Source organism: Impatiens glandulifera, chromosome 2 (genome assembly GCF_907164915.1).
Source record: "Impatiens glandulifera chromosome 2, dImpGla2.1, whole genome shotgun sequence".
Classification (NCBI taxonomy): Eukaryota; Viridiplantae; Streptophyta; class Magnoliopsida; order Ericales; family Balsaminaceae; genus Impatiens; species Impatiens glandulifera.
Window position 1 is genome coordinate 55,129,495 of NC_061863.1, and position 144,179 is coordinate 55,273,673.

General features: G+C 30.5%; 7 protein-coding genes across 11 annotated transcripts in view; 2 read left to right on the forward strand and 5 right to left on the reverse strand.

The window, feature by feature from the left end:
• The window catches only part of LOC124927875 (filament-like plant protein), a 3,902-nt gene extending 3,316 nt beyond the window's left edge, over positions 1-586 (reverse strand). For 2 of the 3 annotated variants that reach the window (XM_047468368.1, XM_047468366.1), the window contains exon 1: positions 294-586. The gene's annotated coding sequence lies outside the window, so the exon portion shown is untranslated. Of the gene's footprint in view, positions 173-293 lie in introns of those variants that run through there. The other variant, XM_047468367.1, reaches the window with a different exon arrangement.
• Positions 587-19,720: 19,134 nt separating this feature from the next.
• On the forward strand, positions 19,721-23,207 carry LOC124923642 (uncharacterized protein At4g08330, chloroplastic-like). The gene is made up of 2 exons (XM_047463603.1): positions 19,721-20,088; positions 22,707-23,207. Exons 1-2 carry the CDS (start codon positions 20,015-20,017, stop codon positions 23,134-23,136), a joined length of 504 nt encoding a protein of 167 aa, XP_047319559.1. The 5' UTR covers positions 19,721-20,014; the 3' UTR covers positions 23,137-23,207.
• A 2,805-nt stretch (positions 23,208-26,012) lies between these two features.
• On the reverse strand, positions 26,013-27,370 carry LOC124926954. Its single transcript, XM_047467289.1, has 2 exons — positions 26,997-27,370; positions 26,013-26,551 (listed from the first exon to the last, which is right to left on the reverse strand). Exons 1-2 carry the CDS (start codon positions 27,310-27,312, stop codon positions 26,172-26,174), a joined length of 696 nt encoding a protein of 231 aa, XP_047323245.1. The 5' UTR covers positions 27,313-27,370; the 3' UTR covers positions 26,013-26,171.
• Positions 27,371-34,008: 6,638 nt separating this feature from the next.
• LOC124925564 (long chain acyl-CoA synthetase 9, chloroplastic-like) lies at positions 34,009-41,106 on the reverse strand. The gene is made up of 12 exons (XM_047465599.1): positions 40,884-41,106; positions 40,192-40,656; positions 39,996-40,076; positions 39,177-39,428; positions 37,698-37,829; positions 37,390-37,563; positions 36,945-37,174; positions 36,303-36,420; positions 35,797-35,928; positions 35,343-35,477; positions 34,567-34,773; positions 34,009-34,404 (listed from the first exon to the last, which is right to left on the reverse strand). Exons 2-12 carry the CDS (start codon positions 40,636-40,638, stop codon positions 34,240-34,242), a joined length of 2,073 nt encoding a protein of 690 aa, XP_047321555.1. The 5' UTR covers positions 40,639-40,656; positions 40,884-41,106; the 3' UTR covers positions 34,009-34,239.
• Positions 41,107-44,630: 3,524 nt separating this feature from the next.
• On the reverse strand, positions 44,631-67,467 carry LOC124925615 (sister chromatid cohesion protein PDS5 homolog B). 3 transcript variants are annotated; one of them, XR_007098319.1, is made up of 32 exons: positions 67,320-67,467; positions 65,504-65,701; positions 65,210-65,391; positions 63,376-63,496; positions 62,079-62,300; positions 61,681-61,897; positions 61,446-61,591; positions 61,215-61,372; positions 60,983-61,132; positions 60,869-60,917; positions 59,617-59,805; positions 57,937-58,110; positions 56,870-57,009; positions 56,072-56,198; positions 55,333-55,482; positions 54,444-54,512; positions 54,081-54,217; positions 51,994-52,111; positions 51,461-51,595; positions 51,214-51,389; positions 50,971-51,109; positions 50,739-50,879; positions 50,562-50,648; positions 49,945-50,397; positions 49,788-49,855; positions 49,655-49,706; positions 48,889-48,975; positions 48,192-48,220; positions 46,891-47,003; positions 46,024-46,082; positions 44,805-44,918; positions 44,631-44,711 (listed from the first exon to the last, which is right to left on the reverse strand). XR_007098319.1 is itself a non-coding variant. In XM_047465667.1 (31 exons), exons 1-31 carry the CDS (start codon positions 67,422-67,424, stop codon positions 44,889-44,891), a joined length of 4,221 nt encoding a protein of 1,406 aa, XP_047321623.1. In that variant the 5' UTR covers positions 67,425-67,467; the 3' UTR covers positions 44,631-44,888. The 3 variants fall into 3 exon arrangements, 1 of the variants encoding a protein (XP_047321623.1); XR_007098318.1 differs by having other exon boundaries at positions 44,792-44,918; XM_047465667.1 differs by having other exon boundaries at positions 44,631-44,918.
• Positions 67,468-73,070: 5,603 nt separating this feature from the next.
• On the forward strand, positions 73,071-78,712 carry LOC124926214. Its single transcript, XM_047466404.1, has 6 exons — positions 73,071-75,089; positions 75,208-75,383; positions 75,480-76,200; positions 76,863-77,336; positions 77,487-77,638; positions 77,786-78,712. The coding sequence occupies exons 1-6, from the start codon at positions 73,238-73,240 to the stop codon at positions 78,578-78,580; spliced, it is 4,170 nt and encodes a 1,389-aa protein (XP_047322360.1). The 5' UTR covers positions 73,071-73,237; the 3' UTR covers positions 78,581-78,712.
• A 5,138-nt stretch (positions 78,713-83,850) lies between these two features.
• On the reverse strand, positions 83,851-85,664 carry LOC124924975 (uncharacterized protein At2g29880-like). The gene is made up of 3 exons (XM_047464956.1): positions 85,541-85,664; positions 84,347-84,525; positions 83,851-84,270 (listed from the first exon to the last, which is right to left on the reverse strand). The coding sequence occupies exons 1-3, from the start codon at positions 85,662-85,664 to the stop codon at positions 83,851-83,853; spliced, it is 723 nt and encodes a 240-aa protein (XP_047320912.1).
• Positions 85,665-144,179: the final 58,515 nt, after the last annotated feature.

A 144,179-nucleotide genomic window follows, 5' to 3' on the forward strand; every position in this document is an offset into this window, starting at 1 on the left:
CATTCTCTCTTCCTCACTTGCTTCAAATACACCCCACTTACCATCCACAAGACCCACAAACGACCTAACAAAAAATTTCTAGTATGAAACAAGCCAAATCAAGCATTCAATATAAGAATACAATGACTAGTGACTACATAACAAAACAAAAGAAAGAAACCCAGAATCAGAGAGAACCCATCAAAGTTGTAACAATGCAGCAGATTCAAATAAGTGAGTATTAAGACAAAATGAGACAGTGAAATCAGTTGGAAGGAAACAATTTGGAAGCAGGGGATGGCATTATTTCTTACCTCTTTGACTGAAGAGAGAGGAAACCCAGATGGGAACAATGAAAACAAAGACGGGTCTTTAGCTCAGAGAGATTCCAGAAACCAACATGAAAGAATGAATAAAAAATTACCCAAGTCAGTTGAGATTGTCAGAAGAAGAAAGGGGGAAATCTTGAAAAATAATCTGGAATTTAATTTTCTTTCTTTCTCTGTTTTGGGGTTTAGGCTTCTCTTCTCTCCCCTCCAATGGAAAGATGATTTGGGCATGTGATAAGCTGTGAAGGCGCTCCTCTGAAAGCGAAACAACGAGGTTTTCAATGCACCTTTTCTGTCTTTTTTTTAATATTAATATTAATATTTATATATAATGCCTTTCTGGACACCACCATTTCTTCTGCTAATATTACCGTTTATTTGAAATTAAACACCTCCTCTTATTCCCGCCCACAACACTACCACCTCCATTCATTTTGGATTTTTAAAAAAAAAACAATTATCAAGTTATATTTTTTTATTTTATTTTTGTAATTATCTAATATTTCAAATTTCAAATAACCCAGCATTTAACATTCTATATCACAATTTAAATTAAGAGATTATGTAAATTCATTATCAAGTATAAACTTGTAAAAATCAGATTTTATTTTAAAAAGTTGTTTTAAAATAATTATTATTTTTTATTATTAATTTTTTTTATATAATGTAATAAACTATTATTAGTCATGATTTTCTACAAATGACTTTTATTTTCATTTTAAAAGTTGTAAGTGAGAATAAATAAACTATTCTTGTCACTTAAGTTATTATTATTATTATTATTATTATTATATATATATATATAAAAGTATCAAATTATTTAAAAAATAATAAAACAAATATATTTAAAACAGTTATATTTATAAAAATTCATTTATTTAAATACACAATAGCTTTTTTTTTTACTATCAATAATAAATTTAAAATTTGGAGTATATTGGTCTGTCATTAAAACCATATCCACTCTTACCTGGCCTTGTTTTATTTTTGTTTTCTTTTTTCTTAACATATTTTTAAATAAACATTTTAATTAAATAATGATATTTTGAATTTTATTTATTATGAAACTTAGGGTTTGTTTGGATTTATTGAAAATTTTAAATAACTTGAGTTATTTAAAAAATAAAAATTAATGTTGATTTTGAGGAAGTGAATTTTTTTTAATAAAAAAACTTAAAAAGATGTTTATATATAATAAAAAAAATAAAAAAAAAAATAATAATTTAAAATAAAATATATTTTAATATTTTAATTAATAAATTGATGATATAAAAATTTAAATAGATAATAAAATAATATTTAATTATTTTATGTTATTTAAATAACTCAATCTCAATGTAAATATTATTATTCTTTATTTCAAATCATAAAATGAGAGGACCACTAACACATTTCTTTCTCTTTTTACTGCCCTCCTTCACATAGATTAAGGTTATATATGTTTGATCCATTTAATGTCAGGATTATGATTGGTCGGTGAGCACTAGCCGATTAATGGGACGGTTTAATTTGGTTTTTGTCTGGGTTATTTTCGAAAATTTTTATTTTTGGTAAGATAATGCGATAAATGAAAACATGAGTGAGTGATTGTTTGATTTGGCTAATAGGCCATCAATATATACTGATTAAGAATAGATTGTTACACTAGTTTGAAGAGCAAGTTGAATCAAACATGTTTTGTTTTTCTACAAGAATGATATCTTATGTAATAAGTTGAATCGAATATACTTGAGTTATATCTTGTTTAATACTTAATATATACCTTAGAGATTTTAGTTTACAAATTTTAAAGATTTCATTTAAGATAACTTATTAAGGCAACAAAATTAAAAAAAATAAATCAAATATCTCATATTAAAATAAGTTGGAAATTATAGGTCATGAATATGTAAGTTATGCTAGTTAGATTTAATTTATTTGATTATATTCAAATTGAATACTCAACTGAAATTGTATTTTTTTACTCATATTTGGAGGACAAGACTTGGGGGTTTAGATAGACCACTTATTGGTTGTGTCTGGTTGGTCAGATTCTCCAACTATTCTTATGTTGTTGGAGATTTCTGATTTTATATTTTTATAGTATAGCTACAGTTGTGGTGTTATCATGTCCCATGGATAAAAATAAAGTTGGTGCCGAACAATTTTCTTCGTTAGATTGACAAAAAAACAATTGAATATTTTAAGTATTTTGATTGAACGGATAAAAAAAATTTAGAATTAGAGTATGTTTCAGAAAATGAAATAAAAAATTTGGATACAAAATTGTAAATCAATGTGGGTCTTTGTCTCTCTAATTTTTTTTTAAAGAAATGAAAGGGTCATATCACTTCTCTACTCAAAAAAAATATTTGTGTGCATGTTACACTCAATCAAGAATTTGAGTTAGTGTGTTCAAAAAAAATCCCCAAAAATAATGCTCGTTTATTATTATTATTAAAAAAGGGAAAGCTACAAGCTCACTTCACTTTTAGAGCTCTAATGTGAAACGTTATAATAAGAGCTTGGTTATTATGAACCAAAAAATGAGTCATGACTTCGCTGGCCATTTAAGGTCTAAAACTTGTTTTTTTTTCGAATTTTGACAAAAATCACAATCAAATTTATCTAATAAAATGCTTTCATTTTCCGGTCTCTAATTGGTTGTCCAATTTTTTGCATCTATTATTTTTAAAACTCGATTTTAACATTATTTATAATTTTAAAAAATAAATGAAATATACCAAAATTCATAATTTTTCGAGATCTATAAATAGAGACCACTCTTGCTATATTTTGGAGCACAAAAAAATCACCATTTTCTCCATTTCTTACTAATTATCTTCTTTTATTTACAATTATCCACAATTAATACTAAACGGACGGAGATTTTGAGTTCTCGAGTGAACGTATTGTTAGGAATTTCAAGTTGAATAATACTTCCTATTGAAATCAATTGATCTGATTAATTTCACAAGTCAACCAAATCATACTAGCAGATCAGCAAAGTAATAAAGAACACCAGATTTACGTGGAAAACCCTCTCAACACGGAGGGTAAAAAACCACGGGGCAAAACCAACAGATTTCACTAATCAGTAAGAAACCGATACAATTGTTCCTCTCAACTTTAAACCTAAAGTTGAGTTATACATACAGAGAAACTAATTTCATTCAAACCCAAACAAATCTAGGTTTGAGAAAACATGAAATTCCCTTTACAAGTAAGAGAGAAATGAACCTGAGGGTAATCAAGACAAAGAAGGTGATACTCTGTTCTCCTTCTCTTCTTCTTCCTCTATATCTTCTTCCCTTCTTCTTCCTCTGTATTTTCTTCACTCTGTTTCTCTTGATCTCTTCACAGAACTCTCTCAGAAAATTGTGGTAGAGAGAGAAACAAAATTAGGGTTTATTTGGTTTTATATTGCCTAATTGGGCTGGACCCATAAGGCCCAACAATCTCCCCCTCCAGCCCACGGAGAGAGGCACACCGATCTTCAAGTCATCACTTGGTATTCACGCCGACAAACCGACAACAAAGCTCAAACTTGTCTTTTGGAACTATCTTCGTAAACATGTCTGATGGATTCTTATCAGTGTGAATTTTCTTCAGCTTCATCTGCTGGCTTTCTATTGCATCTCTTAACCAATGAAATCTCACATCAATATGCTTAGTTCTGGAATGATATGTAGCATTCTTGCTCAAATCTATAGCACTCTGGCTATCACAGAAAACAACTGCATCTTCTTGTTGCATACCAAGCTCCAAGAGAAATCTAATCAACCACAATAGCTCTTTACCAGCTTCAGTGGCTGCAATGTATTCTGCTTCTGTGGTTGACAAAGCCACACATTTCTGCAGTTTGGATTGCCATGACACGGCTCCCCCTGCAAAAGTAAACACATAACCTGAAGTGGATTTTCTGTGATCCAGATCTCCAGCCATATCAGAATCAGTGTAACCTTCTAGCACATGTTCACCATTTCCAAAACTCAAACACAAATTGGAAGTGCCTCTTAGATATCTAAGAATCCATTTCACTGCTTCCCAATGTTGTTTTCCTGGATTAGAAAGGAATCTGCTTACCACACCGACTGCATAAGCTATATCTGGCCTAGTGCAAACCATTGCATACATCAAACTCCCTACAGCTGAGGAGTATGGCACACTTGACATTTCATCCTTTTCTTTTTCTGTTGATGGACACAACTTCTTGCTCAATTTCAAATGGCTAGGAAGTGGACAACTTACTTTCTTTGCTCCTTGCATGTTGAATCTTTCAAGCACCCTTTCAATGTACTTCTCTTGTGACAACCAAAGTCTCTTAGCCTTTCTGTCACGAGTAATCTTCATGCCCAATATCTGGCGTGCTTGACCCATGTCTTTCATTTCAAATGTCTTGGACATCTCTTTCTTCAACATAGCTATAAACAGAGCATCCTGTCCTGCAATCAACATATCATCAACATAAAGTAAAAGGATTATAAATTTTCCATTAGGAAATCTTTTGAAGAAAACACATGGATCTGCCTTGGTTTTCTGGTACCCATGACTCATCATAAAGGAGTCAAATTTCTTGTACCACTGTCTCGGGGCTTGTTTCAAACCATATAGACTCTTCTTCAATTTGCAAACCATGTTTTCTTTTTCTTTCACTTCAAATCCCTCTGGTTGCACCATATAGATCTCTTCTTCAAGGTTACCATGAAGGAATGCAGTTTTTACATCAAGTTGTTCAAGTTCAAGATCTAGGCCAGATACTAGACCTAACACTGCACGAATGGAAGTCATCTTTACCACTGGTGAGAAAATTTCCCCAAAGTCGATGCCCTGTTTCTGTCCAAAACCCTTTACGACCAGTCGGGCTTTGTACTTCATAAGTTCTCCATTTTCATCTCTCTTTAGCTTGAACACCCATTTATTTCTCAAGGCCTTTCTGCCCTTAGGAAGCTCCACAAGCTCATATGTGTCATTTTCTTGCAATGACTTCATCTCGTCTTTCATTGCATCATGCCACTTAACTTTGTCTTTATGAGCTTGTGCCTCCTGAAAACTTTCTGGCTCTCCTTCTTCTGTCAACAGGATATACTCTGAAGAAGGGTATCTTTTAGAAGGTTGGTGCTCTCTCTCAGACCTTCTTAATGGGGGCTCTTCTGGCTCCTCTTGACGATGTTGCTCCCCCTGCTCAGGAACACCATAAACACTCTCATCATCATTACTACCATTCATGTCAGAGGTTTCCTCAGTGGCTTCTTCATTTTGTTCATCTTCATCCGTTACTGTTGACTGTACATGTGAAGGAATTGGTATGAGTTCTATGGACTCATCAACCCTCTCTGACTTCTCAATTATTTCTGGACTTATCCCTGTCTGACCTTCAAAGAACACAACATCTCTGCACCTGACAATTCTCTTCTTTTCTGAGTCCCATAACCTGTACCCAAATTCTTCATTTCCATATCCAAGGAAAATACATGGAGTTGCTTTATCATCCAACTTGGATCTTTGTTCCTTTGGAATATGCACATATGCTTTGCATCCAAACACCCTTAGATGTGAGTATGAAACATTCTTCTTAGACCATACTGTTTCTGGTATCTCGAATTTCAAAGGAACAGATGGCGACCTGTTTATGAGATAGCAGGCTGTGCGAACTGCTTCTCCCCAAAACTGTTTTGGCAACTTTGCCATCTTCAGCATGCATCTCACCTTTTCTACAATGGTGCGATTCATTCTCTCAGCCACACCATTGTGCTGCGGAGTTCCAGGCACTGTCTTCTCATGTCGAATACCATATTTGGTACAATATGTTTTAAATTCCTTGGAGGTATACTCTCCCCCGTTATCAGAGCGAAGACATTTCAGCTTACTGTCTGTCTCTCTTTCTACCATGACATGGAACTCTTGAAAGTAATTGAATACCTGGTCTTTTGTTCTCATAAAATAAACCCACACCTTTCTAGACGCATCATCAATAAATGTTAAAAAATATCGATTGCCACCCAATGACTCCACTTCAAAAGGACCACACACATCAGAATAAATCAAGTCTAACACATTATGTTTTCTTTCTGATGTCTGACTAAAAGAGACTCGATGTTGCTTACCAAATGGGCAGTAGTCGCATAGATCCAGAACCTCATCTTTGGTTGAGGGGATGTGCAGCTTCCTCACCAGAATTCGCAGCCCTTTCTCACTCATGTGGCCAAGGCGTTGATGCCACAGATTTAGAGAGCTTTCAGCTTGTACTGCATTCAGATCATCTTTGAGTACCTTCACATGTGTTCTGTACAATGAATGCCACGACTTCCCTTTTGCTACAATCATTGATCCTTTGCTGAGTTTCCATTCACCACCACCAAGATAATGCTTGAATCCATCTTTGTCCAATGCATCACCTGATATCAAATTTAGACGTAAATCAGGAATATGCCGCACATCTTTCAGTGTTAACCGATGCCCCTGTTCTGTCTGCAAATAAATGTCACCAATACCCACAATGCTTGAGTGACTAGTATTACCCATCTTCACTGTACCAAGATCTCCAGCCTTGTACGTGGTGAAGAACTCTTTATTCGGTGTAGCATGATAGCAAGCACCTGTATCAACTATCCACTCAACTCCTTGGTGATCTTCTACATGTAGATATTGTTCCTTTTCACAAGAAAGAATAACTACATCCTCTGCAGTTACTGTGGCTGTGGTATTTCTGTTTTCATCATCTTTCTTCTGATTTTTGCCTTCATTCTGTAGTCTTTTCCAGGCTCTACAATTTTTCTTCATGTGACCTTCTTTACCACAGTGATAACATTCTCTCCCCTTAGATTTTGATCTGCCTCTTGACTTGCTATGGCCTCTTGATTGTTGTCGGTGTTCAGCTCTTCCCCTGTTCTCTGTGACTAGGGCCTGTGCACTATTTGTATTAGTTGACTTCCTTCTTGTCTCCTCATTGAACAAGCTGCTAGTAACTATACTCATAGTAAGCACACCATTCGGAGCTGCATTACTAACAGTCACAACCAATGTCTCCCAACTGTCAGGCAATGATCCCAATAGCAATAAGGCTTGTAGCTCATCTTCTAAGGTCATCTCCATCACTGATAATTGATTAATCAAGCTCTGGAACTCGTTTAAATGCTCAGCAACACCTGTGCCTTCTCTAAATTTCAGATTTACCAACTTTCGGATCAGAAACGCTTTGTTACCTGCCGTCTTCTGCTCATACAATGACTCTAGCTTCTTCCATAGCTCATGAGCACTTTTCTCACTTGCTACATGGTGATAAACACTATCATCAAGCCATTGTCTGATTGTGCCGACTGCTTTCCGGTTCAGTTTTATCCAATCAGCTTCAGCCATCTCTTTTGGCTTTGCACTATCTCCTTCAACTGGCTCATACAGATCCTTACAATAAAGGATGTCCTCCATTTTGGATTTCCAAATCTGCCAGTTATTGTTTGTCAGCCTGATCATAGTGCTACTGCCTTCCATCTGAACCTAAGGGAAAAACACTCTTCAATAGAAAGTAAACCTAACAGCTCTGATACCACTTGTTAGGAATTTCAAGTTGAATAATACTTCCTATTGAAATCAATTGATCTGATTAATTTCACAAGTCAACCAAATCATACTAGCAGATCAGCAAAGTAATAAAGAACACCAGATTTACGTGGAAAACCCTCTCAACACGGAGGGTAAAAAACCACGGGGCAAAACCAACAGATTTCACTAATCAGTAAGAAACCGATACAATTGTTCCTCTCAACTTTAAACCTAAAGTTGAGTTATACATACAGAGAAACTAATTTCATTCAAACCCAAACAAATCTAGGTTTGAGAAAACATGAAATTCCCTTTACAAGTAAGAGAGAAATGAACCTGAGGGTAATCAAGACAAAGAAGGTGATACTCTGTTCTCCTTCTCTTCTTCTTCCTCTATATCTTCTTCCCTTCTTCTTCCTCTGTATTTTCTTCACTCTGTTTCTCTTGATCTCTTCACAGAACTCTCTCAGAAAATTGTGGTAGAGAGAGAAACAAAATTAGGGTTTATTTGGTTTTATATTGCCTAATTGGGCTGGACCCATAAGGCCCAACACGTATTGTGGATATCAATACGTATTTGGTCAACAAATACGATGTTACAGATAAAAACACGCACCTGCTACTGAAATCGGACTTGGTCGAAAACATATGGCAATTATATGGAGCGACTAATATGTGAAATATGGTTGTTGGTGGTGTTCTCTTAATTATCGTCGTCTGTTTTAATTTCTACTATATTTAATTTGTAATTTTCTCTATGATAACAATGTATTTTAATTTCGTGTTTATTATCATTTAAAAATTAAAAAACATTATTATGTATAAAAATTAGAAATTAAATATTATTATTATATTTAAAAATTATTTATTATTTTTTTAATTTAAAAATAAAAATAATATTTTTTAATTCATGATCAAGATTTTTTGGGTTATGGATAAGAATATCATTATTTATGATCAAAACTTTATAACCAAGATTTTGGTCATTGTGCTTATTCATGACCAATAAAATCTTGATCATGAATTAAAAAATATTATTTTTATTTTTAAATTAAAAAATAATAAATAATTTATAAATATAATAATAATATTTAATTTCTAATTTTTAAATATAATAATATTTAATTTTTAAACAAAGGAAGATAATTAGTAAAAATTGTGATTTTTATGTGCTCCGAAATATAGCAAGAATGGTCTCTATTTATAGATCTCGAAAAATTATGAATTTTGATATATATATATATATATATATATATATTAAAAAAATTATAAATAATATTAAAATCGGGTTTTAAAGATAAGAGATAAATAAAATTTGGGCAACCATCATATGGTGACAAATGACCGCATTTGATTGGATGACTTTGGTTGTGATTTTTGTTATAATTTGACAAAAACCAAAACCCAATGACATGATTTTGGTTTTGGTCATGATAAATTGACAAGATCAATCATAACCATCATCATGACCCATTTTGGATAAGAATGGTCTAAGTACCCTGACCAAAATCTTGGTCATAAAATTGTTTTCATGATGATAATGACAAAAAAAAAAAAAAATAATTATTACTCTATTTTTATGTTTATAAATAATAATTAATTATTATTTTTATTTAACAATAATAAGACATTGGATCCCCAAACATTTTACTCCAAGTACTTAAATGCTATCAATAAGAAGACAAGTATTCTCTTATTATTATTGTTACAGAGATTTAAACTTATTTTCTTAAATTTTATACTTTTGTCTCACGATTATTGCCTTATATGTTATTTTGACATTACATAACATAATTTAGATTTTTGTCTTGAGATAATTTATTACATGTTCAATTGATTTAATAAGACACTTTGTATAGATATCCCATATTCATAATCATATTACATAATCTTTCCGATTTGGCATCATTTCCATTTATCCTAAGATCATACACTTTTGTGACACCAATTAAGGAGACAATGCTTATGAAATCATATATTAAGTGGGGTCTTAATTTGGGAACCAATTTGTCTCATCTCTTTTATCATTTTTCCAATGGCAGGACCCCAATCGGGAAATTTGATGAAATGGCCCCCATAACAGGGGAAATTCCAAAAAGGGCCCCCGCCTACTAAAGTTGGCAAAAAGGGCCCTTTTGCCCCGCGAAATGTCGGAAATACCCCTCCGGCGCCATTTCTTACGCTCAAAGACGCGAATTACCAATCACGCGATTCATCTAAATCGCGTGAGTTCATCACCGCGATTTAGATGAAACGCGTGATTGGTAATTCACGTTTTTAAATGTACGCGATTTACCATGCACGCGATTTAATCTAAATCGCGGTGATGAACTCACGCGATTCAGATTAAATCGCGTCCATGGTAAATCGCGTCTTTAGTCGTATATATAATATTTCGGCCCTAATTTAAAACAAAACCACCCCGATTCTCCCTCCCACTCCGACTTCCAAAACCACGTCTTCTCAACTGCCGACTTCCTTCAACATCGATCAAGATCATCGTTCCTCAACATCGTTCCTCGTCCAACATCTTCGACTTTCCACCGTCTATTCGACATCATCGTCTTTCCACCGTCTTTTTGACATATTCCGGTGAGTTTAGGGCTTAATAGTTAGGGTTAGGTGTTGATGTGTATTATTCCGTTTATATTGATTTATATTGATGTATTTAGGGTTTAGGGTTTGGTTCTGGTTTCGTTTATGTGTGTAAATGCTTTTAGGGTATATGACGAGTATTGTATCAGTGTTCTTATTCTGCATGCATGCATTTCACGCTTATTCATTCATTTCTCGTTTAAGAAATGACATTTCCGTTTTTGTTATGTGCTTGTGAAGAAATGGTATTTAGGGTTAGGGTTTAACTTTTGCTGCTTTACTGCACCTTAATAGAATGCCAATGAGACAGGTTTCGTGTTTGTTATGTGCTTGTGAAGAAATGGTATTTAGGGTTAGGGTTTAACTTTTGCTGCTTTACTGCACCTTATTAGAATGCCAATGAGACAGGTTTCGATGTTATATTAAGAAATTTAGTCAACACGTGCTCCTAATTTGCCGTGCTGAATCAAAAGCCATAAATGATCCACACTGTATGTTCACTTTCTTGGACCATATTGCACTTGCTATAGGAAGCAAATATATCTTTCACTTTTACCTTGATTGAATGCATTTCTAAAAGTTGATCAAGTGTTAATATGTTTAATTGGAGGCTGCATCTAGATGAGTGTTCTTATATTGAATACATTGATTGTAAAATCCTTTTTGATGAGTGGATGACTCGGGAATATATATGTGCATCTATACACTAGATGCTATGATTGAACTGGACCAAACTATTTTCTGTCATGATTTATTCTGTTCCATTTTTGTTGTTGGTCTTACTATTTAATTAAATACTTATTTTGTTTTGCTAATTATCATGGTGATCCCATCTTCTTCCTTGTTTTGTAGATGGAGTCCACTACAATACCCGAGTTTGCTGGGAGGGTATCCTGGAAAACCAATATGGGAAATATTGCTGCCAAGTTTGCCAAGATGAATCTAACTGAAAGGGTAGAGCAAACCCAATTCAGATTCTTATTTAAAGGGCACCCGTTACTGCGTTTCTCAGGAATGATTATACACCACATGCTCCTCAGGAAGTCCAGCTCAAATTCTATGGAGATGAAGTTCCTTGTGAATGGAGAAGAGCTGTGCTTCGGGATGAGGGAGTTTGCATTGGTTACAGGTCTCAATTTTGGGAGATTCCCTACTGAGCAAACAATTTTCAACCAGGTTGAAGAATCTCCAACTTTGGTTCTTAAATATTTTAAACGTATTCCACTTATTAGAATAGCAGACCTTCATTCAAAATTCCTGTCCTGCTCTGATAGGGAAGATGCATGGAAATTGGGGCTGGTATACCTTGTTTCCCATTATCTCTTTGCCCTTGACCCGAGGAGGATAATAAATATGAAACTCTTCAGCATGGTCGATGACATCGACACCTTCCTCAATTTTCCATGGGGAAAGGTGGCCTTTAGAGCAACCATGAAGGGTTTGAGCAGAGACCTTGATCGCTACAGGCAGTTGTATCTGCAGAAGAAGGATGCCGCCTCGGGGAAGAAGAACAAAGACAAAGAAAAAGATGTCGATGTTTCTTATACCGTATATGGGTTCGCACTAGCCTTACAAGTGTGGACTTATGAGGTGATCCAAACTTTTGTCCCCAATCTTGCAATTAAAACGACGCTTCAAACTGAAGAGCCTGTCTGCCCAAGAATAATACAGTACAAATCAAAGAGGAAGAGCACTGCCTCTGATCTTCAAACTGCCCTGCAAGGCACGATTGTTAAGCAAATGGAATTGTCTGAAGAAGAGAAGATCTTATATGCTGGGGATGACTTTGAAGATATGGGAGGTAATGTTTATGATGTCCTTTTTGATCTTGACTGCAGAAAGAGGAAATTTGGAGATATTGACGATGGAGTTCCTCATAAAAAAACTGTCATGAGGAAGAAAAGACAAATTACTCCAGCCAAAGCCAAACCTTCCCCAAGAAGAAGAACCCGCAACCCTACCCCCAGCACCAGCACCAGCAGCTCTTATTCAGTCGAGAGCGCCACGAGTAGAAAAGACGAAGAAGAAGAAGAAGACGAAGACGAAGAATCCTCTCCCCCAACTCCAACAGCAACAACTCCCCACGATAGATGTAGATTGGATCAACTTTCGAAGGAGCTAAATGAATTCAAAACTGTAATGAGAAAGGAACTGACTCTCTTCAAAACTGAAATGAGAAATGAAATAAGGCTCATCAAAACCGAAATGAGAGATGACATAATTCTCATTAAACGGATGTTAAAGCAACTACAGCAAGGGGAGAATGATGTGGTGAACACTGAGGACAATGATGTGGTGATTTTGGAGAAAGACAATGCTGTGCTTGTGGAGGAGAATGAAGTTGAGGTATGTATTTCTTGTATTTCCTTGAATTTGGATAATTGGTGCATTTCTTGCATTTCGACTAATTGCACAGGCTTTTCTGTTTATTGTAGGATGGACAAGAGGAAGACAATGATGTGCTGATTTTGGAGAAAGACAATGTTGGGCTTGTGGAGGATAATGAAGTTGAGGTATGTATTTCTTGCATTTCCTTGCATTTGTATAATTGGTGCATTTCTTGCATTTCGACTTATTGAAGGCTTTTCTGTTTATTGTAGGATGGACAAGAGGAAGACAATGTTGGGCTTGTGGAGAAAAAAATTGTTGAGGAGGACAATGAAAATGAAGAGAAGACAGTTGAAGATGGTGTTAAAAATACTGAGGTATGCATTTCTTGCATTTGGTGCAATTCGCGCACTTTTCCTAATTCTTGCATTTGGACTAATTGAAGGGCTTTTCTGTTTATTGTAGGATGGACAGGAAAAAGACATTGTTGGTCTCTTGGAGAAGAACACTGTTGGGGAGGGGGAGGACAATGAAAATGAAGAGCAGACAGTTGAAGATGTGGAAGAAAATTTCGAGGTATGCATTTCTTCCATTTGGTGCAATTCGCGCACTTTTCATATTTCTTGCATTTGGACTAATTGAAGCGTTTTTCATGTTTTTGTAGGATGGGCCGTTGTTGGAGATGGAGAATGTTGGGAATTTGGAGGAGAAGACAGTTGAAGATGGGCAAAAAAATTTCGAGGTATGCATTTCATGCATTTGGTGCAATTCGCGCACTTTACCTATTTCTTGCCTTTGGACTAATTGAATGGCTTTTCTGGTTTTTGTAGGATGGGCTTTTGTTGGAAATGGAGAAGACAGTTGAAGATGGGGAACACAATACTGAGGTATGCATTTCATGCATTTGGTGCAATTCGCGCACTTTACCTATTTCTTGCCTTTGGACTAATTGAATGGCTTTTCTGGTTTTTGTAGGATGGGCTTTTGTTGGAAATGGAGAAGACAGTTGAAGATGGGGAACACAATACTGAGGTATGCATTTCATGCATTTGGTGCAATTCGCGCACTTTGCCTATTTCTTGCCTTTGGACTAATTGAATGGCTTTTCTGGTTTTTGTAGGATGGGCTTTTGTTGGAAATGGAGAAGACAGTTGAAGATGGGGAACACAATACTGAGGTATGCATTTCATGCATTTGGTGCAATTCGCGCACTTTGCCTATTTCTTGCCTTTGGACTAATTGAATGGCTTTTCTGGTTTTTGTAGGATGGGCTTTTGTTGGAAATGGAGAAGACAGTTGAAGATGGGGAACACAATACTGAGGTATGCATTTCATGCATTTGGTGCAATTCGCGCACTTTGCCTATTTCTTGCCTTTGGACTAATTGAATGGCTTTTCTGGTTTTTGTAGGAAATGGAGAATGTTGGGAATTTGGAGGAGAAGGTGGAGGAGCAGGTGGAGGAGCAGGTGGAGAAGCAGGTGGAGAAGCAGGTGGAAGACAATGAAGATGATGTTGAAGAGAAGGTTGAAGAGAAGGTGGAAGAGGAGGTGGAAGAGGATTTCGTTGTGAAGAGGGGTAGGAAGGGGGCGCAGAGGGGTAGGAGGGTGGTGCAGAGGGTGGAGGATAATGAAGATGAGGTATGCAATTCTTGCATTTGGACTAATTGAAGACTTTTGTTGCCTAATTCAATGATTTCTTTGTAGGTGGACGATGATTTCGTTGTGAAGAGGGGTAGGAAGGGGGTGCAGAGGGGTAGGAAGGGGGTGCAGAGGGGTAGGAAGGGGGTGCAGAGGGGTAAGAGGGTGGTGCAGAAGAAGGTGGACGATCATTTCGTTGTGCAGAAGAAGGTAGAGAAGAAGGAGGACAAGCGGATAGATGACGATGTGGTGGTACTGGAAGATGCATCCCACATCCTATTTAAGAGAAAGAGGACGGCGTCGAAAGCTGTACTTAGTCCCTATGTCGTCCCTCGGCCAAGAAAGAAGACGATTGTTGTGGATCCTATGTCGACTTGTAATGAGCAACTGAGGAAAGAGTTCAGGAAAGAATTTGCGAAAGGGGCTACATTTAAAGACGTTCAACTCCCTGATGGTGCTGGAGACCTTAAGTTCTTCACTACAATTCTGAGGTTAAATAAGTGGCTAACTGATGTGGAGATGAATGCAGCAATTTGTCTGCTAAGAGCAAGAGCAGTCGCCTACCCTAAGTCGTACCCGGAGGATTTCACCATCTTAGATTGCCAGTTTGGCCCTTTGGTTACTTCATACTATGACGAATTTGTTGCTGACTCGGTTGATCCAGAAAAACCAGAAGGCCATACTTTCTCTGACGTCTTTTACCACTACCACTGGGGTAGAGAAGATAAACATATGCCCGGTTGGAGCAGTGTTGATGTTATTTACTTCCCCCTCAACCTCAACAACCTACACTGGGTACTGTGTGTTATTCGATTGCAAGAATGGAGAATTGATGTTTATGATTGCGATCAGACAATTTTCAATGATGAAGAATTAGGAAAATACTTGAAAGCCATTTGTGAGATGTTGCCGCCCTTCCTTCATAAAGCAATGTCTGAAGTTGAAATGGCCAGGTATCCTAACATGATAAATGAAACTTTTAGATTTCATAGAATCCCACACCCTGAAGTACCAAAAGCAGAATGGAGTGGGGACTGTGGCGTTTTTGTATTAATGTATTTAGAGTACCTGACTGCTAAACTTGGTCTAGAAAATTGCATATCAAAGAATATGCAAGTATATAGAGAAAAGTGGGATCACGCGTTTTATTGTGAAATGCATTCACGTGTTTCATCTAAAACACGTGAATAAACTCACGCGTTTTAATGTGAAATGCATTCACGCGTTTCATCTAAAACGCGTGAGTTTATTCACGCGTTTTAGATGAAACACGTGAATAGCAACATTGTTCCTTGTTCCTTGTTGTTTGAGTTATGTGGTGAATATGCGTGAATAACAACATTGTTCCTTGTTGTTTGAGTTATGTGGCGAATAACAACATTGTTCCTTGTTGTTTGATTATACACAATACACGTGAGTTATGAGGATAAGTTATGATATTGTTAAGATAAGTAATAAAGCATAAATAGAAGAATATTCAGTAATATAAACCACCATAAATCATAAATATCCAAATTAAGTATTGTTATAAACCATAAATATCATAAATATCAAAAATAAGCCATAAATAGAAGAAGAACAGTAAGTCTAAACAACTCCAAATTAAGTAAGCAAATGCTGCAAATCACAAGCAGCAACAGATTGAAGCAACTTTGTATGAGGAACAACATGTTCATCCAATATGCTTGACAAAGCAGCCGCTGTCTCAAAAAGCCAATTGTCGGGGAGAACATCAAAATCCTTTTCAATTGATCGATACCTGCTGTCTATCTCGAAGTATACTATTATAGTTTTCGCATCCCTTGGCTCAGCAAATGGATAATCTGGATTATCCGATTCTTTAATAGTACCACCTCCAGCAACTATTAACTCAATGAGATCCTGTTTGTAAAGTGTGTTGAAATTCCCTACAAATATGAAAATGTAACCGTCGAACAGTTTCGAACGCTGAAAAACCAACAAAGAAGATAATTTCAGTTATCATGCAAAAAAAGAAAAAGTACAGATAGGAGGAATAATACCAAACTCACATTATTCAACAACAGAAGTCTGCCTTTTCTAGGACCACCTTGGGCTCCATGATTATCATGTTTAACCTCATAAGGTTCCTCATCAACACAGTTTTCTGTTTCCAATGATGATTTTATCCCTAAACAAATGTGTATGAAAATAATTTTTAATCTAATTTAACAGACATATGTATGAAAATAATCTTGTTAACAGAGACTCACAATCAATAGTAAGGACCCATTTCCCGTTCAGAATTGCCTTCAATACTTTTTGAGTTCGGCCGCATGCACCATTGGGATCAGTGTAAGCAATAACATGAGTTACATCTTCTCTCCACTTCGGAGACACCCTTGCACCAAAAGTGCGAGCAAATTCAACTATCAACAACTGTGTAAAACAATAATATAATGGTTATTACATACAAAACTAGTTAATATGGACATAGTAGAGAGAATAGAACATACATTATTTTCAGGTGATAATTGATTGGGACATAAGGTCATAACAGTGTTTGTTGCCTGCATATTATAAAAAAAAAAGAGTTGAACGAACTGAGAAAACAATTTTATTAAAATCCATTTTAATACATACCATTTTGTTGAACGAACTGAGAAAACCACACGGCAGCTCCTGATCTAAATACTACAATATCCATCATTATAAACAGCAGAATATACATCAATAGCTAACCATACAATATTCATGTAATTGAAAATCAACAATCAATCAGTATATATAGGAAAACCAAACCTTAAACCCTAAATACAACAATATCCATGAATATGAATGGCAGAATATACATCGAAACCTAACCCTAAACATAAATACTATAATATCTATCAATATAAATGGCAAAATATACATCAAAACCTAACCATAAACCTAAATACATCAATATCCATTATAAACAGCATAATATACATCAAAACCAAACCCTAAACCTAAATACATCCATATAAATGGCAGAATATACATCGAAACCTAACCCTAAACCCAAATACTTCGATATACATAGGAAACGACATAATATACATCAAAACCAAACATTTACCCCTAAATACACCAATATCCATGAATATAAACGGTAAATATACATCAAAACCTAACCCTAAACCTAAATACTTCGATATACATAGGAAACGGCATAATATACATCAAAACCAATCCTTTAACCCTAAATAGATCCATATCCATGAATATAAACGGTAAATATACATCAAAACCTAAGTCTAAACCCTAAGCCCTAAACTGACCTGATGATGTTGAAGAACGATGATGTTGGAAGGATCTCGAAGATGTTGAGGAACGATGATGTTGAGGAACAATGATGTTGAGGAACGCTGATGTTGAGGAACGATGATCTTGATGGATGTGGGAATGGAAAGTCGGCCGCAGTCGGAGTGGGAGGGAGAATCGGGGAGGTTTTGTTTAAAATTAGGGCGTGAAAATTATATATAAGACTAAAGACGCGATTTACCATGGACGCGATTTAATCTGAATCGCGTGAGTTCATCACCGCGATTTAGATTAAATCGCGTGCATGGTAAATCGCGTACATTTAAAAACGTGAATTACGAATCACGCGTTTCATCTAAATCGCGGTGATGAACACACGCGATTTAGATGAATCGCGTGATTGGTAATTCGCGTCTTTGAGCGTAAGAAATGGCGCCGAAGGGGTATTTCCGACATTTCGCAGGGCAAAAGGGCCCTTTTTGCCAACTTTAGTAGGCGGGGGCCCTTTTTGGAATTTCCCCTGTTATGGGGGCCATTTCATCAAATTTCCCCCCAATCTCATTACTTAGTTGTCTAGTGTTCAAGCCCTAATGCTTGTAAGATAAGTGGGTCTTTCTCATTATTACTTTGATCTCTAGCTGGATTTGTGGTTAAAAATAAATAAATAAATCTAAAGGAGATAACTCATAAATATGTTCGATTTTGACATGTGCATCTAGATCAAATGTGTACTTTGAAATTATCCATAAAAGTTTGAAAACAATGACTTTAATAAATCTGTAGTTGTGTATAAAACTAGAAATAATGAATTTATTATGACTTTTTTAAGTTTAAAAAGTTTGAAAACAATATGACTATTTTTTTTTTCCAACATTTGGAGTCTTAATTTAGATGAAATAGTATTCTGAAATATATTTTAATTAGGTATATATTAATAAATTTAATTATATTTATTTGTTCAACTTTTTCAAGTGTTTATATATATTATATGAATGTCCTCTTCATGAAAAATTAATGATCTCCTTCAAACAAAATAAATTATTTGATAAAATGTGAGGTAAATGAATCTAAATTGAGTTTAATATCACTTTTTATCTAACTCAAAAAATAATAAGATTATTTAAAAAATAGTATTCTATCACACATATAATCACAATTATAATCATTTAAAAAATTCAAAATATAAATAATTTTATTTAATTATATCTGTAATAAGCAGAGATGTGATTGAATTAGAAATAAAAATATATATAAAAAGTTAACAAGAAAAAGTAACTGTTTTTTAATATTTAGATTATGCTACAAACTTTTTTTTATATAAATTATTTGTACCAAACATTTGTTTTGAAGGGCCATATCGTTCTTATGTCTAACAATAAAAGAATAATTGTATAATATAAGAGCTAAGATAACATCATATTTTACTTATTTTAAAATTCATTTGTATTGTATATATTTAAAAATACATTTCTTTTATAATTATGGTGAAATGTATTATTAATTATTTTTTAAATATTTAAATTATTAAAAAAAAGTAGATAATTGGTGTAATTATATTTTGTTAAGTTATAAATTTTAATTTTTAATATTTTCAAATAAATATTATAATGTTACATAATTCAACACACATTCTTAATCCCCAAGAAATATTTAATGAGTAAAGATAAAAATAATGTATTTTTAAAATTCAAACATGTTAATATTCTGTTTCATAAAAATAATCTTTTTTATAAAGAAATAAAATAACATAAAATTATTTTAAATCAATTGAATTATAAGAAAAACAAACTAAAAATATTATCAAAAATTTTATACAAAAAAAATCCATATAATTGAATCATAATTTTCATACCAAATATAATTATTTTTATCAAATTATCAATCAAAGATAGGTACAACAACCGTACAACTAACGCAAATTAATTACAAAATTACAATGGAAGATTTTAGAAATTTAACAAAAAAAATAAAAAGTATAAATTGAATTTAAAGGAATATAAAAGGCCAAAATATTAATAAATAAATATATTTTCAACGGTAATCTCTCACATTCCATATTTTTCTACAAAAGAATCGCCTCTCCCGTTGTGGACGTCGTTACCCATGACGGAAGACGGGGACAGGTTCATCATTATATCAAAATCTCATAGTTAGTGGAGCCACCCATGATCGAAAATCTCTTCTTTTTCTCTATTTCAAGTCCTACAACACTAATCTTCTTCAGTTACAATCTTCGATCAACCAATACGATCATCGATCGATCATCAGTTCCCATATTGAGGAACTAACTATAGACTCCCACAGTTTCAATCCCTGATTTTTGTTTTTTGTTTAAGAATTCCTGCGCTTCTGATCAATCAAGCCTTTTAGCCGGATTAATGGATAATTGGATGTCCCCACGCAGCAATGGATACCCTTCTTTTGCTTCTTCCCAGAGAGCTGTCACTTACAGGTTCTATCCCTCTTTCTCTATTGTTTAATTGCACCCATTTAAATGGATTCTTTAGCTGAACTTGTTAGTTTGATTATCATGACATTAGTTAAATTCTTGGTTGCTTAAGTCAACTTTGATTGATTTATAGAGTTTTCAATTAAAGCAAAAGGGTTTGGTATCGGAGTATCTAAAATGGTTCTTGAGATTTTCAGCCCTTCAAATTAGATTAATTGGGGGAGTTGTTTAGAGTGGAGCACTTGAAGTTTTTTCATTATTTTCTCTGGGTTTTTACCATGGAAAGAGTCTTTTCATGATTAATTATTGATATTTGTCTTGTCTAGGTTAGAACATCCAGTTGAGTTATTATTGAGGAATCAAACCCTGACTGAAAACAATGGAGGGCTGTTACATGGGTTTTCATTTTTAAACATCTTGAAATAATTGAAGTTTTTTCTTTCTTAACTCGAATTTGTGGCAGAACCTAGAGCTCCATGTTACTTCAGCTCTTTCGAGAATCTCAATTTGGAGCTTTGAGGATGTTTGGTGTCTTTGTCTCTGTCTTTTTACCCTCCTTGGTTTTTGTATTTTGATTAACTCATGGCACCTTTGTGTTCCCTTCCTAGAAAAATCTTTAATCCTCAGCTAAATAGAATAATATAGATCGAACAGTGGACCAGCTTGATGCCTTTTAGGTGACTTGGTTCTCCTACATGACTGCATTCTGTCCCTTGTCTGTGGATGGATAGCTGGATATTGGTACAATCTGAAGGTGTAGGATTGAAATACATAGAAAGTAAGGAATAATTTGAAGATATTGAGATGAGAGGATCATAGAAAGAAATCAAGGTGAGACACACTCAGACTAAATTCTCCAATTCATCATGCCCTTGCAGGCTAAACAACTCTACTCATAATAAAGGGTGTAGGTTTAACAACTTTTAGTGAGTTGAGATAACTGCCTAGCTCAATAATCAATTTAAAACACATACAAAAGTTACCCACCCATGATAACTCTTGAACTTAAGAGGAGGTTGAGCTCTTAAAGCACCTTGATTTGAAGGTTCATGATGGTTCGCTGCTCTGCTAAGTTTCCTTCAGACATAAAAAATGGTTTATGAAAAAACGGAAGAAGTTGACCTATTTATTACTAATTTCATAACAACCTAAGCTTCTAGATGTTGCATTTGATCCTTCCACGGAACAGCTTCTTACTGTTGGATCTGGTTAGCCCTTGAGTTCAGCCCTATGCGTGACAATATCTACTATAGATTAACTTGGATTTGTAGTTGCTAGCTAAATCCACATAAATCCTTGAACCTAAGGCAACAAGTTTGAGAAGGGTACAAGATACAATGGTTACGAGCAGTTGATATGAACTCTAAGTTGGTTTCTCAATGACAAATCATGACTAAGTGGCTGTCCACTGATGCTTATGACAGAAATGGGTAGTCCCATTTGTCTTGGTGCATACTCTATTTTGATATCCTATCATCTATGCCAGCCTTCATCCATGTTAGATCTTCCATTTTCACACTTTTCATGCAAATTTTATTCATTTCAGATTTTAATATAAGGTTAGATATAGAGATACAATAAGTTCTTCATGTTTGAACAAGTTTAATGGTTCTTTTATGTTACAAGACAGAATATGCTATGTTTCTTTCTTCTTCTAATCTTCATGCATGGTCCATTCTTTATTTGCAAATAAAAACACTTTGCAAAAGAGCAAATAACTTATATAGAGAAGTTATCAGATTGACTTTGGGCTTGTTTTCTGTGAGGTTATTTGAAAAAAAAAACATTGTACGAGGAAAAAGTGTGTTATTTGAGTCAAATATCAAAATATACTCGGTATTTCATATTTTAAAATGTTATGAAGTAAGTTTATTTTGGTATTTTAGTTGATGATTTGATGGAAGAAACTATTGTGATGAAATGTTGGATTATGCCTTCTTCTTTTGGTTGCTGGGAGGTTGTGGTTTTACCTTATGTCTGACCTGAATAAATTTAATCATCCAGGCTAAATCTCATAGAATAGTTTTAATGTCTCTAATATGTTATTGTTTTTAAGCTTATGGTTGCATTTATTATAGTTATTCAGTTTGCTGGAAAAAAATTTGCAGGGAGATACAGATGTTTAAAAAATGCTCAAGCCTTAGGAAAACCGCTAAATTAAGTATCCTTTTAGAATTTCTTAACCAGCTTCATTCGTAGCATATGAATTCTTCCTGTCATATGTGCGGTTACTCGAGATCCTCGAGTATATGACCTTGGTGTGTGTGATATCATGTGCCAATAATTGAAGAACACGCATTATGTTTATATAGAATAATGCGATTCATTTCTTACTTGAGTTCACTGGAGTAATTATTTAAAGCAGTTCTAGGAATCGGGTTCTGCTTTATTTTGACCTTCAGTATTGACATTGCTCACATGTTTATAATGTAGAAACAATGCTTCTTCATACCTTGAATTCAAATCAGTTTGACATTTAGCAATATCTTCAATAAATTGTCATCTGCCAGTGGGTGTTTTCAACTATGCATAATTTCCAACTATTTGATTACACTCTTTTAAGTATTATTATTATTATGATTATTTATTTCTAACTGCATGTTTACCATTTTTCCAAGTAGTTGCGGTTCATGCGGTTATGATCTAAATCTGAACTCCTCAAGCCGCAACACTTCAACTATAGGTTCAAAATATGGAAAATCGATAAAGAAAGGAGTCTTATCATTCTGCTACGTTGATGAAAGCAGATTCACTCAGGTGGAAGAATTACAATGCATTCCCTATTTCATCTCTAGACATTCATGGGGATTGTTTAGGAGGAGAACAAAACTTCTATGCCAGAAGTGCGGAAATCATATAGGAACTACTGCTTATGGTAATCAAGTTTCTTCTTCGTATCCTCTTGTAACTGATGGGTCAGAATCAGCTTCAGGAAGCGAAACATCGAACAACAACCAAAGATATGATATTAGAATCCGTTCTTTACAACCTTCAACTGAAGAAGGGATTCAAAGTACAGTTGTTCAACTTACTACAAGAGATCATATATAGATTCTCCTGTAAACTTTGTATCTAGTTCTGAAGTTTTTTTTTTATTTTATTTTTATTGTATGATTGTTTTTTAAACCGTGTGTTTTTTTGAAAGGATTGCAGATATCACTGTTTTCATAAAATGTATTTGCCTTAAGTTTACAGCAGTTAATTGATCAGTGGTAGCAGTGTCTTGAGAGTTTTGCATAAAAAAGTTTAATTTTTTTGAAAATGTAAAGTTTTTCATTAAACACTTAGTTACAAAGATCGCGAGTAAATACATTAACAGTTACTGCAGGATCGTTTGCAAAAAATCTCTATTTGCCCATAACTCACCATTGATTCATTTTTCCAACTAAACCAGTATCTCCACAAATTGAACATTTCTCGAACTGTTCACATCAAATACCCATCAGATTTACAACTCAATTTAGCCAAGAATGTGTTGGAATTGGCCCACCAAACTATCACTCGGTTCAATTTGCCCATTAAACTTGCATAAATGTCTCATATGCGATGGATTTATCAAACAATTTACAATTGCATTCCGCCGTAATAAATATTCAATTGCTATAAAACTAGTTGCTTACAACTTTATAGTAGATTTCGACCATAGATAGGAAAAGCTTATATATATAGGTCCACTTTAGATAGCAAAATATGAGGCTTAAATCAGTTGAAGTAATGGAGAGCAATATTGAAGTGGGACAAACCAAAATGTGGTTTGAAGAAGCTTCATTGACTTTGGTTTACAAAAGAAAGAAAACGCTTACCATAGAATGTTAAAGTTATTACCCTTTTTAGTTATATCCATTCTCATCTTCATTTTTGGTTCATGAATAAGCTAGTTAGCTAGGTCACCACTCTCTGTGCAGACCATGTGGTCATGTAATGTTCTTCTTCTTTAAGTCTTTACATAATAAGTGAACAACAACAATTCATACGGAAGTATTAGAAATAAGGGGACACCTTGGCTGGAAAGATGAAAAGTAATGTCATTCCTTTTTATTCACAATACCCCCATGTTCTCTGCCTTTTTGTAATTTTAATTTTATTTTTAATGTCATTTGTCATATTCTCCATTTTATATTACCACTAGCAAACTACAATAATAATAATAATACTAGACTATATAAAAATAGGCATTTGTAAATAATAATATCGATGTGGCATTCAATCGAATATAAATGTTGAATTTTACCTGTCACTAAACGTAACGTGGTCATCACAAATACTCTTAAATAGAGAGACTTTCATTATGGCAGCAAATCTCGACATTGAAGAATGTGTTTTTTTATATTGTTCTTTCGTTAAGGATGTTTGGTCCATGTCCAAGCATATGTCTATTTTCGCCTAACTTTCATTAGAAGGGGTGACAAAATATCAGCACATGTCATTGTTAGTCTTCGTCAAAATGAATCGAATTAATAAGAATTGAATTTATAATTCCAATAAGTATATTTTGTGTAACGCCCAAGGGAATATTTATGATTTGGATACTAATTACTTATAAATATATTTTAAAAAAATGAATGTCTTCGTACAAAGACTTAATTGTTGTTTAAAGACCAAAATACCCCTGAAAACATGAGTTTCAATAAGGGTAAATTGGACATTTTACCATCGATTTACTCTCAAAAGTAAATAGTTTATAGTAAATAATACACAATTATATTCATATAATTTATCTCATTACTTTCCAAATAAAGATTTTATGTTAGGAGGGCCTTATAATTATAATAATGCTGGGATTGTTTTAGGTAAGATTATATTTATAATTAATTAAATCCAATATCCAATTATATGGGAAAAATAATACAACACATATATATATATACACACTTCAGGATCAACCTTATGTTTTGTTTGGATCAATGAAGTTGGTTGGGATTTTTATTTGTGTAGTCCTTTTCTCCCAACTCATTTGAAAGCTTTACCCCTTTCTTTTCTTTGGTAGGTTGGTTACTTGGCTGGCTGGATATCCATATTCAATGCCATGGTCCTCTACCCTATAACCTATATCCTATAGGGCATGCATCTGTGAATAGTCTTGTCCATGCAATGGCCTACAATTGGAGACATACTCTCTATCAAAACAAGCCTATCTTGTCAAATTAGGTCATCTGAAAATTAATATTGTTTAGTGATATATTTATTTAGATTAAGTGTTAAAAAAAATACTCAATATATTGAGATAGAGTAAAAATATAAACCATTAAAAGTGTAACAACAATTTTTCCATATGTAGCAAAACAAACGCAAATCTTATTTACGACGAATTAGACATGAGTCGTGTATAGTCTAGGCTGAATTCTTTGTAAAGAAACCGATTATGTTTTGAGTTAGAATATCTATCCATATCCTTTTGTGTATAATTGGTTTTTGAGTTGCAATAATTATTTATACGATTAAGTAACTGTTCTGGTTTTTCAGATGTAGAACGTATCTCAATGCACGAGAAGAGAATGTTCGATAATTTCTTTAATGATTCAGTCCTTAATCTTGCTCCGGTTTTGAGGTGGGCATTGAGTAGTAGTATCATGCATCTAGTAACATTCCTATTGCTGGCTGGCGAGTAGGGACAATAGAAGTAAATGTGTTCAATGAGCTACTCTTATTCCTTACAAAATGTACAAAGATGCGATCCTTTATACATAGTAATTAACCTTCAAAGGTTTCCCTTTGTTGCACCCTTAATGAATAGTTGTTTTGCTTACTTATGTTTTTGCAATTAATAACTATTTTCAAAATAGTTCTTTAAAGATGAATTAAGGTAATCTCGTGAAATTACGAATGACATATACTTTTTACTTTTCTTCTTGTGTATTTATATTTAAGTGTAAACTTGATTATCACAACTTTACTCCATCTTTTATCATCGCTACATACAAATAAAATACTAAAAAGTCCAATAAAAACATTGATAGGTCCTTAATCCCTAAAATGTAAAACCAAACAAGTCCTAAAGTGAACAAGAGATCAAACAAAATGGGGCATTAATTATTTTTTTCTTTCTCTTTTTTTTTTTAAAATGGCAAAAGCTACATTACAAAATATTAGATGTCTTTATCTATACAACCCTCTTTTGATTCCATGGTTCTCCTCTTTACCATGAGGTTTCTTATCCACCCACTCCTCCTCCTAGCACCTTTCACCACTCCCTCCCTGCCCACGTGGCACATGCCCACATTATTGGACCTCCTCCATCTGCTGAGCTGGAAGACATGTCCAATCTTCTTCCGCCACATCAGCAGAGGTGCACTTGCCTTCCCGTGCTCCACCACGCTCGTGGTGTCCACCTCAAGATCCTTCTTCTTCTTCTTTGATGACAATATCTTCATGCTACATGAATATTGTTCAAGAGATACCTTTGAAGCTGTCTTTTCTTCCCATAAACTCTCTCCATTGTCACCAAACTTTATTGATATGAATGAATCTGTGTTCAAATTAACCATTTATATTACTAAACAAATGTTAGAAGAAATTAATGAGCATTTTTTGTATCATCCAAAGAAAGCCTTTTTAGTCTCATTTTTTAATGGTTGTTTTTGATCCACATAATTCATAACTATTCATGATCTCATATATATCTTGTAAGTTTTGAACCCTTTGCTTAAAATAAACATTAATGATTATTAATTGAATAAGTATGAAATATTGGACTAGGGTTAGACTTTTTTGTTTTGTACTTATATGCCACTTGAGTGAGTGGGTGATTTTTTCGTGGACAAACATAATTAACTTGTTTGAAGATATTATTAAGTGTTTATATATCAATTTTATAAATACAAAAATAATTAAACATAGTTAGGTGATCATAAAATAAAATTTCCAAAAGTTAGTTTAAATTAAAACCTTGATTCTGAAATTGTTTTACATACCTTCGGGGCTATCAAGATCTTCGTCGTCGTGGTCCTGATCGGGGGAGGTGGCGGAGCGGCGTTGGCGGCGGAACTCAAAGCGACGGAGGAGGAAACCGAGAGTGTTGGAGATTTTGTAGTGGTTAAGGAATGTTGAGGAGGGTTTTGATTGGTCGGCTAAGAGGAGAAGACGGTCGGTGAGACAGAGAGGACATACTCCGACATGGTGGCGGCTGAGTTCCTTTAGAACATGGGAACAACAGATTGGACCGTTGGAGGTGGAGTAGTTATATTCTCTCATCTTCTTCTCATCCTTGTAATTGTTGTTCATGGACATCAACTGTAACAAGCTAGCTAAGAAAAGAAACAGAGAGAGACTTAGTGGAGGTCAAGAATTTATGGTTGTAACATTGATATATATATATATAATATTTGTTGAAAAATAAATAATCAAACTTTATTGTCTAACTAAATAATAATATATATTTTTACAATAACAAAAAGACATTTTTCATTAATTAAAAATGTATTAAAAAACATGTATACTTTTAAAAAAACAAATAAAGAAGTTGTAACTAGGTATTTCAATTGCAAATTGTTTTTTCCACCCTTATGGTATTCTCATCGTGACTTACTCTTCATTCACCTCCAAAATTACTTATTTATTCCTATCACTTTTATATATTTATCTTTCTTATTTTATTTATTTTACTTATTTTATTTTATTTAATTATTAAGTTTTTTTATTTTTAAATATAATTAATTAATTAATTTTTAATATGTTTTTTTCTACTTTATTTATTTAATTAAAAATATAAAATATTATTATTTTTATATTATAATTGTTTAAAATATATAAAATATTGAAGTGTGTCTTAATTTAATAAAATATAAATATTTAATATTTTATTATATTAATTATATACATATATATATATATATTAAAATACTTATAAAAATAATAGTGAAATAATTCAATTTTTTTTATAAATAAAATAAAAATTAATTAAATTAAATATATTATATAAGTATAATGTTTAAAATAATAATTAGTCAAATTAAAATATAATATTTAATAATTAGTTATAATATTTTATTTAATATTATATATTAATAATTAGTAAAATTAAATATAATATTTTATATTAATAATATTATATATTAATAATTAATAAAATTAAACATAATATTTTTAATAATAAGTTGTCTTAACTTAGGGCTAGCACAAAATTAACAAAATCAAATTTAAATAACAAATATGTTTTTGTTAATAAATTTGGTGGAAATATCAATTAAATTTTTTATTTTTATATTTTTATTAATTTGGTGTATTTTTTTCCTATTATTACATGTATTCTTTTCTAAACACGGTCAAAATACTTAATATTAAATTGAAACTCAGATAAAAAAAATAAAAAAATATATAATTAATTTTAAATATTATATATTAATAATAAAATTATAATTAATTAATTAAAATAAAATAACAATTTTATATAAAATAAATATTTTTAAAAATATTTAAAAAATTTAAATATGAAATATTTTATTAAAAAATATTATGCAATGTTATCGTATATATTATTGAGTAAAAAACATTATATTTAATTTGACTAATTATTAATACATAATAAATTAAAGAATTTATCTTATTTATTTAATAGATAATTTTATTTATAAAAAAATTGAATCATTCAATTATTATTTTTATAAGTATTTTAAAATATATATATATATATATATATAATTAATATAATAAAATATTAAATAAATTAAGACACACTTCAATATTTAATATATTTTAAATAATTATAATATAAAAATAATAATATTTTGTATTTTTAATTAAATAAATAAATAAAATAGAAAAAAAACATATTAAAACATATTAAAAATTAATTAATTAATTATATTTAATGATAAAAACTTAATAATTAAATAAAATAAAATAAGTAAAATAAATAAAATAAGAAAGATAAATATATAGAAATGATAGGAATAAATAAGTAATTTTGAAGGTAAGTGAGTAAGACGAGAGGTGAGAATAGAAGGGGGAATTTGAGGAAATGACCCTCAAGAGGGGCCTAATTACATATGGTGCGGGCCCATAATTTTAATAGCGCTGGTGACCCCTTTTTTTTCTGACGAAAATGTCCCTATTGCGTCACGCATCCTCAGGTTGCGTGACGCAATTTTTTATTTTTTTATTTTTCAAAAAATTTTAATTATGAAATTTTTTGGACGAAAATGCCCCAGTTGCGTCACGCAACCCCTGTTGCGTTACGCAATCGCGTCACGCAACTCCAGTTGCGTCACGCAACCGCGAGACGAAAAAAAAATTGAAAAAAATAAATAAATAAAAAAAATCGGTTGCGTCACGCAATTGGAGTTGCGTTACGCAAGGGTATAATTGTCATTAAAAAAAAGGGTCACCAGCGCTATTAAAATTATGGGCCCGCACCATATGTAATTAGGCCCCTCTTTGGGTCATTTCCTCAAATTTCCCAATAAAAGAGGGGTGGGAAAAACACCTCCATTTCAATTATGGTTTCTTTATTTGGGTTAAAGACGATTTTTCTTTTAGTTTCACCTGTAGTTATTTGATGATGATATTTGTATTATCTGAATCTCACTTGAAACACTAATAAACACAGTTAAATATATAATATTATAAATATATTTATTTATTTTCATATTTTATAAATCTTTAAAGTTATTTCCTTGTAATAATATAAATTTTTAATATATTACGATATATATAATATTACAAAAATTCGTTTATAAATTTTATTAAATTTTTTTATTTTATTTTGTAAAGTATGATATAACGGTAACTAGATATGATTCTTCGAAATCGGAGACAGTAATAGTAATATTAGGAAAATAAATCTTCAAAATAAAATGAAAGAGATGGTAAACACATTTCGGAAATCCCGATCGATTCTATAAACGTCCCTACTTTGTAACACATTTGTTAAAAAAAAAATCAAAAATCAAACAAACATATTAGGGTGGGTTTTAAGGAATGCGAACAATCTGTCAAACACCTGTGAATACATTCTTATATTAATATATATTTAATATTTTTAATTTATTTTTTTAAAAAAACTTTAGAACCATTTCATTAAAATTTAAAAATGGAAGTATTATAAATCAAAACTATACAAACTCTAATTATGATTAAGGATGATAATTAAAAGAGTCTAAAAAATATGATCGGTAACATTCATACATTATTATTAATTTTTTAAACTTAATTATATTGTTTGGGTTAGAAGTAATACATTATTATCAATTTTTTTTAAATTTTTTTGAATAAAATTAATAATTTGAATATATATTTATAATTGTTATAATTAATGATAATTTCACATCAATATTTTAAATAATTTTATTTTAAATATTATAATAAGATTATTTTTTTATTTAATATAAAATTCTATTTATAATAAATTCTATTAATTACCTACTAAAACATTTACTAAATAAATATCAAATAAGTAAATCATAATAATTGAAAATCAAATATTTTGATTTTTTATTTATAATATGATATTAAAATATATAATGATATTTTTTATTAATTTATTCTGATCAATAAATAAAATTTTATTTTAAATATATATCAAAATGGTTATTCTTAATAAAAAAATTTAACCATAATGTTATATATAATTTTATTTATAATAAATTATTAAAATTATTAATGATTTGGATTTTCTAAAATTATGAAAATATATTTTTTAGATAACAATTCTTATTAATCTATTATAATGAGTTCATGATATTAAAAAAGTCATTGTATATTTTAATAATATATTATAAATATATATTGAATAGTTAATTAATTATATTGTTAAAAGATTTTTAAAAAAAATTATTGTCTCAAAATATTAAACGAATTATTATTTAAATATTAATATTTCAACAACAACTCAACCATTAAATAAATTAAAATGTTTTTTTATAAAATAATTTATTTTAATTATTCCAATAATTAGTTAAATAGTAAAATAAATTTATATATTTCTTTGAATTTTTTAATATATATATATATATATATATATTAAAACTTAATCATTAACAACCAATCAAATAAAAAATTAAACTAAATATTTGTAATATGTTATTTGATTTATTTATTTTAATAAATATATATATATATATATATATTATTTTAAATACATTTTTCTTTACTTTCTTAATATTAGGTAGTGATGTATTATTTATTCTAAAATTTGTTTTTATTGTCATAAATATTATTTATTTTATTAAATTTTTTGAGTATTTAAAATATCTAATATATGAAAAATTATTAACTTTTAAATAAGTCATATTTACATATAGATTTACACAATTTGTGAACAAAATGTCCTCTAGTTTATCTTATTACTTCTTGTTTAGCATATGGTCAAGTTTATTATAATGTGGAGGCGGACAATAAAGAAACAAAATATACACTAAAAGACAAAAGAAGTACGACAAAAACAAAATCCTCAAAAGAAACACAAAATCTTAGCGGGGAATCAATCAACCACCATGAATATGTTAGAATTTACATTGTTTCTTCTAGTCCAACAAATATAGTAGTTTTTTTTTAATTAACAATAGATTAGCGGGGTTTGTTTGGATAATTTACTCATGGTTCTACCCTTCTCTTGGATCTAATCTTTTGTGAAGCAACTAATTAATTATGAACTAACTTGTACACAAGTTTCAAAAAAAGACTAAAACATGCAACACAAATGAAAACAGGAGTCTTGTATATTGATATAGAAGTGTTCAAAATAGCCAAATAGATATTTTCGAATGTCGAAATATAATCCCATAATTGATAACAAAGAAACTGAAAGATTGTTAATGCATGCATGCTCTCATTCTGTCTGCCTGATGTGACTCAAAAACCTTTGTCTTCTAATATTTGTTTATTTTCAGCTTGTTCTCTTATTTATTTATATTTTATAAACATATATACAGAACTAGGGATTAATTGGGTCATTTTCAGTCAATCCCCCCCTTTCAATTTATCCATTAGAATCCCTCAGTTAGTTCAATATGATTGATCCAATACTAAATTATATCTTGTAATTTCCTGGTTTTGCTTGTCAAAAAAAAGAAAGAAAAGAAGTTAAAGTATGCATCATTTGCAAATTCAAATTCATCAAACCTGTCTTGATTCAGAGACTATTTGAGTGTATATACAAGGTTCTATTAGCTTAGGCATGACCCATTGGTAATATAATATATTCATGAGTTAAAATATCACAAAGTCCTTATCTTTCACCAAATAAATTAACAAACACGAGATTAAAAAAAAACTTCGTCGCATTGAAGTTGTTGTCGTGGAATTTTCAAGACATACCATCCTTCATAGTTTGATAAAGTTGGAAAATATTCAACATTGTACTTAACTTAGAATTTTCTTCATTTTAATTCCAACTTTGAACAAGAACCAACTTTTCCATATAGCTGACCAAGTCTCCATCTTTTCAAGAACTCTACTCCAAATTAATCTAATTAGACTTGGTTTTGGCCCCTAATTAAGGGAGTCCTAAGTAACTTCTTGTTTGTTACACAATTTTAAAGTCCATAATTCAAATCATTCTTTGCTTGTTTTAAAAAAAAACTAAATTTATCACAAATCAAAATTCTCCAAAGAATTCTTAAATATACCCATGTGAGAAATACTATGGTTTCTTCTTCAAATACTAGCTAGCATTTAAACCAAATCTTTTGACTCAATATTGAATAAAATGGGTCCTTTGAAACATCTAAAGGAGCTCTTGAAAATATGTAAAAAAAAAGCATTAAAAGGGGGAGGAAAAAGAGGTGAAAAAAAAAGGTTAGAAATAAGTGATGGGAATGGAACATCCAAACTAAGAAATGGTCACATGGATATAGATAAATAATTCTTCAATATTGGCTGGCCTGGCCTTTAGTAAAGTTCACATCATATTGGACAAAACTTGAGAAATAGGTCCCACATGCCCACATCCTCTTTTCTTTGTGTGCAGTCTTCTCCATGTCTATGAAGACCCCACTTTTCTCTCCCAACCAATATTTTGCAATTGATGATTCAAAGTCTCTCACTTCCTTTTCTTTTTTTATTTATTAATTTTTTGGTGGGTACAAGTGTTTCTCAATAGTGGCTATGGAAAGGAATGTTTCTTGTGGACGTGTTCATATTGGGAATCAAAACATATAGTACAAAAAGTGTTTAATTTTTCATCTCTCCCATTAGCAAATGTCTATACTCTTTTGCCCTTTCTCTTATTATTAATATTGAGTTAAGAATTAAATAATCCATATTATTGTATAGAATAAATCATTAGGAACACTTCTTTAGTTAAATCTGAGTTTGGATTAAAAAAATGTAGATAAATTTTATTAGAAACACTTTTATTTGTCCATCACTAATTCAAATATTGATTTAGATGGGATTGCTAAAACATAATTTAATTCGAGATATATTCAACAATTTGTTAATGTTTTCTCGTCTAAGTTCAGCTATTGCTTCTTTATTTTCATATATATCAAATAAAGTGAGTTGATTTATAAGATAATAAAAATGGAATTGATAGAAGAAAAGAGAAGGCTAAAAGTTCATACCACAGAAGGGTCAGAAAAACAAGAAATAGTTTTATTCACCACAAAAGAAAAGAAAACAAAATTCAGATATAGAGATTTCAACAAGGCCCAAAACAACATAATTAATTGTAAATACAATAGTGCTTGTACTGTCTCTTTATCACCTTTTCTGCATTTTTTCTGTTTGTTTTGAAATTGAAATTTTAAAAAACAATAATAACAAAGAAATTAACATAAAATTCAGAAGAATCCAGTTTGAACAAGTCCAAAAATTAATCAGCACTTTTTTTTTAAGTTCCATGGGGTATTTACTTTCCATATACAAATCCAAGGGGCAGTATGACATTAGTTCTTTCAGATGATAAAATTGGACTAAATTTATATTTGTGAAAGCCTTTCCAACACCTAGAAAGGCTATGGTGAATACAAAATGAATAAGAAAATGAGAAGGAGAACTACCAAGAAATTGAATTTAAAGGGTATGAGCACAAAACCAATCAATATCTGATCCAGTGAAACTTGATCTGATTACCTATCCCATTGTCGAATTGTTAAAAAAGAAGCCCTAAGATATTACTCGAGGCACAATGGTAAGCCTTTCAAACTTGTTTCTTTTAACACACAACCAAATTGTGAAAGTTTCAGCATAGAAAAAAAAAAGGAACACCTCGATGATTTATGAGTAGAGCTCAGTAAGTTCCTGAGAGAATTCCTTCCTAATAACTTCTCTCTTCAGCTTGAGAGCTGCTGTAATGAGGCCAGACTCAGGCGTCCATGGTTCAGATAGTATTTTGATTTTGGCTGGGATCTCAAATTTCTCCAAACGTGCTTGCTTAGCTGCCTGTCAAAAGAAAATGAAATTATCAAAATTAATTATTAGACAAGTAAATAAGAAACTGGACAATTATTGGACATCTCTCCAGGAATTGCCTTTGTGAAAGAGTTTCTCACTTTATGAACTGCTGAAATATACTTAAAACTAAGAAACTGGTTTGAAAATTACCTTTACAAGTGAACCGTGAACTTCCTTCAATATTTTCTCCTTCTGGCATAACTCTGCAAAGTTGCCAAAGGTTATTCCTTCCTTTGAAGCCCAACCTTCCAAGGCTTGCTGGGAAGCCACCACGAGGGCCACACAATAGCTATAAAACGAGTCTGCGTGCAACATTACATTGTCTACGTATGGGCTTGTGATTAGTGCAGCCTCAACCTGTAAGGCATATCAGTATATGATTAAGTAACCAAATGTCCTTTGTTAATTAAGAAGACTAGATCTTAGGCTATGTTTGCTTCAAGCAGAATTATAATTGGAATTGGGGGTCCAATTCCAAACCTTTTGTTTGTTTGATGATTTAAAATAAAGAATTAGAATTCAAATTATAGTTTCAACTGAATTAAATGAATATGAGTTTTTTAAGTTTCAATTCCATCCTTCATACTTCAGAATTGGATTGTTAATCAATTTCAATTTTCACAGAATTAGAATTAGAATTCTAAATCAAATTATACACATTCAAACATAACCTTAAGGTTAATTTTGAAAAGGCATCAAGATTATATTAAGGAAGGTTTAGTCAACATGCGGTGTGAGCTTTTAAGGTTATTGCCATAGTGTAGGTAAAAAGTAATTGATCTGATATGAAAAACAGTTAATTCGGTTGGAGAAAGTAATAGAAATAAAAATGGAACATGGAAAAAATGCAACAATGTCATATAAAATGGGAAAAACGGATGAGGACATGTGAAATGTAAGATTTGGTTGATTTAAAGCTGGTGTACCTTTCCAAGAGAAACATACTCTCCATGTTGAAGTTTGACTATGTCCTTCTTACGGTCAATAATCTCGAGGCAACCATCAGGATGAAACTGCCCTATATCGCCGGTGTAGAACCATCTCATTCCCGTCTCATCAACCTTTCACATCCAAGAGAAGTAGTATATATTGCATGATTAACTCTTCGCAACATTTTCCAAACAGATAAATGCAGGTAATGAAACAAACAAAGTTAGGGTTGTTTTCAGTTGTTTCTATATTTTCTTATTTGTCATTTCTCTAAAGGTTCATATTCACAAACATGGTAACATTGTTTTTTCAACTTCAATAGAAATTAGGAACCTGGAAGAAAAGAAAACTTATAAAAAAAATTGACTAAATTATTTTAGAGAATTAAAAGAAATGGAAAACATACTCTACTAAGAAAAGACTACACCTGAGGTAGCACCAAAGCTCTACCTTATAAACTTCATTTGTCTTCTCCTCATTGTTATAGTATCCAAGAGTAACATTTGGTCCTCCAATAACTATTTCTCCACGAGCCTTTGGAGAATCACTTATTAAATATCCACCTTCAGGCCAATCAATTAACTGAAAGTAACAAAAATAAGAGGTCAATATATCAGACGTATCCTACATAATGATATGGAAGATTAGAAATAAAATGGAACTAAACAAATTAATTACAAGAGATTCAGTTCAAAGCAAACATTTATAACTTAAGGAAACTAAAACACTTGTAGGACAAAGAGATTATTTCTTTCAGAACACTTTGCCAATAAAATTATGTAAAAAATCTTGACAAAGAGTGATCATCAACCCAAAACGGCTATAATCTTCACCAAGTAATAATGTAACTTTCCAGCACATTGAGCACATTATTTCCATCAGAAGTTAAAAAAATGTTCATGAATTTGACAGGTATATTAATGTTAAGCCTGCTTTAAATCATGTGCATAGTTTACCTTAATAAACGAACAAGGAAGAGGAGCACCAACACGGCCAACAGAAATGTCGTCATACTCTGAGAATGTCCCACCAGCACAAGTTTCCGTGAGACCATACCCTTGACCTATTGGAGCACTGGTAACAAGAAGGACAAGATATAAAGGCAAATTCCATGAAGGGGGAACTGAGAAAAGAACTTGTACTCCAAGAAAATATAAAAACAGTTTCTTATGTTTGCTCAAGGTGAGCTAATGAAGCATACAAGTGAAGAGTGTGACCTTGAGCATTTGAATTTTCTAAATAGTTTTGTTTAGTAATTTAAGGCAAATAAGTTTTTTAGAAATTAATTTTAATTGAGAGAAATTGGATGATTGATCTCTCATTTTGAGATCAAGTGGATGAATAACTACCTCATATGGAAACACTTTTATTTTTTGTTGTACTTGGATAGAGCAACGTTTGGAAACTTAACATAGTAAGAGACAAATTTAGAAATTTGTTGTTGATTTTGTATTTGGATCTGGATCCAGATTCAAAAAGAGTTCCAAAGGGTGTTAGATTTGAAACTCTTTCAAAGGAGAAAAAGAGACATACATCTCAAGCAAACATGGAATAACATTCAAATACATAGGGTTAAGATCATGCTATTCCATACTAACCCAAGGCAGATGTTGATAAATCTTTGAGTATCACCAGAAAGAGGAGCACCTCCAGACAGAATAAAGCGAATTCGTCCACCCAAAATTGCTCTAATCTTCCTAAAAACTAGAAAGTTCCAAAGAAGTCTTTCAAGACCCCATGCTCCAAACCAGCTGCCGTTTATAGCAGATAATCGACGAGCATATGCCAAGTCAAACAATTTCTTGGATAATCCACCAGTTGCATCAACCTGTAAGTTTCATAGAATCCACCTTCATGTCCATTGATTCAAGGAATATGAGAAAAGATAAAAATCAAGCAAGTTTAACAAGTGACCTATCTATGTGAAAATTATATATAATGCATACAGAGTAGAGTATCCATGTCATATATAAAAGTTGTTCGATATATTATATTAGCCAATAGAAAAAAGTATAAGAAACTACGGCTTAAATCTGCACACACCTTCTTATGGACACCATCTCGAACACGATCAAGAATAGCTGGGACAGCTGTCATTAGTGTTGGTCTCAACATAGAAGCATCTCCCTTTGTTCCTTTCATAATCTTGTTCGATGTATCAGTAAGGGTCAAGGGGGATCCATATCCAATTGCACTACCAACAGCAGATACCAAATTCTACATGTTAAAACAAAAGGGTTTACACAGAGAACATATGAAAAAAGATAAAACAAAAACTAAATGCTTTACTTGGTCGAGTGAGCAAGTGTTTTATTTACTTTTTGCTCAGGTAGTGAGCAAGTTCAGATTACCTCAGCTGCTAGCTCTAGTATATGTGCCAGTGGCAGGTAAGCCATGTAAACATCCTTACACCCAATATCAGGAACAATTGTCATGACAGCAGAAATGGTGGCTAGAACATTTCCATGCGTCATCATGACACCCTGCAAAAGATAGAATTATGTTGCTGGTTAGAATTGATAACAGGTTGAAGAAAGTCACGAGGGTTGAAATGAAGAACTTGTAGATATATTATTTCTTTTGAAAGGGTGAATCTATTTTCATTAATCCCCAGTTAACACGAAAGTCGCATGAACGGTAGTGAAACAACCAGACAAAAAAAACAAGTACAATTCATGACATGGGTTGTCATTAGTTAATCAAAAAAATACATGAAATGAAGGAAAACAATCCCAAACAAAACTTCAAATTATCTTGGAGATCTATAGTTAAGAAGAAACAAAGTCTGATGTCAGCAAAGAAGAGTTACTAAATAAGATTGACATGATAATTGCTTCACCATAACTGTTTTATCTTATCAGTCTCTCTTTCTGCTTTAAATTTCTAGTACGAATAAAGTTGGTGTTAGAGATTTTCTTACACAACTGTAGATCATATAAGTCTAATATGTTTCCTGCATTAAAAGTGCCTGAGCTTCTCTATCCATGCACGAGCCCTATCTTACATGTGTTCAAAATATATTTTATTTTATGAGTTTTTTAGGTCTGCTTTATGCTGAATATCTCTAGGCATATATATCAGTTTCCCATAAAGGCCCAGAGGTTGTAACTTCCAGATGGCAAATACTAATCAAGTAATATTTTTTACATGAAACTTGTCCAAAATGCACATGGTTTAAGTTTTGAATCGTGACAACATTTTCAATACATATTAATATCCATAATAATAATTTGTCGTTGATCCAATAAGCCCAATTGGATTCACTACTAGAATTGTGACTGCATAAAAGATTGGTGGAAAAAAAAAAGTCTCATATGCATCCATATCTGTAATAATAAAAAGACAATTTTGCAGTAATATTCATTGATCCCAAATAGGCTCACTGGGTCTCAGTTCTTTTTCTTGTAGATGGCTTTATAACTTTTCTATGTGATTCTTCGCAAAAAGAGAAGAAAATTTGCGGTGAAAAATATTTATCAATTAAATTGAACAGAAAAAATGCACCTACTTGCCAATGGCCAATACAGATAGGCACTGAAATGACATTTAAGTGATCTTAAGGCAGGCCCAAGATTATAGTGTTTTGTCAAAGGTCGTTTATATCAAGAATATGGGTAACATATTCCATTTAAGTAGTCCTGAGAGACACACCCTTCTCAGGCAATAACAATTTGGTAATTTTGAAGGTTCACGAAATATATTAGGCAAGAATATTCATTAAATTTGTGATTGACCAACTAAAATAAGTCCAAATGGATTTCCAAACCACAGTTGAACACTGGAGAGAAGACAACATAGGAACATGTCCAGATGTTAGTTTTATAGCTAACCTTTGGCAAACCAGTGCTTCCACTTGTATACATAATCACTGCAGTATCAGCTGCAAGAGGAATGTCAGCATCAACAGGGCTTTCCTGCCCCAATCTCTTAACATCTGAGAATGAGAGGATCTTCCAGTTACTGCTTCCAGATATGATATCATCATCCATGCAAATAATGCGCTTGACTGTATCTAATTGTCCACTAATGTCAAGCAGTTTCTTCAGTTCTTTTTGCCCACATATGACTGTAGTAACTTCCGTCTGCACAAAAAGATTGCTTTAAGATAATATCACGTTGTCAGATGCAAAACAATTTACGGCTAAACGAGATGAGCATTCTATTTCCATTTCCAAGCATTGTTAAATTAGTTCATCGCATCAACAACTTACTAAAGTACATGAATCTGTTTTGGTGTCAAGTTTTTTCACGTTGATCTGATCCGGAAAAATCTACATCTATTATGTTTGTCAAAAATCACGATAAATCAGAATTTAATCTGATCATGATCATCTATTTTCATCCAAAAAATAATCTGATCTCGAGAAAAAAATCTCTAAACCAAATAAAGAAAAAAGTTACACCACAATTTAGATCATGAACTAAAAAAATGGTTTGTATATCAAATGAAGCAACAAAAATCACAGTATAACCTAGATGATGATCCACAAAATATAGGCTCAATGGATGAAACCAGAGTACCTAGGAAAATGTTCTCATGTTTTCTGTTTTTAGGGAAAAAGAAAGAAAGAGAACTAATTGGAGAATCCATATTCTTATTTCTGCAAACATGTAAAAGTGATGCATGAAATGGGAAATAAGAGAGAGACCTCATTTAGAGAGTGACATAGCGCCTCTTCACCCAAAGATGAATATATGGTCACAACAGTAATATTGCGCCTGAAACAAGCCTGAAACACATTGACATGTTAAACCATGTTGTTAAACACCCAAAAAACGAATGAAGAAATGACAACTGATCAAATGGTAAACTGTTTAAGAACATGTATATAACTAAACCAGGACCTGCAGTGCGATAAACCATTCTGCTCGTGTATCAGCAAAGATAGCTACACGTTCTTCCTTCTTATGCCCGACTACTGCCAAACCGGAGGCAAAATGGGAAACAGCTTCAAAAACCTCTCCATAACTCAACCATTCATATTCACCCAAATGAACCTTTTCAAATGATCTTCCATCTTCAGATTTTTTAATCTCCCTTGAAATCAGTTGCCTAGTTCCAAGCAACTTTTTCTCCCAGTTGCGCTTACATGTAAACTCGAAAAGCTCAGCAAGTGTAGAGACACCCTCCCATGATGTTATCACTGGGGAAGTAAATCGGTAATTTCGAATAGCAAAACCAGGTTCCCCACCAACATTGGCTGGTAATCCTCGTTTTTTCCCATTCTTGGAATTACGAAACACAAGTGTGAATACAAGAGGGACAAGGACACCAACAAAATAAGGATTCATTGTTCAAGGCCACAGATCCTGCAAACGAATGTGTTTTTTGATTATGCAAAGAATGTACAGACCAATAATAGAGCATTACTAAATTCTACTGGAAAAGAAATTTGTAATGTGGATTCACCCATTGATGAGATTTGTGAAGCGCATGCATAAAAAGAAAATAGACAATTTGAACTCAGCTGATTGAAGCAATAAACAAAGAAGAATTAGGAATGAAACCCATTATCCAGAGAATGGAAAGGACGCACCTTAGTTAGTTTGATGATGCCTGAGAGAAGGAATTGGGAATCAAGCTTCAGGCTTCAAGTGAAGAAATGTAGTAAATATTATTATTATTATTGTAGAAAAACAGAGCTGAAATAGCTGGTGGGTTTTGACGGAGAAGTCTAGAGGATGAAGAATTGCAGTCTCAGTCTCTAGTCTCTCCTCCACGGCTCCACCCAAACAGCTTCCAAGTCTTGCCAAATCAATCGCCTGACTGACACCAACCACCCTATTTTGTAACCTTTTTTTATTATTATTATTATTATTTTATCAAATTCACAATTTCAAAATCATCCCAACAATAACAAATTTCACAAAATATTACCCTAACCCTAATATTAGTTTAACCAAGCTAATGGTTTTTTTTTTCTTGTCAAAACTAACCAAAACTTTCTGCAAATTTTATTAATTTATTTGGTCCCATTGTAAAATTGGGGCTCTTATTATATATTAATTGTGATTTTATATTAAATTTTACCTTTACGTGATATTTATATTCACTTATTATTTACGTGATATTTATAAATAAATAAAATAATTATGTCATTAATTTAAATATCAAATTTTAATGATTGAAATTTTAACTACCGAATTTGCTAAAATTCGATAGTTAAAATAATTATATAAATTATTTATTTATTTATAAATGTCACATAAATAATAAATTAACTATGTTTAAAATCATTAATATTCAGATAACAAGGTTTCAAATAACAATTCTAAAATCACAATTGATCTTCAATGAAACCCCAATTTTACAATTCTGGCCTTTATTATTTTATAGGGATTAAGTGTAATTTTCTGCGCAATTTTTTTTTTCAAATACATACCAACTCATACTAAGTACCTTCAGTAATACATATGTGGCTTTATTTTAAATTTTAATATAGTTTTGTATTAAAAAAAATTAAATATACCTTATCGGCTTTATTCATTAAATACAAATAAAAAAAATATTTTAAAAATCTTACCATTTTTCATTATTCTTGAAATTGACAAGTTGATTAATAAAAAATAAAGATAAGAAAATGAAAAGAAAAACAATTGCAAAAATGTTAGATATCCTAAGTTGATTTTTGCCATGTTGTAAAATAATTGGATTTGAATCTTAAACTGAGTTTAGACATAAAAAAGGATGTCAATTTTTTTTTCTTAAATCAGTATTTTATTTTGTTAGTATCTTATCTGGGTATTGAATTAAATGATATTCTGTTTTGTAACATAAATTAATTAGTTGTACTTATATTTATTGTTAGTTGTACATATATTTATTTATTGATGTTTTCTTTTTTAGACTCAACTTCAATTCTTTTAAATATGGCCAAAATTTGCCAAAATTTATTATTACAAATCATTGTCAAATTAACTTATAAAATTGAAGAGACAATGTGACATATATCATCTTCCCAGATAAAGGCTTCTGAATCAAATATCTATTATTCATTTTAGAACTTTAATTTTTTTAACTTTTGCAATTATTTAACTTCTAATTTTTTTTTATAAACATAAATTATATCATTATAACAAATTATTATTTTCATAAAGACAATTATTTTAATATAAAAAATTACATACATGTTATTATTCATTGGAAGTTTCTAAGTGCCATATTACTTATGATTTTACTTCAATATTCACAACTATTATTTTTAATATAAAAAAGTGCTTACACAAGTGTAAAATTTATATGCCAAACTTATTTGAAAATATAATAAATATTTAGTTGTGGATGATGAGTTATTTCTTTACAAATTTTGTAGTTATATAAATAATAATTTTTGTCAAATTTATGAAAAGTATCTAATTCCTTTCCTTTTTTTCATTAAAAGAAAGAAAATTACACAAAGAAGGTAAAAAAAATGACATTTTGTAAGAGGTAATTGAGAAAAATGACTGGTTGAAGATTCTAAATTTCATTTGTTTGCGCTTGAATAAAGAAGATGAGTCAAAACTATTTTTCAAAAATCGATTAAAGAATTGAGGCTACTTCAAAACTAGAATCGTGCTTATTTTTTTCATTCATAAATTCATTATAAAAAATGAGAATCTCACATAAGAATGATAACAAGAAATCGAGTTTGATTGTCAAATCTTTTGCTATATATGTTAATGTCGTGAATTGTATTACATTGTAACTAAAGCTAGATAGTCACCAAATCTATCCTCACAAATAAATTTATGCCCCTAACCAAAAAAATAACAGCTTCATTGTTCATACACATATCTAAATTTAAGCCCCTATCCAAAAGAACATTATAATGATGGTTTATAATAGAAATTCCATTCATATAAACAACTATTTTATTGTAGAAATCCCATTATTTATAACTAAAATCATCCTTTTCTAAGAAGGAATTAGACCTAATTAAATCTATCAAATGGAGTTAGCTAGCTCCCAACATCTCAAAAGAGCATTCAAGTGTGATCATATGAACCCACATGGAATTGAGATGATTTTTATTGAGAAAGATAAAATCTTCACATAAGGACAGACATCCTTTTTATTTATCAAAGTTTAAGTGTCTATTTGATCTCCACAAACAAGTTTGATAGTATTTAAATTCCTAGAGTTGCATGTAAATTAATTAATGTAGAAATTAATTATCCTTTCCAATTTTGGAATGAAGATTGGTGGCCATACAAGTTGGGCATCCATAGCATCTTAACTTTAAAATAGGACCACAAAACCAACTTTGATTGAGAGTGAGGTGGATGATCATGTATATATCACACACATATATATCCATATTCCCTCTGCTTAAAGAAGCCCTCAATTTTCAAATTTGTACTTAGATCGTAGCAATCTTCCAACAACTTAGACACACTCAAATAAACAAAATACTAATGAGGAGTTAAAAGAGAACATAATCCACAAGCTCATAACACTTGATCAACTTCCAGAATATCTGGGGCAAAAAGTGATATCAGTAATGTCATAAACCACACATCTAGAACAAAGTCTAATAGTCGATTAAGAGACTTGATTATCTCAAATTTATTCTTGGGTTAATCTTGATAGGAAGAGTGATTATTTTTGCTTTAACTAGTGAAGTTGTCTTAATTGTTTATTTGTTTGAATTCTAGATAGTTTTGTGTTTTATTTATTTATACTAAAATCTTTATTTTTGGTGTTCTCAACTTGTTTAATATGAAGAAGAAAATGTGTGTTTTTGTTATTTTACTTTTTCTATATATAATCTATATCATTATTTTTTTTAATTTTTCTTTTTTTGAATAAAAGAGAACTTACAATTGATCAAATACAATGTAATGCCCTCAACCCAAATATTATTATACTAAGCTACCACATCCAAAGCTAAAAGATACCCATACAAATAGCCTAAGCTCAAAAGTACCAATGAAGATATCTATAATTCTACTCTAATAAGGAGTTCATTTCCTAATGTGGAACATCCCAAGAGGGGCTCCCCGTCTCGAGTACCATTACTCATGAGAAAATAGAAAAGATATTCATGAAAATATCTATAATATATTAAACTCACTTTTATAAAGAGTTCATATTGATTTTCCGATATAAGACATCACAATGTCATTATAATAAATTTTTTAGTTTTATATAACTTTATTAGTCTAGATCTAGATTTAAAACCTACAAATTCTCAAACGATGATCACATTTAGATCTAGATCAAGATAAGACATCTATATCCAACTTTACACAATAAGTGTTTCCATATCTAACCATTTGGTTTGGCAATGAAAACAGGGTGGGTGAAGAGTTTTGATTGACCATCTCAAATGCCAAATAAAAGCATATCACATCTGCAACCTTGTCTCCAAATAACATGAAACCTAATCACCAGCAAAAATAATATTATCAGAATTGTATTACACACACACAATGCACACATGAATCTAGTTGAAATTTCTACTTTTAGGAATTACGTTTGATGCTCTTTCACAGAATAGCATTGCATTTGAGGTCTCTATGAGAAATCAATAATATACTGCTTCTGATACTACATCAACTCATTTATGTCTCCGACTTCTTCGAACGATCTGAAATATACCCACATAAGTAATGGAATGACAATTCGTTAGTCACAAAACATGTCAACTGTTATCTAAATAAATAAACCACAAAGGATGTAGTGTCAATAATTCTTTTTGTTCATAAAAAAAAATTAACAAACAAAGAGCAGAAACAAAGGGAGAGTTCTAAAATTTTGGAAGTTATTATGAAGAATGGGAATACACAATTACTATTTTGAGAAATAAATTGTTACCTAAAATATTATTCCTTATTTCTTTTATAACATTTTAAAATATTAAATACAAAAAGATATTTTAATAATTTAACACAAAATAATCTTATTTTTCATCAAACAAGATTTAAATCATACAGAAAACAAGCTAAGTTCAAAACTACTTTTATGTTTAATTAAGTTTTTAAGAAAAAAATAGGACAACGGATTAAACATGTAGCCCGCAAACACGCTTAATCAGGCGCAGAACTTGTCACCTGACAGGCTCGAACCCAGGACTATAGGATGAGAATATCCACCTTTTGTTACCACTAAGCTAGAAAAGAGGATTATGCTTAATTAAGTTATTGAATACTTACTAAGATCATTCATATTTTTTTTTGTTCCTACGAATGAAGTATGTAGCCCGAAAAAAAACACTTAACCATTTAACTAGGCGCGAGCTCGAACCCAAGAACTTATGATTAGTTCCTTCAATAATTTCTATCCACAATAAGTAGAATAAAGCCACATGATTTTAACTAGTTTAAGAAAATTTCATTTTGCAAAATTTATTAACAGTTGACCCAAGCATGTTTATGGTTACTGGAAAAGGCAATCACCAACCAAAAGTTTGTGCCCAATATTTTAGAACATGATAAAGAAATTTTATGATGCTTATCATTTTAATGCCTCAACACAAAAGTTAATAAAAGTGATTTATATATAAAAAAAAACAATTATTGGACTTTTAAGCAGAAAATAACCAAAAGAAATAAAAGAAAAAATAATAGATGAAGTGTTCATGCAGACTTCATGACAGTAGTCATGTCATCCTTTTTTTGTGCATATAGTGATTAGGAAACTTGAGGACCAAATGAAATTGGAAATGCAATCAATCTGATAGCTTCAATACTTACATTGGTTAACTCAGATACTGATGTATCACCATGAACTGTTTCTTGGTTGTTTTCCTTTCCTGAACAGCAATAAAAATCAAATTTGAGACTGTACAACATAGACTTGTAATTCTGAATGATGCTGCTTAACCCTATAACTTGGGTTATTTGATAAAACTGGAAATTAATTGTTGAATACAGATTTTATTTGCTGAATTAGTTAAATGTTGAAAAAACCACAAAAAAATATCTAAATTTGAATGACTATATTTAAGTTGGTTGATAAAATGTGGAATAATGCCGTAAAAGTACTTAAAAATTATTTTATCCTGGTGTATAGCTGTCAATCATACGTTCTTAATATATTACTAAGTTGAGTAGTTCATAGCTGCCTAAATTTTGAGCTGAATCTAAATAATTCAGTTACTTTAAATAAGAGTGTTTTCAAATTAACTTAATTATTAAGATTAAGTGATAAGTTGTCTTATCATATACCAGATCAGTTACCTCTCGATGTCCTATTATATACTCAAAAGTCAAAGAGGTTATAAGGTTTCTTGCTTATCTTTGAAACTCCTGTTTTGATTGTCCAGGGATCCTTGTTATAATAGCTGCATAAGAAACTTTATCTTTGTGTTCTCCCCAGCATATTTGTGCATTTTTAGATTTACCATCAGATATTGGGTGTCAAAGGACAAGATTTTATCCTTACTGTTGATGCAGTAAAGAATACTGAAGGGTTTTGAGTCAAGATGAAATAAATAGGTGTTAACGTAATAAAACTAAGCAGATTAAAATCTTCTTTATTTTTTGATTAAGCATTGAATGAACACTTATATCGATTAAAATGTTATTACATTGATCCCAATATCATGGGGATTTTTTTACCTGACGTCAACTTCATATTCCTTGACTGTTTCCTTTTCTTCAGAAAGCTACTCTGTTCACAAGCATTCATTTGAGGAGCTTCAAATACTTTTCTTCGTTTATCAACCGTAAAGCTGCAACCAGTTAGTTAGCATATCATATTGAACCAGTACCACAGAGATAAAGGTAAGCTGTTGCGCCATCCTTAGAATACCACATAAATGGATTTCTTATTTAGTTTCAATTTTTGTTACTGATCACTTTCTCTCACCAGGATTTCAACAAGTACAAAGGGATGATTAAAAAAGGAAGTAAAAGACAAATAAACCAAAAACCTGCTAGAGCCAAGATCAAATTTGCAGATCAAATTTTACAGACTTACATTCTGAATGTTTAGCATCCCTATTGAACACATAAAATACCTCTTATTATTATTAGTAGATAAAGCTGTTGGATTATTTGATATATAATAATCCTAAACTATGGTCTAAACGTGTTCAAATGGGCAAGAAGAGAAGGGATGCTAATGTTCAATGTTATTCCACAATCGTAACCAAACTCTTACACAGGAAAGACCCAATAAGTGTTTCTAAATAGGGCTTTTGTTGAAACTCTATGGGATTAGATTTGTGACATAAAATACATTATGATATGGTTGATGACTTTACCTAAAAGGTGGAGGAGGCCTCAAGTTCGATGTTCATTAAGAACACCCTCATTTAAGTGAGGATCATAGATGTGGGTTGGCGTCCTAGTTTCCTAGTGATAAACCTTGGTCGCAAAAAGAAAGTATGGTTGAGGACAATTATAGGATAGTACTACTACCTTGGGGTATCCTATAAAAATAGAGGAATTATAACGTGTAAGAAAATATTATGAACAATACAAATTCCTTGAATTTTTTGAAAGCCTTTTCCAAATAATGTGTTGGAATATATATATATATATAAGATAATTATGATATGATTGAAGATATCATATGTAATTAGATTTGATTAGAATATTATTACCAAGTGAGCCAACAATTTAAACGATACAGTTCCTTCTTTTGATTTTTCACATGGTGTCATAACTTTGATTATGCATGCAATGTAAGTAGGTAGAGAAACTGTTATTTTCCAATCACTTGTGAGTGTTGTTGCTAGTAAACAAGCATAAGATAACAATAGAACAAAACAGAAATTGAGCAAACATAAACTAGAAGCTACTCTAGTAGATGTCAACAATATAGACTCTTACAGGGGGATCAAAGAAATTAATAATGACATGCTTGAATTCCAAAATACATCTAATTCTTAGAGTGAAAGATGATGAGTGTTTACCAGTTCTTTACATCTGATCTCTTCGAGGCCTGTGTTATTGCATCATACAGTTGTTAATAGACTTACTAAAAATTAGGTCACGAATAAATACAGTCCATCCAAATGGGATTAATTGATACATGGTTACTTTGATGGGAAATAAAAATTAGCACCTTCAGCTAAAAAACAATTGTAGTAATGTTTCTAGTGCAGTTTGAGAAATGCTATTCCAAAACATTTGGAACAGGGACGAATGTCTAAATTATTTCCATAAAAAAATTTAAAAGAAAATCTATTGCCAGCCAACAGTCATTTTGTGTCAAATGACTTACAAGACAAAGCTGCATTCTATCAAAACTGTAACTGTCTACAACAACAAAATTATTTTTCCCAATAGAAATCATCATCAACTGTGTCCCATGAACAATAAAATAAGAACTGAATAGCATTGAACATTCATTATTTCCCTAGAGAAGTATGTTTAATGTGTTAGGTATCTAAATGCTTCAAATAACAAACCTAAAAAGATTCCAAAGATACATATATCCAGGGAGTTTGAGGATGGTTGTTCTTTTAATCATTGAGGAAAGGATACACATATTCCACTATTTATTTTCTTCCCAAGTTGCATCAATAACTAAAACTAAACAACATAAACATTTTTGTTGCTAAAAGTATAACTCTACAAGTAACACACAATCATCAAACTTCCACTTACGCTGTCCAAAAGGGAGTTATTTAGTATAGAATCCCAGCTTTTGCTATCTAAACTAAGCACTTCAACCTCCCCATTCTCATATGTAATCTGCAAAAGATAGGCTAGGACATCTGAAGCAAACAATTGTACAGGAGCTTAAAAGGATGGATTACAACATAGGAAAGAGCATAAACTAGACAATAATTTTAGTCATCTGTATGTAATAAGAAAATCTCATAATTATATCTATATCAATAATAGAAATGGAACACAAAAAAGGCAGTAACAAAAAAAAATCCAGAGCACTTCACAAGGACTGGATGGTTGTGGGTTTGAGCCTTCGTGACCATTTAAAAGAAGAAAAACTACACAAGGACTGGACTGAAGCAGCCCTGGGAATTTACACTCTGTAGTGACTTTAAGAGATATATAAATATGTGCATAACAGTTCCAGTAAGCTATTGAATTGATTTGGAATTATTTTCAAGCTGTTTAAGATTTAGGGTATAGGCTGTGTGTGGGATGTTTTATATTTGTGAAGCTTTATTTAAACCAAATCAAGCATAGTTGCAACTCTTTTTTCTCGAATACTTTCTAAGGCTTATTACATAATCACCAATAATAACAGGATGCACAGAACTGTCATCCTGTTTCTTCCACGGATGAGAATATCTCATTACTAGAAATTTTATCATTTTATTTTATAAGAGAATCCATTCCTTATCTATGCATGAAGCACAGATATATGCCCATTTTCCAGCAATTAAGAATTTAGAATGGCAAAAACCTTATGCTTCTTATTTTGAGGATCAAACTCGTCCACATCCGCTGAGAAATAGCTGAGAACAAAATTTAAGACTATCACAAAAGGTCATTGAATCATTTTCTAAGAATAAGAGTTAAGAGAAGCAAATGCTAACCAATTATCAAGAGGCGACCATAATCTTATTTTCTGTCCCACTAATTGCTGTCCGTTGTTTCCATCATCCTACATGATTAAGACTTATGGAAGCTGTAAGTATTGGCATGAGATGGGTCATCAAAACATACTTCTATCCAAGCATAGATTGTACGAACCGTTACACTGCCCGTTCCACTTGCATTCTTGGGAGTAGCAATAGTAATGCTGTTTTCTTTTGCTACAGCACATACTTCAGAAGATGAATTTTCCAATCCTTCCTTTGGACATTTTGAAGGTTTTACTCTTGCAGAGTCACAAGAAGATACAAGTTCTTTCCTTCCCCGAGATGGTTCAGATTCTCTACATCCAATAGTTTGGTGTTCATCAAGGATGGCGAACTCATCTTGCATAACAACTGATTCACAAGGGATTGGAGGCATGGCCCTTCGTTTTTTTGATCTACCCTTACCCTTGTTTAATGCTTCATGCATATCATTTTTCAAACCTACAGATTCTATGATCTCATTCGCTTTTGAATTATTATTGCTTTCAGGAAATAACGAGTCCAACGCTTTGCACTTCCCATTTTCTGATGCTGCAACATCATTGAATCTTGAGCAGCTAGAAGCCTGACATGTAACAATTAAAACACCCATTTTAAATATGACCAGAGCTTCCTTGAGCAAAAGAGATGAGGATCAAAACAAAACTCTATTAAAGGTAATCTTTTTGCAATACTTCAATTTATATAAGCATGAACTTTAACAAAAACAAATGTAATATGTAAACTTACGTGGACTATTTGATACTCAAATGTGGAAGCAACTTCTTTAGCAATTTTTGCATTCAAATGATGCCAGTCAGAATTGTTAACATTAATCTGGTTCATACAAATTTGAAAGTTATCTCAGGATATGTTCAAACAAGATTGGTCCACAATCAACTGTTATATGTCAGCTCGAGATCTTACCATTTCTCTGTCTTCACCAGTACTTTTACTGTATAGTGATGATGGCAGCAAAATCTGATCTGGAGCATGTGATTTTCTGTTGGTACCATTGTTCAGCGTGTTTAAGATAGAAAGTCCCAAGTCTGCTAAGATATGTAGTTTCTTCAACATAGAAAACCAAAAATATATTAGCACATCAGATGTCAGCTGGGTAGGATAAATCAAACTAAAAAAATAAGAACATGGAAATTACTAGAGTTCTCTCAGTATCAACAGAGTCTTCAGCTCTCCTAACTGCATGGAAAATTCTTTGTAGATATGAGACAGCAACATCCAACTCACTGTCAACAAATTTAGCATTGACCAAAGCCTGTATGGTGAAAACAAGTGGACTGCAATAGATAATGAACGTTTTCAATCAGTATAATAACCTCAGCACCATACCATAGCCATTAGCCACATATAAGCTGTTTGTCATCCATGTTATAAAGTCTACCTGACAAACTGAGCATACATTTCTTCCTCATGATTTTCTGGAAGAAAATTCATGTCATGAGCAAGAATATGTATCAAGAAAACCACAATGTAGACAGGACTTCTGATAAGTCCTTCCTCACGAACATATGCTTCTTTACTATATTTCCTTATGAATTCTTCCATAAATTGCAAAGACTAAACAGAAGATGATGTCAGCACCAAAAAACAAATATATGGGGCATGTATCATATAGAACACCAACATACCTCGTCATGCAGATCTTTTCGAAAATCTGCAGCAGCCAATGAAAAAACACATGCATATTTTATGGGCAAAATACTCTCCTTCAGAAGCTTGTGTACCTTCTCAATAAATAACCTGCCAATGGATGATGGAGAGTCCTGGCATGTGCAGAGGAAGGAAAGATCAGGAATAATACTGGTTGTAATATCCAACACTAAAAAAATAATCAAATTTTATCTAAAAACAATTTTGTAGCAACAACGAGAAGAAGAAAACAATAACTACCAAATTTAAACATCTTGTAGTGGATTATATATCATTAATGCCTGGATAAAAATCGTAGTTAATATTATAGCACAAACGATTAGATTTGAATGTGGTCACACTTACAAGCACAAAGAGGAATCCTTAGAAGTAGAAACTGACCTAATTGTAGAGATTATTCAATAGGTATCTAAAATATTGTTAACTTATTCCTCCATCTATGAGGTCAGAATGAAGTACTGAAATAGTGACACTATAATCTTTTACTTGACGTCAACTCAAGAATAAGTACCTTGCTAGTCAAAATGGTAAGGCGAAAGACTTGAGATGGTATAAGTGGATCCCATTTTCTCGAAAGCCGGAGCACCGATTTTGCAGCAACTAGCCGAATAATGGCCTTATCAGATTCACTGCAGAGTAGCCATAAGCACAAAATAGAATGAGCTAAGTATCAATATGAAAATAACAATGGCACAACAAAACAGAACAGCCTAAAGATAGAACATGGTTGCATCTATCACTGCCAAATAATAATTGTACTGGTTTTCAGTTCCACTCTTGCTAGATAAATACATCTTTACTCATTATGATCAGCCTAATCCTGTGCATCATAAGTATAATAATGCACAAATATCTGTCTATGATACTGAAACTGAATTATTGACATCATATGCACTATAATTACTTGGAATTAAGAGATTTTTTGTGATTTGGAGTAAAGACATCTTAATGCTTGATATAATCAGTACAAAGAGTCTTCTCTATGAGTTTCCTGTTTTAGAGGCTTAAGCATTAACCATATACTGAGAAGGTGTGCCTCTTGAAGTGTCAACTAAGTATTCAGCATTATTGACTATAGAGTGGAGTGAGACTGGTTCACAAAAATAAGGAATCTCACAACATCACATTTTATATATTCCTTATGAATTAAATTCCGCATTGCTCCTAGTAAACATGTCCATGTTTTAATCTCATCTCTTTATTTGCCACTTGTAGACAATTTTCATCCCTCCAAAGTATTTTGTGCTTTTATTAGATTATGTCTAAATTCATCTATTAAATTTATGTTGTATCTCACCATAAGCGGCAACCTTTGGTGAACTTTCTCATACATAAGAATGCATGGAACTTATGTCTTTAATTCCAATGGTCTAGGTTATGAATAAGCGTATTCAGTCAGTTCAATCCTCATAGATCCGATCTTGTCTAATATTTACTGGCAAAGAGGTTAGTCACAAATATGTAGTATCAGTTACTCTTGGAATCTCCCAAATAATTAAAATCACACCACTGAAGCTACTAATTTCTGTACATCTGATAATTGCAAAACCCATCAACAAAAATATTAAAATCAATTCTTAGATCTTCAAAAATAAGTATACATGGACCAATCACTTCAATGGTATTACTAATGAAATGGTGATGAAATGACGAGCATAAAATCAATCCTTAAGAGCACATTGAATATTAAGATAACGGTCAATTTGTGATATATCCTTGGTTGATATTGTGACCTGTGTATTAAATAAATGTTAGCCAGGTGAAAATTGTTTAGCCCAAAGACATCGAATTCCAGTCAGATGTTCAACATGGCATGAGCAGACTGCAAAACAAAAACTACTCCTTGATAACCTATTCATGTAGAAATGTAAATAAAGTAAATCAAACAATGCAAACTACTTATATACATCTTCTTTTAGTAAAATTTATTTTAATGAAATTAAATTCCTATGATATCCAACAGCACTTACAAAGCAAAGGCAAAATACTAACAGTTTAGTAAACATTATCACTATAAGATGTAAGAGTATGCAGATTTTGGGGAAGGCTCAACATTTCTTATTTGCTGATTATTCATACATGCCAACAAATTGGAATTAGAAATGGCAGACATGTGGAATCACTGAAGTGCATGGAACACCTCTAGGCACTAGAAAGATCGATATACCCAGAAAACCATGCAGATGATGAGGTTTGTTTGCTTATAGAAACTTCGTCTCAGTTTATTTTCTCTTTTTTTGTCGACTTCCATTCTTCAGGGTGAAAAAAATCATGTCACACTTCACTTTATATTTCTTGTGTTCACACCAGGAACTCAAGAAATGATAAAAATAAAATTGTTCTCTATTATCTCATTTTCTGGTTCTAAAGTCCTCTATGTTTCTTATATTATTAGTGTAGCTCAGCTTCAGAAAGCCCAAAAATTTCTATTCACTTGGTGGTTTTAATCTTTCCAACTAGACAATAATCTGTTGACTAACAATTGATCAAAACACATTACCCGCAGAATAGCTTGATCAATGAAGGTGTGACAACATAACAAAGATGTTCTTTTATTTCATATCTTATGGCATTACAAAAACCTAGAGTTGCATATACCATGAAAAGATGCCATCGGAAGAATCACAAGTTTGCAGCATCTGCATCACAATATCCAGCAACTGTTTAATGTCCCGTCTAACGGGAGTTTGATGATGCGGTAAATAACTCTTCACAAGCGTTTTAATCCCAAATATCTGCAGCAGAAGTCAGCCAAATTGTAAGAAAAAAATTATCTTGATAAGCTTCCACTTAATGTGACATAACAGAGTAGAAGATTTGCATATTTGCATGACAAAAGCATGTATCAATATATATACTGCTCCCTGGGAAATATATATATATATATATATATATATATATATATATACACATGTGTGTGTGTACTGCTGCAAAAACAAAACTAATATATGTTAAGCTCACCTTCCATCTGCAAGAAACACAGCACTCAAAGTTCTCATTGAATGAGTCCCCACCATCTGGTATTGCCAGCTGTCAAAAATTAAAATAATTTACTGAATGTAAAATGTGTGTCAATATGTATGCTGTTGGGGAAAAAAAGAACTATCATGTGCAGTTCTAGGCCCAATTATGATTATGTATTAGATAAGGTTTCTATCCTCAATTAAAGTTAAGATAACTTCATGCTGAATTATGTAAACGCTTTATGGTCTCTGTTGCCCTTTCTCTTCACACACCTCATAATCATGAAATGGACCAAAAGCATACTGACACTCCACGCACCATCTCTTAAACAATTTAGCATACTTATATTTTCTTAAGGACACCAGCTAATTTTCTTTGCAAAAGAATATGAGAAGAAGTTTGAAATAACTGAGCTACATGCTCCAACATAAGAATATGAGAATTATGTAAACGCTTTATGGTCTCTGTTGCCCTTTCTCTTCACACACCTCATAATCATGAAATGGACCAAAAGCATACCGACACTCCACGCACCATCTCTTAAACAATTTAGCATACTTATATTTTCTTAAGGACACCAGCTAATTTTCTTTGCAAAAGAATATGAGAAGAAGTTTGAAATAACTGAGCTACATGCTCCAACATAAGAGAGGGTGTACGACAAAAGTCTTTATTATGTAAGGCCTAACCCCAAGGAAGGTTTATGTACTTTTTCCTCGTCTATTTACAGTTAAGGTACTTAATTTCGAATTAAACACAGTTTACTCCTCTATACAAACAGCATATACATATAGAGAGAGAGAGAGGGAAAGGGATCATAAAGCTGTGAGATGATTTACACATTCTATAACATTATCCAATTTGGTTGACATGGAAAAGAACTTACATTGGATGATTGGAGAATATTCTTAACGATATATCCAGTGATCTTTCCAGCATGGTCTTCAAAAGTTGAAACAGAATGCTGAGCCATGCAACCCAAGGACTGCAGCACAGTTGGAACATTCTGGCTGTTGTATAGTGAATGAACAAGTGTCTGCACAGGTTTAAAGAAAAATAAGCATCAACATGACCTAGTATTTAATGCATATTGAACTAACCGAATAAAAGGGAAAGACTCCCTAACTAACCCTACCCTGACGGTTTCAATGCATATCAATCTGAACAAAAGACACACAACTAGAACTATTTATTGTAGCACACTTATATCAACCAGCTACAGGATAATGAATCCTTGCAAAATATGGGATAAAACTTGTCATGTGTTGCATAAGCTGGTAAAGTAGAACTTTTGTTCAAATGCAATGATCCTTTTCTTCACCAATGCTAGTCAGTTTGGAGAAAACGGTTTTAGTAAATTTGTCTTTGTAGCTCAGTCTCACTAAGGAACCATCAATTTGTTTTGAGAAACACAAAAAATCATTTGGTATGAAAATGTGGTTGGTTGGGATCACAACAAGTTGAGAAACGTGTACAATATCATTTTGTATAAAAGTGTGGTTAGATGCTTGGGTGATCTAATTGGGACAAGCCTCTCTTCCAAATGGTTTTCATCAGTATAAATCCTTATGATTTTGGTTTTATGATTAATAGCACTTTCTAATTTATAATTATATGGGTCAAACCTTGCATAACTCTGTGTAAACAGATTTCTCAGAATTGTCCATTAATGCAGCAATAGCAGATATAGCAAGCTTGGCCTGAGCACGTGTTCCTTCCAGACAGATCCTCTCCAACATATTGTAAACATCACTGTGTTATGTAGGGAAAATTTAAAGAAGTAAATATGAGAGTGAATAAGAGCGTACAAACATAATAGATCCGCATATGTTTGGTAAAGAGAATAATCTTCGCCTTTGAAAATAGTTGGAAATGAAAATGGGACATGAACTAGAAGTATGCCGACTTCTCCCTTTATATTTCTTTCAAGAGCATTAAACAATTTCAAGTTTCGTGGGAACCAGCTGGCATATATGAACATGGCCATGTATACATCAGACAATTGCTAAGACATGTGGTAGAATCCTCTTAAGCATTTATGTTGCACAATGATGATCCAGTAAGATACAAGCATATTCAAATTTAAATTGGTTGTCAACTTGTCATCAAAGAAATCATTAATTTCCATGCAGAATATAAATAATTTCTAACTAGAAAAGCTTAATACATACATGCACCACTTAACAGAACCCAAAAGAAGTTCTTAAACATTTTAAACATGGTGAAATGCCAAAAGGAGAACTAAGTCAAATTGAGCACTCTAGTAAGATTTGTATTTTGATTCTTTGAACCATGCAGAAAGTTAACTTCAAATAGTGGCCCTCTTTGATTTGCGGACGTATAAAGTCTACTCATGTTACAAAGTTCAAATCATGCACAATGAACCATCCAACTTTAAGCATTCATAACATAGACAAAATTACCTGAGTTTGATGCATATATGAGAACCAGCATTAGCTAAAAATTTAACTAGGTCATCATTGGATGCATTGCAGTCCTCCATAAAATGCAGAAACCGTTTCTCTAAACCTCTCAATAGTGAAGGGAAAGCATTAATTATGACCTAGGGAAAATGAAAGGCAATATTAGCTGTTGATAACTATGCGCCAAAACCATCAAAGAATTACATGCAACGCCATAACTGCATACAAGCTAGATGACACGATACAATGTGTTCTAAGTCCAGGACCCAGTAACCAATATTTTGTTACATATTAATAGGTCAGTAGTCAGAGCATAAACTAGTAAGAGGCGCCTAGAGTTTACATGTTAGTTATCTGATACATGTTAGTGATTAAAATGGGATTTATTACTGGTCCTTTGCTAGTGGGCTTTGAATTAATATTGTTTAGTTTATTTAGTAAAACTATATATAAGGCATCTAGGTCATGTAAGAGGCATGTTTGAACAATTTGATGTAATTTCTCATTCCCTCTAGCCGGTTGGCATTCTCCTCTTCCCACCTAAATATCTATCTTTTCTCATCTAAATCTATTGCCCTAATTCTACCTTGTATCATTATCATTACCCCCAAATTGGTATTTATTGAGGTTGGAATAGCTGTTAGTTGCAACCTTTATTACCATAAATAGAGGAGCAAGTTGAAGAATGAAAATATCAACGAGATTTCTCAAGTTCGTATTCTACCTCTCTATGCAAGCAAATAAGATTCAGATTTATTGGCCTACACTCCACCTGCTTATATATAAGACAGGAAAGACTTATGGAGATACTCTACTGATCCCTCCAATCACTAAAAGAATTAAGTGAACTCCATGCTAATGCCATGAACTTTCAAGATATGAACAAAAATACAATTCATTATTGATTTTAAGATCATTGGTACGTCAATCTCAAGTAACATTTGACTATATAAACACAAATAGGATAGAGCATGGATGTTCTAACATGTCAGAAAAAAAGGGAAAAAAAAGCTGAATGAAGGCTTGATGCAACCAAAACAACATGCTATAATAGCAACTTATCTTACCATAAGGAGGTTTCTTGAAGCAGATCTATTGCTTTCAAATTCCTCATTATCAAGGTCATCAAAAAGACAACTGACATGATCAGAAGTAAATATACTGTAAGAGCATTTTGCAAACAACAATTGCAAGAATCCATGTTGTGGGTTCTTATGACCTATCTTTGACAAAAAGTTGTTCTGCAATAAGAAAAAGACAATTATCAAAGAGATTAGTTGATATAATGAAGAGGTTAAGAACGCTATAAGAAGCATAAGAACTTAGCATGATAATGTCAAATAAAGAAAATAGGGAAGCCGTTTAAGACCCCAAACATCTTAGATATTTTACCAGCAATAATAACAATCCTCTCACAAAAAAGTATAAATTGGTACATACTCACCGGCATATTTCCACAACATTATTGTTGGCCCATAATTGATGAAAAAAACTATTTATGTCATCGTGGTCACAGAACATCAGGAGGTCTTAGAATGGAATATGTCAAGTAGTTAGTTCACCAATTCACAATACTAATACTATAGTTCAGGAAACATGTCCTGCCTATTTATCTCTCTATTTCCATGTGGTGTAACATATGACATCCCCCTAAAGTTGGGTTGTATTTAGTATACAGACCAGCTTGCAATGTGGTTATTGCAAGAACTTTGGTCAGAATGTAAGAAATTGAGATGTCTTTCGATCTTCTCCACAATGAGATGTTTGATTTTGTCAATTTGAACTAGACTCTTAACCATGTTGATAGCCACAGTTGAATTAAAGATAGCTGAGCAGCTCCTCTAGAAGAGAACGATGAGCAAACTTCACGTTTGAAAAGCATCTCAAAATTCATCCACAGGTTGAATGTCGCCGGTAATTAGGGTTAGGTGTAAAGAAAATGGAATAGACTTTCCAAGATCTTTAGGAATTCTCACAATTTGAACTAGATCTTTAGAGTGAATACAATTGAGATGATTTGTATTCATGGTCATACCTTTTCAATACACAAACTATATGTTTTCTAGGGTAAACCTCCCTTCCTAGAATAATGGGATAGATATCTAAACTAACTATTAATAGATAATTATCCTTTACATTGAAATATTAGATCAAACTTAATATCTCTAACTTATCTGGGATAATACTTTTGGAATAGAGATTTCAGTATCTATCTTCCAAGTGGATTCATTAACATACAGTATGAGACAAGACAATAGATGCAAAGTAAGTTCATATATTCTTTCCGTAGCATTAGATAGACATTTCAGATGATGCTCTAAAGGTAGTTATGGAAGTCAAGTAGCTCGGCTTTTACAATGGTGCATAAAATCATTACTCGTTGAATAATATTTTCATGGTCAATTATCTTGTTGATTCTTCCATATATAAACTATTCATATGCAAGCGCATATTAATCAGTGATGCCTAGAAGTTGATATCATTACTTGATATAGAAAACTTTAACAAAAAAACATCCAAAGTGAAAGAATATGAATAGCTCAAATCTGTATCATTATTGTCAGTATTTGTTTATATAGGTTAAGACAATGGAAGTTCTTCCTTTTTGCCTTGTTGAATTTCAGGAGTGATCAAGTCAAAACCATGACTTTCTGTCCTTTGCTAATAAACTGTTTCAAGGAAGAACGACTGCACTGAAATGTAACCTCAAGCATAATATAAATAACTACGCTGATTGGATAACTTACTCTTGTTATTAAATAATTCTCAAAAACCCCTTCATCTAACACCTGTTCTAATGCAGAATAAATTCCATAATCCTTCAACAAGATCAGCTTGTGAAGGCCATCTTCTGCTTTAGATGGATCAGGGAAGAGTGAAGAGATTCTGCAAAAGATGGCGTCAGTTCTTCTCTGTGATTCTTCAGAGCCATTTTCCTGCAATAAATTATTTTAAAATATCCCAAAATATATGAGATGAATATTCATACTAGAATCATCATAATTCTAAAAGGGGAAAAGCGCATATTTATACATTAACTTTCTAAAAGGGCAAATATACCATGATGCAATTTTCTCCAGAACTACACAATACTGAAGAGTCAGAATAAGGTTTTCTCCTGAGAAATTCTTTAAATAAATGAAAAATGTGTAATTCCAAGGAACCTAACCCTGGAATAAGTTGAGTGGCAGTTAGCCGCGTCAACAAGGATAGTAAATAAGCTGGAAGTTCAGCTTTCAGTTAGAAATTCAGCATTTCAGTTAGAAGTTCAGTAATTCAATTAGTAGTTAAGTAGAAGTTATGACATCATCTTAATTAGTAGCGGTTTGGAGATATAATGAGGGAAGAAAAAGGCAGGAAATTCAGTTAGCAACATTTTGACAATTCAGTTTCTCTCTCAATCTCAGCTCTCTCTATTCTGTTCAATCTTATTCTCATCTAATCAATCCTTCTTCTGAGATTGTAGGCTCTTTACACAGCTATATCACTATTATCTATTCCATTATTAATTCTCATCTCCTTCAATTACTAGTCAGGTACTATTTCTTAAGCTTCATTAGGTTTCAGTGTGTAAATCTAATTCAAGCTATATCACAAGATTCTTCTTGGAAAATATTTTAGCATAGCAACATGAAGCACAATCAGAACCTCTTGGAACAAACAAAAAATTGAAAACTTAATGTAGAACAGCATAACTGATAAGTTAGATGTGAAAAACTAAGAATATGTTTGATAAAAGTGTTCAGCATTTAATTTGAACAGATTCGATAATTTTCTAATAATCTGATTGCGCAACATAACCTAATTAGTTCCTTACAAGGAATATTGAAAATAATTTCATAATTATATATTAATTACTGAATAATACTAAACTACATCAAAATCTTATATTTCATAGTACTTTATGTTTCTTCACTTAACATGTTCAATTGGCAATGTATTAATTTTCTGTTGATCAAGTAATCCCATAGAATAAGAAGGCAAAATCAAGCAACTTGCCTCTACTTCCCTCTGCAAGGCAAGAAAAGCTTTCATCTCACATTGCAACCTGCAATATAAAGAAGTGTTGGAATCATTTTTCTCACCAAAAAACTATCATTTAACCACTAGTACCTTTTCTTCTGTGACAAAATAGTTTCCAATGCCTTTAGATGAAGAGGGGTGAAAAGTTTGAAGAATGATATCCAATGCTTTGTTCTCTCTGCAACCGAAAGAGATGATGGAAACAACTCATCTACAAACACAAGCTCCATGTTTTGAGGCCTGAAATTTACCAAGGTTGTCGTGTTCACCCTTTCATGCAGAATTTTCATTGTTGACCATTCAATACCCTGAATTAACATACCTAAACTCCTTGCAATCCTTATCATAACAAAGCATCATTATTTTGCAAGGTATCTGCTCAAACTGTTCACTGAACTCTATAATACCAGCAGAGCACTTGGTACAATAATCTTGATAAACTTCTAGTAATTTCTGAAACGATTTCTTTCTCACAGATAACTACATGCCAAATGACCAATTAAAAATCAGAAATCAAATATTTATCCATTGAACATGCTTTCACAGTACATACCTTCTTATCTCTGAGTCGTTCAATTACTAGAGATACCAGCTCTTTTGGGATTGCCTTCATATTCGATCTGATTAAATCACAGGTAATAACCATTGCATGGGTTCTCACTCTATCATCATAATCTAGTAATCTGCTCTCTAGAGTGGCTGTTTGATTACAAAACACCAAATATATTAGAACAACAATGTGGGTGCAGGGAAGGTCTTGAAATGAAAGACAAACCACAACGACTTACTAAGTATTTCATATGATTCAGCTCCTCGAGGATTGGACATGTACAAAGTTTTGGCACATGATAGGGCAGTAAGTCTAACTTCCGCAGATATATCAGAGAATCTTTTTACAAATTCTAAGTACAAATATTGGTACGTCTGTGTGTCACAGTTCCTAGGTAGTGCTAGAAGTCGTCCAACTAAGTTAAGGGCTTTTATTCTAACATCAACCTGATCAGTCTGCAAAGAAATACATTCTTAGTTGATGAAGTAGTAAATTTTGCAGATGGTAGGAAATAAGCACATGGATGGGTATGTGCAAAAACATAACCATAAAAGCAACCATAGTCTAGTACATACTGAGAAAGAAACAATGGGATGCAAATGTTCTTTATATAGGGAAAACAAGAGCATAGCATACCATCAATTCCTGAGTTAAGCTAGGGATGATAGTTGTAAGCATTAAAGGAGCACACTGAAATATCCCATATATTATTTCATGATAAAATTCTCTGAGCTGATTTCCTGCACCTTCTCTACCCATTATGCAATCCATTAGAAACCCACAGACACAAGGCCCAAGCTCTTCCTCACACATTTGGATGACAGTTGTAGCAAGCCGAAATGAAGCAGGAGATGAACCCTACAAAAAAAACTAATAGATATGACACTTGATTGGATAAAAGGAGTACATGTAAACAGCATTCAACTAAAAAACTTGATTGTTGACGATCCTGTCCAGCTAAAGCCTAATTTAAAAAAACTATACTAGAAAATTACAGACAGAATACATCTATGCATACCAGCATACTTGAGACAGATCACACTCTCCTAATTATCATATTTATTCACTATCTGCTCAAAGATCAGACATTACTCATCACATCTATGATCTAACAGAGTTCATAGATAGTGAAATTAAGATAACACCTTAGTCCCAAGTACATTAACTCTTTTGTTTGGAAAACCGCCTCTAGAAAGATAGAAACAAAATGATCTCCTTTTGGAGCAGGCTGTAGTGGCACAATTGCTAAATTACCATCACTAATGTCACACAGAACCTAGTGATGGGATTTAGAATGATAATGTTGCACCAAAATGACCTGGTGATGGATATAGAGTGTGATCGTGTTGCAACAATGTGACCTGGTGATGGAACAAAGCTAGAGAATCTCTTAAATTATGTGAGAACAAAGTGCAATTGAGGCTGTCTTAAATACTCTCGAGGGTTGAGACTGAAGTTAGTGATGTATCACAATAAGGCCATTAGGTATCTTACTGGAGAAGATTGCAGAGTTCTACATTGGAAAAATCATGGTTTCGCCCTTCAGTTTATAAAAAGGGATATGAGCTAGGAGAACTACTTAAGATCTCCTTCGAAAGCAGATTGTGGTGGCTTATTTGCTTTACCCATGTGGGTGACACTGATGTCACAGTTAAACAGGTAGCAGGACCTATGTGACATATATAATTATTACTCGCAATGTCATGCATTACACATGTCTCATTTTTTAGCATTTTTCTTATTTAATTTGTTTCTGATATATTTTACATCCTCAATTATTTGGTATATTTAATTCGTTACGGTTTATCATTTCAAGTTTAACAAATAAAGCATTTGAAAAGAATAAATATCTAATGAAATGATAACATTCACTTCAACTCATTTATTTCATTAGAATGAGATGCACACCTAGGGAACCATGCAAGGAAATTACCTTTCTCTCCTTGAGAAGATTCCTCAAAACCAAATGCACTAGAGGCAAAGATATCCTCTCTTTTAAAATTACAGCAATAATAGATGACATCGCCTCAAACAAACTATCTGGGTGATTCTCTCTGCAAAACAATTCAAAATATATATCTAGATTAAAATAACAGCATGCTGATCAAGAAAGGGGCAAAAAATAATGCCCAAGAAACAGGTGACTTTTACTTCTGTTCATTAATCACATGTTTGAGTTGTTTGCTCTACTTCACATAGAAGTCCAAATATGTGCAGGTTTTTGGTCCCACCATATTATTTATGTTTTAAATCAGGATTGTAAATATGCATGTATACACAGAGCTGCGGAAATTAAAAGAATAAGAGAATAATAATATTTCAAATTTTAAATCGTTGTTTTTGGGAAAGGAACAATGTACCTAAATTAAATATAAATGAAAAGGCCAAAACAACAAAACCATAACGTATTACAAGTCAAGAACACCAAAATAAACCCAGGCAAACAAGGGAGCAAGAAAAATATGTAGAAAACTAAGGAATTACTAGAACATGCCTTAGTGGTAAGAAATCAACATCAAATCCAACTAGATTACGCAAAACAGAACATATATTGTGGTAATTAATGAGTCATGCCCTTTATAATACAAAACTGAAGAATTTGAGGAAGGTGAGTGATTGTGAAATAATTTTCCTCATATAAAGGATTAGGTGAACACCCATATAAATACATGAAAAAGTAAATAAACAACATTGATTACAGTGTAACAAGTTAACTTGTGGGACTTGATAACAATTAACTGCATGACTAGCCTATACTGTTATTTCCATACTCACCTCACTCTAGACAGTAAATGTCAGCCCAAACTCGTATGAATTTGATTCTAACTCAAAAAGAGTGGCTTTGAGGAACATAGGTTGATGTTGAGATTCTAGCAGAGTGATGCCGTGGAGTGTCTACACTCTACAGTGTGACAACTGCTTGATTCACATAGTAGGTGTCGGAGTTTTTGTTAGAGTGACAACGTTGGAGTGTGTGGGATATGAAACCAAACTCAAGTCAAATGGCCATATGAGGTGACCCCACTTGTTTTCTTTCGGCTTGACTCTGCTAATAATCTAGATTTTTTTTAGTAGAAAAAGAAACCTAAGAAGAAACAGAACCCTAGAACCCAACAACAGGTTTGCCTGAGTGTTGGTGATTGCGGCAACTCTTCGATAGTGGCTGGAGAAGGCCACTGCATGCTGATTGAAAATCCAGCAGGGGTTTTGGCTGGGGGAAATTCAGCAGATGAGGTATTTTAGCTTCAACAAGTGGCGGAAATTTGTGTTGAAGTGTGCCAGTTAACATACAGCATTTGTTGGCAGTTTTGTTTCAGCTAGAGGCTCGACTTAAGATCTGTTTGGCTTCGAATTTAAGACGGCAACAGGCTGGAAACTTAATGGCAACTGAATTCTTTGACAAAAATACATGTACACACACACATATTTATATTTATAATATAAAATGTGAACACAAGAAACACAATTCAAATGGAATGAACAAAAACATAATAAACAAATTTAAACAGGTAGATTAACAGTTTTTTGTTATCTTCAGCATACAGCTACAAAATTTTATACATTTAATAACTGAACAGAGGACTCACTAATCACTGTTATTCAAGATTACTTTAAAGCATGAATAAAAAAAATAGAAGGGCAAAAGCAGCAGAACAAGTTGACTGCCTATATGAAAGGAATCAATGAACTATACGATCTTGTCAAATAGAAAGATGATCAATTATAGTAAGGGGACAAATGAAAAGAAAGGTACAAAAGAAACAAACCTAACCACTGTGAAAAAGGTATTGAACATCTTGAGAACCAGATCTTCATGATGCATGTCAAGCATCAATACACAAACATTAAGTTTAGCAACAGTTTCCAGTATTTCTAATCTTCTGAAGAAATATGTGCTTTTGGTATCAGCTAACTCTGAGAACAAACTCACAAAAAGCTTGAAAATGTCCTGAAAGATAAATGTGGTACATTGCATGAGCTGTTTGAATGGATGACTACAAAAACTTTAAAGCACAACAAAAGAGAAAATATATATTTACTATCACTAAGCTTAAGTATACCCCAAAGACTGCATCTGTGAAATCTGGATTCGGTGCCAGGACCCTAATAATCCCACATACACATGTAGCCACCAATAGTCTAACATCTCTATCATTGTGCTGAAGCAAGGAGAACTTGACTAGAGAATCACTCAAGGGCTTTATGGAGGGTTTTAGTGATGCAGATTGACCAAGTTTTGGTAAAGCACCTGCAGCTTGCTGCAAAAGAATCAGATTGGGACTTGAAGATGAGAGTATGTACTTCTATGTATTAAATAGGCATTATAAGACACCAAGTTCAACAATATTTCGGTTTAGCTAGAAAGTTAATTATGCTTAAATATCTGCAAACCCTATAGCAGCATAATTAGGAAAATACAGACACTTGGATAAGCATAATGTAACACAAATAGGATTACTCATTATTCATATACATAAAGACAATATTGTATCTTATACTATTAAGGAATAATTTGTTAAAATAAGCATCCATGAGCTATGTAAGTCGAAGGTTACATGAAATTTTACAGCATTAGAATAACCTCAACAGAGTGAAAACTGATATCTAGGTTTATTCACAATCTGAAATCTCCATGCTAATACCCAGCAAACCAGAAAAGAGGGTTCTAAAATACTTGCAACAGATTAAAAAAACATTCATCTGGTAAGTCATGAAGAAAGAATACATCTAATGAAGTTATTTTTCATAAAAAGTAAAATAGAAAGCAACCAGATGTTCTGAAAATAAGGAAGCATCATGATTTCAATACGCATCATGATAAAAAAACTAGGTAACCACTATTAATCTAAATAACCACTATATATAACAATTATTTGGTAATTGCATTGTTTATTTGTCGTCATTTCTATAAATTGTTAGACCTAAAAAACACTTCCTCGCCTTTCGTAGTAAATGTTTCAAACAAGAACTCCAGCACGGAAGATACTACATGGCTTTCAACAAAAACATACGGTTTTCCTAACAACCACTTAAAGAAATATAACTTTTTAATGGCGGAACAGGAAGTTCCCATGAAAGATAACTAGATGGTATTTGTTATAGCCAGCTAAAGAATAGGCTTTTTCTCAGAGCTAGCTAAGCACCCTTACAATCAACTCACAAGGTGCTATATATGAGGGACAATCCTCCACAATAAACAATGGATTAATAACCAAACAGCATGGAAATTTTTCTAGATTGAATATTTGGCCACCACCCCTCCTCCACAATCCAAAAGATGAGCTCCTCTTCAAAGTCATAAAGGAAAAGTAGTGACCAAGTGAATAAGGAAATAACAACTCTTCTGCACCATGACCACAACCAAGACGACCCACATCTTAAAGTCAGGATTGTGGTAAGTACATTCACAGCTTCAATGGATTAGTTGATGTCCATTTGTGTTTATGTAGACACAGAACATACCTATTGTGATCCTAAATCTAAAACCATAAACAATTGTTGAGAAGAAATTTCAAACTAGAATCGGAAACTTCTTGTGGAGACTCATAGCCCAATGGTAGAGCGTGGTAAGGTCTTCAAACAGAGACCATTTACTCAAAAAAAAAAAAAAAATCGGAAACTTCACGATCTCGTGAAATCCTTCTTCATATATATTCACACACAACACCCAGAAAATGTTCTTGATCCTAGAGATAAAGTCCTCCCACCAATACACAGAACATAAGAATAAATAATCACAATCCCACAATTGCATTCACCAATTGTCCAATTCATGTTTATTATACATCACAAGTATGACATAGTACATCAAATGTGTATCGAAATGTAAACTAAACGTAATAATGTACGAAATTTGAAATGGGTTTAGGATTTTACCCGGAGCAGTTTGACTAGGATGTCTTTGCTGGGGCAAGATTTGTAGGCAGCAAGTTGCTTAGAGACTGTTGAAATAACTCGCACGTCGCCGTCTCCGGTCTCCATTCCAACAGATTAGGATTGCGATTAACTTCAGCAGAGAAAGAGAAACAGTAAACCACTCACGATAAATGTATGAAATAATACTATATGAAAGAGCGGGGTTTAATTGTGAAATCCCGCGCAAGGTTCATTGAACGGTGATTTCATGGACAAGGGTATTTACATCCAACGGCTCTTATCCATTCCAGGGCTTTCTAGGTATTTCTTTTTCTTTTTACTAACAATTCCATCAAGGGCTTGTTTGATGTGGGGTTAATAATTTTATTTTTTATTATTATTTACTAACATTATTATTTTATTTTATTAAACATTCCATTTTCATTTAATCAATTTAGTTATTTTTTATTTTAAAAACTAGTAAAATCTCCATATTCATGGTCTGACTTTATTTTATGGTGTTTTTAGTTTAATATAAAGTCGTTAGTTTCTTTATTAAGAATTTTTTTTTTACTAAATCCAATTTTAAAACTAACATCAAACTTACTTTTAGAAAAGAAAAAAAATTATCATGGAGGATTAATGATATGACTATGACAACCAATGAAAATATGTTAAAAATAATAATTATTTTATTTGAAATAGTTAAACTATTATCTTAAAAACTAAATGATTAATTTGTTAAGCAATATGTTATTTTAATAAATTATTATTAAATAAACTAATATGAAATTAATATTATATCTATATATATTATAATTATATATTATAATTATATATAGAGGCGACATCTTAAGGAAGGATGTGTTTGGTATGGAGTATAGCCTATATAGGAGGAGGGTATAAATTATATCAATAGTGGTTTAATATGATATTTTGTTAGTATTTTACTATTAGTATAATTATATCTTTCATATTTAGTATAAAATTATAGCTAGTCCTTCTTACAACATTTTTTTTATATCACATAATTTTTAATTTCTCATTATAATTTTTATTAATATTATATATAACTTATTATTATATAATATATTAAATATATTTTATTTAGTTTTAATATTATAATTATATTTAATTATTTTTAATATATATATTTTTAAATAATTCAATATTTTAATTAAAAAATATTTATTTATTTTTATAATAATAATTTTATTAATTATTAATTTATATATTTGCTTATATTATAAATAATTATTTTATTTTATTATAATTATTAATAATATTTAAATTAAATAAACATAATTTATTGTTTATATTATAATTAAATTTTTATATTTTAATTAAATTTACATTAATTATTAAATAATAGTACAATAATTTATAATAATAAATAATATTATTTATAATATAAATAAATATAAAATAATAATAATAATAATTAAAATTTCAAATTAATATTTATATCACTTATACTATACTACATCTTATATTATATACCAATATAAACTATATATAACTTATATCATTTCTTATAATTCATATAAACATCAATAAACTATACAATTTATATTATTCTATATTATTTATACATCGTTATAATTTATAACTCTATACAACTTATACCATATATAATTTGTACAACTTATACCATATATAATTTGTACCACGTACCAAACACTACATAAGTCCACATAGTCGAATTAAAATTTTATTTTATAATTATAATATAGGTAACATTTAAGACAATAAATATCTTTTAAAAAGATAGTTTTATTAGAAGAGTTAAAAAGTGTTGATTCGTGTCTTAATAGATATTAATTATTTTGTTTTTTTTTTTAAGTTTGTTAGTCCATTGTGGTGAGCCCAAGGGACTAATAAGACTGAACCCTTCTCTTTTCTCTTGAACATAAAAAGTAATTGTAATGTTAATGAATTAACTTATTTCTTATTATAAACCTATTTGACTGCTTTCTTCACTTCTTCATTCATAATTTCTTCACTCATAATTGTTCCCTATTAGGCTTAACATTAAAACATAAAATTAAATACGTAGAAAGAATAAAAACGTACCCCATAATTGAAGGCTAATTAGCACAATGGCGTTCACACTTTTATTGAACTTCAAACATATTACAAGAGAGGGAGAGTGATAGATCGAGAGCACAATAGAGAGAGTACAATAGAGACTTGGAACCACATAACGGGCTGGGGTGGGCGGAAGCCCAGGGTAATTAATTAAAAAAAATTATATATATATATATATTATTTATATTAAATTATTAATATGGAATTGAAAATGTCACCCTATAAATATCATTGAAAATGTCAACTTAGAAATAGGTTGTGTACATCAATTTTTCTCTTTGTTTAATTTTATACTGTCACTTAAATTATTTAATAATTGAGTATAATTTTCTTTTTCAATTTTTTATTTATTAATAATTTTTGTCTCTTTAATTTTTTATTATAAAACTATTATAAATATTCATTAAATTAGATGATTATTGAAATTGAAACGAAATAAATTCTTAATTATTAAGAGTTTAAGATTATTCAACTCAAATTACAAACTATTTTACTAATATTTAAAATATAATATAACCTCTATAAAAAGAAACATTTTAATATAAAAGAGAAATTATAATATTAGGTGCTAGATTAATTAAATTTTTAACATTTCTTATAAGAAAATAAAATAGAAAAAAAAAGATTTATAAGGAAAAATAAGATTCAAACAATTTAAAAGGAGAAAATTTTAATTTATATATATTTAATTTAATATAAACACATAAATAATTTAATAAACTTTTAACTCCAAAATAAAGTAATTAATTAGATTAAAAAACAATTAATAATTTTCATATTTAACTTCTTATTTATTAAATATAATATATATATATATATTTATTTATTAATTTATTATATTTTTAATGATGAAACATTAGAGTTATTTATAATTTTAGTGATAATTTTAAAGCATTTAAAGTTGGAGATATTTACAAATTGACTGAAAAGTATTATCAAGTAGACTTGAATGAACAAGAAATACAATATTTGAGATCTCAACTCCAACATTATAAAATTGATGTTTCTCGTAATGAGAATTTCAAAATATGTATTCCATCATTAAATTGTGTCGCAGATTAGTTGAAACACATCAAATTATAATTTGATTGATAGATTAATTCGACTTGTTTTGACTTTACCAGTTTCTACTGCCACTACAAAAATCTTATTTTCAACAATGAAACATTTGAAAACTATTCAACGTAATAAGATAGAAGAAGAGTTTTTAGCAGATACTATGGTAATTTATATTGAACGAGAGCTTGTTGAAGATATTGATTTAGATTATATAATAGATGAATTTTATTCTATAAAGAATAGAATGTTACAACTTAAATAATATGTAAACGTTTGTTAAATTTTATAGATTTTTTTTTATCTTAGTTTTAGACTTTTTGTCTTATTTTTTAGATTTTCAATAATACGAGATACAATTATATATATAAATTTGTTATTTTAATCGGGTATTCACAACAACTTTTAGATTTTGTATATTTATTTTATTTTAGTAGTTCGATTAATATGTTTAATATTCTTCCTTATTACCCGTAATAGTGAAACGTATAATCTTCATAGCCTAGGGAAAAAAAAAAAATTTGGATACGCCCTTGCCACCAACCGAAAATAAACAGCTATTTAAAGGAAAACATTTTACAAAAGTTAAAAAATTAAACAGTGACTACGAAATTCCCGGGATAAGTTTTTTCCGTAAATTACGGATCTTGTCCCCTTCCTCCACAAACAGTGCCTCCCAATATATATATATATATATATATATATATATATATATATATAATAAAAATCTTAAATCTTTCTTTACTGTATTTGAACATATTATTTTAAACTAATTATTTACTTTTTTTTTTTTTATTACATATCAAATGAGTAAATTGAACTTGCACATTATACAAATCGAGTAACTTGGAGTAATTGAACCTAGTTAATTATTTTTTTTTCTACATTTAAAATTCATTATATATAAATTAAATTATTTATATTTTGATATATATTTTAAATTATTATTTATATAAACTAAATTATTTATATTTTGATATATATTTTAAATTATTATTTTTATAAATTTGATTATTTATATTTTGTATATAATTTAAATTTAATTATTTTTTTATAAATTTGATTATTTATATTTTAATATATATATATTTATATTTTAATTATTATTTATAGTGCAATAAATATTAAATAATTCTAATAAATAATTAATAAATACTAATAAATTTAAAATATTTTAACCATAACAATATAATAATTAAATATTTATAAAAATGTTTTTAAATTTATCAATTATTTATTAAATATGGTAATGTTGTTATTATATTTAACTAAAAATTTTATTATATTTAATAAATAATTGATAATTAAAAATATTTTTATGAATATTTAATTATTATATTGTTCTAATTAAAATATTTTAAATTTATTAGAATGCTACACTATATAAATAATAATTGAAATGTAAATATATATATATATATAATAATTTAAAATATATATTAAAATATAAATAATTTAATTTATATAATTAATTTTAAATTAAAAATAAAAACTTCGTTTTAACTAACATAGACTAGGTTAATTTGGGAGAGTGAACACCAAACAAAGTTACTTTGAAAAACCATCTATGATTTACGCCCCTCATGAGTAATGATAAAAGTGTAAACATCAAATTTAATGATTGTTAAGAAGGGATTATGATTTGTTGAATTAACATAATTCAAAAAGTATATTTCTTTCTCTTCTCACAACTAATAATTTTTTTATTCTTTATTTATAATTTCTCACTCTTTACTTATTAATTTGTAAATATATTTATATATTTTGTTTCGTTAACTTATTTATATATTTTTTAGAGTAATTATTTAATATGGAATAAATCAAATAAAAATATATATTAATATATAATATATTATTAGAGTAATAATCCGAATAATAAATAAATCAAATAAAACATTATTGAAGTAATTATAATTTTAAAGTGGGTACATTATATATTAAAATTATTTCAAAATAAATTAAAATGATTAATATTTTATAATATCTCACTATAATAAAAGAAAAAAAAAAGACTACTTTAATATTATAAATATGTTGCAATGCCTCACTAGATTTGATTTATTATGTTTTAATTAATTTTTTTATTTTAAATTATATTTTGTCTTATAATTATGAAATTTGACATGTATTGAATAAGAAAAACTCTAGGGATGATTATAGATTTTGTAAATATATTGTGTTATTTAATTTTATAAAAATATTTTTAACATTGGAAAGTATATTTCTTTTTGACAGTATAAAAATCTTATGCCGTCCATCTTTTTGACATTATTTTATTAGTGATATTTTTTAATTAACATGAGAGAATAAATTATTGAACAATTCTTTATATATATATATATATATAAATATAGGAAAATAGAATTAAAAAAAATATAAGAAATGAATGATGTGACTCAATTTTTTTTTCTCTTTCCAAACCTGCCCATGAATGATATGACGTAATGTACCTTTCCCAATCAATTTATATATATATATAACAAATATATATAATTTAAAAATATATTAATATTAATAATTAAAATTATAATAATTATTAATTATTAACAAACTTATAAATATATATTTTTAGATTCTAACATGAATCTTCCTATATAATCCACTAGGTTTAACAATCTCAAGCAAGAAACCGTCGCCGGGCAGTCTACATTCTAGATTCTACTAATGCCCTTTACCGCTCGATTTATCGGTTCTGAATCTGAACGCAATCGAAAATCTTGAGTTAGTTAGGGTTTATTATTATACGATTGATTGCATTTACAACGGAGGCAAAACTATCAACTTACATCACTTCGATGGAGAAGATAACAGCGAATTTGAAACACATGGATTCGAAGAGGGACTGCTTTCGCAAATCACTTCTCACGCTCGGTATTGAATGGAGGGATATTGAAGATACTATGGATTCCGTGGAGAAGACCTTTGAGGAAGGGGTTTGCGCACTTGATGAAAGTGAAGATGATTTGAATTCAATGAGTAAGTCCGTTGCCGAAAGTAAGGAAGAAATCGGATTGTTAAAGAGTTCATTGGAGTCCCGTCTTGAAGAACTTAACCGAAGGGAGGAAAAAATATTTCTATATGAACAGGAGCGGATTGAGTATTTGAGGACGAGAGTTAAGTTTACGGAGGATTTGTTTGGAGAAATTAGTAGGTCTGCTGAAGAGAGACTCAAGGAAGCTGATTTGAGAGAGGAGATGGTAGAGTCGAAGTTGAATGAGTGGGAGTTTGCTGAAGAATCGATACGAAGAAGGTCGAGAGAAGTTGATAAGAAGGAGGATGAATATGAATGTCGTTCTAAGGATTTGGACAATTTACACAATTTGGTGGCGAAACGATTAGCCAAAGTTAAGGCCAGGGAGAAAGAATGTGAAGGACGTTGGAATGATTTGATGCATAAGGAGAAGGAAGTTGAAGTTTTAGGTAAAAAATACACAGAACTCATTGAAAATTTCAATGTCAAGGAGAAAGAACTTCAAGATCGCTTCAAAGAGTTTGATTTGACACGGAAACTGAACGAGGAATCAGGAAAGAAAATTGAATGGGAAGGTAAAGAGCTTGATTCTAAGATAAAACAATTCAAAGGACGTTCGAAAGAATTGATGCAGAGGGAAAAGGATGTTGAAGTTCTAGGGAAAGAACGATTAGAGGAACTTAAGGCCAAGGAGCGACAATTTGAAGTACGTTGGAAAGAATTGCTGCATAAGGAGAGTGAAATTGAAGTTCTATGGCAAAAACAGATAGAAGACACCGAAGATTTCAATGTTAAGGAGAAAGAACTTAGGGGACGCTCCAAAGTGCTTGAGGTGTTCCAGAAACTGAACAAGGAGACAGAAAAGAAAATTGAATTGGAATGTAAAGAACTTGAATCTAAACAAAAACAATTTGATTCTGTCGAGGCATCCTTTAATCAGTCTCTTAAGGAATTTCATTTGAAAAAAGAGCAATTTAAGTTAGACAAGGAAATGTTAGAAAAACACATAAAAGAGCTTGATCTTAAAAGGGAGGAGCTTGCTGAGAAGTCGAAGGAAAATCAGCATATTCAGGAATCGTTAAAGCAACAAGCTAAGAAGATTGAATTAGAAAGGAAGCAAATCAAGATACCGAGGTTAAAAGACCAGAATGATGAGAAGCCAACTATCAGTGGTTCATCCTCAGATATTTGTTTTGTTGTAACCATGAATGGCGAAAACCTGCAGTTGTTCTTGAATGAGAATTCAAACAATCACAGCTCTATGTTTGAAGAAGTCCTTAAAATGCTTCGATTGTCAAGAGACCCTTCCATGCTTGTTCTAGATGCGATGGAAGGGTTTTATCCTCCCCATTTGTCGAAGGAAGGTAAAACGTTTGAAACTAGTATAGTGAGGAGGAGTTGCATCCTTCTCTTGCAACAGTTTGGGAAAATATCTATGCAGATTCAATCTAAGACAAAGGAAAGGGCGCTCAGACTTGCAGAAGAGTGGAAGAGGAAAATTAATCTTGTAGATTGTAATTCTTTGGAGGTGTTTGGTTTATTGCATCTCTTAGCTTCCTATGGCCTGGTCCCTGATTTTGATGCAGTTGATATTATAAAACTCCTGGATTTTGTTGCTGAGGATGATAAAGTTTTCGAATTGTGTGGTATACCCTGTTTTGCAGAAAAGGTTCCAGGTATGCATGCTTTCACAAAAAAACAAAACAAAACTCTTTCTGTAAATTTTCAAATTATAATGTTTGTTTCTACAACTTGCTTCATTGAGCACGAGGATATTCTCTTTTTCTGATGCAGATCTGATAAAAGAGTTAATTGAGAAATCGAGATTTATTGTAGCTGTTAGATTTATTTGCAAGCTTGATCTTGTCACCAAGTTTCCACCTGTGCCTCTTTTGAAAAAACACATAGAGCTCTGGAGAAAGATTGCAGATAGTACTTGTAAGAGTGGAAAAAATACGCTGGAAGCGCAGGTATTTTTCATTTTGTTTTTCCCCAACAAGATTATTTATCAAGAAAACAGCTCCGAAATCTCAAGTCGTGTTTTCATTTTTATTTATCTATTGCAGAACAAGGCTACAGATGAAAGAATAGCTTCTTTAAGCGCAGTTGTCAGTTGTATTTTGGATTTCGACCTTCAGTCTGAATACCCTCCAACAATCCTTCAATTTGGTATTGAACAGATGTTAAAAAAGAAGTCTGAGAATAAAGATGGTATCAAACAGATGTTAAAAGAGAAGTCTAGTGATGAAGTTAAACTTGATCCTTTGGTTAACACAGATAGTATTATTGTGACTCAAATCCTTGCTAACATGGATGCAAAGAGTTTATTACAATTTCTAAGCAAACATTTGTCTGAGCTTGAACTAATGCAAATTTATGTTTCCAAGGTCCTTAATATGTCATCTGATCCTGGGAAATTTGTGATTGTTGCTTTAGAGGAGTTTCGACACTCATTTGATGTTTCCAGTAGTACAAAGAGGATGAGCAAAAGAAATATTAGTATAATGAGGAGTTTTCTATTTGTTTTGGAGCTATTAGCTGATATCCCATTTGAGATTGAGATCCCAGTTCTAGAGGCAGCTAAAGAAGTTGCAGTAGATTGGAAAGCAAAACTATCATTGAAGGAGAATCCAGTGCACATTTTGGCTTTTTTGCAACTGGTTTTCACATATAAACTGACACCTGGATTTGATCCAAAGGATCTTTATAATCTTTGTTGCTCTGTTTCAGATTGCAAAGAGCTTCCAGGATTATCTGAAATCCTTGCTTTGTCAGAAAAAGTTCCTGGTGAGTTTAGGAAATATATGTCTTTTTTCATAATGGTAAAATTTTAATAACTCATGGGATTCATAAGAAAGGGTAAAATTATCCACCAACCTTAATTTTTATATCAAACAGATCCTAATGCCACACTTGAAAACTGCATTTAGCATTTCATATGAATAGATTCACTTTTTTTTTTCATAAGTTGGTTTGATAACATATTTTATTCACTTAATTCATTGAGTAATGTTGAAATAAGTGCATAGTTAGAAGTTATAAATCTAACTAATCATTTTTTTTGCTCAGAAAATCAAACTAATATTGAATACTTATTATGTTTAATTCTATCGAAATTAGATCTAGATTTATGTTTCATTACATTTCATTTCACTTAGGCTATGTTTCTGGAAGTATATAATTGAATTAAAATTACAGTTTATAAGAATTGGAATTGAATTACAATTCATTGCTTATGTTTGAAAAATCATAGGCTGCATTGGAATTATATTCCAATTCCTTACTTTAAGTAATCAAACAATTCTATTTCTAAGTCTGCCTGTATCAAACATAGCCTTACTTGTATTTAATATGTAGTATTCATTTTTTTTATTTGATCAAATAAGCTCTTAGAATCAGGTAAGCAAGAGATCTCCATGGGACTATAACAGGTTTATACATCTTTGCAGTGAGTAAGATCCTTAATGTTCAGGACACGATCAAGCTACCTGTAAGCAAGAGAGCTCCTTTGAACTCACTGGCAGAAGCAAAAGTTCCTGATCTGATTCGGTTATCATCTGATCCCTCAAGGCTATTATTGGATGTAATGCAGTGTTGCTATTTCTCAAATTTAGAGGATGTTAACGGTGCAAAGAGCGCTATGGGAGTTTTTGTTTCCATACTCAAAAATTTGCTAAAGGTTACTATGGAGATATACCCACGTACCCAAGCCGAAGCTTTGAGATTTGCTGCTTTTTGGAAAGCAAAATTGTTAGAGAACACATCTAAAAACCAAGAAGTTCTCTGCTTCGTGCTGTTTTTATCAGTCTACAAATTGGTATCTTTGTTTGGTTGTGATGAACTTCTTTGTCTTCTCAATTTTCATGACGACAAATTCACTATAAATCTACTACAACAGTTTAATCTCGATAATAGGATGCCAGGCATGTTCTCTCTCTCTCTCTCTTTCTCACTATAATCTATATTTAATTTTCATTTTGTTTCTACGATGTTATAAATGGAGAACAATTTACTTTTTGTGCTTGTGATAATTGTTTAATAATGGAGCTTGCACCTGTTTTTGTGGCTAACAGAGTTGATTGAAATTCTCATTGCAAAAGAACGGCAGCTTGATGCTCTTATCTGTATTTACGCTTATAAACTCTTCGACAAGTTCCCACCTGTTCCCATATTGAAGAGTTACCTAGGGAAAATATGCGATAAAGAACAGACTCTTGAAGCATTGGTACAATTACTATTTTCAACTTCTCATGCGTGTCCCCATTTGTGCACACTTAATTTTTCTATATCTGAGACATATTTGTAAATTTTTATGTTACGATTCCAGATACATAAACAATAATATCTGTGTTAACAAAAATATATGTGACAGGGAATGGAGGTAGATGAAGAAATAACTGCACTGCAAGCAGTTATCAAAAGCATGGGTGATCGTGGACTAACCCTGCCCAATGACTTCAGTAGACGAGTGAAAGCTCTGCTGCTTCAGAAAAAGATTGATGGCGAAAATGTGAGTTCCATTTCTCGATCACAAAAACCTACGCTAGTTCAGGCAAAGGCTGATGGAGAAAATGTGCCTTCCATTTCTCAATCACAAAAACATCTATTGATTCAGGAAAAGGCTAATGGAGAAAATGTGCTTTCCATATCTCAATCACAATCACAAAAACCAAAGTCCGGGAGAATAATAATTCTTTCTCCTTCCCCCACTACGGATAACAAAGAACATACAAAGCTGCTCCCATCTCAAACTGGGAAGAAACGTTCTGCACCTTCTTCTCCCCATGGTTCAAAACGGAAAGCTGTTTTACCATCATCAGCAGAAGTAGCCTTAAATGTTTGTATTCCCTATCAATCACCATCAGCAACTCTACCATTGAGATGTCCTGACGGTGTTTATGCCCCTTCTTTCACCTATTGTCTAGATCAAACCAGTCATATCACACCCAATACACAGTCATGGCAATGTGAACCACGCATGGCTCATATTCATGATGATGTAAGTCATTTCCCTTCATTCTCTGGTGCGAATCCTGTTTTTTCTGGACCAGGGCATTATGAGTGGCCATATCAGAACCATTTTGATCCAAACTATATTAGTAGAAACCGTTTTGAACCAAACTATAGTAGTAGAAACCATTTTGACCCTAGATGGTATCCTAATTGAAAAAGATAAATTCTTAGCTAGATAACCTTGTGTAGGAAAACTTGTCTATGAATAGTTTAAAGGTGTTTGTCACTTCAAAATATTTGTAGTTGCTTTTTTTTTGTTTCTTCAGTTGGAGAAAGATTAGACTAACTTAAACAGTTTTTTTTTGTACAGTGCTTACATCTCAAGTGCTTAGGGCTTGTATGATGTAGTTATTTGGAAAAAAACTGGTTTATGCCTAACAAATCAGTTTTACGTTTTCTTTGTTTTCTGTTGACAGTTTATTTAACTGTTTATTTGGCCCTTTTTTCAAACTTTAGTTGATAGTTGGTAGTTGATAAATTCAAATAATCACATCACAAGCTCTTAGTTATCCTTGGTAGAGGGACTAATCTATTTGGATTTAGATGAAAAAATGTCAATAAATTTATGGATTTTAATGTCTATGTCTTAAATATGATCTCATTTAGATTTATATATGTACGGGATATCTACATAAAAAGTGTTTTTAAAGAAATTTATTGAAGTTTCTTTTTATGTTTAAACTCAAATTTGGAAAAAGTGTTTCCTTTATAGAGCCTTGTCCACTAACTTTCTACACTTTTTTTAACCTGAGTTTGTTTTTGAGGTTGAGCATTACCCTATCCAGGAGACCTCTCTTTTAGGTTAATTTTTTGTCATTTGAGTTATTTTAGTGGGTTAAAAATGAGTGTAGTAAAGGGTGCGACACTAAGAACAGAGATCCTCTGCTAAAGATCCCACATGTTCCCTATCTTTCTTCTCACAGTTTTTAATATTTTAATTTTATTTTTTACTGATTTGTCCCTCCTATGAGGGGAACATGTGAAATCGGTAGCAAAGATTCATCTGAGGTAGATCCTTTCATAAGAATCTCACTTGTTCTTTTGTGTTCCCTCTCACAGTTTTTAATATTTTTTTTAAAAATATTTATTAATTTGCCCCTCCCTAGGGAACATGTGGAATCGTTAGCAGAGGATCTCCCATTTGCACCTCTTTATAGACTTAGTTCACACATTAGTCGATATGCTAATTTTTCTTGACGTATCCTTCTGTAATGGTGGCTTCCTTAACTTAACTGGGTTTTAGGTCATCTCATCCGTTTCTTTTTAATTCAAGGGCATTGTCGTTGTTTCGCTCATCTATTGACCTAAATATCAAAAAATATTTATTAATTTGCCCCTCCTAGGGAACATGTGGAATCGGTTAGTAGAGGATCTCCCATTTGCACCTCTTTATAAACTTTAGTTCACACATTAGTCGATATGTTAATTTTTCTTGACGTATCCTTTTGTAATGTTGGCTTCCTTAACTTAACTGGGTTTTAGGTCATCTCATCCGCTTCTTTTTAATTCAAGGGCATTGTCGTTGTTTCGCTCATCCATTGACCTAAATATCAAAAAATATTTATTAATTTGCCCCTCCCTAAGGAACATGTGGAATCGTTAGCAGAGGATCTCCCATTTGCACCTCTTTATAAACTTTAGTTCACACATTAGTCGATATGCTAATTTTTCTTGACGTATCCTTTTGTAATGTTGGCTTCCTTAACTTAACTGGGTTTTAGGTCATTTCATCCGCTTCTTTTTAATTCAAGGGCATTGATATGCTTCTTTTTCATTGATGGCTCCATATTTATTTATATATTGATACTCTTTAGAGTTTGTTAGAGTTTGTCAAACTTGTCCTAACTATTTTCTTCTATTATTTCTCTCTATTTCAACAAGTATCAAAGAAAAATAAGACTTAACACCCACGATAATAACAAAACAATTTTATCTAAGTCTATCCCTCATAGTGGGAGGAGAATACATGATATTTAGATTCTATCTTGAATTGTTATTTTCAATATACTAAAAATTTCGAACAGTAAAATATTAAAAATATTATTTTAAAAAAAAAAATGTTAAAGTATGATACCAATATCGAAATTATTGGTCTGATAAACATATGACAGTTCAAAATTTCGGTTTATACCGAGATATTGAAATAATGTTTATATATTATAAATATTTGTTACTTATAAATATTTAATTTTCATTTTCATTTTAAAAATTAGATTCAAATAATGAACTTTTTGATATACTGTTAATTAAACAGTTATCAACAAATTAATAAATTTATATATATATATATATATATTTATTTTAAGAAATTTGAATGCTCAACTTTTTAAAAGTATTTATTATTTCTATTAAGGTTCTCTAATTTTAATAGATTTTTTTTTTCGGTAATCATATTTGATGTTATTTTTTAAGCGAGAGATACAATTAGAAGTCAACCATATAACGATAGAGCAATGCATTGTGGATATACAAGCATGTTAAAAATCCTAACTCGAGATAAAAATTTAGAGTTTAAGAAAAATTCTTTTAAGTGTAGACAATGACATTCCAAAGCAGTGGATAATAGAAGCAAACATGACACCTTGTCCACAACTATGTTGATCAAGGATGATTCCGAGGTCGAGGTCGAGGTCGAGTTCTTTGAGGAAGAATGAGATAAAGAGGATCTCATATATTTAAAAAAACACATTCATTTGTGTCAGACTCTATGTTCCCATCTTTTTTTATAAATCTTAAAATTTTTATCAAGTACGAAACTATATTGGACCTGATTTCTCCTAATGAGAATACGTAAACAACTTATCATATAAAAAAAATAATATGTTAACACCAGGGATATTTTTATTAATATAAAAATGATGATAAAATAAAACAAAAAATAAAAAACGATCATAAAAAATAATCCTTTCAATGAAAAACAGAGAGTCGACACATCGAACGTTATCTTTACATTAGAGATTCATTTACTCACGAATAATCAATCATGTACAGAAGATAAAATGACAATGAGAACGTTCTGCTATTGAGTTATGTCTTTCGGTCTAAAAATATGGGAGTCATATATCAACAAACAATCACAACAATTCTACACGACATGATCCACAAGAAAATAGAAGTCAACATTGACGATATGATCGTTAAATCGCGAGAATGAGAGGGCGACATCCAAAACTTCAACTCAATTCAAAGAAGTGCACATGCACGACCATGTCACATTACACAACGAGGCATCGAAGTAGATCCGAACAAGATTGATGCAATCACGGCAATGCCCGCTCCTCGAAGTGAGAAAGAAGTGCGATGTTTCATGGGCAAGGTCTAGTATAAAAGCCGCCTCATAAACAAGTTGACCATGACACGTGACCCTCTATTCAAACTTTTAAGGAAGAACGAAATGTTCGTATGGGACAACAATTGTTAGAACGTCTTCGAGAAGATTAAGGAGTATCTAAAGAACTCTCATATTCTTATGCCTCCCATGCCATGTTTTCTCTAATCCTCTACTTAACTGTGACAAAAATCGCGATGGAAAACTTACTAGCTCAAGAAAATGAAGAAAAGATCAAAGTGGCAGTCTACTGCGTGATCAAGCGAATGACATGCTACGAGCTTAACTTTTCGACAATAGAAAAAGTGTGTTGGGCCTTAGTTTGGGTTATCAAAAGGCTAAGGCATGCAAGCCCACACAATTAAATTGGTGTCGATGCTAGACCCAATCTGCCACCTATTCCAAAAGACACTATTGTCACCCCAACTAGCTAAGTGGATGATGTTGATCTTGGTGTACGACATCCTGTACACGGTTTAGAAGTCCATCAAAGGAAGCGTTATAGTAGACTTTCTAACTGATCAACCCAACAAAGTGGAAGACGACAACGAGTTAGTCTTTTCAAACGATGACGTAATGACCTTAGATTCGATGACCTAGAAACTACTATTCAAAGAAGCGTCAATAAAGCAAGGCTACGACATCAAAATCCTACTCATTAATCATGTAGGCACGTACAATCTTATCTCAGTTAAACACGAGTATTCTGTGACGAACAACGAAGTAGAATACAAGGCACACCTATCCGGTTTAAAGATAGCCCATGAGAAATGGCTAAACGATTAAAAGCTGTAGGTAATTCTAACATAGTCATTTCACAAGCTCGAGGTGAATGGAAAGTGAAAATGAGAAAATCTAAATCTCCATATCACCAGCACTTGTCAACGTTGATAGCCAAATTTGAGCACGTAACGTTCACGCACGCTCTAAGAAGTCATAATCGATTCGCGGATGTTCTAGCTACACTAGCGGCGATGATGCAAATTCCAAATGGAATCAAGATTAAACCCTTGAAGATTTGATAAAAGTAGAAGTGGGACTTCAAGAAGAAGATGATAGCCAATATAGACGTAGCCCCTAAAGCGTGTTTCAAGCCTTTACAGAAGTACACCGATCACGGTGAATATTCTCCACACTTCTAGAAAAAAGAAATGAGGGATTTGCGTTAGGGGTGACCAAAAAGTCCAATTAGAAAGACTCGATCTGTATATTAAATCCGATATTTTTACCGGATTTCTAGATCGGATACGGATCGGACAAAAAAAATTGGATACCTGAAGTCGATCTAGTGAGTTTTAAAATTTAAAAATAAAATAACATATTTATAAAAATTGAAAACCCTAAGGGCCTAAACAATAGTTAGTTTATTTTTATTATTTGTCCGAATAGTATTTTGATAGTTTTCAACAAACAACATCCGTTAATTAAAATAATTCTTTGTTTACCTCAACACAAATATTATTAAATAATTAATTATCAAACAAGACCTTGATTTCATTTTGACATTTGAATTATATATTTTTGATATGTATTGCAATTATGAAATCATAACTGAGATCTTAAGGGTGTGTTTGATGAGGGGAAATTGTAATTGGCATTGAAATTCTAATTCTAATTCCATGAGAATTGACATTGAATTACAATTAAATTCCTATGTTTGTGAAAATTATAGAATTGTAATTCAATTCCAATTCTTATGTTTGGGAAAATGATAAAATTGTAATTCAATTTCAATTCTTTTGTTTGGAAGAAATTATTTTATGAACATAATTTTAACAAATAATTAAAAGTAACTTTATATCAATAATTTTAAAAAAAATTCTAACAATAAAACAACTTATTCAAACAAATTTTCAACAAGACAATTTTTTTACTAAAATATAGCATAACATCAAACAAGTTATAATAATGTTTTGATAAAAGATCAAAGTAACATAGAAAAGTTTATAATTTTGTATGCAATAAGTTTCAAGTATCCCCTACCCATATATGAGATAAAAATAACCTTAATAACAAAAGAAACACGTTAAAAGCCCACAAAATAAGAAATTGGAAATCTCATAACTTGATGATCACTTCTTTATTTGTAACAAAATCTATGCACGTCTCATACGCTCAGGGATTGTTAGAAACACTTTGTACTTCCTATCGTTTGTTGTGAGTACATCAACAACTTGTAGAAATTGTGTCTCCTCTAAGTCTGAAATTTTTGATAGTTCATCAAAAACTTGTTGAACTCTTGTCTTGTCAACATTGTATGCCTTACCAACCACGTTAGCCATCTTGGATATTGCTGTGGCCATATCATTATGATGAGTTCTTTTAGAATGTCGTTCTACACTAGTTGATTCTTTATTTAATTTTGAACAACTCTCTATATCTTCAAACATAGCTCTTGCGCCTTCATCAGCCGTTTCAGCTCCACTTCCATTAGCTTTATCTTGTCCACAAATAATTGACAAATCTTCCCAATTCTCAATAATTTTACTTCTATAATGTCTCGCATCTGGGTGTGCCTATAAACAAGTCACAAAAAAAATATATAAAAGTGTTATCTTAAAATAAGAATTCAAGCAACATAAACTAATATACCTTGACATAAGCTGTCCAAACTTCTTCACTATCCACTTTCACCACTTTTCTATCCCAATCCCATCCAAATCCACTAGTACCAAGCATATCACTTATAATAGTGTAATGTTTATCCCAAGTCTTAAGTCGCGATTGTATATTTTCCCTACTAACATTAACATCATTGATTGTGTAATGCACTAACCACAACAACATATGCAACAAATTTCCATCCGTTAGGAGGATGATTTCCCAAATTATGTTGCTCAAGCAATACATTTGTTAGCACATTATCCATCATTGATATCCATTTGAGATACGATTTAGTCTTCATTCTCTTTATCTTTTCAAAATAGAGAGTGAAAATATAAGATTGATTAAAAAAGACACCAGCAAAGATTTTATATTGATAAAAGAAGATACACATCACCACAATTATACTAACTTAACATAAACTAAAAATGTTCATGTAGATATAAAATCACTAAAAACATGTAACTAAGTTCCACCACTCCTAACTTGATATTGACTATACATCTCCCTTGCCATATCATCCCTAAAATTTGTCCATTGACTACCATCTTGTACATTTGTTATGACATCTTCATAATCCAAATACTTCATTTGATTGTTGTGCCAAATCAAAATCAACCTCATGCAACAAATGGATAATCCAATTCATTTGCAATTTCACGAATATAGTTATGAAGAACACAATAAACATTAATAATACGAACCTGTCATTCAATTAAATTAATTATTGAGACAAATATTTGTGTATCTATGTCAAGAAAATAATATGACCAATTCTTATAATTATGTTATAAAAATTCACCTGTGTATTAGTACCAAAAAATGATGGTTGACGAAGTACTTCCCATCGTTTTTCAGCAATCCAAATGTTTTCTCTATTGAATTTCTTGCTAAAGAGTGTCGTAAGTTAAATAATTCCTTATAGTTAGAAGGATGATTACCATGACTTCACCATTCATTTAGGTGATAACGAGTAGAACGATAAGGAGCTAAAAATCCTAGAGTATTTGCATATCCAACATCAACTAGATAATAATTTCCTAAATAAAATTCAAATTTATTAGTATCTTTTTAATGCTACTAATATAAATAAAATTTAAAAAACAACACCAATCGGCAAAAGAAATGAATCCCTTTCTCTCACTAATGCACTTCGTAAAACTTTTGAATCTGATGATGAACCTTTCCATCCAGGAAGAACATAAAGAAATTTCAAACTCTTTCTATCATATACTCCCAAAACATTAGTTGTTATCTGTTGTTTCCTATTTCGATATCTACCTTGATCCTTAAGTGGAATAGTCATCTCAACATGTGTTCCATCCAAAGCTCCAAGGCAATCCTAAAAAAATTAAAATCAAACTATATAATTTTTAAAATAATCTATAAATATATGTCAAACTTAATTTTGGTACTAACCTTGAACCACATCCATTTATGATCATTCTCATCAACATTCTCAACTTGATTAGATAATCTTATAAAATCCTTACTTAAACTGAGAACCAAGCGTAGTACTTCATGAAAGCGCCTACTAATCTATATATATCTAATGACGCTTAATTTAAAATGTTGTAGGTGTAATACACGCTCTTTCCATAATCATCCAGGTAATTTCTCTTTCCTAATTTATTAATCTTAATTATTTTCTCTCTCCTAATATATATATATACATATTTATATATATAAATTTCTTTTTTAATATATATATATTTCATTATTTTTTTTTCTTCTTATTATATATATTTATATTTTTTTTCACACTAATAATATAAAATATTTTTTTATCAATAATTTTTATATTAAAATATATAATATTACCTACCATATTTATTTTTATATTTAATAATAACAATATATATATAATAATGCTTAATGTATTAATATGAAGGTTTATATACAAATTTATCATATATTAATAAATATTTATTTAAATAATTTATTAAATTAACAATAAAAATTCATTATAATTTACCGTTACTTATCTTCTACTCTATTTTTCTTAATTAAATTATATTAATATTAATTCAAATTTTTCATTAAATATTAATTATAAAACTTTTAACAAAAAAAACCGTATAATAAAATATTAATTATAAAACCTCCAATAACATGAATTCTCATTAATTAGAATATTAATTATAAAACCTTTGCAATTAAACTAATTAAATTAGACTTTTCATTTTCTCCACCCAAATATTCTTTTTACTTATAAATAATATTAGATATTCACAAACGTACTAACATTTTCTCCCTCCTCTCTCTTACTTTTTTTTCTTAAAAATTTTGTTTGCATGGTTAAAGCAGATATAGGGAGGGGAGATATTTGTTGAGCACGATTGGAGTCCTCCGATTCTGGCCAATTATAATGAATTATATTGGAAAATGCGTGTAAAGTTTCAGATAACAACCATAAAGATTGCATCTTTGAAAGGGAGAAGGTTTGACAATAATCCACAAATCAGGTAATTTCTCTTCCCTAATTTAAAATATTGTAGGTGTAATACAAGTTTTTTCCATAATCATACACATCCGATTGATTCTGGTCAATTATAATGAATTATATTGGAATATGTGTGTAAAGTTTCAGATAACAACCATAAAGATTGCATCTTTGAAAGAGAAAAGGTTTGGCAATAATCCACAAATCAGGTAATTTCTCTTCCCTAATTTAAAATGTTGTAGGTGTAATACAAGTTTTTTCCATAATCATACACAAATCAGGTAATTTCTCTTCCCTAATTTATTAATCTTAATTATTTTCTCTCTCCTAATATATATATACATATTTATATATATAAATTTCTTTTCTAATATATATATATTTCAGTATTTTTTTCTCTTCTTACTATATATATTTATATTTTTTTTTCACAATAATAATATAAAATATTTTTTTATCAATATTTTTTATATTAAAATATATAATATTACATAACATAATTATTTTTATATTTAATAATAACAATATATATAATAATGCTTAATGTATTAATACGAAGGTTTATATACAAATTCATCATATATTAATAAATATTTATTTATATGATTTATTAAATTAACAATAAAAATTCATTATAATTTACCGTTACTTATCTTCTACTCTATTTTTCTTAATTAAATTATATTTATATATATATATCTACTTAATTTAAAATGTTGTAGGTGTAATACACGCTCTTTCCATAATCATCCATAATTAAGGTAATTTTTCTTCCCTAATTTATTAATCTTAATTATTTTCTCTCTCCTAATATATATATACATATTTATATATATAAAAAAAAAATTAATATATATATATTTCATTATTTTTTTCTCTTCTTACTATATATATTTATATTTTTTTTCACACTAATAATATAAAATATTTTTTTATCAATAATTTTTATATTAAAAGGTATAATATTACATAACATATTTATTTTTATGTTTAATAATAATAATATATATAATAATGCTTAATGTATTAATATGGAGGTTTATATACAAACTCATCATATATTAATAAATATTTATTTATTTTTATATATAATAACGTTTATATGATTTATTAAATTAACCATACAAATTCACTATAATTCTCTCTTACTCTATTTTTTTTAATTAAATTATATTAATATTAATTCAAAATTTTCATTAAATATTAATTATAAAACCCTCAACAAAAACTTATAATAAAATATTAATTATAAAACCTCCAACAACAACAGATTTCTCATTAATTTAACATTAAATATTAAATATAAAACATTTACAATTAAACCAATTAAATCAGACTTTTCATACATAGAATATTCAACTCGAAGTCCCCATAGATTATTGAGCACGATTGGATCCTCCGATTCGGGCCAATTACATTGGAAACTGCGTAAAATTTCAGATAGCAACGATAAAGGTTGCATCTTCGAAAAAGTTTCATCTTCGAAACGGGAGAAGGTTAGGCGATGATCCACAGATCAGTTAATTTCTCCTACCTAATTTATTTATCTTAATTATTTTCTCTCCTAATATATATATACATATTTATATAATAACAATATATATAATAATGCTTAATGTATTAATATGGAGGTTTATATACAAACTCATCATATATTAATAAATATTTATTTATTTTTATATATAATAACGTTTATATAATTTATTAAATTAACAATAAAAATTCAGTATAATTTGTTTATATGATTTATTAAATTAATAATAAAAATTCAATATAATTTATAGTTACTTTCTCTCCTATTCTATTTTTCTTAATTAAATTATTTTTATAATAAAATATTAATTATAAAATCTCCAACAACATAAATTCTCATTAATTTAACCTTATAAAACCTTTGCAATTAAATCAGCCTTTTCATTTTCTCCAACCAAATATTTTCTCTCTTACTTCTTTTCTTAAAAATTTTGCTTGTATGGTTAAAGCAGATGTGGGAGATATTACAATCGAGAATATTCAACTCGGAGTACCTATGGATTGTTGAGCACGATTGGATCCTCCGATTCTGGCCAAATTACATTGGAAACTGCATAAAGTTTCAGATAGCAACGATAAAGGTTGCATCTTTGAAAGGGGAGAAGGTTTGGCGATGACGATGGCATCGACTGCGATTCTAGAGGCGATTGTAAGATCGGCTTAAGGAGTTGTGAAGGGGGTAGAGAACTGGTTATCTGATGCATGGTTATTTGATGCGGATTCAGCCTTTGTCGGTCCAAAATTGTATGGCATTGGTGGGTTGCCGCGTTTTGAGTTGTATGAGACGGATTTTGGATGGAGCCAGTCGGTGAAGGTGGAGATGGTTTCCATTGACACTGCTGGAGTTTTCTCTCCTCTGTGATGCTAGAGATGACGACGGGATTGCTTTTAATAAACATAAGATTGAAGTCAATCTTCCGAGAAAAGCTTGAGGATATTGGTAATATTTAATAATTTAATCCTCCAATTTATTATTATTGTAGTTTATGGATTTTGTATTATCCTAAATAAATTTTATATAAGAAACTTCTTTTCTGTTTCTTATTTTGGTCCTTTGTTTAATGGAAATATATATATATATTAATTAGGTTGTATTTTTTCAATTTTTTTAGTTCAAATAAATTGTTTTTTTTAATCTATTTTAATGTCTTATTTAGATTTTTAAAACGTGTTTATATATTAAATTAAATTTTATTAAGGAAGAACATCAACTTCAAAAGTTGTTGAACATGTATTTTTTCAATTTTTTATCAAATAAATTGTTTTTTATTATTGTTTAATATTTTATTGTCTTAATTAGATTGTTAAAAATACAAACAAATTTGGAGATACTCGAATGACAATTTATTAGGACGAAAAGGACAGAAGATTTAGTTTCTATTTTTTATTTTACATTCTCTAATTTCGTTTAGTGGAAGTTGTTTTTTATTAATATATAATTCAACTTGTCTTATTTTTTCGATAATATATGATATCTTAAACTATTGTCTTTCAATTTTTATATATGATCTTTTAAAATTATAAAATAATTCATATTGAATAATCTATTTTAACTTAATTTTTTTATTTTGTTTTCAATAGTTTAAATAAATAGTAAAATTAGTTGTCTTTCATAATTAATTTTATATAAATATATTTTCCTCACAAAAATTTTTCCCACTATTTATATATATATATATATGACTATTAATTCAAAAAAAACACCACTAAATTTACATTAAAAAAAATCATTATTTAATATTAAAAAAAAAATTATAAAAAAAAAATATTACAAATTTATGTTTATATATATATATATAAATATTTGATTCATAAAAGTTTGTTTCATAATTTTTTTCCATATATATATATATATAAATAGTAAACGATCCACCAAAGATTATAAGAATTGTTCGGATAAAAAAAATATAACATAAACTCAAATCTAAGTAATTTAAAAAAATATGACACTCCAGTGCTAAAAAAAGTCATTGAAGAGCCAAAATAAAAAATGTTTTTTCAACCTCTCTGCAACTTTATTTTGAAAAAAAAAAGAAGTAACTTGGATGAATTATTTTATAATTGATAATTATGTAAGAATATTTTAATTTCCCGTTCCCGTACAACGTAGGGTATCCTACTAGTTATCTCTAATGAACGAATATAGATACCTCCAAGTACCCGAAGTTTTATTCCATGTTCCAGTACAAGTAAGAACATGGCTACAAATTCTTCAACCGTCACATTGCTATTATCGTGTAAACCTTTTTCACGCAATAATTCACAAAACAAAGTAAAACTGTGTTTTGTGAATCGTAATAAGTCAAAACAAGTCTTGTCTTTTTCTCTATATAATATTTTTAACAATATTTTTATTAATGCATTATTTTCCTCAGTGTCATATCGTGGAACTCTTGGTATAGGTTGTTCTTGTAACCAATCCACAATTGTAATAGTGGTTTGAGTTATCACATCAATAAGTAATCTTCTTTTTTTACTTGTACTAAATTGTTATCACCCATTAATAAGATACTATGTTCTGCAAAATAAATAAAATTAAATAAGGTTTATATATGTATCATATGCTGTTTTCATTCACAATTGCAATTAATGACGACCAATCCACAATTACAATATGACGACCAAAAAAGTATTGAGGATGTGTTAATCTATCCCATGTTTCAAATCATCAACCAACTTGCATGTTTAGAATAATTTAGAGCTTCAAAAGAAAAACTTAACATAGTAATATTGAATGATCGTCTATATAATCTAGATATATATTATTTAAATTATTTGTTAATTGTAGGCTAGTTCTCTATGTAAGCCTCAAAGTATTTACGTATTAAAACACAGATAATCAATAAAATGATATTCAATCCAACTCATAAAACACTTTAAAACAAGCTTACATCAAATCAAAATAACTAAATTGTTTTCAAACAGGTCAACTATCAGATCATAAACAGTGAGATTCCAAAAATAGTTCCAACATAAGTTTAATACATCAAATACTTTCAAAGCCTGAACATATGTTTTACTAATTTCTTCTCTCCCTTTTTATTTATTAGTCTATTCGTGCATCTTTTATATAATTTTTTTAAGCAGATCATAATTCATCCTTAAAGTGTCAACATTAAATTACTCAACGTGAGATTAAAATACTAACTCATCCTAAATCCAACATTAACTTATTACCCTCGACCTACCTGAATTGTCACAACTTAGATTTCAGTATTTCTAATTTCAACCTGATTTCATCTTATGATCCTAATCTTCAGTTATTAAATCTATTCTACTTAAAAACTAAAATTACATAAATTAAAACTTTAAAACAGAAAAATCAGAAATACATTTAGAATCAATCTAGACATCAAAATACTAATAAATAGTCATAATCTTACTAGATACTAACAAACATATTTATTAAACTAACATTTATCTTATTCTACATAATCTAATCTTACCATATGCCCCATAAATAACCATAATCTTTTTGATAATAATAAAACATCACATACAAAAACAAAGGGTCGACTGCTATTCTACAAATACATGATATCACTCAAACCCTATTGCAAAATACCAGTATCCTATCATTATGATCAAATATCTTTTTCATATGATTTGTGTATTGACGAAAGAATAATATTCTCAATTAATAAAACTCAACAACGAAAGGAATATTTAAACGCATCCAGATCCATAAATAAAAAATAGAAAGTGTTTCCAATGGACGTTGAAAAGATATATGGAAGGCACCTGATGTTGAAGCCAGTGAGAGATCGTCGGCCGTCGCCGCCCGTTACAGAATAGAAGAGAAAGAAGATTGGGGAAAATGGGAAAAATGATACGACTAGAAAATGTATTCTCTTCTATTAAAACTCCCCGGAGAATCCAAACGTCAATAAAATGAAATATTGACCTTTAAATTTTTTTAATTAAAAGTAAAAGGTAAAAGATAAAAGATAAAATCAAAATTACTCAAAAGACTTCGTTAGATTTATGCTATTTTTCTTCGTACAATTAACGATTTAAAAGAATTTTTTTTTTATGAAAAAATAGATCCCACCATCATTGAAATGCTGACAAAATAACAAACATGATTAATATTGTCAATTTATTTCTTTGAAATTTCAAGAATTTAATCTTTATATTTGGATTCCTTTAACCATTCCTAATACACAACAATAACAATATTAATATTGAAATTCTCATCTTCTTGTTTAAAATTTCACTGATTATTTTGATTTGTAATATTATTTTGAGTCTCTTGATCATAATAATTCATGTGTTAATTTAATATTATAGTTCAAGTAATTATTGTGTTAACCCATTATAAGATCTGTTTACCTTAAGAAAAGTCACATATAGGGATGGCAATGGGTACCCGTATGCCCGATACCCGTGGGTACCCGATAGTCGGGTTCGGGTATTTTAAATCGGGTATGGGGTCGGGGTCGGGCATGGGGTATGAGAGAAGATACCCGATCGGGTACGGGGTCGGGGATGGGGAGTGTGTGAAACCCAAACCCGATACCCGATACCCGATTATATTAATATAAAATATATTTTTTTATTATAGTTTAATGTGACATTTCAAATATCTCATTATTACAAATATCATCATTAATATTTTGCTCTTATCCATACTCCACTCAAACATTATTTCTTTATATTCCCCAACAAGACATTATTTCTTTATATTCCCCAAAAAAGTTATTTCTCTCATCATCTTCAAATTTTCTTTTAATAATAAGATGTATTTCAATCTCAACACTCTTCATATTCAATCTTTAACTTTTTTTTTAATATTCATTATATTTTCTTCACTCTAACACAACCAAGTTCTTATTTTTTCAAGATCTTCAACATAAATACATAGGTAAGTAATGTTTTTGTTTATTTTTTTAACATTCATTCTAACTTTTCTTCACTTTAGCAACAACAAAGTTCTTATTTCATTCAAGATCTTCAACATAAGTCAATATTTTTTTTTACATTTATTCTAACTTTTCTTCCCTTTAACAACAACAAACAAAGTTTTTATTTTTTTTCAAGATCTATAACATAAATACTTAGTTAAGTAATGTTTTGTTTATATTTTTAACATTTCGTTATTAACAATTTTATTATTTATTACAGTTATTATGTTTCTTTTTCTTCAACTTCTACATTTTTTAAGTTTTTAATCGGGTAATGGGGTACCCGTCGGGGATCGGGTACCCGTTGAATCGGGGATGGGGATAACATTACATATACCCGTCGGGGTCGGGTTCGGGGTCGGGTAGTAAAATGAAAATCGGGTTCGGGGATGGGTACTTCACTACCCGACGGGTAGGGTACCCGTTGCCATCTCTAGTCACATATCACACTTTTTGATAGGTAAATTTGTTTAATTTTTTGTTATGTATACAATATTTTCATAATTTTAAAATATAATTTCTAATAGATTTCACGATCCCATTTATATAATATAAACAATATCCAAACACATAGTAACTATTACTTTTTTTTGATACTTTTAATTTTCCGAATGTGTTGTTAAGGGTACTTTTGGAATTTGCAATAAAGCGTAAATGAGTTTTCTTTTTTGAATACGAGGTACTAGACTAGCGTTGCGAATCTTCTTGGTGGCTTAGAATCTTTTTACGCAAGAGAAGGTCAGAAACTATTTATCTTACTAAATTGATTTTATACAAATCAAGATAAAAACATTTATTTTGGGAATTAGTTGATTATAAATTTGTCTTTTCATTCTTATATTACTTGTAACTTTGATTTGTATAAGAATTCTTGATAGATATGATAGATGAATAATGAATCATTATAATTTGAAATATAAGAGAATATAAATTTTCATATATCATTGACAATGCTGGAATACTTTTCATATAACATCTTTATTTGTAATAGTTGTTATTATTGAATGTTGACAATTATTTATTTTAAATTGTATTTGTTTAAAGTAAAAATGAAATTAACTAAAGCTAGGGTTTTAAATGTTATCATTATTTCACATATCTAATCATGTTACTCTTTTTGAATGTAATTTTTTTTTGTTTAACTCACTTTGAGAACAAACAATGATTGATGAATAATATGCAATTAATTTTATTTATTTTGTATAACTGAGATTTACAATATCAAGATTACATTTAATTAAGTTTGAAATATACATTTAATTAAGTTTAAAATATCTTATTTAAAATTAATTTTTATACATTTAATTTTATTTAAAATTACTATTTTATATTTATTTTGTTTAAAATTACTTCTTAAAATTGTTTGAATTTATATTATAAATATCTAAGACCATTTAAAATATTATTTAGTCCGGTTAGTGTAATTATAAATTTGTTCCATTCATATGAAAATTTTGAATGTCATATTTAAATAATCAAAACGTCGTTATCATCTCAATTATTCTTTAATGAACTATCTGGTTGAAGAAAAATTGTCGAGTTTCAATAATAATCAAAACGTCGTTATCATCTCAATTATTCTTTAATGAACTATCTGGTTGAAGAAAAATTGTCGAGTTTCAATAACTGCAGTTATTTGATGAGTATCATTCATAATATTACGATGTTTTTTAGATTCATTTAGAAAAGTAAATAGAATCTGACGGAATTAATCGTTTTTCTCGATGATTTACGAGCTCAATAAATTATTGATTACTTTTTTATTTATTTTTTTATTTATTTTCATGTTATGTTTTTTAATTTTGTTTAAACGATTTTTATTTTTATTTTTAATATAAATAAACTTTAAATATAAAAATAAAAATAAATCCCAATTCTTTGATAAAACCAAATATTTACATTCTTTTTTATTTTTCATTAAAATTAATAGATAAAAAATAAAATCAAAATTACTCAAAATAAATAGTTGTAATTTACCACAAAAATTAACATGTGGAGACTAAAAAATTAAAAAGAAACGGGGACAGGTGACCCGACCCATAAAATGACCCGACACAATTTCCAGAAAAAATGAAACGCAACGGATATACACTCTGGCGAGATTATGGAAATCTAGTTTCTTGATTCTATTGGAGATTATATAACAAAGTTTTAAGCCGCGGCGGCCCTAACCCTAATGAAACACTTGATTTTGGGGCAACCTTAAATATCAAATCTTATGTCTTTTTTTCATTTACTGTTTCCAAAGCGGCCGAATTTCAATTCTTTCGAAGATTCATAATTTTCGAAACTTTCCGGCGACCGAAATTGCATACCCGACGGCCATTTCCGCTTCCCCGTAGTCTCAAAAACCGATCTTTGTCGGTCGGATTATCATTTTCAGTTGGAAACCTTCTTCCCCTGTTCAGGTCAGTTTCGGGTTGTCTGGAGGAAGAAGACGATGAATATTGTTCATCATTTCTTTCATTCCAACCCTTAATCTTCTACTTTATGCAATTTTAGATCTGAACTTGTTTATTTGTTCAATATTCCTCTACTTTTTATCCGATTTAACCATTGAACGTTTCCCTTTTTTCGAATTTGACCTAGATCTGTATATTCTGTTCAAATCGGCACTAGATTTGATGTTTAAAATCGACTTTGAATTTTTCTTTTTATTCAACTTTTACTTGAAACTTTTGATTTCAATCAAATTTGTTAAGAGTCTTCTTTAGTTCTACCATAGTTTTTTTTTTTTGTCAATTTGATTTTAATGTCAAACCTACTGTTCAATTGTATGCCATGTGTTTCATATATATTTGTAGCTCGGATTATTTCAATAATCTTATTTTATATTTTATTTTATGAAAGTTACAACAAATAATATAAAAAATTCACTTTTTTCAACAAAATAGCGTCACTTTTTTTATACTAAATATAAAAATATATAAATTATTTATACTTTTTGTTTTGTCAAAATTGTGATATAATATTATGCTTTTAATATTATTTATAAAAATTATATTTGTGTGCTTTTTAAACATTAATTGAAAATATTTTAAGCCAAAAAAATATTTCTAACCAAATTCTTAATTTTGTCTTAAACTTAATCTTATTAAAATAGTCATAATACATACATTTTCTTAGTTCTAATTTTAAAATATAAAACCAAAACAATAATCAAATTAGAATTGAATAATAATTAGAACCATAAATAACTTTTAAACCCTCTATTTATTTTTACTAAGCTTTAACTTCAAAACTTAATAACTAATATAGGTGACACAAAGTTTAACTATTAGTATTACCATCTAATCTTAATATCAATAACCGATAATTTAAGATTTATATATTTCAATATCGCTAATTGCAATTTCAACTATACACAAGTTTAAACTAGATTCAAGCAACAAGCTTGATTTATGGCTTGTTAGATCTTGAGTTACAATTAGAATAATCAATTAGGTATTTCTTTATAATATTGTTTTGAGGTTTATTATTAAAATTTGAGTGATACAAATATTTAATTAATAATTTAAATAACTTGATTGGTTATGATAAGTGTGCTACATACATGATAAGAAGTTTCATAATTATTTTTCACACTTCTTGAAACTATTAGTTTCTTCTCTAGCTAATTACCATTAAATATCATCTAGTTCTTTTCATTTCAAATGTTATAAATTTCATGTCACCTTTAATATAAATATTTATTTGATAGCTTGATATTAATTCTTATCATTATGATTGTCATTTAACTGTTGTTTTCCCTTGATAATGATGAGTCAATGCATGTAAAATATTGATCCTAATACATTGATTTAAAAATTCATCTTGTATAAATAACTTTCAAAAATATTTTATATAATTACAAATCACTAAAACATATTTAACATTTTTAGAAACCATTATGTTGTTAAATTTTTTCATCGCGGTCATGTTATAAAATCACCAAAATAAAAGTGTTTATTTTTCTTCCTTATATTTTTTTTAAAAGAAAATTTGGTATAAAAGAGATTATTGAAAAAGTTCTTAAAATTTGATGAAAAGTGTGAGTAAAGTTATCAATTTTTGTTAATTATTGCAAAATTTTTAATAAATATATATTTTTTAAAACTAAATATCAGACCATTTAAAGTTTGGTGAAAAGTATTGGTATGAAATATTTTTTTATAATTACTTTAAAATTTTAGTAGAATAAAAAATAAAAGTGACTTTAATATGTTTTATCATTAATTCATGAATGAAATTTGATCCTTTTTTTAATTAAATTAACTTTATTAGGTGAAAAAATATAGGTAAAAGGTATTTTTTTCATATATTTTTATTCTGGTAAAAAAAAATTCACACATATATATATTATTATTATTATTATTATTTATTTTTGATAAAATCATTTATCAAAAACAAACCAAATATGGGTTACTAGGTCTTGTTTGATTGAAATTATAATCTCAAGATAGTTAGTTATCTTAACAACAACAACAAAAAAAGAAGTTATTTGGACTAGTTACATTGAGTTTTATATAGACTATTGAAAAAAAATTTATTTATCTAAAATAATATTAAAAATGAATTGGTTGATTTTTTGAATTTGAATCTTAGTATTGGATGGTTATTTGATTCTCATTCATTAGATAGTCCCATGATTATTTGTTTGTCTTAACTAAAAAATAAGTTTATTTTGAAATGTCGTTACTGAATTATTTGAAAATATAAATTCACACATGCAGAAGCTACTGAATGGAGGCAAAACAATCAACAGAAATAACTGCTACAGAGAATTCGAAACTTATGAATTCCAAAAGAGATGGTATTCGCAAATCAATCTTCACTCTCTGTAATGACTGGAAGGATCTAGAAGAGAATCTTGATTCAACAGAGAAGCATTTTGAAAAAAGGATCTTTGAACTGGGTGAAAGAGAAGATGAGATGAAATCGACTCTGAAGTCTGTTAAAGAAGAACAGAAGAAGTCAGAAGAGTCTCATCGTCAAGAACTTGAGAGAATGGAGGCAAAGTTTTCTCTCAATCAACAGAAGCAAACAGAGCATTTTAGGACTATGCTCGACAAATTGAGTAAGTCTGTTAAGGAGAAGACAAATGCAGTTGATTTGAGAGAGGAGAAGGTAAGACTTAAGGAGACTGAGTTGGAATCTGCAAAAGAATTGATTGATAGAAGGTCTATTGAATTTGATAAGAAGGAGGCTGATTGTAAGTTCCGTTCAATTGAGTTGAACACTTTACAAAATCTGATAGAGAAAAGATTAGACGAGGTTGGTGACAAGGAGAAGGAATTTGAAGTGCGTTGGAACAAGTTGCTAGAGAAGGAAAAGGAAGTTGAACTTCAGAAGAAGAAATTCCAAGAGCTTGATTCGGTTCAGGTATCTATTGATAAGTCTCTTGAGGAAATTAGTTTGGAAAAGGAAGGGCTAGAGAAGAAGACTGAATACATCAATGTTAAAACGTCTGAAGTTGAGGAAACTTGTAAATCGTTAGAAGAGAAGGCTAAAGAGGTTGAACTGGAGAAGAGGCGAATCAAGAAATGGAAGAGGAATTTTCAGTTAAAAGAGAAGATGTTGATTACAAGCATCAATTCACATGTCAAGATTGAGAAGGTGGACGGGATGCCAGCAAATGTTCGTCTTTATGTAACCATGGAAGGAAAGGACCTGCAATTGTTCTTGAATGAGAATGCAATTTGTGAAGAAAAAGAAGTCCTACAAATGATTCAACAGTCAACAGACCCTACCATGCTCATTCTAGACGCTATGGAAGGGTTTTATCCTCCTCATTTGTCTAAAGGAGATAAAACATTTGAAACTAGTGTAGTGATGAAGAGTTGCATCCTTCTCTTGCAACAGTTGGGAAAAATCTCTCCGATAATTCAATCTGAGGCGAAGGAAAGAGCGCTCGAACTTGCACAAGAGTGGAAGAAGAAAATTAATCTTACAGTTTGTAATCCTTTGGAGGTGTTTGCTTTGTTGCATCTCTTAGCTTCCTATGGCATTGCTGCTGATTTTGGTGCAGATATTATAAAATTTATCGAACTTGTTGCTGAAAACGATCAAGTTTTCGAATTGTGTCATCTTCCTGGTTTTGCAGATAAGATTCCTGGTATGCATGCACGCACATAAAACCAAACTAGCTCTTTTTTAAGTTTTCCAATTAGTTTTCAACTGACCACACTTTTTTATATGCAGTTCTGATAAAGAAATTTATTGGGCAATCAAGATTTGTTGTAGCAGTTAAATTTATTTGCAACTTGGATCTCGCCGAAAAGTTTCCACCAGTGCCTCTTCTGAAAAGTCACATAAAGCTATGGAGAAACATCTCTATTAATACTGTTAAGAATTCAAAGGATGTGGAGGAAGGACAGGTATTTTACAATTTTGTGTCCACAACAAGATTATTTAAAACTCTGAAACCTTAGTCATGTTTTTTTTATTTATTTGTTGCAGAACAAGGCTATAGATGAAAGATTATCTTCTTTAAGAGAAGTTTTGAACTGCATTTCGGAATTCAATCTTCAGTCTCAATACCCGCCAACAACTCTCAAAATTTGTATTGAACAGATGCTAAAAAGGAAGAAGTCTGGGAAGATCAGTAATGATTATGATCATAGCGATGAAGTGGAACTTGATACTTTGGTCGACACAGATAGACCAAGTGACAGTATCTTGACTCGCATTCTTGCTAATATGAATGGAAAGAGGTTATTACAGTTTCTGAGTATACATTTGTCGGAGATTGATTTAATGCGAAACGATATTTCCAAGGTCCTGGAAAGGTTATCTGATCCTGGGGAATTTGTGATTGTTGCCATAAAGGAGCTTCACTCAATTAAGAAGATTAATTTAATGAGGAGTTTTCTCTGCGTTTTGGAGCTATTAGCTGGTATCCCATTTGAGATTGAGATCTCAGTTCTAGAGGCAGCTCTAGAAGTTGCAGTAGATTGGAAATTAAACCTATCATTGAAGGACAATCCAGTGCACATCTTGGCTTTCTTGCAACTGGTTTTCACGTATAAACTGACACCTTGTTACGATTCCGAAGAACTTTATAATCTTTGTTGCTCTGTTTCAGATTGCAAAGAGCTTCCAGGATTATCTGAAATCCTTGCTTTGTCAGAAAAAGTTCCTGGTGAGTTTATGAAATATCTGGCTTTTTTCATAATAGTAAAATTTTAATAGCTCATGTGATTCATAAGAAAGGCTAAAATGATCTACCAACTTTTAATGCAGTGAGTAAGATCCTTAATTATAAACACAAGATCACCCAATCTGGAAGCAAGAGAGCTCCTTTGAATTCAGTGGCAGGTGCAACCGATCCTTACCTAAGTCAATTATCATCTGATCCTGCAAAGCTGCTGTTCGATGCATTGCAGTGTTGCTATTTTTCGAATTTGAAAGATGTGAAAGGTGCAGAGACCACCGTGAGCATTTTTGTTTCCGTGCTCAAAGAAGTGGTAAATGTTCCTTTGAACATTAGCCCTGAAATCCAAGCCAGAGCTTTGGGATTTGCTACTGATTGGGAAAAAAAGTTGGTAAAGAAGACATCTAAAAACCAAGAAGTTCTCTGCTTCTTGCTGTTTTTATCAGTCTACAAATTGGCATCTTCGTTTAACTGTGATGAACTCCTCTGTGTTGTCAACTTTTATGACAACAATTTCTCTATCAACCTGCTTCATAACTTTAATCTTGATAAGAGGATGCCTAGTATGTTCCCTCTCTTTCTCACTCACTATAACTCATCATTATTTCAGTTTGTCATGTTTCCTCTCATTTGTTATAATTGTTTAATCGCGAGCTTGCACCTGTTTTTGTGGCGAACAGAGTTTATCAAGAGTCTCATTGCAAAAGAACAGAAGCTCAATGCTCTTATCTGTATTTACGCCTTTAACCAGATCAACGATTTCCCACCTGTTCCCATATTGAAGAGCTACTTAGCTTCTGAAGGAGAAGCTTGCGATAAAGATCACAATCCTGAAGAAGTGGTACTACTACTACTACTACTACTACTACTACACTACTATTTTCATCTCCTCATATGCCTTGTTTATGTGTGTTAATGAAAGTATATATTTGACAGGGAATGTCAGTAGTAGATGAGGAAATAACTGCACTGCGAGCAGTTATGAATAGAATCAATGATCGTGGACTAATCCTGCCCAATGACTTCAACAGACGATTGAAAACTTTGCTGGCTCAGAATAAGGCTGATGGAGAAAATGTTCCTTCCGTTTCTCAATCACAAAAACAACCAGAGGATGCGAGAATAATAGTTCCACCACCTGCTCCCATTACAGATAACACCAAAAAAGAAGAGGGGGACAAAAAAGAAGATACAAAAGTGACTCCATCTAAGTCTAGCAAAAAACGTCTTGCCTCTTCTCCTACTCCCCGTTGTTCAAAACGCAGAGTTGCTTCATCATCAGCAGTAACAAGAACAACAGAAACAGCAGCAGCAGCAGCTGCTAGAATTCGCACTCAACCACCATCAACAATGGTACAATATAGACCTCCTAGTAGAAGTTATGCTCCTATACAAATCGTCACACCTTCCTCTACCTATTTTCGTGATCAAAACGGTCATATTCCACGACCGAATAATCAGATGTGGCAATATGAACCAGGTATGACTCCTCTTACTCTGTCTTATCCTCTTCATCATCCTTTTCCTTTATCTCTTCCTCCTCCTCCTCATCCTCCTCATCGTAATGCAAATCGTTTGCATTCAACTGCTGGAAGGAATAATCCTGATTATAATCGACCATCATTGCGTTATGAGTGGACAAATCAGAATCATCATCCCAACTTTAACGGTAGAAGGTATTAATAATAATATTGAAAAGATAAATTATCAACTGTTGTCTATTATATCATAGAGTGTTGTTCTCTATGTATATATGTTTGTTACTTTAAAACATTTTGCAATGTTGCTTCCTTTTGTCACAGTACATTATAGTCAGGAATATTTTGTTATGTTACTTCTTTTTGGTCTTAATGGGAGAAGAAGATTGAACTTTTATTTACTTATTTACTTACTTATTATTATTATTTTGGTATTGTGTTTTTATCTTAAGTGATTAATTATTCCCAGTAAGTAGACTGTATTTTTGTTACTGCTAGCTCAATGATAAGATGCTTGGACTAACGTGTTTACTATCCGAATTTCCATGTCGGTTCTCATTGTAAGCATCTGACTGATGTGGGAAATCATGTCGGTGGGTTATTGTGCTAGTCTATTTAGAAATTAGTCGAGGTGCGAGAAAAGTTTTGACACCTTTAGTTGATGGTTATTTTGAACATTCAAGGGTTGGTTGTTACATAACATTGTGATAGTATATCTAAAATTGAATAAGATAAAGAGTAAATAATAAGTCTAGACATATAGACTTACTTAGTGGAGAATAACATAATAATATGAAATCATTTTTTTAATATGAGAATCTAGTACGGTCTTATATATAGTCATAAAACTAAAGACCTCATAAAACTAAAGACCTCATGATCCTTGATCGTTCACTCCAACTTAATGTGTTTTAAGTGAGAATCGAACTTGTGATATTTAGTTTGTTAAGTATAGATTATTGACCTATTCTAGTGAGTTAATAGACTATTATTTTAGTGGTTGGTTTGGTTTTGTTACCCTTAACCAATACCAGACTCATGTAGAGTTTGAATTTGTTTTTAAATCAATTGTGAATTAAGAATGTGATGCAACAAAACAACTATATTTTGAAAGAATCAGGGCAACCTCACAACATAATATAATTAGAGTACCTACATAAGGGATGAAGTGGCTTCTGGCTTTCAGGAAGAACAATGCAAATTCAAGCTGAAGAACAAAATGAAAATATTCAGATCATTTAAATTCATAAAATTTTCAACCAAGCTCACAAAAATAAGGGACTTTAAAATAACATGGATGATGAGATGTTAAAATAAACCCCCCTCCCACTAGATAGATAACAAATAAAAAAAAAACAATTCCCACAAATTGGAGTACCTACATAAGTGTTGAATTGATGGCTTGCATAAAGATTAGTGAAACTATTAAGATCAAAGAAATACTAATCATATTATAAAACAAGAAAAATCCTAATTTACCCAGGGGAGGAGAGGGGATCACAAAAATTCACAAAGAGAAACAACAACGAAAAATTAAGGAAACTAATCTGAATATTATACATGTAATATAGAGAAAACACCAACTAGAGATATAAACACAAGAAGAGTGTCTTGACAGAGAGAGTGAAAGAGACATATATCTTTTTAGGTTACAACAAATATTATAAGCTATAATTTAAATAACCCCAATTAGAGATAGATTTTGATTGGTTTGTACAACTATAATTTTGAGAAAAAAAATTGATTAATAATAATTTATTTAAGAATGCTAACACAAATTGAAGAACAAAATGAAAATATCAAGATCAAAGAAGTATTCACCAAGACAATAAAATAATCAAAATTGGGAAAATCCTAACTTACCGATACAAGGTGATCACAACAATTCAAAGGGAATCAACGGTGATATCGACACAAGAAGGGATGAAAGAAACATGAGAAGAGTCGTCTTGATAGCAAGAGCGAGAGCGGTGCGGCGGATATCTTTTTAGGGTTAGAACAACCGAAAATTATAAGGATGCTATTTAAATAACCGGGTAAGAAATATGTTAATTTAAAGAGCTATTTTTCGAGAAGGCTAGCATGACATCCCAATCGCCCAATTAAACTATTTTTAGTGGGCCGAACCAATTAAATTGGTCTTATTTACATGTCGAGTTTGATAAAAAAAAACCTCATTTGGAATAAGTTAAAATTAAACTAAGTTTAAACATTTCATGTTCTATCCTTTGGTTTATTCTTAGAATGTGGAATTTTATCTTTCATTCTCTTTACTCCAACATAATTTATTAGTTTGCAAAAACTTGCTAATATGGGATATAAAACAATTGATTCTTTGATTTCTACTAGATCTAAAGCCATTCAAATGTCAACTTCTTTTGCATTTATTATGCCACTCCCCACCTAGAATTTGTGTATATAAAAACATTAATTAGAACTGTTTCCATTATATGCTTAGTGGAGATTTGAACTAATTCTGCCCACTAATTAAATTTGTTTAGGCAGGTTTGATGGAATTAATATAAATTATTTTTAACTAATTCATTGATTTTTAGATCGAGTTAATTCTCATATAATTCAAAATAAGAGTTATAATAAATTAATTTGTAAATAATATAAAATAATATTTACAAAATTAAAATAATCTAATGATAAATTAGATGTTAAGTTGTTATATTAATTTACAAAAATAAAAATCTCAATCAAAATATTGATTAACATACAAAATTTTAAGGTGACAAAATTAGAATTGATTTGAGTTTAATAATCGAACAAATTTTATATAATATTAACATCCCTATCTTATATACACTCAAAAGGAGTCGAAAATACCGTACCGTAAAATATTGAAAATAGTATACCAAAAAATATGTTAAGGTATGGTATTATACAGAAATTATCGATAAAGTAAGGATATGAGATTTTCAAAATTTTGATATATCGAAATAATATTTATAAATTAAAATATATATAATACATATAAAAAATTAAGTTTTAATTTTTATTTCAAAAATTAGATTTACACAACAATTCTAAACTTTTCAATAAACTTAATCTGTTATCGATACATTAACGAAACGATAAATTTTAATCATTTTTTTAAAGATTGAACTCTGGAAATATATATTTTTGTCTTTAACCTTTATAGATTTATTTTATTTGTTAATTTAATTATAAAAATATAATTTTTAAAAATCAAATCAAAATATAATAAAACTTTAATATTATTCGGTATGAACGATATAATATTCAGGCCCGGACCTGCTGTGTAATAAGTGAGGCAATTGCCTCAAGCCCAAATATTTTTTGGGCACCAAGATCTTCAAAAACAAAATTATAATGATATGTTTATGGGTTTATTTTTAAAAAACACATAAATAATAAATGATAACCTATCATTGATAAGCCCTAACTTAATTTGTATCCAAAAAAACAAAAACAAAAAACACTATCTTACTTGTAGAAAAGAATCGCACGATTCCCATTTATCAACAAAATCAAGGAAAAAGAAAAAAACTAAGAACAAGCATTCTGGAAAAAGAAAAAGAAACACTTACCCAAACCCCAAGCCCGTCGTTGATTCTCTAGCTTGCTGGAATCGGAGCAAAAAACTCGGTCGTCTCCTACTCTCCTTCCCCGAGCTCTTGGGCCTTTTTCGCTCGTTCCAGCCTTGTTTCTCGGCACTGCGCCACTTCCCACTAGAGTTCTTCCTCCGATTTCGGTGAGATTTTGGTTCGATTTACTTGATTATTTTTGGTTGTTGAGGACTTGTCTGGTGAAATGGTGTATTCACAATCTGAATCTTGCATTATTGCATAGCGGAAGTGCAACATTGTGGTTAATCATAGATTCATAAAATGTTGGTTAATCTATAAATTTTTAATGCAGATTAACATTTAGAGTTTTATGAAGAATGCCTCCTATAAGAAAACAATTGTCTGGGACAAAAAAAAAACAAAAAAAAAAACAAAAGGAAGATGCTTTAATTCAAAACCAAGTAGGAAGCCTTAATAAGTATTTCACAAGCAATCAAATAGTAGAGCAAGTGAACCAGAATGACATCGATGATAAGTTGAATGATCGGGAACATGGTGAATTGAATGAACTTCGCAATGAAGACTCAAAACAGTCTGAAACTGAGAACGATGTAAGTATTCCTAAAAGTGACACTAATGGAGATATAAATCAAAATATTTTGTTTCCTTTAAATGTTGATGATCCAGGAAATTGGGACAAAATGCAAAATATTAGGGAATTTTTGGTTGAAAGAGGTCTTAAAAGATATGATGATATTTTGTTTCCTCTTGATAGCACTGGAAGACATTTCAATCTATCACATTATAAGAGACAATTGACAAATGGTGAGAAAAGTGACAGAAGATGGTTAGTGTACTCTATTTCTATGGACAAGATCTTCTGTTTTTGTTGCAAGTTATTCAAAATTCAAAGAACCATGGAGAAACTTGGTTTCTATGGATTGAATTAGAAAGAAGAGTTCAAAAGAAAAAGACAATTGATGAAAGTGTGCAAGTAGCAATTAACAAAGAGAGAGAACATTGGAAACAAGTATTGAAGAGAATAATTGCAGTTGTGCAAAGAATTGCGAAAAATAACTTGGCACTTCGAGGAGATTGTGAAAAGCTTTATGTTGAGAATAATGGAATCATTTTGCAGTTAATTGAAATGATTGCCGAATTTGATCCAATAATGGAGGAACATCTTCGGTGTGTTCAAGAACGACAGATTCATTACGCTTCAAAAAATGCGAGACGAGTAATATTCAAGTGACTATGTACTAGGTCGGAACATGAATTTTATATTTTGTTTGGATCTTCTTTGTTTTTTTAGTATTTATTTATAACATATTGTTTTGATGATATTTTATTTCTAGAATTCATGTTACAAATACTATTATATTTAAATCGATAAAAAAAAATATATGTATGAATATTAAGCTTTGAGAGCACCAAGTTTTGTGCTCGTCTCAGGTCTCCAAATCTCAGGTCTGGCACTGATAATATTGATACAGTTCTGAAATCGTGATAAATCGTTAATATTTTGTATGATCCACATGCATGTTACTTATATCATACCAAGATTTTGATATATCAAAATAATAATATAATTTTTTCTAAACCAAAATTTTCAATATGAATACAAATTTACCAGCTCATTCTATGTATTGATTTATTCCATCCTCAAATAACTGACACTGAATTTTTTTTATTTAATATAATTTGTGACAAATAATTGCTTGAAATTCCTTTAATTGGCATATATGTCCCTCTTGCAAATAAATTGTTGTAATTAGGTTGAATAGTACAAAATATATAATAATGAATTTAAAAGGAAAAAATTAAAAATGTTGAAATAGACTGGCTAAGACAATTATAATTTATTTATGTTCTCAAATAACATTATTTTCTCCAATATATGTTTAGTTTATATAATAACATAAATAATTCACTTTTTTTTATTAAATAAAATTATATTGACAAATAATTACTTGTAATTGATTTGCTTAGACAATTGCAAAGTGGATAAGATACAATTGTAAGTAAATGGTTGTGAATATATATTTTTTAGATTGAAGGAGAGGACACACCACATGAATAGACTTAAGGTTAAACAAATTGACCAATCCGATCAAACCGAATCGAAATCATTCAAACCAAGCCAAACTAAACATCACACTAACCAGTCAAACTAAATTATTACAGTTTCATTTTTACCAAACAGATCTCAATGGGTTCGTTTTGTCGGTTTCAATGCTAATGAAACCGCTTAAACTGTTGAAACCGGCCATATATTTTAAAATTCAGAACATTAAACCAACTATGAGTAAAGTTTTATAACTATTAAATTGTAACACATTTAAAGTAATTATAATAAGAAAACATCATGAGTGTAAAGATTTGTTAGTAGACTATCAAATCTATTAATTATTATTATTATTAGAAAGATTTAATTTTAAAATTGTTGACTTAATTTTAGTATAATATTTAGTAAAAAAAAATATTAATTCATAGTAAAATATATTTGTGTTTTGATTAAGATATTTATTTGTGAATTATGTTAACAAATTTTATTCATAATATTTCTAATTGTTCATATACATATATATATATAGGTTGTTAATGATATATATACATATATATTAACAAATTTGTCAATGGATTAAATCGATTAAATCAATATTATAACCGTTCAAACCGAATTGATCAAACAACCGACAATTTAAAATTTAGTAAATCAGCGTCAACAGTTTAAATGTGCATTTTAGTTCATAAATCAACCAAACTGAATCTCTTGCATCTTTAGAAGATCCCAAACAAAATATTTTATTTTTCTTATTCTGTTGTAAAAACAAGTCTTATTTAGGATTTTTAAATAATTTATGAATTAATTTAAAAAAAGATGTAGGTTATTTTGAAGAGGTGCAAATATTTTAGTAAAAAAAACTTACTAACATGTATTAATATATAATGATAAAATATATATTTTTTAAAGAAATTTATGTTATTTTAATTTTTTTATTACCGAAAAAATAGATGATATATTTTAGGTTCGTGAAAAAAAAAAATAAACTGAAACAAACCGAACTAGTAGCTTACCAGATTTATTTTAACGGTTGACCAGTAATAGATGTTCGGATTAACCATTTTTTACCGGTTAAACGGTTTGATTTTCGGTTTAACTATTTTTCTAAATGTTAATCGGTAATAATTTAATTATATATTTAAATTTTATAATTTATTTTAACTATTTTATAAATATTAGATATATTATAATATTTTATATCCTAAAAACATGTAGATTATAATTGTTAAATCATGTTAAAATTTAAAAAGAAAGGGGAAATGATAAATTGAGATAAATGACATAAAAAATGTGATATTTCTGACTATATTATGCAGTTTATTCAATAATTCAAATATTTCAATTTTTGTATTAAATATAATTTTTGATAAAAAATTATTTTTAGGATGAATTTGGTTGGATTACTTAAACGTATGTTTGCCAATAAATTGTTGCAAATTGGCTAAAATAGATGTAACAAAAAAATTATTTTTTTCTCTATTTTTTTTCACTTTTTTCTTTGTTGTTCTGTCATAGATAGAATAAAATAGTGAAAAGGTATAATTTTTTTTTTATCCAATAACACAAATCATTCACATTTTTTTTTTTATTAAATAAAGTTAATTTAAAATAACCACTTGGAATATATATAGACTCATTTGATTAGATAATTGTGGAAGTGAATAAACTGTGGTGTGAATAGACTCAATAACACGAGTAACAAACAAAATTCTGTTTTTATTTAATTGTCTCCAATGACCTTTTATTTATTTTTTTTATACAGATCCTCTGCTACAGATTCTGTTCCCTATCTTTCTTCTCACAGTTTTTAATATTTTAATTTTACGTTTTACTAATTTGTCCCTCCTTCATAGGAATATGTGGAATCAGTAGCAGATCCATCTTAGCAGATCCATTGAGGGACATATGAGATCTCACTTGTTCCCTTTGTATTCTCTCTCATAGTTTTAAATATTTTTAAAAAATATTTATTAATTTGTCCTTCCCTAGGGAACATGTGGAGTTGTTAGCAGAGGATCTTCCATCAGCTCCTCTTTATAGACTTTAGTTCACACATTAGCCGATATATTAATTTTTGTTGATGTATCCTTCCGTAGTGGTGACTTCCTTAACTTAACTTAACTTGAGTTTTAGGTCATCTCATCCGCTTTTTTTAATTCAAGGGCATTGTCGTTGTTTCGGTCATCCATTGACCTGAATATCATTACTAGAGCATTTTCATTGATGGCTCCATATTCATTTATTGATAGTCCTTAGAGTTTGTCAAATTTATTCCAACTATTTTTTTCTATTATTTCTCTCAATTTCAACATGTATCCAAGAAAAATAAGACTTAACACCCACAATAATAACAAAACAAATTTATCTAAGTCTATCCCTCATATTGGGAAGGAGAATACATGATATTTAGATTCTATCTTGAATTGTTATTTTCAGACTGAAAATATAGAACCGTAAAATATTAAAAATATCGATTTTTTTTAAAAAATGGTAAGGTATGATATCGATACCAAAATTATCGGTCCGATAAAGATATGATAGTTTCAAAATTTCGGTATAAACCGAGATATTGAAATAATGTTTATATATTAAAAATATTTATTACTTATAAATAATTAATTTTCATTTTCATTTCAAAAATTAGATTCACACAAAGAACTTTTGATATATGGTTAATTAAACTGGTATCAACAAATTAATAAATTTTAATAAATTTATATATATATATATATATATATATATATATATATATAAATTTGACGATCAAATTCTAAAAGTATTTATTATTTCTCTATTAAGAGATTTATTTTTTCGGTAAACATATTCAATGTTATTTTTTAAGCGAGAGATACGATTAGAAGTCAACCATATAACGATAGAGAAATGTGGATATACAAGCATGTTGAAAATACTAACTCGAGATAAAAATCAGAGCTTCAAAAAAGTTCTATAGGTGTAGACGATCACATTCCAAAGCAGTGATAACGAAAGCAACATGACACCTTGTCCACGACTACGTTAATCATGGATGATTCTAAGGTTGAATTCTTTGAGGAAGATTGAGATAAGAGAATCTCATATATTTAAAAAAAACACATTCATTTGTGTCGGACTCTATTTTCTCATCATTTTTTATAAATCTTAAAACTTTTATCAAGCACGGAACTATATTGGACCTGGTTTCTCCTTATTAGAATACGTAGACAACTTTTTATGTCAACACCAGAGATATTTTTATTAATATAAAAATGATGATAAAATAAAACAAGAAATAAAAACGACCATAAAAAGTAATCCTTTCAGTGAAAAGCAGAGAATTGAACGTTATCTTTACATTAGAGATTCATTTACTCACGATTAGTCAAGACAAACATGTACAGAAGATAAGACCACAATGAGAACATTCTTTTATTGAGTCATGCCTTTCGGTCTAAAAACGTGAGAGTCATATATCAACAAACAACTACAACAATTCTACACGACATGATCCACAAGAAAGTAGAAGTCAACGTTGACGATATGATCATCAAATCGCGAGAACGAGAGGGCGACATCCAAAACATCAACTCAATTCAAAGAAGTGCACATGCACGGCCATGTCACATTAAACATGCACATTCACATTACACAACGAGGCATCGAAGTAAATCCGAACAAGATTGATGCAATCACGGCAATGCCTGCTCCTCGAAGCGAGAAAGAAGTGCGATGCTTCATGAGCAAGGTCTAGTATAAAAGCCGCCTCATAAACAAGTTGATCATGACATGTGACCCTTTATTCAAACTTTTAAGGAAGAACGAAATGTTCGTATGGGATACCAATTGTTAGAACTTCTTCGAGAAGATTAAGGAGTATCTCAAGAACTCTCATATTCTTATTCCTCTCATGCCATGTGTTCTATAATCCTCTACTTAACCGTGATAGAAATCACGATAGAAAACTTACTAACTCAAGAAAATGAAGAAAAGATCGAAGTGGCAGTCTACTGCGTGAGCAAGCGAATGACATGCTACGAGCTTAACTTTTCAACAATAGAAAAAGTGTGTTGGGCCTTAGTTTGGGTTACCAAAAGGCTAAGGCATTATATGCAAGCCCACACGATTAAATTGGTGTTGAGGTATCCGCCATCTATTCCAAAAGACACTATTGTCACCCCGACTAGCTAAGTGGATGATGATGATCTTGGTGCACGACATCCTGTACACGGTTTAGAAGTCCATCAAAGGAAGCGTTATAGTAGACTTTCTAACTGATCAACCCAACAAAGTGGAAAACAACGATGAGTTAGTCTTTCCAGACAATAAAGTAATGACCTTAGATCTGATGACATAGAAACTACTATTCGAAGAAGCATCAAGAAAGCAAGGCTAAGACATCAGAATTCTACTCATCAATCATGTAGGCACGTACAATCTTATCTTAGTCAAGCTCGAGTATTCCTTGACGAGCAACAAAGTAGAATACAAGGCACGCCTATCCGGTCTGAAGATAGCCCATGAGAAAGGGCTAAACGATTAGAAACTTATGTGATTTTAACTTAGTCATTTCACAAGCTCGAGGTGAATGACAAGTGAAATGATAAAATATAAATCTCCATATCACCAGCATTTGTCAACGTTGATAGCCAAGTTTGAGCACGTAATGTTCACGCACGCTCTAAGAAGTCATAATCGATTTGCGGATGCTCTAGCTACACTAGTGGCGATGATGCAAATTACAAATGGAATCAAAACTAAACCCTTGAAGATTTGATAAAAGTAGAAACAGGACTTCGGGAAGAAGATGATAGCCAATATAGACGTAGCCCCTAAAGCGTAGTTCAAGCCTCTATAGAAGTACACCGAGCACGGTGAATATTCTTTGCATTTCTAGAAGAAAGAAATGAGGGATTTGCATTAGGGGTGGCCAAAAAGTCCGATCGAAAAGACCCGATCCGTATATTAAATCCGATATTTTTACCGGATTTCTAGATTGGATACGGACCGGACAAAACAAATTCGGATACCCGAAATTAAGGGTGTTCAATATTTGGTCTGAATCGAATATCCGACCGAAATCGAATTCACCGAATTCGAATAAACCAAATTCGAATTACATTTTCGGTTTTCGAATCGAATTTTAAACTGACTCGAATTCAAATATGGTTTTTGATTTGGTTTTTGAGTTTATGTTTCAACTCGAAAACAAAACCGAAAACCGAATTCATTTTTATTATATATTATATAACTTATTACATATTATATATTAAATTATTATGGGCCTCCTACTATATCCATACATTAAATCTATAATCCTTCGTTCATTTTCACCTTTCTCTAGTTGTCCACACCTCTCAACTGCCATATATTGTCGTCGTCGACACTGTTCGGCACTGTTTTACTTTCGTCGTTCAATTGTCGAATATATATTGGCGTTAGTCACTAAGCTAAGTTTGCGTGATTTATATTTTTTTATAATTGAAGTAGACAAGATCTTTTTAACAACTTATTTATTTTGTTAACTCTTTTAAAAATATTATCTTATGGGTAGGTGATGTTCTATATTTGGTCTGAATCGAATATCCGACCGAATTCGAACCGAATTCGAATTCACTGAATTCGAATAAACCGAATTCGAATTTATTCAAATTGGTTTGGTTTTCGAATTTGCTTAAAAAATAAAAATTCGAAGAACTCGAACCGAAAACTCGAATAACTCAAAAACCGAACCGATGAATACCCCTACCTGAAATCGATCCGGTGAGTTTTAAAATTTAAAAATAAAATAACATATTTATAAAAAATTGCAAACCCTAAGGGCCTAAACAATAGTTAGTCTATTTTTATTATTTGTCTGAAATAGTATTTTGATAATTTTCAACAAACAACATCCGTCAATTAAAATAATTCTCTATTTACCCTAATAAAAATATTATTAAATAATTAATTATCAAATAAGACCTTGATTTCATTTTTTTGACGTTTTAGTTATATATTTTTGATATGTATTGCAATTATGAAATCATAACTGAGATCCATAATAGAACAATTTCTATTTTCTAAAATATGATTTTTTTTTAAAAAATATGAAAAAAATCGATTCAACAGGTATCCGACTAGTCGACCCGATCCGGTATTTTTGGATCGGATAGTGGACGGATATCGGGTCGGATACGAATCACATTTAAAAAAATAGATACAGATATCCGATTCAAAATATCGGATCGAATCGATAGTTTTGTCCACCCATAATTTACGGCAATACACTACCAACTACTAACAACACCTAATTTTTAAAAATCAAATCAGAATATTATTAACTTTAATACTATTCGGTATTAACGGTATAATATTAATAACCGTCTTGTACCAAAATATTGGTACCGTTAATATTCGATATGTTACTTGTATTATACCGAGATTTCGGTATAACAATATGATAATAGTATGATTTTTTATAATCAAAACTTTTGATACGATATACAGTATGAATAAAAAACAATGTTCTGAAAAATGTTTCGGTCATCTACTTAGTTTTTTTGGCGAATTTTGGACTGTATTTTTTTTTTTTTAACAAAAACCTACACAGGCTTAAAATACGAAGATCAAACATAGGCTTGCTTGCTACTCAGGTCATCTTCAGCCCTCTCCCATACTCAAACCTAAAACAACTTTTTTAATTTCACCCTCCCCTAAACCCAAACCCAAAATGAGTTTGTAACCTCCAGAAAATCTTTCGGTTCCATGACAAACTCGAGATTTGAGAATCTTAACATCGGGTTGCGTGTTTTAATCTTTTTAAAATAAAACATTATTTTAAAATATTTAAAAAATTCTTTGACAACTTTTTGAAATTAACTAAAAATTATTAATTCGAGTTCAAATTTAAATAATACGGGGATTTACAGTAATCAAATTATCTCATTCAAAGATAGTTTTATTAAACTCAACTTTTTGATATTTAAGATTTCGAAGGAGATTATAGATTCTCATCAGAAATTATTATATTTAGTTCTCCTAGCTTATATAATTAAGGATTATCATTTTTTGCTTGAAAAAGATAAAATATTATTTTTTATCTTTCTCTTTGAATTTGACATTAAAAAATTGTTGAATTTCAAGATTCTCAACCCGTAAATATATTAGATACTAAGAAAATTATCATCGGAACATGAATAATATATAAACGATTCACATATACACAACTTACTATAAAATTGATATTATATAAATCTGGTGAAGAAGAATTTTATTATAAGTCGACAGAATGGGGTCCTCTGTTTTAGCCTTACAAATTATAGAGATCTAATGATAGTGAGAAAAAAAATTCAATTTTAAATTATGACTTTGACTATTATTGTTAGGGGCATTTTTTTTAATTAAGTCGAATAAATTATATATAGGTTAATGGTAGGTACCTTAATTTAATTAAGAATAATAAGTTAGAGATTATTTAATTATGAAGAGATATATTATATATTATTGAGTCTAGTTATTTTTTTGAGAATTAATCAATTATGATGTTATTGAGACTGATAATTTATTTAGAAATTAATAAATTAGGACATTCTTTATATTATATAAATTATTTATTTAAGATTTATTTTAATAAATTAAATTTAGGTTGTTTAATAAATATATAATATAATATATTACTATACCTTGGCCTATTGGCTGATTATATAAAATTAATAGATTAGGAAGTATTATTATTATATATTATATAATATATTATTATAGAGGAGATGGATCATTCGCTCTGTAGCTGGTTATTCTTGAGTGGCTTCGTCCTTGATCAAATCGGTGCTGGAATTATCATTAATTAAAGAAAGCGCGATTGGCATGACATGATCGGCACGAGTGACAAAGGATGACAATTTGAAACCGCCCCGTGAAAACTGAATCGAATTGTCTCGTTTGGGACGGTTTTCCCCTGAAACCGAACGGAGATGGGCGGGGATAATATTTGTGTCCCCGCCCCGACCCACCCCGATCTCACCCTGATTATGTCTCGCACACTATAAAACATAATTAAACATATTAAGTCATAAATATATTTATTTATTCACTATATTTTATAAGAATTGTAAGTTTGTTTCTTTATAATAATATAAAATTTTAATATATTACAATAAATATTATATTAAAAAACCGTTTATATATAATTTTATTTTTTTTTATTTTAAAAAAAATATATTATTAACGGTGCCCCACGGGAATTCTCCGAAACCGAACAAAACCGAATGGGGGCGGGGATGGTATTAAAAAAATCCCCGAAATAAAAATAGGGCGGGGATGGTTAATGCATTCCCTACCCCGAACCACGCCATTGCCATCCCCATGTTCTCCTTCATTTTCGCACGATAGGAACATGCGACACGACACGATCGGCACGGGCGACCCAATATTGTCTTACGTCGTTCATTAAGTATCACTAGTCTAGGGTTTCTTATGCATTTGTAAGTGTAGTTGGAATTTTCCCTCGATTACGGTTTATCTGTGATAATCTCTTTGGGTTTATGCAATTACTCTGTTTCTACCATTATGAGGAAGGGGAAGAACAAATGTAAAAATCTAAAGAAGTCAGGGAGTTTGTACTAGAAGGAATTAAGGAAGCAACATACAAAGAAATTGAAAGAATTGGTGAAGAAGTCAGCAAAGAACAACATGATAACGACACAAGTAAGCAATTTTCTCCAACCACTGTGGGGAATATTCCTGTAAAAAATAATACAAGAAAATAAGAGGATAATGAAGGAGCTTGGAAGATATGCTATAATGAAATAACTAATATGTTTGGGCTTAAGAATCAGATTATAAAGCTCTTTATGCATGTCAAAAGGGGAGAAATTGTCATTAATAATGATAAAGCACAGTAGATTACAATTCAACTCAACATCCACTATCTTCAAAATTGAAATCTGCTAAAAAATAAGAATATGAAAAAATTGTTCAATGGTCAGTTGCTACAATGAAGGAGCTGATGAAGGCTCCCAAATCTAAGTCATATACTATCAAAATCAACTAAACATGGAAAACTATAATCATCAGAATCAAAGTCTGAAAATCCGGCCAAGAACTAGTTTTTATCAAAACCTTCTCTGACGACTCTTGCTTCGATCCAAGCTTCTGGATATCTTCCAGCACCTCTCAGGAATCTTTTCCATGTGTTGGTATGAATTTGGAACGTCTGTATATCAATTTGTAATTCAAAATTTGAATTTTTTCAAATTTTCTTGTTTGATCGGGTTTGATCTGTACTTAAGTTTGATTATTTGATTTATTTGCTTAGAATCATTATATATATATATATATATGAAAAAGATCAGATAAAATCAACTTGAATCAAGAATTTCGAAATTTTGAGTTTGAAAACTAGATTTTTTAAAATTTTGTGTTCTTGGTTTTAATTTAGATTTTTTGATCCAGTTAGTTGCTATACATGATTGTTAACATGTTAGAATAATTTCCAAGTAACTATAACAACGTTTTGATCATTTTTTATCTAACTGCATTTTTAAAATTTAAACTTAAAAAATGGATTTTTTAAATCTTATGTTCTTGAGTTTAATCTGAATTTCTTAATTCAATTAGTTGGTATACATGTTTGTTAACATGTTAGAATGATTTCCAAGCAACTATTTCATCATTTTGATCATTTTTTTAATCAAATTGTGTTTTTGAATTTTTTATTTTATTTTGATTCAATCTTAAAAAACTGTTTAATGTTTGAATGATATTTTTGTTTTAGTTAAGTTCAACTATATTCATCATTTCAAAACTAATGGAACAAAAATCAGATCTTGAAATGACATAATTTGAAAAATCTCAAAATTTGTCCTAAAAATAGCATTTTGAAATTGATCATTGTAAATATATTGAAATCTTGATTTATGTTAGGAATTTTGTTCTTCATGATCATATGAACCAACTGTAGCTTACATATCATGATTCCATGATCTGAATCATGGAAGTTATAGCACCTGAAATTTTTAACCAAATCAAGAACACCTCGGTCCTACATCCGACCAAGGATCTTAGCCGGTAACCGAGGAGTCTGACTAAGGAACTTAGCCAGCAACTGAGGAACCCAACTAATTAAACTGACCTAGGACCGAGAATCCCATGATCAAATTTTCTGACCTAGGACCGGTGTTTTTCAGCTCCGGCCGAGGACTAGGACCGGTGTTCTTCAGCTCCGACCAAGGACTAGAACTAGTGTTATTAAGGAAGGATCGAGCCCTAGGAACGATGGTTTTATCCTAAGATTGTGGAGCCCGACCGAGTATTTTAACTTAGGAATGAGTCCTCCCCTTAGCCTAGGACCGTGGACTAGGACCGAGAACATCTAGCCTATGACCGACGATTAGGACTGAGCCTCCTAGACCTACGACTAATAAAAGTAACCCTAACCTAGACCTAGGACCGATAACTACCTAACTCTAGGACTGATCACCTAGACCGGAAGACTTGACATGGGATCGAGCCTCCTAGGTCTAGAACCGAGCAGCCTAAGTTTGGGACCGAGCCTCCCAAACCCAAGACTGAGCTCTCCGGTCCCTTGACCCATACGACTCGAGCCCTAGTCCGGACTACCCCGGTATTGACCGAGCCCGACCGAGTCTAGATCGGCCAAACCGAACCCATACCCTAGGCACCGATCCTAAGACCAATTTGGTTCCACTTTTCAAAATTCAAAATTATTTTTGTAAATATGGAACCCGAACTCATTTTCAAATAATCCTGAAAGGCTAGAAATTGATATTTTTTTATATTTTTGGGATATTTCCTACACCAATATATTGGATAAGGCCCCGTTTGGAATTTATTTTCAAATTCTAACATTTTCCTTTGATATTTTCAAGTTTTATTAAATCTAAATACCGATACAATAGGTACACCCCTTTATAAATAATTTTGTACAATTATTTACGATCTAAACCCATCATTGTTTAGGACCATTGGACTATTAATTAAAGGTAATAAATATTATAAATAGATTTATCATAGCTAGACTTTGTTTATTTTAGAATAATTTTTAAAAATCGTCCTTAGACGGGCGTAGAGGGCATAGCGTGAAAACCATTTTCCAAGCGTAAACAAATAACGAACCACCTTTTTTCAGAAACTCTGGTATAAATACGTTTATACAAGTATCATTTTATTGATTTTTATAAAATCACTTGGCGAATCTGATTTCCAAATAAATAATCTCTTAAATTAATTATGTTCAATTAATTTAAACGGGTTCTGGTTAAATTATTATTTAGCCCCCAGATTATTAAGATTTGAACAAATGATTAATTATTTTTACATAATTAATTTCTTACCACTCTAGGTATTTTCAAAATCTTTTAAAAACTAAATGTTTTATTTTAAAAGAGTTTGACACGCAAACCAAGGTTGAAACGCATCAAACCTTGAGCCACCCCGCGATCTTCTTTCCCCCTTATTGCTACATGTTCTCCTCACAGCGACGCGTGCTAAGCTATGGGACGACGAAATCGAGATTACCGCGGAGGGTTACATGTGTGTTTGTATTGTTTCCCCAAAATTATTTCTAACCAATAAAAAATGTTGATATTGAATGAGACGAAGATGTCTGATAGTCATATATTTAAAATGCAAATAATATGAAAAGATTACTAACTATAAAATATAATATCATAATATAAAATCCGTAATATGCTTAAATCGGTCTGCTAGACAAGATTTGTATAAAAAGACGGTTATCATCTTTATAAAATAATTGAGAGTGAGAATAAATGTAATTTGATTTGAAGACGAAATAATTATATTAGTCAAAATAAGATATAATTCAAATCTAAGAAACACACCATAGTTGGAACCTTAAATGATCGATGATTTTAAATTAGTTCTTAAGATGGTTCAAATTTCGAATATATAATAATTGGAGTTAAGTTCTTCAATTTGTAATATTTGAAATTTCTTAACTATTTTAAATAAAAATAAATGCACAATGAAAAATTTCAAACAAAAATAAATGTATAAAGAGTAATTTCAAACAAAACCATATATAGAGTAATTTAAAACTTAGCTAAATGTATAGAGAACATTATACCTAATCTTTAGGTATCTCTTCACGAAGTTGTGACATGGGGTGTCAATGGACGTGGTCGAGTGGGAGTGTACTTATCCTCCTCCCTATGGTTTCACTTGGAAAATTTTCTTTTACTATAAATTCAATTCACGTGAAGTATTGTTTATATTATATTTTTAATAAAATAATATCTTTAATATTAATTTTTTATATAATATAAAATTTTAGCATATTATTGTAAATAAAAATAAATAAACTTGTACAAATATAAAAATAAATAAATATATTGATCATATTATATATTATATATTGTATCATTTGAAAGGGAATTTATTCTATGTAGAAAAGTTTTCATGAGAAATCGATATTCATTTTGGGATAGTTCTTCGATTAGTTTTTGGGATGATATTTGGTGTAGTATCAAAAGTTTAACTTCGACGTATCTTGAACTTGCTTCAATTGCTATATGTTAAAGACATGTTTGATCCTCGATTTAGTGATTTCGCTAGCCAAATCAGATAAAAAAAAGATTAAACATTTTGAAAAGTTTGTTTCATAATAGAGTTTTACTTTTAGTAGGAAGCAAATAAGTGTACTCGTTTGAACAATACTTATGCGTTGACAATACATTGATAATTTTCATGTGGGGCATTAGTACAATTTATTTGCTAAGATGATTATATGTAATATTTGTGGGGAGAAACTTTGAGATTCAAAGATTACATCCAATATCTCGTTCTTTGAATGAAGCGTTATTCATGGTGAAATTCTTACGGATGATATGTGCATGAAAAAGTTGTATTATTGTTAATCTTTGTCGTATGTGTCACGAGTAGGTTGAATCGACAACTCAGTTTTGCATTGTCGAGGGGTAACTAGTATCTAGAGACTTTTGTGAAGTATTACTGTGATTCATTGGGTGATGTTCGAATTTTGTTTAGGTAGGTGCTAGAAAGTTTGAATTGATGCAGCTAATATGTTGTGATATCATCCAAATTATTTTTTGGTGTACTATTTGGTTGGAAAGAAATTGTCGAACTTTCAATGATCGTAGTCGTTCGATACGTACCGTTCATAATGATATTATTATGACGTTTTTTTAGATTCGTTCCGTAAAGATAGTAGAGTCCGTTGCGGAGTTAATTGATCTTCTCGAAGACTTACGAGCTCGATAACCTATTTAATAACGTTTTTTTCCATATAATGCCATATTTTGTCATGTTTAAACTATTTTTATCAATTTTAATATAAATGAAATTTTTATAATAAAAATAATTTATCATATTTTGAAATGTATAGACATACGAATTTATAAAAAAAAATTAATTATTGTCAATTTATTTCTTTGAAATTTACAGAATTTAATCTATACATTTTGATTCCTTTAACCGTCCCTACTACACAAGAATAACAATTTCTAAATTCTCATGAAACAAACTTTTTTTGTTTGTTTAAAATTTCACTGTTTATTTTTATTCTAATAATCATTCAAGTGTTAATTTAGGAATGTGGTGCAAGTAAGTATTGTGTTGACCAATTATAAGACCAATTATAATTTAAAAGAGAGTCACATCACATTTGAGATCAAACACAAACTAGAAATTTTGAATTATTTTAAGTGTTGAAATACATGTCTCATATCACACTTTTTTTTATGAGTTAATTTGTTTCATTGTTACTTTTATTATATACTTATTCTTTCCCAAAGTTTAGTTACTCTCAGACGTCGAATGTTCTTTCGTTGATTTGGTTCTTTCATTCTCTGTTTCAGAGTTCGGAATCGTAGAAAGAGGTTAACGTACTCCGACCTTGTTTCCCCTAAACGAAAGTCATGACTACATAAAATTATCTGTTTGATTAGATGTCGAGGACGGTTAAAACAATATTTGTATTTAATCTCAATTAGAACACACGCGATCAACAATTTTTATAATAAAGAATGGAGAATGTATCATCTTTTTGGATGCTTTGAATATGATTCTTTTGTAATATAAGACAATGTAAATAGTCACATATTATTGATTTGTAGTCTTTGTTTGTATTGCCAGTAAATATTTATTTTTCTCTTATAAATTTTATTTTCTAAAAAATAAGTGAAATTAACTAACACTAGATTAAAAATGTTATCATTATTTCACATATCCAATCATGTCACTCTCTTTCGATGAAAATCTTCCTCACTTTTTTTTAATATTTTTTCAATTATTCAACTAGCTACTTATACTTTGTGTAAATTCTTATTGTTCAACTCACTTTGAGAACAAACAATGATTGAAGAATAACATGGCCTTAATTTTATTTATTTATTTTTTATAAATGAGATTTACAAGATCAAGATTACATTCATAAAAATCTTCCTTTACTACTTTATTCAGTATTTTGTCCAAAAAATAAGATGGTCCTGATGGTACTTGGTCAGATATGGTTATATATTAGAGTTCAATTCATATCAAAATTTTGAGTGTTAAGTTAAAAAAAAATCAAATGTGATCATTTGATTTTTTATGTCAATTTTTTATTTAAAAAATGCTAGATACATTAATTGAATTATAGATAGAGAGGAGAAAGTGAAACAAAAACAAAATAATAAGAGAAAAAGAAGGCTAAATGCCAATAAGATAAAATAAAAATTCTCAACAAATACAAAATCCTTTTTGATTATTTCATTTCCAAAACTTATCTTGGAATTTCTTATATTCATTACATTTTAAATTGTTCACCACATTATGAGGGGTATAAATTTTCAATCGTCATTGGTGTTCATATTTATTCTCCACCTTATCCATTTTTCTCATAAGTCAATGCCGGAAGGAGGCTCGTCCCAATAAAAGTTGAGAATATTCGGTAGGAGGGCCATATTTTTTTGGCAAGGTCGCAATAAAAACGAATATGATCGATAATTTACTCGTTATTCTTATAAAGATAACACATATTGATCAAATGTATTCTCTTCTATTAAAACTCCCCGAAGAATCCAAGGGTGATCATTTGATAAAATGAAATATTGACCTTTTAAATTGTTTAATTAAAAATAAAAGGTAAAGATAAAAGATAAAATCAAAATTACTCAAAAAGACTTCATTAGATTTATGCTAATTTTCTTCATACAATTAACTATTTAAAATTAAGAAATATTATGAAAAAATAGATCTCACCATCATTGAAATGCTGACAAAATAACGATTAAATAACAAACAGGATTAATATTGTCAATTTATTTCTTTGAAATTTCAAGAATTTAATCTATATATTTGGATTCCTTTAACCATTCCTAATACACAACAATAACAATATCAATATGGAAATTCTCATCTTTTACAAGAAACAACTCCTTTTGTTTAAAATTCCACTGATTATTTTTAATTGTAATATTAGTTTGAGTCTCTTCATGATAATAATTCATGTGTTAATTTAATAATATAGTTCAAGTAATTATTGTGTTAACCCATTATAAGATCTGTTTACCTTAAGAAAAGTCACATATCACACCTTTTGAATAGGTAAATTTGTTTAATTGTTTTTTTTTATTATGTAACAATCTTTTCATAATTTTAAAATAAAATTTCTAATAGATTTCACAATCCAATTTATATAATATAAACAATATCCAAACACATAGTAACTATTACTTTTTTTTCATACTTATAATTTTCCGAATGTAACATAAGATGTTGTTAAGGGTATTTTTGAAATTTGCAATATAGCGTAAATGAGTTTTCATTATTGAAATACGAGGTAAAAGACTAGCGTTGCAAATCTTCTTGGTGGCTTAGAATCTTTTCATGCAAGAAAACTTTCGAAACTATTTATCTTACTAAATTGATTCTATACAAATCAAGATAAAACCATTTATTTTGAGAATTAGTTGATTATAAATTTGTCTTTTCATTCATTCTTATTTTACATTCTTATTTTACGTGTAACTTTGATTTGTATAAGAATTTTTGATAGAGATGATAGATGAATAATGAATCATTATAATTTAAAATATAAGAGAATGTAAATTTTCATATATCATTGACAATGCTGGAATACTTTTCATATAACATCTTTATTTGTAATAGTTGTTATTATTGAATGTTGACATTTATTTATTTTAAATTGTATTTGTTCAAAGTAAAAGTGAAATTAACTAACACTAGGGTTTTAAATGTTATCATTATTTCACATATCTAATCATGTTACTCTTTTTGCTAATCATGTTACTCTTTTTTAATGTAATTTTTGATAGTTTAACTCACTTTGAGAACAAACAATGATTGATAGATGAATAACATGCAATTAATTTTATTTACTTGTATAAATGAGATTTACAATATCAAGATTACATTTAAAAAATAGAGCATATATATATTTAATTAAGTTTGAAATATAAATTTAATTAAGTTTTAAATATCTTATTTTAAATTATTTTTTATATATTTAATTTTATTTAAAATTATTTTTTTATATTTATTTTTATTTAAAATTCCTTCTTAAAATTGTTTGAATTTATATTATAAATATCTAAAATCATTTAAAATATAATTTAGTCTGGTTAATTTAATCATATATTCGTTCCATTCATATGAAAATTTTGAGTGTCATATCTAAATAATCAAAACACGGTTATCATTCCAATTATTCTTTAATAAACTATCTGGTTGAAGAGAAATCATCGAATTTTCAATAACAATAATTATTTGATGCGTATTATTCATAACATTATTATAATATTATATTGTTTGCTGAGATTCGTTTAGAAAAGTAAATATAGTCGGTCGGAGAGTTAATCGTTTTTTCGATAACTTGTTGATTATTTTTTTTACTTTTTATTTTTTTATTTTTATGTCATTTTTTTTAATTTTGCTTAAACGATTTTTATTTTATTTTTAATATAAATAGACCTTTTAAAAAAACACACAATACTATAAAACTAAATATTTATCCTTTTCCTTCATTAAAATTAATAAATTAAAAATAAAATCAAAATTACTCAAAATAAATAGTTGTAATTTACGACAAAAATTAACATGTGGCAGACTAAAAAATTAAAAAGAAACAGGGTCAGGTGACCCGACCCATAAAATGACCCGACACAATTTCCGGAAAAATTGAAACGCAACGATATACGCTCTGGCGAGATTATGGAAATCTAGTTTCTTGATTCTATTGGAGATTAAATAACAAAGTTTTAAGCCGCGGCGGCCCTAACCCTAATGAAACACTTGATTTTTGGGCAACCTTAAATATCAAATCTTATGTCTTTTTTTCATTTACTGTTTCCAAAGCGGCCGAATTTCAATTCTTTCGAAGATTCATAATTTTCAAAACTTTCCGGGGACCGAAGTTGCATACCCGACAGTCATTTCCGCTTCCCCGTAGTCTCAAAAACTGATCTTTGTCGGTCGGATTATCATTTTCAGTCGGAAACCTTCTTCCCCTGTTCAGGTTAGTTTCAAAGTTGGCTGGAGGAAGAAGACGATGAATATTGTTCATCATTTCTTTCATTCCAACCCTTAATCTTATACTTTATGCAATTTTAGATCTGAACTTGTTTATTTGTTCAATATTCCTCTACTTTTTATCGGATTTAACCATTGAACGTTTCCCTTTTTTAGAATTTGACCTAGATCTGTATATTCTGTTCAAATCGGCACTAGTTTGATGTTTAAAATCGACTTTGAATTTTTCTTTTTATTCAACTTTTACTTGAAACTTTTGGTTTCAATCAAATTTTTTTGTTAAGAGTCTTCTTTAATTCTACCATAGTTTTTTTTTGTCAATTTGATTTCAATGTCAAACCTACTGTTCAATTGTATGCCATGTGTTTCATATATTTGTAGCTTAGATGATTTCAATAATCTTATTTTATATTATATTTTATGAAAGTTACAACAAATCAAATGATATAAAAAAATCACTTTTTTCAACAAAATAGCGTCACTTCTTTTATACTAAATATAAAAATAAATAAATTATTTATACTTTTTGTTTTGTCAAATCAATAATGATTGTGATATAATATTATGTTTTTAATATTATTTATAAAAATTATATTTGTGTGCTTTTTTAACCTTAATTGAAAATATTTTAAGTCACAAAAATATTTACCCAATATTAACCAAATTCTTAATTTTGTCTTAAACCTAATCTTATTAAAATAGTCATAATATATACATTTTCTTTGTTCTAATTTAAAGTTTGGTGAAAAGTATTGGTATGAAATATTTTTTTATAATTTTTTTAAAAATTTAGTAGAATAAAAAATAAAAGTGACTTTAATATGTTTTATCATTAATTCATGAATGAAATTTGATCCTTGTTGATTTTTTTTAAAATTAAATTAACTTTTTTAGGTGAAAAAATATAGGTAAAAGGTAATTTTTTCATATATTTTTACTGTGGTACAATTTTTTTCCCACATATATATATATATATATATATATATATATATATATATATATATATATATATATATATATATATATATATATATATATATATATATATATATATTTTGATAAAATCATTTATCAAAAACAAACCAAATAGGGTTACTAGGCCTTGTTTGATTGAAATTTAATCTCGAGGTAGTTATCTTAACGAACAAAAAAAAGTCATTAGGGCTAGTTACTTTATGAGTTAGTTATCTGGGAAATAACATCTGGTTTTATATAGACTATTGAAAAATAATATTAAAAATGATTTGGTTGATTTTTTGAATTAGAATCTTAGTATTGGATGGTTATTTGATTCTCATTCATTAGATAGTCCCATGATTATTTGATTGTCTTAACTAAAAAATAAGTTTACTTTGAAATGTCGTTACTGAATTATTTGAAAATATAAATTGACACATGCAGAAGCTACTGAATGGAGGCAAAACAATCAACAGAAATAACTGCTACAGAGAATTCGAAACTTATGAATTCCAAAAGAGATGGTATTCGCAAATCAATCTTCACTCTCTGTAATGACTGGAAGGATCTAGAAGAGAATCTGGATTCAACAGAGAAGCATTTTGAAAAAAGGATCTTTGAACTGGGTGAAAGAGAAGATGAGTTGAAATCGACTCTGAAGTCTGTCAAAGAAGAACAGAAGAAGTCAGAAGAGTCTCATCGTCAAGAACTTGAGAGAATGGAGGCAAAGTTTTCTCTCAATCAACAGAAGCAAACAGAGCATTTTAAGACTATGCTCGACAAAATGAGTAAGTCTGTTAAGGAGAAGACAAATGCAGTTGATTTGAGAGAGGAGAAGGTAAGACTTAAGGAGACTGAGTTGGAATCTGCAAAAGAATTGATTGATAGAAGGTCTATTGAATTTGATAAGAAGGAGGCTGATTATAAGTTCCGTTCAATTGAGTTGAACACTTTACAAACTCTGATAGAGAAAAGATTAGACGAGGTTGGTGACAAGGAGAAGGAATTTGAAGTGCGTTGGAACGAGTTGCTGGAGAAGGAAAAGGAAGTTGAACTTCAGAAGAAGAAATTCCAAGAGCTTGATTCGGTTCAGGTATCTATTGATAAGTCTCTTGAGGAAATTAGTTTGGAAAAGGAAGGGCTAGAGAAGAAGACTGAATACATCAATGTTAAAACGTCTGAAGTTGAGGAAACTTGTAAATCGTTAGAAGAGAAGGCTAAAGAGGTTGAACTGGAGAAGAGGCGAATCAAGAAATGGAAGAGGAATTTTCAGTTAAAAGAGAAGATGTTGATTACAAGCATCAATTCACATGTCAAGATTGAGAAGGTGGACGGGATGCCAGCAAATGTTCGTCTTTATGTAACCATGGAAGGAAAGGACCTGCAATTGTTCTTGAATGAGAATGCAATTTGTGAAGAAAAAGAAGTCCTACAAATGATTCAACAGTCAACAGACCCTACCATGCTCATTCTAGACGCTATGGAAGGGTTTTATCCTCCTCATTTGTCTAAAGGAGATAAAACATTTGAAACTAGTGTAGTGATGAAGAGTTGCATCCTTCTCTTGCAACAGTTGGGAAAAATCTCTCCGATAATTCAATCTGAGGCGAAGGAAAGAGCGCTCGAACTTGCACAAGAGTGGAAGAAGAAAATTAATCTTACAGTTTGTAATCCTTTGGAGGTGTTTGCTTTGTTGCATCTCTTAGCTTCCTATGGCATTGCTGCTGATTTTGGTGCAGATATTATAAAATTTATCGAACTTGTTGCTGAAAACGATCAAGTTTTCGAATTGTGTCATCTTCCTGGTTTTGCAGATAAGATTCCTGGTATGCATGCACGCACATAAAACCAAACTAGCTCATTTTAAGTTTTCCAATTAGTTTTCAACTAACCACACTTTTTTATATGCAGTTCTGATACAGAAATTTATTGGGCAATCAAGATTTGTTGTAGCAGTTAAATTTATTTGCAACTTGGATCTCGCCGAAAAGTTTCCACCAGTGCCTCTTCTGAAAAGTCACATAAAGCTATGGAGAAACATCTCTATTAATACTGTTAAGAATTCAAAGGATGTAGAGGAAGGACAGGTACTTTACAATTTTGTGTCCACAACAAGATTATTTAAAACTCTGAAACCTTAGTCATGTTTTTTTTATTTATTTGTTGCAGAACAAGGCTATAGATGAAAGATTATCTTCTTTAAGAGAAGTTTTGAACTGCATTTCGGAATTCAATCTTCAGTCTCAATACCCGCCAACAACTCTCAAAATTTGTATTGAACAGATGCTAAAAAGGAAGAAGTCTGGGAAGGTCAGTAATGATTATGATCATAGCGATGAAGTGGAACTTGATACTTTGGTCGACACAGATAGACCAAGTGACAGTATCTTGACTCGCATTCTTGCTAATATGAATGGAAAGAGGTTATTACAGTTTCTGAGTATACATTTGTCGGAGATTGATTTAATGCGAAACGATATTTCCAAGGTCCTGGAAAGGTTATCTGATCCTGGGGAATTTGTGATTGTTGCCATAAAGGAGCTTCACTCAATTAAGAAGATTAATTTAATGAGGAGTTTTCTCTGCGTTTTGGAGCTATTAGCTGGTATCCCATTTGAGATTGAGATCTCAGTTCTAGAGGCAGCTCTAGAAGTTGCAGTAGATTGGAAATTAAACCTATCATTGAAGGACAATCCAGTGCACATCTTGGCTTTCTTGCAACTGGTTTTCACGTATAAACTGACACCTTGTTACGAATCCGAAGAACTTTATAATCTTTGTTGCTCTGTTTCAGATTGCAAAGAGCTTCCAGGATTATCTGAAATCCTTGCTTTGTCAGAAAAAGTTCCTGGTGAGTTTATGAAATATCTGGCTTTTTTCATAATAGTAAAATTTTAATAGCTCATGTGATTCATAAGAAAGGCTAAAATGATCTACCAACTTTTAATGCAGTGAGTAAGATCCTTAATTATAAACACAAGATCACCCAATCTGGAAGCAAGAGAGCTCCTTTGAATTCAGTGGCAGGTGCAACCGATCCTTATCTATGTCAATTATCATCTGATCCTGCAAAGCTGCTGTTCGATGCAATGCAGTGTTGCTATTTTTCGAATTTGAAAGATGTGAAAGGTGCAGAGACCACCGTGAGCATTTTTGTTTCCGTGCTCATAGAAGTGGTAAATGTTCCTTTGAACATTAGCCCTGAAATCCAAGCCAGAGCTTTGGGATTTGCTACTGATTGGGAAAAAAAGTTGGTAAAGAAGACATCTAAAAACCAAGAAGTTCTCTGCTTCTTGCTGTTTTTATCAGTCTACAAATTGGCATCTTCGTTTAACTGTGATGAACTCCTCTGTGTTCTCAACTTTTATGACAACAATTTCTCTATCAACCTGCTTCATAACTTTAATCTTGATAAGAGGAAGCCTAGTATGTTCCCTCTCTTTCTCACTCACTATAACTCATCATTATTTCAGTTTGTCATGTTTCCTCTCATTTGTTATAATTGTTTAATCGCGAGCTTGCACCTGTTTTTGTGGCGAACAGAGTTTATCAAGAGTCTCATTGCAAAAGAACAGAAGCTCAATGCTCTTATCTGTATTTACGCCTTTAACCAGATCAACGATTTCCCACCTGTTCCCATATTGAAGAGCTACTTAGCTTCTGAAGGAGAAGCTTGCGATAAAGATCACAATCCTGAAGAAGTGGTACTACTACTACTACTACTACTACTACTACACTACTATTTTCATCTCCTCATATGCCTTGTTTATGTGTGTTAATGAAAGTATATATTTGACAGGGAATGTCAGTAGTAGATGAGGAAATAACTGCACTGCGAGCAGTTATGAATAGAATCAATGATCGTGGACTAATCCTGCCCAATGACTTCAACAGACGATTGAAAACTTTGCTGGCTCAGAATAAGGCTGATGGAGAAAATGTTCCTTCCGTTTCTCAATCACAAAAACAACCAGAGGATGCGAGAATAATAGTTCCACCACCTGCTCCCATTACAGATAACACCAAAAAAGAAGAGGGGGACAAAAAAGAAGATACAAAAGTGACTCCATCTAAGTCTAGCAAAAAACGTCTTGCCTCTTCTCCTACTCCCCGTTGTTCAAAACGCAGAGTTGCTTCATCATCAGCAGTAACAAGAACAACAGAAACAGCAGCAGCAGCAGCTGCTAGAATTCGCACTCAACCACCATCAACAATGGTACAATATAGACCTCCTAGTAGAAGTTATGCTCCTATACAAACCGTCACACCTTCCTCTACCTATTTTCGTGATCAAAACGGTCATATTCCACGACCGAATAATCAGATGTGGCAATATGAACCAGGTATGACTCCTCTTACTCTGTCTTATCCTCTTCATCATCCTCATCTTAATGCATATCATTTGCATTCAATTGCTGGAAGGAATAATCCTGATTATAATCGACCACCATTGCGTTATGAGTGGACAAATCAGAATCATCCCAACTTTAACGGTAGAAGGTATTAATAATAATATTGAAAAGATAAATTATCAACTGTTGTCTATTATATCATAGAGTGTTGTTCTCTATGCATATATGTTTGTTACCTTAAAACATTTTGCAATGTTGCTTCCTTTTGTCACAGTACATTTTAGTCAGTTTTTGATAGACTGGAATATTTTGTTATGTTACTTCTTTTTGGTCTTAATGGGAGAAGAAGATTGAACTTTTATTTACTTATTTACTTACTTATTATTTTGGTATTGTGTTTTTATCTTAAGTGATTAATTATTCCCAGTAAGTAGACTGTATTTTTGTTACTGCTAGCTCAATGATAAGATGCTTGGACTAACGTGTTTACTATCCGAATTTCCATGTCGGTTCTCATTGTAAGCATCTGACTGATGTGGGAAATCATGTCGGTGGGTTATTGTGCTAGTCTATTTAAAAATTAGTCGAGGTGCGAGAAAAGTTTTATGACACCTTTAGTTGATGGTTATTTTGAATATTCAAAGGTTGGTTGTTACATAACATTGTGATAGTATACCTTAAATTGAATAAGATGAGAGTAAATAATAAGTCTAGACATATAGACTTACTTAGTGACTAATAACATAATAATATGAAATCATGTAACAAGGAGAAAGAATAAGAAATTGTTTTTATCATTATTCAAAATAATATTTTTATTTTGCTTGAATCTTGATATATTTTTATGAAATTGTCAAGAACTGAAATGATTCCCTCCATTATTGAGTACTTTATTTTATCAATGATACCCCCACTTGTTTCTTTGTACATTAAAAAAAAAATGGACTCATCCAAAAGCCCTTATAATTTGCATATGGGAGTCATTTTGGTAGAACTATAAAAGGATTTCTAGAGAGTTTCATTTTTTTAAATGAAAAAAAAAATGTCTACACATAACGTTAAAGGCACGAGCTTTAGAGACTTTCAAGAATGAACAAATCTACATTAGCAAAACAAGCATGAAGACTACATATAAATAGGCAAAAACCATTAACCATTAAAGTTTATATATATTTCGAAAGTACCTTTTTTTGAATAGGCAAGAAACAGCGCAAGTCTTCATGACATGGACATGTAACATTATTTGGGAAGGAAACTTCTTTAAAAAAATCTGTCAAACACATATAATCTCTTATAAGAATCATATAACATGTAAAATTAAACATAAGCATTGAGAATATTGAGAATCAATGCATTCTTAGTTATAATCGAACATAAAATATTTGATATCGTTGGTCAGATTTTTGTCGCTTGACCAACGATATTATTTTACATATACTAATTCATATATAACTAACTATAATATATATACTATATAATAATAAATAAATAAATAAATAATAACAAACTCATTAAGATAATTTAAGTAGTAAAAGTTAGTGTCTAAGAAATTAAAGATCACAAATTCGATTTTAATTTAAAAAGCTTTAAATTGAGGTGAAAGTTATAATCATATGATAATGTTAACTCCCTAAATAATAATAATTTAAACCAAATTACAACTACTTACATACAAATAAAAATAAAATATTTTTTCAAAAAAATAAATATTTGAAAAAAACAAAATATAACAAAATTTCAACATATAGCACAATAATATGCTGTCATTTTTTTTTAATATGAGAAGCTAGTACGGGTCCTATATATAGTCATAAGACTAATGACCTCATGATCCTCTACCGTTCACTCCAACTTAAAGTGTTTTAAGTGAGAATCGAACTTGTGATATTTAGTTTCTTAAGTATCGATTATTGTCACTTGACCTACTCTAGTGAGTTAATAGACTATTATGTTATTATATATATATTAAAATAAATGAGGTGTTTTAGTGGTTGGGTTGATTTTGTTACCCTTAACCAATACCAGACTCATGCAAAGTTTGAATTTGTTTTTAAATCCATTGTAAATTAAGAATGTGATGCAACAAAATAACTATATTTTGAAAGAATCAGGGCAACCTCACAACATAATATAATTAGGGTACCTACATAAGGGATGAAGTGGCTTCTGGCTTTCAGGAAGAACAATGCAAACTCAAGCTGAAGAACAAAATGAAAATATTCAGATCATTTAAATTCATAAAAGTTTCAACCAAGCTCACAAAAATAAGGGACTTTAAAATAACATGGATGATGAGATGTTAAAATAAACCCCCCTCCCACTAGATAGGTAACAAATAAAAAAAAACAATTCCCACAAATTGGAGTACCTACATAAGTGTTGAATTGATGGCTTGCATAAAGATTAGTGAAACTATTCAGATCAAAGAAATACTAATCATGTTATAAAACAAGAAAAATCCTAATTTACCCAGGGGAGGAGAGGGGATCACAAAAATTCACAAAGAGAAACAGCAATGAAAAATTAAGGAAACTAATCTGAATATTATACATGTAATATAGAGAAAACACCAACTAGAGATATAAACACAAGAAGAGTGTCTTGACAGAGAGAGTGAAAGAGACATATATCTTTTTAGGTTACAACAAATATTATAAGCTATTAAACCTCAATTAGAGATAGATTTTGATTGGTTCGTACAACTATAATTTTGAGAAAAAAAATTGATTAATAATAATTTATTTAAGAATGCTAACACAAATTGAAGAACAAAATGAAAATATCAAGATCAAAGAAGTATCCACCAAGACAATAAAATAATCAAAATTGGGAAAATCCTAACTTACCGATACAAGGTGATCACAACAATTCAAAGGGAATCAACTAGAAGGGATGAAAGAAACATGAGAAGAGTCGTCTCGATAGCAAGAGCGAGAGCAGTGCGGCGGATATTTTTTAGGGTTAGAACAACAAAAAAAATTATAAGGATGCTATTTAAATAACCGGGTAAGTAAAATGTTAGTTTAAAGAGCTATTTTTTCGAAAAGGCTAGCATGACATCCCAATCGCCCAATTAAACTATTTTTAGTGGGCCGAACCAATTAAATTGGTCTTATTTACAAGTCGAGTTTGAAAAAAAAAACCTCATTTGGAAATAAGTTAAAATTAAACTAAGTTTAAACATTTCATGTTTTATCCTTTGGTTTATTCTTAGAATTTGGAATTTTATCTTTCATTCTCTTTACTCCAACTTAATTTATTAGTTTGCAAAAACTTGCTAATATGGGATATAAAACAATTGATTCTTTGATTTCTACTAGATCTAAAGCCATTCAAATGTCAACTTCTTTTGCATTTATTATGCCACTCCCCACCTAGAATTTGTGTATATAAAAACATTAATTAGAACTGTTTCCATTATATGCTTAGTGGAGATTTGAACTAATTCTGCCCACTAATTAAATTTGTTTAGGCAGGTTTGATGGAATTATTATAAATTATTTTTAACTAATTCATTGATTTTTAGATCGAGTTAATTCTCATATAATTCAAAATAAGAGTTATAATAAATTAATTTGTAAATAATATAAAATAATATTTACAAAATTAAAATAATCTAATGATAAATTAGATATTAAGTTGTTATATTAATTTACAAAAATAAAAATCTCAATAAAAATATTGATTAACATAAAATTATAGATAAAGTAAGGATATGAGATTTTCAAAATTTTGATATATCGAAATAATATTTATAAATTAAAATATATATAATAAATATAAAGAATTAAGTTTTAATTTTTATTTCAAAAATTAGATTTACACAACAATTCTAAACTTTTCAATAAAATGAACTTGTTATCTATCGAGACATCAACATTAACGAAACGATAAATTTTAATCATTTTTTTAAAGATTGAACTCTGGAAATATATATTTTTGTCTTTAACCTTTATAGATTTATTTTATTTTGTAATTTAATTATAAAAATATAATTTTTAAAAATCAAATCAAAATATAATAAAACTTTAATATTATTCGGTACGAACGATATAATATTTAGGCCCAGACCTGCTGTGTAATAAGTGAGTCAATTGCCTCAAGCCCAAATATTTTTTGGGCACCAAGATCTTCAAAAAAAAATTATAATAATATGTTCATGGGCTTATTTTTAAAAAGCTCATAAATAATAAATGATAACTTATCAATGATAAGCCCTAACTTAATTTGTATCCAAAAAAATAAAAATAAAAAACACTATCTTACTTGGTGAATTGAATGAACTTCGCAATGAAGACCCAAAACAGTCTGAAAATGAGAACGATGTGAGTATGCCTAAAAGTGACACTGATGGAGATATAAATCAAAAGATTTTGTTTCCTTTAAATGTTGATGATCCAGGAAATTGGGACAAAATGCAAAATATTAGGGACTTTTTGGTTGAAAGAGGTCCTAAAAGATATGATGATATTTTGTTTCCTCTTGATAACACTGTAAGACATTTCAATCCATCACATTATAAGAGACAATTGACAAATAGTGAGAAAAGTGACAGAAGATGGTTAGTGTACTCTATTTCTATGGACAAGATCTTCTGTTTTTGTTGCAAGTTATTCAAAACTCAAAGAACCATGGCAAAACTTGGTTTCTATGGATTGAATTAGAAAGAAGAGTTCAAAAGAAAAAGACAATTGATGAAAGTGTGCAAGTAACAATTAACAAAGAGAGAACATTGGAAACAAGTATTGAAGAGAATAATTGCAGTTGTGTAAAGAATTGCAAAAAATAACTTGACACATCGAGGAGATTGTGAAAAGCTTTATGTTGAGAATAATGGAATCTTTTTGCAGTTAATTGAAATGATTGCCGAATTTGATCAAATAATGGAGGAACATCTTCGGTGTGTTCAAGAACGGCAGATTCACTACGCTTCAAAAAATTGATGCCGAGACTAGATTCGAAACTAGAGAAGGTCGAAGGTGCTATGGCTTTCTGCTTTTCATCGGTCACTGGATGCATGCTAACAGAAAAGAAGAAAGTCATCAGGTAGGTAAGCAAGCAGGCTAAAGGATATTTAGCCGCCGCCTATCTTATGCTTTTCTCTCTCTAATGCAAATCTGAGGCGTCCTTCGAAAAAATGTGAGACGAGTAATATTCAAGTGACTATGTACTAGTTCGGAACATAAATTTTATATTTTGTTTGGATCTTCTTTGTTTTTTTAGTATTTATTTATGACATATTGTTTTGATAATATTTTTTTCTAGAATTCATGTTACAAATACTATTATATTTAAATCGATAAAAAAATATATGTATGAATATTAAGCTTTGAGGGCACCAAGTTTGTGCTCGCTTCATGCCTCGAAATCTCAAGTCCGGCATTGATAATATATATAGTTCTAAAGACATGATATATCGTTAATATTTTGTATGATCCACATGTATGTTACTTATATCATACCAAGATTTTGATATATCAAAATAATAATATAATTTTTTCTAAATCAAAATTTTCGATATGAATACAAATTTACCAGCCCATTCTATGTATTGATTTATTCCATCCTCAAATAACTGACACTGACTTTTTTTTTATTTAATATAATTTGTGACAAATAATTGCTTGAAATACCTTTAATTGGCATATATGTCCCTCTTGCAAATAAATTGTTGTAATTAGGTTGAATAGTACAAAATATATAATAATGAATTTAAAAGGAAAAAATCAAAAATGTTGAAATAGACTGGCTAAGACAATTATAATTCATTTATGTTCTCAAATAACATTATTTTCTTCCATATATGTTTAGTTTATCTAATAACATAAATAATTCACTTTTTTTTATTAAATAAAATTATATTGACAAATAATTACTTGTAATTGATTTGTTTAGACAATTGCAAAGTGGATAAGCTACAATTGTAAGTAAATGGTTGTGAATATATTATTTTAGATTAAAGGAGAGGACACACCACATGAATAGACTTAAGGTTAAACAAATTGACCAATCCGATCAAACCGAATTGAAATCATTCAAACCAAGCCAAACTAAACATCACACTAACCAGTCAAACTGAATTATTACAGTTTCATTTTTACCAAACAAATCTCAATGGGTTCGTTTTGTTGGTTTCAATGCTAATGAAACCGCTCAAACTGTTGAAACCGACCATATATTTTAAAATTCCGAACATTAAACCAACTATGAGTAAAGTGTTATAACTATTAAATTGTAACCCATTTAAAGTAATTATAATAAGAAAACATCATGAGTGTAAAAATTTGTTAGTAGACTATCAAATCTATTAACTATTATTATAATTAGAAAATTTTAATTTTAAAATTGTTGACTTAATTTTAGTATAATATTTAGTAAAGAAACTATTAATTCATAAGAAAATATATTTGTGTTTTGATTAAGATATTTATTTGTGAATTATGTTAACAAATTTTATTCATAATATTTCTAATTGTTCATATACATAAAAATATATATAGGTTGTTAACGATATATATACATATATATTAAAAAAATTGTCAATCGATTAAACAGATTAAATCAATATTATAACCGTTTAAACCGAATTGATCAAACAACCGACAATTTAAAATTTAGTAAATCAGCGTCAACAGTTTAAATGTGCATTTTAGTTCATAAATCAACCAAACTGAATCTCTTGCACCTTTAGAAGATCCCAAACAAAATATTTTATTTTTCTTACTGTCGTAAAAACAAGTCTTATTTAGGATTTTAAAATAATTTATGAATTAATTAAAAAAAAGATGTAGGAGATTTTGAAGAGGTGCAAATATTTTAGTAAAAAAAAATTACTAAAATGTATTAATATATAATGATAAAATATATATTTTTTAAAGAAATTTATGTTATTTTAATATTTTTATTACCGAAAAGAAATAGATGATATTTTAGGTTCATGAAAAAAAATAAACTGAATCAAACCGAATCAGTAGCTTACCGGGTTTATTTTAACGGTTTACCAGTAATAGATGTTCCGATTAACCATTTTTTACCGGTTAAACGGTTCAATTTTTGGTTTAACTATTTTTCTACATGTTAACCGGTAATAATTTAATTATATATTTAAATTTTATAATTTATTTTAACTATTTTATAAGTATTGGATATATTATAATATTTTATATCCTAAAAACATTTAGATTATAATTGTTAAATAATGTTAAAATTTAAAAAGAAAGGGGAAATGATAAATTGAGATGAATGACATAAAAAATGTGATATTTCTGACTATATTATGCAGTTTATTCAATAATCCAAATATTTCAATTTTTGTATTAAATATAATTTTTGATATAAAAATTATATTGATGAATTTTGTTTGATTACTTAAATATTATGTTTGCCAATAAATTGTTGCAAATTGGCTAAAATAGATGTAACAAAAAAATTCTTTTTTTCTCTAATTTTTTTTCACTGTTTTCTTTGTTGTTCTGTCATATAGATAGAATAAAATAGTGAAAAGGTATAATTATTTTTTATCCAATAACACAAATCATTCACATTTTTTTTTATTAAATAAAGTTAATTTAAAATAACCACTTGGAATATATATAGACTCATTTGATTAGATAATTGTGGAAGTGAATAAACTGTGGTGTGAATAGACTCAATAACATGAGTAACAAACAAAATTCTGTTTTTATTTAATTTTTGATTGGATGAGTTCTTAAATTTAATTGTCTCCAATAACCTTTTATTTTATTTTTTATACAGATCCTCTGTTACAATTCCGTTCCCTAGCTTTCTTCTCACAGTTTTTAATATTTTAATTTTACTTTTTACTAATTTGTCCCTTCTATATGTGGAATCGGTAGGGACATATCACATCTCACTTGTTCCTTTGTGTTCTCTCTTATAGTTTTTAATATTTTAAAAAAATATTTATTAATTTGTCACTTCCTAGGGAATGGAACATGTGGAGTCGTTAGCAGAGGATCCTTCCTTAACTTAAGTGGGTTTTAGGTCATCTCATCCGCTTCATTTTAATTCAAGGACATTGTTCGCTCATCCATTGACCTAAATATCATTACTAGAGTATTTTCATTGATGGCTCCATATTCATTTATTGATACTCCTTAGAGTTTGTCAAATTTATTCCAACTATTTTCTTCTATTATTTCTCTCAATTTCAACATGTATTCAAAGAAAAATAAGACTTAACACCCACGATAATAACAAAACAATTTTATCTAAGTCTATCCCTCATATTGGGGAGGAGAATACATGATATTTAGATTCTATCTTGAACTGTTATTTTCAGATTGAAAATATCGAACCGTAAAATATTAAAAATATCGATTTTTGATACCGATACCGATACGAGGCATCAAAGTAGATCCGAACAAGATTGATGCAATCACGGTAATGCCTGCTCCTCGAAGCGAGAAAGAAGCGTGATGCTTCATGAGCAAGGTCTAGTATAAAAGCCGCCTCATAAACAAGTTGATAGGACATGTGACCCTTTATTCAAACTTTTAAGGAAGAACGAAATGTTCGTATGGGACACCAATTGTTAGAACTTCTCCGAGAAGATTAAGGAGTATCTCAAGAACTCTCTTATTCTTATTCCTCCCATGCCATGTGTTCTATAATCCTCTACTTAACCGTGATAGAAATCGCGATAGAAAACTTACTAACTCAAGAAAATGAAGAAAAGATCGAAGTGGAAGTCTACTGCGTGAGCAAGCGAATGACATGCTACGAGCTTAACTTTTCGACAATAGAAAAAGTGTGTTGGGCCTTAGTTTGGGTTACCAAAAGGCTAAGGCATTATATGCAAACCCACACGATTAAATTGGTGTCGAGGTATCTGCCACCTATTCCAAAAGACACTATTGTCACCCCGACTAGCTAAGTGGATGATGATGATCTTGGTGTACGACATCCTGTACACGGTATAGAAGTCCATCAAAGGAAGCGTTATAGTAGAATTTCTAACTAATCAATCCAACAAAGTGAAAAACGACGATGAGTTAACCTTTCTAGACGATAAAGTAATGACCTTAGATCTGATGACCTAGAAACTACTATTCGAAGAAGCATCAAGAAAGCAAGGCTACGACATCAGAATTCTACTCATCAATCATGTAGGCACGTACAATCTTATCTTAGTCATTCCTTGACGAACAACAAAGTAGAATACAAGGCACGCATATCCGGTCTGAAGATAGCCCATGAGAAAGGGCTAAACAATTAGAAACTTATGTGATTTTAACTTAGTCATTTCACAAGCTCGGGGTGAATGACAAGTGAAATGATAAAATATAAATCTCCATATCACCAGCACTTGTCAATGTTGATAGCCAAGTTTGAGCACGTAATGTTCACGCACGCTCTAAAAAATCATAATCAATTCGCGAATGCTCTAACTACACTAGTGGCGATGATGCAAATTCCAAATGGAATCAAAATTAAACCCTTGAAGATTTGATCAAAGTAGAAGCGGGACTTTGGGAAGAAGATGATAACCAATATAGACGTAGCCCCTAAAGCGTGGTTCAAGCCTCTATAAAAGTACACCGAGCACGGTGAATATTCTTTGCACTTCTAGAAGAAAGAAATGAGGGATTGCGTTAGGGGTGGCCAAAAAGTCTGATCGAAAAGACCCGATTCGTATATTAAATCCGATATTTTTACCGGATTTCTAGATTGGATACGGACCGAACAAAACAAATTCGGATACCCGAAATTAGGGGTGTTCAATATTTGGTCTGAACCGAATATTCGACCGAATTCGAATTCACCGAATTCGAATAAACCAAATTCGAATTACAATTTCGGTTTTCGAATCGAATTTTAAACTGACTCGAATTCAAATACGGTTTTTGATTTGGTTTTTGAGTTTAGGTTTCAACTCAAAAACCAAACCGAAAACCGAATTCATTTTTATTATATGTTATATAACTTATTACATATTATATATTAAATTATCATGGGCCTCCTACTATATCCTACATTAAATCTATAATCCTTCATTCATTTTCCTCTTTCTATAGCTGTCCACACCTCTCAACTGCCATATATTGTCGTCGTCGACACTGTTCAACACTGTTTGACACTGTTTTACTTTTGTCGTTCAATTGTCGAATATATATTGGCGTTAGTCACTAAGCTAAGTTTGCGTGATTTATATCTTTTATAATTGAAGTAGATAAGATCTCCTTAACAACTTATTTATTTTGTTAACTCTTCTAAAAATATTATCTTAATAGTAGGTGATGTTCTATATTTGGTCTAAACTGAATATCCGACCGAATTCGAACAGAATTCAAATTCACCGAATTTGAATAAACCTAATTCGAATTTATTCAAATTGGTTTGGTTTTCGAATTTGCTTAAAAAAAATAAAAATTCGAAGAACCTGAACCGAAAACTCGAATAACTCAAAAACCGAACTGATGAACACCCCTACCCGAAATCGATCCGGTGAGTTTTAAAATTTAAAAATAAAATAACATATTTATAAAAAATTGCAAACCCTAAGGGCCTAAACAATAGTTAGTCTATTTTTATTATCTGTCTGTGATAGGATCGACAACACCAATAGAGATGGGGTCTAGCTATTGATGACGACTTAAGAAAAACGGTTTGATAGAAATCCTGTTAAGGATTTAAATCACTTTCTATTCTGCACAAACCCTTGCAAACTCTTGAACGATTCAAGTGCGAAAGTGTTTGGTCAGGTTTAAAGCTAAGAACCAAGAATGAGAAGATGACAGAATGAAAAAGACATAGCAATTTGTTTATGGATGTTCGGAGCAAACTCTTCTACATCACCCCTTCTTCCAACTACCGGAAGGATTCACTATAAGTTTCTGATAATCAAATACAATTGGACGAATAGCTCATTGTTGAACAAAACAAACTCTGTTCAACTTACAATATGATGAAGTATATCACTAAGCTAAAACAATGCTTTGATTCTAACTCTCTCTTGATAAACACACAGTAAAGCAAGAAAGCAGTTCTTTCGTATATCAGTTTGTATGCGTAGATTGATTAATCTGTGTATCGATAGATCGATTTGTTCACTCAAAGTTCTGGCAGTTCTTCTGTTGTCCTTGAGGATCTTTAAATAAGGGCAAGTACTAACAGTCGAATCTTTCATAATGACACGTGACTAACTTTTCATTGGAACGCCTCCATAGTACACAACAGACTCTAAGCACCAGGATCGTGGCCGTACCAATCTGGTAGTGCGCCAAATATTCTTCTAGGATATTCCTGCAAAAACAAGTAGTGGGAAGAATATTTGCTTACGTGGCATTAATCAATCGGTTGCAACTGGCTGTCGTACTGATCTTCACTAGAAAGTGGAGCAAGAGTAGCGTACAGCTAGTTGATTTTGGGTAGACGTGTGCTAGATTCAAGCAACTGCTTTAAGCATGGCATTAGACGTATTTCAACTGCCCACGTCTAATAGTAGGATCCATTAGACCACCTAGTCTAATGGGATTAAACGATACGTCTAATTACAATTCCCTTCAGACTAATCTGAAGGAGTTAGACTACACGTCTAACTTTCATCTGTTAGACTGCACGTCTAACTACGCATCCCTTCAGACTAATCTAAAGGAGTTAGACTGCACGTCTAACTCTCATCTGTTAGACTGCATGTCTAACTCTTATTTGTTAGACTACACGTCTAACTACGTCTGTTAGAATGCACGTCTAACTACATCTGTTGGACTGCACGTCTAACTACGTATCTGTTAGACTACACGTCTAACTACGTATCCGTTAGATTGCACGTCTAACTACGTATCCATTAGACTGCACGTCTAACTACGTCTGTTGGACTACACGTCTAACTACGTATCCGTTAGACTGTACGTCTAACTACATATCCGTTAGACTGCACGTCTAACTACGTCTGTTAGACTGCACGTCTAACTATGTATCTGTTAGATTGCACGTCTAACTACGTTTGTTAGACTGCACGTCTAACTCAAAGCATCTAATGGACAATCAGTCTAATGAACCTCATTAAGACTTAGTCTAATATAATCTATTTTCGATACACCTGCACCAAAAACGATTAGACGACATAGATTAAGCTTTATACACACTCATCATAAAAATTCCAATAGTATTTTGATAATTTTCAACAAACAACATCTGTCAATTAAAATAATTTTCTGTTTACCCTAATAAAAATATTATTAAATAATTAATTATCAAATAAGACCTTGATTTTATTTTAACATTTTAATTATATATTTTTTATATGTATTACAATTATGAAATCATAACTGAGATCCTTAATAGAACAATTTATATTTTATAACATATGAATTATTTTTAGAAAATATGAAAAAAATCGGTTCAATGGGTATCCGACTGGTCGATCCGATCCAGTATTTTTGGATCGGATAGTGGACAGATACCAGGTCGGATACGAATCACATTTAAAAAAAAAATAGAGGCGGATATCCGATTCGAAATACCGGATCGAATCGATAGTTTTGTCCACCCATAATTTACGTCAATACACTACCAACTACGTGTTGTTAGAAACCTAATTTTTAAAAATCAAATCAGAATATGATTAACTTTAATATTATTCGGTATTAACGGTATAATATTGATACCGTCTTGTACCAAATTTGTGGTACCGTTAATATTCGATATGTTACTTGTATTATACCGAGATTTCGGTATAACAATATGATAATAGTATAATTTTTTATAATTAAAACTTTTGGTACGATATACAGTATGAATAAAAAACAATGTTCTGAAAAATGTTTCGGTCAACAACTTAGTTTTTTTGACGAATTTTGGACTGTATTTTATTTTTTTTAACAAAAACCTACACAGGCTTAAAATCCGAAGATCAAACATAGGCTTGCTTGCTACTTAGGTCATCTCTAGCCCTCTCCCATACTCAAACCTAAAACGACTTTTTTAATTCCATCCCTCCCCTAAACTGAAACCTAAACCCAAAATGAGTTTGTAACCTCCAAAAAATTTGTTCCATGACAAACTCGAGATTTGAGAATCTTAACATCGGTTTGCGTGTTTTAATCTTTCTAAAATAAAACATTATTTTAAAATATTTAAATAATTCTTAACAACTTTTTAAAATTAACTAAAAATAATTAATTCGAGTTCAAATTTAAATAATACGGGGATTTGCAGTAATCAAATTATCTCATTCAAAGATAGTTTTATTAAACTCAACTTTTTGATATTTAAGATTTCGAAGGAGATTATAGATTCTCATCAGAAATTATTATATTTAGTTCTCCTAGCTTATATAATGAAGGATTGTTATTTTTTTGCTTGAAAAAGATAAAATATTATTTTTTCTCTTTCTCTCTAAATTTGACATTAAAAAATGGTTGAATTTCAAGATTCTCAACCCGTAAATATATTAGATACTAAGAAAATTATCATCGGAATATGAATAATGTATAAACGATTCACATATACACAAATTACTATGAAATTGATATTATACAAATCTAGCGAGGAAGAATTTCATTATAAGTCGGCAGAATGCGGTCCTCTATTTTTGCCTTACAAATTATAGATATCTAATGACTAGTGAGAAAAAAATTCAATTTTAAATTATGACTTTGACGATTATTGTTAGGGGCATTTTTTAATTAAGTCGAATAAATTATATATAGCTTAATGGTATGTACCTTAATTTAATGAGGAATGAATAAGTTAGAAATTATTTAATTATGAAAGAGATATATTATATACTATCGAGTCTAGTTATTTATTTGAGAATTAATAAATTATGATGTTATTAAGACTGATAATTTATTTAGAAATTAATAAATTAGGACATTCTTTATATTATATAAATTATTATTTAAGATTTATTTTTATAAATTAAATTTAGGTTGTTTAATAAATATATAATATAATATATTACTATACCT

What these genes read in the sequence shown, in the direction of transcription:
- LOC124923642 (XM_047463603.1), top strand. Translation starts at nt 20,015, where the DNA reads ATGGATAATTGGATGTCCCCACGCAGCAATGGATACCCTTCTTTTGCT. An exon ending in CAGAGAGCTGTCACTTACAG is followed by an intron (nt 20,089 to 22,706) that starts GTTCTATCCCTC and finishes TTTTCCAAGTAG; the next exon opens with TTGCGGTTCATGCGGTTATG.
- LOC124926954 (XM_047467289.1), bottom strand. Translation starts at nt 27,312, where the DNA reads ATGTCCATGAACAACAATTACAAGGATGAGAAGAAGATGAGAGAATAT. An exon ending in AGATCTTGATAGCCCCGAAG is followed by an intron (nt 26,552 to 26,996) that starts GTATGTAAAACA and finishes ATTTGAACACAG; the next exon opens with ATTCATTCATATCAATAAAG.
- LOC124925564 (XM_047465599.1), bottom strand. Translation starts at nt 40,638, where the DNA reads ATGAATCCTTATTTTGTTGGTGTCCTTGTCCCTCTTGTATTCACACTT. An exon ending in AGTATGTTTCTCTTGGAAAG is followed by an intron (nt 34,774 to 35,342) that starts GTACACCAGCTT and finishes TATGCCTTACAG; the next exon opens with GTTGAGGCTGCACTAATCAC. An exon ending in TTCACGGTTCACTTGTAAAG is followed by an intron (nt 34,405 to 34,566) that starts GTAATTTTCAAA and finishes TTCTTTTGACAG; the next exon opens with GCAGCTAAGCAAGCACGTTT.
- LOC124925615 (XM_047465667.1), bottom strand. Translation starts at nt 67,424, where the DNA reads ATGGAGACCGGAGACGGCGACGTGCGAGTTATTTCAACAGTCTCTAAG. An exon ending in GAAAAGATCTGCATGACGAG is followed by an intron (nt 51,390 to 51,460) that starts GTATGTTGGTGT and finishes TCTTCTGTTTAG; the next exon opens with TCTTTGCAATTTATGGAAGA. An exon ending in CTGGTGAAGACAGAGAAATG is followed by an intron (nt 50,649 to 50,738) that starts GTAAGATCTCGA and finishes TGTATGAACCAG; the next exon opens with ATTAATGTTAACAATTCTGA.
- LOC124926214 (XM_047466404.1), top strand. Translation starts at nt 73,238, where the DNA reads ATGGAGAAGATAACAGCGAATTTGAAACACATGGATTCGAAGAGGGAC. An exon ending in TTTTGCAGAAAAGGTTCCAG is followed by an intron (nt 75,090 to 75,207) that starts GTATGCATGCTT and finishes TTTCTGATGCAG; the next exon opens with ATCTGATAAAAGAGTTAATT. An exon ending in TTTGTCAGAAAAAGTTCCTG is followed by an intron (nt 76,201 to 76,862) that starts GTGAGTTTAGGA and finishes ACATCTTTGCAG; the next exon opens with TGAGTAAGATCCTTAATGTT.
- LOC124924975 (XM_047464956.1), bottom strand. Translation starts at nt 85,664, where the DNA reads ATGACTATTCCACTTAAGGATCAAGGTAGATATCGAAATAGGAAACAA. An exon ending in TGTTCTTCCTGGATGGAAAG is followed by an intron (nt 84,526 to 85,540) that starts GTTCATCATCAG and finishes TGTTGTGGTTAG; the next exon opens with TGCATTACACAATCAATGAT. An exon ending in TTTGGACAGCTTATGTCAAG is followed by an intron (nt 84,271 to 84,346) that starts GTATATTAGTTT and finishes ACTTGTTTATAG; the next exon opens with GCACACCCAGATGCGAGACA.